This window comes from Misgurnus anguillicaudatus, chromosome 23 (genome assembly GCF_027580225.2).
Source record: "Misgurnus anguillicaudatus chromosome 23, ASM2758022v2, whole genome shotgun sequence".
NCBI classification, from domain to species: domain Eukaryota; kingdom Metazoa; phylum Chordata; class Actinopteri; order Cypriniformes; family Cobitidae; genus Misgurnus; species Misgurnus anguillicaudatus.
Genome location: NC_073359.2, coordinates 34,840,906 through 34,962,576, shown reverse-complemented (window position 1 = coordinate 34,962,576; position 121,671 = coordinate 34,840,906). Strand labels below are relative to the sequence as shown.

Here is a 121,671-nt window from a genome sequence, read left to right as displayed (position 1 = left end):
TCATCTGTATAAAAACGTTCTGATTGGCCCGATCTGTCAGCGCGGTCTGACGTCGTCCGTTCTAAATGCCGGTAATCCTATATTTTTGGTTCACACACAGCGCTTACCGGTAAATTACTGGTAATCTTACAACCTGTCTTACTGGTAAATTGGGAGCACTGATTTGTTCACACATGACATGTTAACTGCAATTTACCAGTAAATTACCAGTAAAGACTGTATGTGTGAAAGGGACTAGAGAGTGATAGATGTTTGCTTACTTGAGTGTCTGTAGTTGACATTGACGATTCTTGAGTTTATTACAGATCTGTTTGACTCCTGAATCCATCAGATGACTGTTGTTCATCTCAATCTCTTTCACACAGGAGAGAAGAGCAGCTACAGCTGAACATTGTTTCTCTGTCAGCTCACAATCATTCAGTCTAAACAGAAGAAACAACATCATCATCATCATCTACTAATACATCTGACAGTCTGTACTATACTGTACTGTATGAAGAGTCAACTCACATGATTTTCTTCACTTTACTATGAGAGTCCATCAATAGAGCTGAGAGTTTCTCTCCATCCAGATCTCCCAGTTTATTATCACTCAGATTCAGTTCTTTTACCAGTAATGGATGAACATCAAGAACTTCATTCAGATAAACACAAGCTTCTTCTGCAGCTGGACTCTTCAATAATCTACAGATACAACAACATCACTTTACATCTCAACATCATATTATTATTGTCATGTTACGTATATCACTTCACATACTCCTTATTGATCCAATGTATTATTGAGTTAAATTAAGACAAAAGGTTCCAGTATTCAGATGAATTTATACCGCAGTTTAATTGTCCAGTCTTAAAAAATGCATGTCACAGAATGAATGCCAGTGTCAATCAGATAAGTAAGTGAGATAACACTGGATTATGGCTAAAGTAGACAAAAGTAATCCAATTCATGGTCTGTAGAAAACATATGCTGTAAGTCATCCTTCACTCCAATTCAAGTTTCCAATCTATAAAATCTTATCTGTCTTCTTGACAAGTTCGAAATACAAAGACTTTACATTTGGGTGATGTTGAAATTTTTAATGTGTTCATATTTGAATCTTGTGATCACCTGACTTTCTTCAGTGCACATTTGTGATCTTGTATTAATTGATAGATGAGTTTGACTCCTGATTCTCCAGGATCATTTCCACTGAGATCCAGCTCTATCAGATGTGATGGGTTTGATCTCACAGCTGAACATAAAGCAACATAACCTTCTTCTCCAATACTACAGTCTGAGAGTCTAAAAAATAAATGAAAAATAAAAGGTATTTATTCATTCTTACATTTAATATAGTTAAATAGAAGTTAAAGGGTCATGAAACTGCTGTTTCAGCTTCAGTCTACCTCATTATCGTTTTGAAAAATGCAACTTAAATGGGCGTAGACGCTGTCAGAAGAACTGGGAGGAGTGGGCAGGACACATGATATAATAGGGAATCTATTGTAACAAATATTAAGATTTACTAAGAGTAGCTGTATTTCAGAAATAATTCAACTGAATTTAATATTTTATTACAACAAAGGTCAAGTAAAACTGTTATAGTTGAAATAATAGCATGTTTGAAGATACGGAAAGTTCTCAGGACATGCTTGCCTAGATGCAAACTGCCTATATGAGCAGGATCAAAGTCCACCTGCCTCTCAAAGCTTTCCCAAGCAAAATAGTAGTTGATGGCAAACCAGGCACAAGCAGACAAGCCGACTACCCCGCTGCCTGGCTGCACGAAGCGCATGCATGTACGCACACACAAGTGAAACGTCTTCTCATTGAATAGGAACACCCAAGCTCATAAATAATAATGAGACACGACGCATCATTGTTGTACTACAGTGCTTTGCCACGTCACACAGCATGTGACGTTGACACTATATGGAGTTTAATCCCGAAAGACAAAAATATCACAAATAAGCTCAAAATTAACTATTTTTCTCCTACTGTTAAAATGAACAGATGCTAACATTATCTTCTATGATTGATTTAAAGGGGAAAGAGAATGAAAAACCATTTTTACCTTGTCTTTGTTGAACAATGATAGTCTACCCGCATTCACAAACATACAAAAAGTGCTAAACATGCTAAACATCTCAGTCTCATAGAAATTCCTCTTTTAGAAATGTCAGCCCCAATCTGAAAAACTGATGCTTATGACATCACAGGCATCTCCCTGCCCCTCCACTTTAAAATAATTGGCAAAATTTTTGGAGTGGCAGCCAATCAGTAATGAGATTGCAAGTTTAGCCAGTAGGGGGAGCCAAATAGGTGCAAAACCACTTGTTTAAAATCCCCCACCCTAATAGAGCCATCTGAGAGAGGTTTTTAGGAAGCTTCTAAGGCATTACAGACCCAAACAAAACATTTTTGTCTACATGTCACATCACAGAACAAGGATAAATACCCAGTTCAATCATTCTATATCACCTTTAACTTAAAAAATCTCATTCGGACTTCATTTCCCATGAGCCCACATACCTAGACTGATTGCACCTGCACCTGAACCTCATACCGGGACTGATTGCTCTGCCACCTGTTGTTCATCTCAGACTGCCTATTTAAGCAACACTCATGCACTACTCCAGCGCGAAGTCTTGATTTGCCCCGGCATCATTTCTTAGCGTTTACCTTGTCTGTTTATTCCTGGTTTGTTACTTTTGATCTGTTTATCTGGACTCTACGATTGTTTGCTGCCTGCCCTGATTATTTTGCCTGTTAATTTGACCACGAGATTTGCCTATTCCACGTTGTTGTGTTTGCTGGTGTTGACCCTGTTCTGTCTGACTACGAGAGTAAATAAAAGCCTGCATATGAATCCTCAGCCTCATCGTGTTTCATTACAGAAGACTTCGCCACCGAGCGATCCAGCGGCCGTCGCCCAACTCTCCATGGAGCTTTCTGCTCAAGCTCAGCAGCTTGCTGGACACCAACAACAACTGGCTCGTCTCACTACTCTCATGGAGGAACTTGTCACCGCTCTCCAGGGTTTGAGAGGATTAGCCTCTGCAGCTAACGCTGCACCAGCCGCACCCCCACCACTGGCTACCCCCGCTGCTGTGTCGGCTGCTAACCCGCGGCTAGCTTTTCCGGACAAGTTCAACGGAGATCCTGAGAAGTGTAAGGGCTTTTTAATGCAGTCCGAATGAGACTAATAGTCAGGGGATGGCTCCCTCTGGTGGCGATCGGGAGGCAGAGTATGCGCCTCATTCACAACACATTTGTTTCTAAGATTAAAGTGAACACAGATATGATCAAAAATGTATTTAATTTAATTTATATAGCGCTTTTTTTACAATTGTTTATATTTTTCAAAGCAGCTTTACATTAATAAACACAAGAGAAAACACAACAAACAATGAAATACAGTGGGTAAATTAAGCCATACAAGTGAGGGTAGTAATAATGTAACGTAAAGAAGAGAGTTCTAAGTTAAGATAATGTCAGCTGACTCCCCAGGGGTTGAAAAAACTTCTAGGAGAAAAACCCTGTGGGGAAAAAGTCATTGGGAGAAAAAAATTCCTTGAGAGAGAGACAGACTTAGCTGATCCTATAAAAATGTACTATATATTAAATACTACATTAAAACATTTTATAGGAATTTATAGAGAAAAGTCTATGTTTTAGCAGCTCGGTTCAGGTATATTTCTGTGGAAAATAATGAAGTGCAGCATCTATGAAATCATTAATTTCAGTATTTTTCATGTTATAAATAAAAGTAAGAGTATTGTAAATTGAAGGCTTTTATACTTTCATTTAAAGCAATAATCACAAGTTTAATGTTTTTGTCATTTGTAGACTATTTTGACGATATATAGAAGGGTTCATTGAATTCTGGAACAAATACCTCCTTGAAAATAAAAAAATGTTTTGGTTTCCTAAAGACGAGGGAAGACAGCGATCATGAATCACTGCTATGTGAAGGGAGGTTTGGCAGCTGAGCTGTAGGTAAGATTGCATAGATTATATAGTAAACATTTTACACATTAAGGTTAGCTCACTGTAGTTTTTATATGCTTTAGCTATGATTTGAACTAAGGTAATCTACTATTGTTATTTATTTTGCTATAGCCCAGCTAACAGAAAAAAGTTCTAAGAACATTCCCTGAAAGTTCTTTACGTTCCCAAAAACGTTCTGCCAACGTTAAAAGTGTCCAGTTTTCTTGACGTTCTAAGAACGTTTTTGTGTTGTCTCAACGTTAGAGGAATGTTACATTTTACCATTTTTAAACGTTATGACAATGTCATGTTTTAATGTTCACACAATGTTTAAAACAACAACTGTTTATTATATTGACTTGTTTAATTGTTATGTAAATGATAGAGAAACATTGCATTTTATTATATTTATTTTTTATATTTATATTATTTTATTATATTTATTATATATTATATATTTATTATATATTATATATCTATTATATATAAGTTTAGATGTTGATGTTTTGTTTCATTTTAAGTCACCATTATTGTGATTAGTGTTCGTTTTAGTTGGGCTCTTGAGCCTTGTCTTTTGCTTGCTAGTTTTTTCCCTGGTTGTATTAACTTTTTGATTAGCCAGAACAATAATTTCCACGACTAAAGATAGATTTATTAGCACTCTTCCAGACCTGTCCCAAATTAAACATGTAGCAGATAACTCTGACGATCTAGATATTGTAATAGAAAACCTAAACAATGTCTGTTCTAACACATTGGATGCCGTTGCTCCCATTCGAAAAAAGAGAATCAAAGAAAAACCGCCAGCTCCATGGTATGATCATCACACCGCAGCACTCAAAAAGGCAACTAGGAAAATGGAAAGAAATTATAGAAGCACAAAGTTAGAGGTATGGCGTGCAGCATGGAAAGAGAGTGTTAAACAATACAGACAGGCTATTAAAACCGCCAGATCTACCTATCTTAGCAGGCTTATAAATGAGAATCATAATAACCCTCGTTTCCTCTTCAGCACGGTTGCAAAACTGACTAGAAATAAAGAACAAACAGAAACCAATAGTAAACTTCAACACAATAGTAACGACTTCATGAACTTCTTTTCTAACAAAATTACGTCTATAAGGGACAACATCGTAGCTACCCAGGCAGCCACCACTCAACCCGTTAGTTCACTTAACACTAGACTACCATACAAACATCTTGATTCATTTAAACCTACTACAATAGATGAGCTCTCTAGACTAGTTACATCATCCAAATCATCATCCTGTATATTAGACCCCGTTCCCACAAAACTGCTTAAAGAGGTATTCCCTGTAGTGTCAACCCCGGTTCTAAATATCTTTAACTCATCGCTAGAAATAGGATACGTTCCAACAGCTTTCAAACTAGCAGTTATTAAACCGCTGATTAAAAAACCGCAGCTTGATCAGGGAGAGCTTAATAACTTTAGACCAATCTCAAATCTCCCTTTTCTTTCGAAAATATTAGAAAAGGTAGTGGCAAGCCAGTTACGCACATTCTTGACAAATAATAGTACATATGAAAAGTTCCAATCAGGATTCAGGCCCCACCATAGCACAGAGACAGCGTTGCTTAGAGTTACAAATGACCTCCTATTAACATCCGATCGTGGTGAAATCTCAATCCTTATATTATTAGACCTTAGTGCAGCCTTTGACACAATAGATCATACAATCTTACTCAATAGACTAGAAAACTATGTTGGTATCAGTGGTCAGGCGCTAGCCTGGTTTAGGTCGTATCTAACCAATCGCTATCACTTTGTTTATGTAAACGAGGAAGAGTCATATCACTCCCTGGTTAAATACGGTGTACCGCAGGGATCGGTTTTAGGTCCTATCCTGTTCTCGTTATACATGTTACCTCTAGGAGACATTATCAGGAAACATAACATAAGTTTTCACTGCTATGCGGATGATACCCAGCTTTACATCTCCTCACATCCCAGCGAAACACACACGTTTTCTAAGCTAACAGACTGCCTTAGCGATGTTAGTGACTGGATGGCACATAACTTTCTTAAGCTGAACTCCAATAAGACAGAGATACTTATTATTGAACCGAATCGCTACAAACATAATATGTCAGATTACAAGTTGCACATAGATGGCTGCACTGTGGTGCCATCTTCCACGGTTAGGAACTTAGGTGTGATGTTCGACAGCAACTTATCCTTCGATAGTCATATCGCCAACGTCTGCCGCACAGCATTCTTCCATCTTAGAAATATCTCGAAAATACGCCATATACTGTCTACATCTGACGCAGAGAAGCTTATCCATGCTTTTATGACCTCTAGAATAGACTATTGTAACTCGCTACTCGGGGGATGCCATGCAAATCAAGTAAACAAGCTTCAGCTAGTTCAAAACGCTTCCGGAAGGGTACTTACTCGATCTAAAAAGTATGACCACATAAGCCCAATTCTGGCATCTTTACACTGGCTACCAGTTAAATATCGCATACAATTTAAAATATCACTAATCACCTACAAAGCTTTAAATGGCCTAGCACCCTGATATCTTAGAGAATTACTATCAGAATACAATCCATCACGCACACTACGGTCGCAAAATTCTGGTCTCTTGATTATCCCTAGACTATCAAAAGTGTCTAAAAGTGGAAGGTCATTTTCCTACTTAGCCCCTAAGCTCTGGAATGATTTACCAACCGATGTCCGAGAATCAGACACAGTCGATAATTTTAAATCTAGACTTAAAACTTTTCTCTTCAACAAAGCATTCGCATAATTTGTCTAGTAAAAGTACTTAACTCGAAATAGTTATCTGTACGGAACAAAGCACTCGCGGTCATAACACAGACCAACCAAATAAATAAATAAAAATCTTATCGTAACCTATAGTCGGATTGCGATTTTGGAACTTTCGTGTTCTTGTGAATAGTATGCCATACAAACCCGTTTGCCACTGAACCTGCATTAACGACGACAGTGGGGCCTCCAGCCTTAGTCAAATGGGTTGGCACGAATGGTTGGGTTGTGATTTTGGCGCTTTCTTTGTATTGCAAATAGTATGCCATACAGACCCGTTTGCCACTGAACCTGCATTAACGACGACAGTGGGGCTTTTGGCCTTAGTCAAACGGGTTGGCACGTATGGTTGGGTTGTGATTTTGGCGCTTTCTTTCTATTGCGAATAGTATGCCATACAGACCCGTTTGCCACTGAACCTGCATTAACGACGACAGTGGGGCCTCCAGCCTTAGTCAAACGGGTTGACACGTATGGTCAGGTTGCGATGTTGGCGTTCTTTCGTGATCTTGTAAATAGTATGCAATATAGACCCGTTTGCCACTGAACCTGCATTAACGACGACAGTGGGGTTACAGGCCTTAGTCAAACGGGTCGACAGGTTTCATTTTCTCTTAAAAATCGGAAGGTGACCCTTAGTTACCATATATACTGTCGCAGTGGGCCCCCAATTTGCAAAATCCTCAACTGTGGATAATATAATTATGCTGCAATAGTTAGTCTGTCTGAAACTAAGCTGATTCAACCACATCACTGTGTGACACTTGCATTACATGTGAACGGCCCCTACGCTAATATGATTTTGTTTTTCTCTCCCTGTCTCGTCCCTGGGTCCCATTGACCCTGAGGACAATGGGACAAACAGACCCAGTTCCTGTAGATGTGAAAGTCGGCACACCTCTGATCTACTGGTCGTCCTTCAATGTGATGCCCAGCTAATGCCTGACCAACGACCACCGGCAGGACCCGCTTAATATCCGCTTAATATCCGCTTAATATCCGCTTAATCTCTGCTTAAGCTCCTTATCCGTTAATATGTGTGTATATACATGTATATCTCCCAAGGGTTTTTCCCTCCTAGGACTTTTATTTTTATTTCCTTGGCTAAACAACCCGGGGTTTTTGTTTTTTTTCTCCTAGGGGGTTTTTTACCCCGGGGAGGTAGCCTGCTTGGGCTTAACTTAGCTTCTACTTCTAGACGTTACATTAGTAATACGCTCGCTCATAATGTCGCGTCATAGCCGCAGCAAATTTGACTGCTTATGCTATTGTGTATTATGTTGTGCTATCTGTCGTTTTTCTGTGCTTTTACTGCTTTTATTAATGTAAAGCTGCTTTGAAACAATTGAGTATTGTGAAAAGCGCTATATAAATAAAATTGAATTGAATTGAATTGAATACATTTATTTTACCCAAATAATACATATGTACCTGAGTTTCTGCAGTTTGCATTGTGAATTTTTCAACAGATGAGAGATCTTCTTCATTCCTGAGTCTTCAAGTTTATTTCCACTCAGATCCAGATGTTTCAGGTGTGAAGGATTTGAATTAAAACCTGACATCAGATCAGCACAACCTTCTGCTGTAATACAGTTTATAGTCAACCTAAAGAGAAACAAAACAAAAGAAACATTTCTCAATTTATTTAAGACAAAACAAACATCTACACCGGCAGAAGAAAAAACATCTTCAAAATATCTTCTTCATAAGAGTCTTCTTCAGAATCAGATGTCACTCAATGTCAGATGAAATCTAAAAGAGTATTATAATCCTCACATGAGTGTGTTGAGTCTACAGTGTTTATCCTTCAGTAGTTCAGAGATCTGTTTCACTCTTGTGTTGTCTAGTTTATGATCATTCAGATTCAGATCTCTCTGGAGTAAAGGATTTATACCAAGAGTTTCACTCAGATACTTGAAGCCTTCAGCTGCAGAAGAGCTTTTCAAAAACCTGAAGATAACAGAAAGTGTAATTAAATTAAAATTTAAATAAAAAAAAACATTGAAACTGCTTTTTCAGCCTTGAATTCACTTTAATTATGTTTATTATGATTATGTTAAGATTATAATAATGCCTATATATAATTATCCTGCATATGTTGTATTTGCATTACAGCTCACCTGACTTTCTTCAGTGCACAGTCTTGATCTTGTATTAAATCATAGATGAGTTTGACTCCTGATTCTCCAGGATCATTTCCACTGAGATCCAGCTCTATCAGATGTGATGGGTTTGATCTCACAGCTCTAGACAAAGCAACATAACCTTCTTCTCCAATACTGCAGTCTGATAGTCTAGAGAAGAGAAATCAAACAGGTCATTACAACATACATGTACAGTAACAGTTATGAACAGATTTTTATTGAAGAAATCTTTTAATTTAGTCAGTGGTGTCAAAAGTATTCATATTCATTACTCAGGTAGAAGTATGGAAACTAGGGTTTAAAAATACTTCTGTAGAAGTTGAAGTATCAACTCAAGCTTTTTACTCAAGAAAAAGTGTAAAAGTACTGGTTTAAAACTACTTAAAGTATAAACGTAATGTAAGGGGGGAAAGCTGTTAAGCACAAAAGCTTAGGCTGCGCCACAGGGGTCAGTTGTGCACTCTTGCTGTTTTCTAAAGGTGATAATGACTACAGGTATAGTGTTATATTAAAAAAATTGGGATGCATTAGGCTACCTGTTTCAGCCACATATATGCCCATTAAAAGTTTATTAAAATACTATTGTTATCATTAGGGCCCGAGCACACCGGGGTGTGAGGACCCTATTGTTTTTGCTCGGTTTATTATTATTTTTCTTCTTCTTCTTCTTCTCCGAAATGGATCGCAGGAAGCTGTTGTAATTCTGGCATACATTATCCGATCTGCCCCCGACTTCACAAGTTTGATAAGGGTCCCGGCCTGAACACGTCAATATAACAATAATCAGGTACACTCATAGCGCCACCTGCTGCACACAGGCAGTGTGGCACATCAATTTTCCTTTGAATATCCACCTATATTTACCCACTTTAATTCATATCCCCCTGGTTCACTGCTTTACTTATGCCATAGGGTGGCGGTGGACATGCGTCCGAGGGCCCTTCCATCGCTGCTTGCAGCTTTAATTTATAATTGTATTTTGACAACAACAGAATTACACAAATATGCAATTATATATTATAGTTTATATTTCTACAGCTCACCTCAGTATTTTCAGTCCACATTTAACATTCATCAGTCCATCAAAGATCAGCTTAACTCCTGAATCCTGTAGATTATTATTGCTCAGATCAAGCTCCTTTAGATTGATGGAGTCTGAACTGAGAACTGTAGATAGAGCTGAACAACTTTCCTCTGTTAGCTCACATTTATTCAGCCTGAAAGACAGCAACATATAAATGTAACTGTGCTATTATCTACGACAAATATACATACAGAAGGTCAGAAAATTTTCATGAATTACACACAATGTAGATGCTCTCAGTGTTTAATTAACTCTTGAGTAAATGACTTTGTCCAAGCCACACCTAATTGCCAGACAGATTTTTCATGAGCTAAACTCATCTAAGACTTTTTCTATGAACACAACGTCCTATTTCTCTCAAATATTGTTCAAAAATCCATCTAAATCTGTGTTATGCCTGGCTCACACTACAGCAGGGGTGTCTAATCCTGCTCCTGGAGGGCCGGTGTCTCTGCAGAGTTTTATTCCAACCCTAATCAAACACACCTCGTCCTGCTCGTCCGGATTTCAATAAAGCTCAGTGGGTATAGATTTGTGGTGTTAAGCCCACTAGTCGGGAGCGGGACTTCAGTCCTTAAAAGGGTGTCACTGCATCCATTTCGAAAAACATTCGCCGTCCCGTGCAATTTTTCTCGTTCTCCCTAAACCAAACTGTGCAGAGTCTGTCACTGGGATGACGTTGTATCTTCAATACGTATATGTACATGTGTGTGTATGTGTGTATATATATATATATATGTGGTTGTGTATATGTACATGTGTATACATATGAATGGCCCCTACGCTAATTGGGTTTTGTTTTTCTTTCTTCATGTCTCGTCCTTGTCTCCGAGGACAATGAGACAAACAGACCCAGTTCCGGTAAATGTGAAAGTCGACACACCTCTGACCCAACGGCTGACCTTCAACGTGATGCCCAGCTGATGCATGACCAACGACCACCGGCAGAACCCGCTTAACCTCCGCCTAATCTCCTTAATCGTTTCAATGTATATGTAAATATATCTCCCAAGGGTTTTTCCCTCCTAGGACTTTTTTTTACTTCCCCGGCTGAGCCTGGGTTTTTTTTTCTCCTAGGGGGTTTTTCAACCCGGGGAGGCAGCCTTCTTGGGCTTAACTTAGCACCCTCTACTTTACGTTACATTAGCAATACGCACGCTTATAATGTTGATTCATAGCCGCAGCAAATTTAGCTGCTTTTGCTATCGTGTATTATGTTGTGCTATCTGTCGTTTTTCTGTGCTTTCCACTGCTTCTATTAATGTAAAGCTGCTTTGAAACAATCACCAATTGTGAAAAGCGCTATATAAATAAAATTGAATTGAATTGAACCTGATCCAGCTAATCAAGGTCTTATAAACGGAAGATTTGAGATTGGTCTGTAGTTGCCGAGTATGGTTTTGTCTAGGTTACTCTTTTTTAGGAGAGGCTTACAAACTGCTGTTTTTAATGACTCTGGAAAAGTGCCTGTGATCAGGGAGGTATTTACTATTTTTAAGAGGTCAGTTTCTAAGCAGAGTACTTTTTTGAGAAAAGATGTGGGGAGCGTGTCAAGGCTGCAAGTTAATGCTTTAAGATGTTGTACTGTTTCTTCCAAGGTTTTAATATCAATTATGTCAAATTCTGAGAGAATGACTAATTTCTGAGGTTGTTGTATCTGACTGACCACAGTACAATATGAGCCCGTATTGATCACCGTTCTGATATTACTGACCTTATCAGAGAAAAAAGTTGCAAACTCATTGCATTTGTTATCAGAGAGCATTTCATTAGGAATTTGATTTGGGGGGTTTGTTAGTCTCTCTACAGTAGCAAAAAGAGTGCGAGTATTGGTTATTATATACATTTTGTAATGCACTTTGGACACATCATCAGTGATAGTACCTGGGGTCATGGGGGGTTTCAGGTCTTTCAACTTCAGACCCCCTCACCCAGGCGACCCGACCAGGAGTGATCAGTTCCCGGCCTGTGTCCCAACAGCGTTAGCCCACTGTTTGTCCCTCCTGATCCACAGCCATTGTGTGGCTTTCTCTGCAGCCTTTGAAGCTGCATTGATGGCTCTTCTCTTCTGTGCCCCTGTGATTCCCAGAAGGCTGTATGCCCTGCATAGTGATTTTCCTGCAAAGCCCCTTCCCCCAACATCAATGTGCAAGCACTGTGCACGCCACACCCGATTCCGACACTCCTCTACCAGCTCCGCATATTTCTCCCTCTTCCTTTCACTGGCTTCCTCCATCCTCTTCTCCCAGGGCACTGTTAACTCCAACAGGATGATCTGCTTAGATGTTGCTGAGAGTAGAACTATGTCAGGTCTAAGACTGGTCTCCACAATATCTCGGGGGAATTTAAGTTGCTTCCCCAGGTCCACCATTAGCTGCCAGTCATTCGCTGTCCCCATTTTTAGTCGGGAGGGCGGATGTTCTCCTGCTCTTAAGAACAAAATTTTGTGCCTTGGTGGTTGTACACCCTTGCTCTGGTTGATGGCACTATTGATAGACTCAGCAACAGCCTTCAGCACTTGGTCATGGCACCAGTGATAGCGACCATACCCGAAAGCTTTAGGACAGCTGCTGAGGATGTGCTCCAGGGTTCCTCTTCCCCGGCACAAGGTGCATGCTGGAGTCTCAACCTTTCCCCAACAAAAGAGTTTAGATGGGCTGGGCAGGGTGTCATACACCGACTGAATGAGAAATTCTCAACACCAGCCCTCACTTCTTTTTGGACTAGGTCCCGCCTTTCCTTGCCCTTCAGTTTATTGTACTGGATTGTTGGAGTACTTCCCAGTCCTGCATGGCTGAAAGCCACGGAACCCACCATTTCCTTTTGATGCAGCCATGATTCTGCCCATTCCACTGCCGCATGTGCCCTCCACATTCTGCCAGTCCTGACCTCAACACCAGCTTGAGATACTCTTGAGTCCTTGGATTCCCTGTACTGAAGCACCTCCCTTGCTCTGGTAACCTTGAACTCCTCGCTCAGGCTGTTGATCGGTAGCGTTAGCTTATTAGTGTTTCCGTAGAAAGCGATACTGCTCAGACTTCTGGGCAAGCCCAACCACCGTCGCAGGTATTTACTCACCCTCCTCTCAAATCCTTTCACGGTGGAACATGGAAATTCATACGCCAGCAGTGGCCACAAAATCCTAGGTAGGATGCCATGTTGGTATAACCAGGCTTTGAATTTCCCTGGAAGGCCTGATTTATTGACTGTGGTCAGCCAGCACTCCAGTTGATTTCTCTTCCTTCGGAACCCACACCCCTTCTGCAGATCTCCATTGTTGGGCAACTTTCCCCCTCCTCCAGATGACTCTCAGGATCTTCCACAGTCGGTGCAAGAGCTTGGGACACCTCTTGTATACCAGATATGGCACACCATTCGGTCCTGGTGCTGAGCTGGTTTTGGCAGCCTTGACAACAGTTCGGATTTCTTTCCAACTGGGTACTTTGGTATTGAAGTCAGTGGTTGGTGCGGGTGGGTTTATAAGGTGTCTGCATTCACCCAGATTCTCTTTCCGGGCTGCATCGCTATAAGTGTCATGCAGATAGGCGTCTATTTCCTCTTTTGAGCAAGTGAGGTCGCCACTGCGTTTCTGACCTAGCAGCTTTTAGGTAAACCAAAAGGGGTTTGCTAGGAAGCCTGCTCGTCTTTTAGCTCTCTCCTTACCCCGCTTCCTGTGCCAATCTGCTCAGCGGAGGGTCAGCAGCTTCTTTCTGAGGATGCCCCGTAGTTCTGCCAGTCCTGGCTTAATATCCTCGGTTGCCCCCTTGAACTGCTTCTTTAAGAGTCTGAGTTCCTGCCTCAGATGTGCAATCTTCTCTGCCCTGCGGTTCTTGGAGTACTGGTTTGTAGCACTGCACTTCTCCATTGAGCCAAACCTTTTGGTGGCAAAGCTGATGATCATGGTTGTCATTGTTTGGAGTTTCCTGTCTGCCGCTCCCTTCATCGTAGCTTCCAGGATACCATCTACATCATCATCAAATTTCTGCCACTCACTCCCTTTGCTGGCTGGAGGCCACTTAACCCGCCATTGATGTTGTGGGATATCTGGCGCTTTGGCTCCTCTGGAGTGTGGAGGTACTGGGCTCTTTGGGGTGTTTCTCGGCCTTGTTCCTCCTGCATCACAAAGAGGCAGTTCCTTGCGCGCTGCTCTGGCTGCACTTTCAGCAAACATCCCATCTTGGTCTGGTGGATCTTTAGACCCCGAGTGTGTCCCCTATTGTGTGTAGGACCTTGTACGTGATGGGTCAGATCAAAAGTGTTTAAACATTTAACAGTTCAATCCCAGTTTTGTTTTCTGCATTGGCTATATGAATATTGAAATCTCCAGCAATAACAAAATAATCAAATTCAGAGGAAATTGTTGATAAAAGTTCTGTGAATTCATCAACAAATGCTGAGGTGTATTTGGGAGGACTATAAATAATTGTAAAAAGAATGTGTAGTGTACCTTTTAGAGCAATACACAAATATTCAAAAGACCGGTAATCACCAAGTAACACTTGCTTGCATTGAAAGGCATCTTTGAATAAAGCAGCTATTCCCCCCTTTTCTAACAGCTCTACAGACACGTATAAAAGTAAAGTTTGGTGGGGCTGATTCATTGAGGACTGTAACACTGCAGCTGTCAATTAACCAGGTTTCATATAGAAACAAAGTCCAGGTTGTTAGTGGTGATGAGATCATTAACTAAAAAGGATTTGTTCTATAGTGAACGGATGTTCAGAAGTGCTAACTTAACAGTAACTGCTTTTGGCACTGTATCAATCTCAGAATGACGTATAATAGGCAGTAGATTAGATAGAATTGCCGTGCGGCTGGAGAGGGCCTTTGTCTTTCTATCATATCTCAGGAAAGAGATAGGGAAAGCTAAAGGGACATTGGGCTCCCGCTTGTAAAAACATTTATGACTGTTACTGCTGTTGTAGCAGGGAACCAACACATATCAGTTACCAGTGCTGTTTGCAGATGAGGGCTGGTGTGATCCCTGACGTTGAGGCAGACTCAGCTGATGGATGATGCATGAAGAAAAAGATATTGTCTTTAAGCAACCTAGAACCTAGTTTGTTTGGGTGGATACCATCTGTGTTAAAAAGCTGTCGTTGACTCCAGAAGATCTTGAAATTGTCAATGTAATTCAGTCCTCTCATGGTGCAGGTTTTTTGCAGCCATGAATTTAAACTTAGAAGCAGAGAAAACAAATCTGTTCCTCCTGCTGGGAGTGGTCCAATGATGAATGATTGAACTTTGAGTCTTGCAAGTGTTCCAAAAAGTTCATTGAAATCCCCCTTAAGGAGCTCAGACTGCTCTTTCCGAATATCGTTCTTTCCCACATGTATGACAATCCGACTGACAGACTTATGTTTCATCAGAATGTTGCAAAGTTCCTTGTTAACATCAGAAACCGTTGCACGAGGAAAACAGTATGTACGGGTAGCCTTGCTTTCAATGTTTCTGACAATAGAGTCACCCAATATCAGCGTGCTTGTCGGCTGCTGTCTGAGCGGAGCGCCGCTGCCTATATGATATTGAGCGTCTGTTAGCTACTGGCTGATGTGATCTGTGTCCATTAACATTTGGGGATTCTTTATGTTGAGAAGGACCACGCTGCAGCTCCGCTGTATGTTCTGGCAGGGTCGGCAGCACCACAAGTAACTTTGTTTCGAGAACTGCAATCTTTTGTAGAAGTCGGTGGCAGTTTAAGCAGCAGGTGGATTGAGATCCAAAAGAAGATTTTTTTCTGTTTGAGTGTGGGCAGCTGTGTTGTCCTGTTTTAGGAATGTCAACTGCCGGCAATAGCAAACAGGTAGAGCGCTATGACATATGTTGAATATTTCAAATATCAAGGAATTCCAGGAATTTGTAGTTTTAGTTTGAGTGCCCAATTTTTTAGTTTGAGCACTGTGCTAAAATGCTGGTAGTTGAATCAAAAGATAAAAGCGAAAAGCAAAAGGCGCAAAGCACAGGGCGCAAGTAAAAGCGTCCGAACAGTAGCAAAGCAGGAAGAATTGCAGGAAGTATTGGTATATTATTCAAATAGAGTACGAACATAAATGTATGCTATTCTACCTGGAGTATATATTTGTGTTACAACAATATCAATGCTCGATGATGCATTTGGAGCTCACCTTTCTTTAAAAAAAACTGAGTGAGCAACTGCTTGCCCTCATTTGCCTTTCTCACTTTAAACTTCTTTTGTTTATGTTTTTGAGCCCCTGATTTTCCTTTCTTAAGGAAAGACATGACTCTTCCCCTGTCTTCCTAGTTCCAACTGATTCACCACAGGTCCGCACCAAAAGGACCTGACCTGCGGGTCGTACCATTTACATAGATTTGAGAGGGGTGGTGGGGCCCTGTACAGCATGAAAATTACTTTTTTTATACCAAACCAATGTCTAACTACAAGTTTAATTTTGTTAGTGCATGTATATGTATGTATATAAAACTGACTTCTAAGGGCCCCCCCCCTGACTCGGGCCCTGGGTACTCGGTACCCTTTACACCCCAGTCCGACACCCCTGTAGCCTATTTATATATTTAAAGTTTATTGTTTCAATTGTTTGTATTGTTAAAAAGGCGTGAACATTAAAGGTTGATTTTAATTCCTGTCTGCTGTTCATGATAATATGTGGATGAGACGAATAAAAAGGTGTGGGGGCGGCAGTGTTGGGCCGCGGGTCGGTTTTGGACATATAATTCACGTTGATGTGTCGGGTTACATCAGGGCCGGGCCGGGTTGTAATTTTCGAACCCATTGAGAACACTAGTTGAGGGGTCTGAAAACCAGTCAGTATCTGGTGCCACGCAGTGCAACACATCTCCACCTCAAAGAGTTTATCAAGTTTTTGATTGTGGCTTGTGGAATGTTGGTCCACTCCTCTTCAATGACTGTGTGAGGTTGCTGGATATTGGCAAAAGCTGTTGTATATGTCGATGCAGAGCATCCCAAACATGGTTAATGGGTGACATGTCCAGTGAGTATGTGTCCGGATTTGCTGGCAAAGAACCCATGCGCAGATGGCTGTAGTGGCTGCTGCTGCGTAGACGGCTGTAGTGTCTGCTGGTGCACAGACGGCTGTAGTGACTGCAGCAGCTGCAAGAGCTGGGGTGGAGCAAACTGCCGTGGCTGAGCAAACTGCAGAGGCTGGGGCTGAAGCTGTGCAGACTGCTGTAGCTGTGCAGACTGCAGGGGCTGTGGCTGTTTCTTACTGCTGTAGATATGGTTGAACAGACGGCTGAGGCTGTGGCAGCGCAGACGGCTGCAGGAGCTGTGGAGCTCTGGCCCTCTCTAGCAGCTGGTCCATCACGATCCGACCAGAGTCCGACAAACCCTGGGTCCCTGACTGGCTGAATCGTTCTGTCATGACTCACGGAGAGGAATGGGACCCAAGTGCAGGGAAGGTGAACTCAAAAGGGTTTGTTAACAAAAAAAGCCCACTTGGGGGCAAAAGACAAAAAATTCACAAAGATTCACAAGACTATGTGATCATGACAGTATGCTGACCATGCGAGAACTGGGATGTTTTCAGCTTCCAGGAATTGTGCAGATACTTGCAACATGGGGCTGTGCATCATCATTCTGCAACCTGAGATGATGGTTGTGGATGAATGGGCCTGAGGACAACAATGGGCCTGAGGATCTTGTCACAGTATCTCTGTGCTATCAAAATGCTATCAATAAAATGCACCTGTGTTCTTTGTCCATAACATACGCCTGCCCATACTATAACCCCACCGCCACCATGGGTCACTTGATCCACAACGTTGACATCAGCATAATTGCTCACCCACAAGAAGCCATACAAAAAATTGAAAACTGGGATTCATCCGTGAAGAGAACATCTCTCCAAATTGCCAAATGCCGTAAATGTCGTTTAGGACATATGCAAAATGATTTTGCAGCAGCTTTCCAGGTGGCTGGTCTCAGACATTCTTGAAGGTGAAGAAGCTGTATGTGGAGATCCTGGGCTGGTGTGGTTAAACGTGGTGTGTGGTTGTGAGGCTGATTGGATGTACTGCCAAAATCTCTGAAACACGTTTGGAGATGACTTATGGTAGAGAAATGTACATTCAATTCACCAGCAACACTGCCTCAAAACTTGCGACATCTGTTGCATTTTGCTGTGTGATAAAACTACACATTTTAGAGTGGCCTTTAATTGTGGCCAGCCTAAGGCACACCTGTGCAATAATCATGTGGTTTAATTATCATCTTGATATGCCATCTCACTGATTATCTCGGCAAAGGGGGAAGTGCTCACTTACACAGATTTAGACAGATTTTTGAACAAAATTTGAGAGAAAAAAGTCTTAGATCTTTGAGTTCAGCTCATAAAAAATGGGGGCAAAAACAAAAGTGTTGCATTTATACACTCACTGGCCACTTTATTAGGTACACCTTACTAGTACCGGGTTGGACCCCCTTTTGCCTTTAGAACTGTCTTAATCCTTCGTGGCACAGATTCAACAAGGTACTAGAAACATTCCTCAGAGATTTTGGTCCATATTGACATGATAACATCACAGAGTTGCTGTAGATATGTTGGCTGCAGATCCAGGGCACGAAGCTTCCGTTCCACCACATCCCAAAGATGCTCCATTGGGTTGAGATCTGGTGACTGTGGAGGCCATTTGAGTACAGTGAACTCATTGTCATGTTCAAGAAACCAGTCTGAGATGATTTGCACTTTATGACATGGCACATTATCCTGCTGGAAGTAGCCATCAGAGGATGGGAACAATGTGGTCATAAAGGGATGAACATGGTCAGAAACAATACATGATGCTCAATTGGTACTAATGGGCCTAAAGTTTGCCAAGACATATCCCCCACACCATTACACCACCACCACCAGCCTGAACCGTTGATACAAGGCAGGATGGAACCCTGCTTTCATGTTGTTGATGCCAAATTCTGACTCAAAGTCACTTAAATCACCTTTCTCTCCCATTATGACGCTCAGTTTGAACTCAAGCAGATCGTCTTGACCATGTCTACATGTCTAAATTCATTGAGTTGCTGCCATGTAATTGGCTGATTAGAAATTTGCATTAACGCGCAGTTGGACAGGTGTACCTAATAAAGTGGCCGGTGAGTGTATTTTTGTTCAGTATATTCAATATTAGCATTGTTGTATTTGAGAGTGTAGATGATGATGTGATGATAGATGTTTCCTCACCCGAGTATCTGTAGTTGACATTGAGGTTTCTTGAGTTCGTCACAGATCTGTTTGACTCCTGAATCCATCAGACGACTGTTGTTCATCTCAATCTCTTTCACACAGGAGAGAACAGCAGCTATAGCTGAACATTGTTTCTCTGTCAGCATACAATTATTCAGTCTAAACAGAAGAAACAACAACATCATCATCATCTACTAATACATCTGACAGTCTGTACTATACTGTACTGTATGAAGAGTCAACTCACATGATTTTCTTCACTTTACTATGAGAATCCATCAATAGAGCTGAGAGTTTCTCTCCATCCAGATCTCCCAGTTTATTACTACTCAGATTCAGTTCTTTAACCAGCAATGGATTTTCTTTAAAGATTTTATTGAAATGAACAAAAGCTTCTTCTGCAGCTGGACTCTTCAATAATCTACAAACACAACAACATCACTTTACATCTCAACATCATATTGATATTGTCATGTTATATCACTTCACATACTGTACTTCTCATTGATCGAATGTAGTATTGAGTTAGATTATGACAAATGGTTCCAGTATTCAGGTGAATTTATACCGCAGTTAAATGGTCCGGTCTTGAAGAATGTATGTCAGTAAGAACGCCAGTTAGAAATCAGATATGTAAATTGTTTCTAAAAGAAAGTGAGATAACACTGGATTATGGCTAAAGTAGCCAAAAGTAATCAAATTTATGGTTTGTAGAAAACATATGCAGCTTGAACAAATTTCATATATCTGACATTTGTGTCTGATGTGTTCCCATTTATTTAACTATGGCTGTCTGCCCCAGTCTAATTTGTCCAGCCATAGTTTCAAAGCGAAATGAAAATATTTGTACACTTCTCATAGGGTGGGTTGCACCAAGAAATCTGGTTACTAAATCTGGTTTAAATCAAAGCTTATTTAATCATTCTGTTGCACCGAACTCTAAAACCTGCTTACAATTAATCACGGTTACATTTAAACTGTCATTTTGATCCAGGTTTAAATTTTACAGTAAAACTAGATCTTCTTTAATCCTGCTGCTCCATTACATAAAACTCTGTTTTAAATCTCAGTTAAGGATTAACTTTAAACTTGCATGAGGAGGTTTAAATATTTTTTAAATGTGTGGCTAAATCATCAGAAACAGACCCCGCGAGCGTGGTAGCACTATTCAAAGATGCGCTTATTATAATGTCTCAACAGAGTGAGTTTGGTGGCTCAAAAAGATTATTATAAAATGTCAGTTCTGGTTCTTCATTCTGATTGGTTGAAACGCGTTCTAAGCCGTGATAAAATACCCCGGTAAACCCACGCCACTGTTGCGGCGTATTGATTTATGAAACTAAACACCACAGTCTTTAATCATATTTTTTATTTGTCTACAATTGCACAATTAATGGCGATATCCAGATAAATGTCAATAAATATTGTTGAGTCATCTCCTCGATTAAGAGAAAACGTTCCCTGAGGTGTTTCTATCTCAAATTCATATTTCCGCTATCCACTGGGTGGCGATCTTACCCAACTTAAACACTGACGCATTCACTCAACACTAAAAACAACGTGTTTTGATCAGGCTCTGAATCTGATCTCTTACAAAAGTTATTCACTAAAATGGTTATCTCTGCTTTAAGCTGAAAAATTGAGAGTTGATAATAGAACAAATTAAGGTAGGATGAAACGTTTTTTTGTTGTTGTTGTTTGACAGCTGATGGTCTGTTTTTTCATTTGATATTTTATGTTTATTTAGAGAAGATAATTTTTCTGTAAGGCAATAAACTAAAACTGGGTGGCAACTTAAAAAAAAAAAGTTGACGGGGAAAGAGTTAAGCATGCTTACAAGCGTATTTGATCTTCACTTCAACAGTTGCACGTAGGGCTGCACGATTAATTGATAATTAATCAAAACTGAAATTCAGAAACTGTAACCGACCCTATTTTATCATGTTGGTTATTTTTGGTTTTTAATCCTGTTAAAACTTTCCCTTTAAAACATACTACCGCGTGTGAGGTTACGTGGCTCCGCCCCATCCAGTCAGTAGCATAGAGACACATGGAGGAGAACGCAAACACTGTGTTAACTGAGCAGATCATCTAGTGCCAAAGAAAAACTTGCGTATGTGCGGGCAACCGTGACAAAACAACGGAATGCACGATCAGGTTTTTACCGCAAATCTGCATGACGCGTAAAAGTTTTATTTCACCTTGCGCTCAGTTGAATCTACAGATGAGTCTACGCAGCCCGGGTAAAGTCATAACATACCTCAGAATCGCGAGAAGACGCGGACAAGCAGGTTTAGACATGGCAGACATGAGAGAAAGAGAGAACGGGAGACCTTCTAGTCTACATTAACAGCAGAAACATTATAGATGAGAGTAAATGTCTTATATAGCAGTGCCCAGTTAAGGAAAACTGAATAGACGACAAGAAACGTGCAAAGGATACAATTACCATGCCACTCATATCATTATCTGGATATAACTTATTGTGTATCTTATGGCTAGAATTAGTCATGTGGGTTGTAAGAATCTTTGGTTCATAAGTTCCTATTCTGAAAGTTTCATCAATTGTGCATAATAACATGTGCAGCAACTGCATATGGTCAAGTCTATTTAGTATTTTTCAGTAATGCAGTTATTTTTGGGGGAAATGTGAATAATTGCATTGCAGGCTGATTTAAGGTGTGCCCTAAATTTCTTGCTTGTGCTCCTAAAATTTTCAGTCAGGGGGTACAGTACTCCTAATAACAAAAAAGTTAGTCTGGAGCCCTTAAGTACTAGACTTAAAAATAAGTTATTTATTTTCTACTTTTCTTTAGGAAACTTGAAGTATACAGTAAACTAAAATGTGACTGTTTTTATTTCAAGCAATGTGTGCTTTGATTTCAGTTGAAGTCAAAATGTTCAGTAAATAACCTTAACAACTAATACTTTCCTCTTCACTTTATTATTTTAAAATAAAAAAAGATAACAACAAATGCCCTTTCAATAGAAAAATATACCCCACCTTTAATATCTGAGCATATTTAAAATGCAAACCTTGCCAGCGAACTATGAGGCAAAAAATTATAATAATCGCTCATTAATCGTAACCGATGTCAAATGTTAAATTAACCGAGGTTTTGATTTCAGGTCAAATCGTTCAGCCCTAGCTGCACGATATAAATGTTAATGTATAAATTAGATAAATGTTGATTTGTAAAAATAAACATCACAGTCTTAAATCATATTTTCATTGTGTATTTGCTGTGTCTGTGTTGCTTGGGAACTATGCTCTGTTTCAGCCACACTTGATTCTGAGGAACTACTTTGTTTGGCGGAAAAGTAATATTTGTAGCCTACTAATATAATTACAACTTATTTGTGTTTTATTTTATGAAATCCTGCTATGCATATGAAGTTACCGTTTTATAAAAGCAATAAGCCCCGCAAAGCAGTGGTGTTACAGTGCATTTTATAACAGCTAAGGGGGTTTTACTACGCTTCACGTCATGCCTAACAACGCCCCTTATAAAATGCACTGGTAACCCACTGCTTTGCGGGGCTTATTGCTTTATTAACAGCACAGGTGACAGCTACCAATGCTCATATACGCTTCTCTAATGTCACACGCGCTCCAGTCAGAAACTGAAGGGCAGTGAATGAACGGACACATGGCGGCACTTCATGACAAATGCATCGGCACATCTTTTAAAATTTTTTTTATATCACAATATCTGAGCTTTGCAATATATCCTGCCACATTGCTCTGTTAATCAATACAATAGATTGTTTTAATAGATCGTCAAATGTTTTTATTTGAATCAGCCTTTTAGATTAGATGTCTGTAGTGATTTATAATACAAAAATTACATTTCCTTTTCCTGCATAAACTGTTTATTTCCTTTTTTGAATGACAACATCAACGTTGTTGCTGTTTAATTACACCGGCAAATTCATCACAGGTTGTAATACAGGTTAAAGTTTTAATTTATAACTTGTTAATCTGTGTTTAAATTTAAGTGGTGCAACACAACTCAACTCAAATTCAAATTAAACTGAGATCAACAAACCCTAGATTAGCTCTAAACTCTGCTTAATTTAATACTTGTTGGTGCAACCCATCCATAATATAATGTTGTTTTACACGCCATCATTTATTTGATTTTGTTTCAGCCACAACATAAAATTGACCATCAAAGAGAGATATCTGCACACCATGTTTTTTACTAGATTCACATGACAGGATCTGTACACCATGATGCATTGCTCACGGGAACTTGCAGGTCGGATAACACAAAATAACATTTATTAATAGCAGGTGGGTCATTAAAACATTAACTTTTGTTTATGAAAGCTCTCTCTCTCCCATCCAAACATTTACTTGTCCCTGACATGCGTTAAAGTTGGGCCCTGACCAGTGTCTAATATGTAATATTTAAAAGCTCTACTCACCTGACTTTCTTCAGTGCACAGTTTTGATCTTGTATTAAATCATAGATGAGTTTGACTCCTGATTCTCCAGGATCATTTCCTCTGAGATCCAGCTCTATCAGATGTGATGGATTTGATCTCAAAGCTGAACATAAAGCTTCATAACCTTCTTCTCCAATACTACAGTCTGAGAGTCTAGAAATAAATAATTAAGCTTCTGATTAGTTATTTCATTTGTTTAGTTTTCATTTCAATACTAAGATTATAAAAACTGGAATCTCAAAAAGATAAACGATGTACTATATAGTACTAATATATAGTTGCATTGTTAATATTTCATTACAATGGAAAGACATACATCATTATAAATATGTACCTGAGTGTCTGTAGTTTGCATTGTGGATTTCTCAACAGATCAGAGATCATCTTCATTCCTGAGTCTTCAAGTTTATTTCCACTCAGATCCAGATTTCTTATATGTGAAGGATTTAACCTAAATACTGATATCAGATCAGCACAACCTTCTGCTGTAATACAGCTGTTATTCAAACTAAAGAGAAAGAAAACAAAAAATAATTTAGTTTAATTCAGACACAACAAACATCTAAAAGAGCAGAAGAACAAACAAGTTAAACTAATCTTCTTCATGACTGTCTTCATCAGAATCAGATGTCACACAAAGTTAGATGAAATCTAAAAGAGTATTTCAATCCTTACCTGAGTTTGTTGAGTCTACAGTGTTTATCCTTCAGTAGATCACAGATCTGTTTCACTCTTGTGTTGTTTAGTTTATGATCATTCAGATTCAGATCTCTCTGGAGTAAAGGATTTATACCAAGAGTTTCACTCAGATACTTGAAGCCTTCAGCTGCAGAAGAACTTTTCAATAACCTGAAGAAAACAGAAAGTGTAATTAAACTAAACTTGAGATATAGGAAAAACAGTGTTGGAGCCACATTAGTTGGTATTCAAGTAATGGTAATTTTGTTATAATTTTGCTAATTAATTTGTGTACTATTATGATTTGCTCATATTAGTAATATATATTTTGACATTATTCTTTTTGTTGTTTGTTTAGTTAATTGTCTTTTTTGTTTATGTTTTGTCTTTATTTTTGTTCAGTTTAATAATTACAATATTTGATTTATACACCTGAGGGCAGTAGTGGGCACAGCACAGGTAAAGGTGAATATAGGTAGGAAGTAGGAGGTGTCCTATAGCACCTGGGTGACAGGCATATGGGTTTTTTTTACCAGCGTGAGAGATGCTGTATTGTTTGCTCAGTGGGAACAAATAAACCAGCCACAATCCTGAATCCAGCTTGAATTTGATTTATTTCTTACCTGCGTACATCACCTGCCCAGGGTGCTAGATGGTGTCGTTTGATGGTTTGATTTAAGTTAAATTTTCTTTTGTTTATTGACAAACGGCCACTACACACAGATCACGATAAATATTGTCATTGCTTCAGTGCTGTTAAAAACCATTTTACTCCTTTTACTTTCTTAAAGGTTTGTTTATTCAAATATTTGCTTTTTTATTATTTTTTATTTATTATTTACTCACTATACGTTGCTCAAATCAACAGAAAGAGGTATTTTGTGTTTTTTGGTTTCAATGAGAGTAAATGGGAATCGCTATTATAATGCAGGAACTTTAAACTCCTCAGAATCGTGTAAAGATGCATTAGAAATACAAATTTAAGGCAAATAAAAAAAAATCTGGATTAATTTAAGTTCAAGCAGATGAGCTTCAGTTTTGCTTTGTGTTTGCATTATGAGTGTTACAGAATATTTTAATGCTAATGTGAACTTAATGGTAAGTGTCACAGTTCTATTCTGTGTATCCCTGTTTCATGCCCTGATTTTGAAGTTCTGTTTTTGTCAGCCACGTCTGTAGTTTTGAGTAGTTATTTTGTTTATTGGTCTGTGTGCTGATTGTTCCCCAGGTGTGTCTTGTTATCCCTGATTACTCTGTGTATTTAGCCCTAGGCTGCGTCTGAAACCGCATACTATTCATCAGGTACTGAATGAGATGAAGTACTTACTTACTGACTGTTAAAACAGTAGGTACTATAGTATGAATGTGATTCGGACATGCTACATCCTTGATACATCACGTGACATACGTCGTCATCATGTCATGTCATACCAGCATGAAAATGGCATCACTGCTTTCACCTCTTCTTCTTCGTTGCATAACTCCGCTCCTGTGCAAGGCCGTAGCCAGGATTTTTCAAATACCGAGGACTTTTTTATTATTTACATTTTTTCCATATTACAGAATAATAATAAACATGTCCAAAATACGACATAGCACAAAATGTAATTGTGTCTGTGAGAATTTTGTTGGTGACTAAAAGCATCCAAAATAAATCAATGGTTACATTTCATCATCTGAAGTGTAAGTCACCCTTTGCCTAGAAACTGCAAAACTATTTTTTTCAAGAAGTTTCTTAAATTTTCAATTTAGGATGAATTTTTAAGAGTATAGAAGGAGTTTATATATATAATATGGGCTCTTAGTGGCTGCTTTTTCTTCAATATTCAGTGCAAGCCATCTATTTCAAAAAATATATTTTTTGGTTTCTAATAACAAAAACGAATCTGTTTGGCACAGCTATATTTTGTCTACAAAAGTAATTTCAAGCATTTAACCATAAGCCTTCAGATTTAATGATTTTAAGACCATAGTTAATATTTTAGTTAAGTGACCTTAAACTTTTGAGCAGTAGTGTAGGTTTTAATCTCATTGGTAGCCGTATTGCATCCCATATTGTAGGCTATTTGCTGCATAACCTTTAACTTTCTCATCTTCCCTTCTTCTCTGCTCATCTTTTGCTGTCTTTCCAAATGATAGTTAAGTTTGTTGCAGCCTTTTCATTTTCATTTGCTTTATTAGATTAGAATTACAGACGTGGAGAGACTCTTTCTTACGTTGCATGTTACACAAACATTCTTGCCTCTCTTGCATACTATTCTTGTATAGAAGCAGTGCTTATTATACTTTGTGTTTGCGACCGCTACCTTTGAGCTTGTTGTACTTCCATCGCTCTGTCGTTGTGGATGTGAGGGACTCGGGCGGACTGCACGTGAGGACCGGGCTGCTTGTGATTGTCTAGCAGCACCTGCTACTCGTTGAGTGTAGAGAATGATACATGCTCTCGCGTCAGTCTCCAACCACGACAGAAAAGATCGCTAGATTTGTCCTTTTTCGCTTTTTTAAGTTGCTAAATCTAGCGACAAAGTCATCAACAAGTTGGCAACACGGCACTGCTCGGACTTTGTATGTAGTGTATGAGCTAATCCTGCTTCTGGTTGGCTAATGATGGAAATTCAGCCAATCATCATTGATTATGTGGGTGTCCCACCCCCTCTAACATACACAGGCCAATCATCATCAGTTATGTGTTTCCCACCCCTCAACACACGCAAGAGAAAAACATTGCCTGTCTAATGAGAGTTTACTCGCTTCAGTGAGATTATTTATACTAATGCGCAGCATTTTAAGTAATGCTGTAAGGAAACAACGTTTATATATAACGCCGTTATTTCCATCACTGCACGTGATGATCCGTAGATGCAAAGATTGTCTCGTCAGCTATTTTCACATCAAAATGAAACGAAAGTTCAAGAAAAAATTACAGAGGACATGACCTCGGTGTCCTCAATGGTAGCTACGGCCATGCTCCTGTGGCATCATGGGATAGTGAAGTGTCCATCGTATACATGCTTCGAAATCTAACTGGAAGCAGATGATCATCCGGGTACTTTTTGCATACTGTTTTTGGAATACTACATATTCCGACATACTACTCGCCTCGCCTACTGCTTTTCACCTACTATATAGTATGTGAATAGATTTAGCTGTGTCTTGTCTTGATGGATTACTTATCAGGATTTTGGTGGTTTGTTTATTCTGTTTTATGCTATTATAATAAGTCTGCTGCATGTGGATCCACTGCCTCTGCCTGCTTCATCTCCAACATGTTAGTATGGTACCAGTGGTGTAGAAAATTCAAATTAGATCTTTTAGGTCATTGGAAGCTCCTCCCAAAAAGAAAAACTGGAGCCTATATGAACTTAAAGAGTAACTAAACCTTAACTTTTTTGACCTTTGGGTATAAAGTGTTTCAATGTTACAATATATGGTGTAAAAACATCTGAGTGCTGCCCTCTTCAGGATGAACGTGGCTACTGCAGTTGAATTTTCCTATTGGATGTTACGGTACTAGGTGCTGTACGAGCTTACAACGCCCTTGGTAGGAGCTCACCTCGCCATTGGGCGGCAGTGGTTCATGTAGGTTGTCTACAAATCGGAAGGTAGGTGGTTTAATCTCCGGCTCCACCTGACCAAGTATCGAAGTGTCCTTGAGCAAGACACCTAACCCCAGCTGCTCCCGACAAGCTGGATGGCGCCTTAAATGGCTGACACTGCCGTTGGTGTATAAATCTGTGAGTGAGTGTGTGAATGTGAGGCAATATGTAAAGAGCTTTGGATGGCCATGGGTCTATGAAAGCACTATTTAAATGCAGTACATTTACCATTGATACCCACCATGCCCTTGGCAGTATAAAACCATCTTGTTTTGTCAATTTTTAAAAAAATATTGCCAGTGGGTGGAGTCCAGGGGTTTAGTTATGCTTTAATTAGTAGACTCTTCAATTGTGTGTTTGGTAGTGTAGCAGTTCACACTCTACTTTGTTCCTGATGCTTTCTCTGTGGTGCTTAAGCTGTGTGTAATGTAAGTTTTGTTATCTCTACCTAATTGTTTGAAATATTTTGTACGTTGTTTATTGATTTATCTAATTGTTTACTTTGCATTTAAGTTAAACAACCACAGCCGCAGCCATAACCACAGGTGTTTACACATGAAATATGTACTGGCATTGGTGAAATGAAATGTTGAAATAGATACTGTGTCAGTTTCATGGTGTTTTAACCGACACCTCATTTTGTATGCCCTATTACAAACTAGCATTTAGTCTTTTACAAGTGGTGCCTATGCTCATACAAGTAGGTGTCCTTATTAACCATTTAATGCTTTATAAACTTTTACAGGGGTAAAATAAATGAAAAAAAAAACAGAGGTTTTCTAGTTTTACACAGCAGAGGCTTTTTGATGACCTATATACAAAATGTACACTCACCTAAAGGATTATTAGGAACACCATACTAATACTGTGTTTGACCACCTTTTGCCTTCAGAACTGCCTTGATTCTACGTGGCATTGATTCAACAAGGTGCTGAAAGCATTCTTTATAAATGTTGGCCCATATTGATAGGATAGCATCTTGCAGTTGATTGAGATATGTGGGATGCACATCCAGGGCAAGAAGCTACCGTTCCACCACATCCCAAAGATGCTTTATTGGGTTGAGATTTGGTGACTGTGGGGACCATTTTAGTACAGTGAACTCATTGTCATGTTCAAGAAACCAATTTGAAATGATTCGAGCTTTGTGACATGGTGTATTATCCTGCTGGAAGTAGCCATCAGAGGATGGGTACATGGTAGTCATAAAGAGATGGACATGGTCAGAAACAATGCTCAGGTAGGCCGTGGCATTTAAACGATGCCCAATCGCCACTAAGGGGCCTAAAGTGTGCCAAGAAAACATCACCCACACCATTACACCATTGCATTAATGAGAAATTGAACAGGTGTTCCTAATAATCCTTTAGGTGAGTGTATATACAACATGTATATTAGAAAATAATGAAACTACGTCTAGCAATGTTCGTTGTTTTATCTTTAATATGCAGGTACTATAATCTATGTAGTCTTTTCTACTTGTAATAAAAGCTCAGTTTTGTTATTTATGAATGCAAATTCACCTGTTGTCAGTCATCTAATGTTGTGTATATATGCATCTATGTTCAATCAGTTGTCTTACTCAAGTTTACTATATTTCTTGTGACTGAGGATGAGGTTCATCAGCAAACACACACAGACAACAGCTGCTAAACCTCTCACCAACAAATACATTTTATACCTAATATATAAATGTAAAAAAATACAAAATGGCAATGCTTTATATTATTATTTTATATTGATATTGAACTTTATTCATTAACTAGAGAACCGTGAAGTTTAACTGGTATTCGTACAGACTACTGAATTTTTGGTACCGTGTCAACTTTATGAAAAACTATGAGAAGGATAATGGCATTGTCTCCATACTACACTTAAAATAATAGTAAAGCTTTTCTTTGTGTACATATACAGTATCCTTATAAGTACAATTTTAGTAACATTATTTGTGTCAACTTCAAAAATGATGTTTATTGTCCCCCCAACTGTTAAATTAAATGTAGGCCCATGATTGAGTCATTAGAATATTAAATTAATATCTCTATAAATAATTATCCTTATTCAACATGACTTACCTGACTTTCTTCAGTGCACATTTAGGATCTTGTATTAAATCATAGATGAGTTTAACTCCTGATTCTCCAGGATCATTTCCACTGAGATCCAGCTCTGTCAGATGTGAAGGGTTTGATCTCACAGCTGAATATAAAGCAACATAACCTTCTTCTCCAATACTGCAGTCTGAGAGTCTAGACACACAAAATAATGATTATCCATTTTTATCTTGAATGTATTTTTCTTCAAATTCTATAGCGTGAAAAATAATTCTTTATTACTGAAAACAGAATCAAATCTTCTTTTTTAGTTTACTACAGTAGTTTACAATGATTTATTTGTTACGAAAACAGAACGTTTTTATTTAATAATTTAATACTTTTTTTTAAAACTTTAATAATCCCACACAAAGACATTTGTTGATGTAATGTTGTTACCTGAGTTTGTGTAGTTGACAGTTTGTATTTTCTAATCCGTTGTGAAGTTTCTTGACTCCTGAATCCTGTAGATTATTGTTGCTCATGTCGAGCTCTTTTAGACCGGGCTTTGATCTTAAAACTGAAGCTAAAGCTGAACAACTTTCTTCTGTTAGACCACAACCACTTAATCTGAAATATTACACAACACAAACTTCATTTATACACAACACTCTTATCATGGGTGTGTATTATAAGACTCAGTTTCGAAGGAACTTCAATGCTGCTTCATGAAATGACACTATGGGAATGTGAAATCTTAGTACAACTACGAAGCCCTTATAAAGGTGTGGAGAGATGACATAAGTGACTGCAGAACCAGAAGGTATAAAAGGAAAGTGTAAACATAGCATGTTAGCTTCTGCCATTTCAGCAAACCTTATTTGTTATTTGTTTGTCCAAATATTGTTTGTCTGTCTTACAAATATGGGCAGTCAGTCATTAGAATGTGTTAGGGGGTGTGCACACCAAAGCTTTTAAACACAGCTGAAAACGCCAGGCGGACACTGTCTGTCAGCTTTCTTCAGCTGAGTGCTTTGATTGCTTGATACCTCTGCTTTGTTTATCAGCAGGGCCGGCCCTGGCCAATTTGCTGCCCTAGGCAAGACTTCACCTGGTGCCCTTTAGAATCATTTTGTTCATAAACTTACACAGAAAAAAATGCACAGCTTTGTCTAGTTTTTCTTAATTTTGAAAATATTTTGGAAACACACGCATGCACACACGCACACATACACACAATACCCTGTCACTCAGGCATTTGATCTTGACATTGTCACTGAAAAGGCAGTTTAAAATATAAACCCAGAATTCAGCGAACGTCAAGAACAAGAAAACGGAAACAACAATCAGACAGAGATGCAGGATTTAAATTACGTTACACGAACCATGTTTAAATTTCAATGTTTCTGGACGGAAATACCAACTTTGTCTGGTATTAATAAGCTGCACATTGGAGTGCTGGCTGCTCCCCGCGGTGCTGAAGACGCGTGATGGCACATACACAGATATTTACGTGCAATCTATTGGAAAGCGGAGGAGTCATTAGTTGGGTTAGTAAAATAACGAAATTATAGCTTTTAAAAAGAAGAAATTTTTTTAAGAGATATATTTTTTAAAAAAGTTTAAAAGTGCACAACTCTTCTCAAGGGGAAGAATACTTTTCCCCTTCCGTGCAACCTATCGGAAAGCGCAGGTGAGAGTTAGTTGGGTTAGTAAAATAATGAAATTATAGATTTAAATACAAAATAGTATTTATATAAAGAGAAATATTGAAATAAAAAAGTGCTGAACTCTTCTTAAGTGGAAGTAATAAAGTAAAATAACGAATAATAATTATATAATAACGAATAATAGTTTCCAATAGGTTGCACGTAAATATCTGTGCATGTGCCACCAGTACTGTGTCTGAGCGCGTCTTCAGCACCACGGCCAGCACTCCAATGCGCAGCTTATTAATACCAAACAAAGTGTACAAGTTGGTATTTCTGTGTAGAAACATTGAAATTTAAACATGGTCTTGTGTAACATTATGTAAATTCCACGTCTCTGTCTGATTGTTGTTTCCGTTTTCTTGTTCTTGACATTTGCTGAATTCTGGGTTTATATTTTAAACTGCCGCTTCAGTGCAGTATAGCCAAAGCTATTTAACAAGCACGATCTTCCGAGATTATATGCTACTAATAATTCATCAATAACTGCTGTTTTCTTGTGCAAAATTAAATATTTATAGTTAAATGTTTATATACATATATTAAAAAAAAATAATAATTTGGGCGCACGGACGCCCCAAGGGGTCGGCGGCGCCCTTAGCATTTGATTAGGCTACATTTTTGTTGAGGAAATTATTAAATCCACTGTAAATGGCTTCAGCGTGGTCCTGCGCTTACTGATAGTGCATCCAGCAGCAAAAGCGGAGCACAAGCCCGTGTAAAATGTTAGAAATGAAGCCTGAACCCGTCGGGTTCGGGCAAAGATCTTCAGCTCTAAAATAGCCGTTATTTTCTCTGGTAACTTAAATTTAAAATTAATCTCGTCTCGTCGTTTGTCCTTTACATCTGACTTTGTTGACACACACCATGTGTGCCACCAGAGCAGACCTAAAACTTTTTCTTTTTTGTTTTGTGTGCGGGTTGCAACCATAAAATCACCTAAACCTTAATCGCAAATCATTATTTATTCGTCAAATAACGTTTCCATCAGCGTTTATCGCATAAGCCATATATCGATCAAGATAAAATCCAATGAGAGCGAACTTATTTTTTTTTTTTTTGAGTCGATATTCATGAAATTCAGTCGAATTTTACTGTTTCCATAAGGCATTTTTCTTTCGATATCACTTAATTCGGATAAAAACATGTCGATGGAAACATGGCTAGAGTTTGCTTTTATTTCTAAGTAAAGACAGACCTGAGGAATATGGCAGTTTCTCAATCTGAAGGCTGCAGCCTCCGGAGGTCGCATATTCAGGCTGCATACGTCATCCAGCTTGGTCTATTTCAGAGAATTACATTCACAAGTCATAGGCATATTACAACAATTTACAATTAACTAAAAATAATAGTCAACTTTATAATTGTTAATATTCAGAATTAAGGCAGTCTTGATGACGTATGCAGCCTACAAATGCGACCTTTGGAGGCTGTAACCTTGACGCGCCGTGTCGCTTCTAGGACAACTCTGAGGTATTGATAGCGTCTATTTCAAAATGCAAAACATATGTTAGCAGCCAATGTTAATCGTTAATGATTTGGGACAAATATGATGTTATTTAATGTTAAACTATGTAAACTATGAGTGGCGCTCTGTGGCGCGACAGGGATTTGAACAACTTCCTGAGTCGTTTCTAGGTGGCGCAAACAGGCGCCACCTGTCACACCGGTGTGCGTATACTCATAGAAAGCAATGTGTTGAGTTTTTTAGAACGGCGCGGCGCTGAGCTGTGCGTCCTGTGTGCGACCCGCTTTAGAAGGGCTTTCTTTAGCTCCCTTCGAACCTTTACAGTCAGCTTCAGACAAACATGTATCCTTAAGCTGACTTTTTTGCTTGTCATTACCTCTCTGAGGAGGAGATTTAGGGCCAATCCCATTTCTCTGTCTTACCCCTTCCCCTTACCCCTACCCCTTAGTTTTGCACGTTCACGTGAGAGTAAGGGCTATCCCAATTCTCGTTTTGATCAAGGGGTAGGGCTAAGGGCAAGTGGTAGATACCCCTTGATACCAAGAATTTCCGCGAGCTTACTTGAAACCAAGGGGTACCCAGAATACCCTGCGCAACCGGCAAAAATGTAAGTATTTTCGGCTTAATAATTAATTTAAAAATTACTAACGTCTTGTTTTGTGCTCTACACAGTCCTGTTCATATATATTTGAATTATGTTCTTAATTTAAATGTTTTAAAATTTCGCTAGTTTGCTACGCTAACGTTACGTTGCTGATTTGCACAACATTCCCGTATTTGCTGATTTGCACAACATTCCTGTATTTCTCTAACTAGCCATGAATGGACTGCATGCTTGTTTACAGTTTTAACTAAATTCCATTAACGTTAGCAGCGAATTTCGTTTGATATCAGTGCATAACACTACTTGCTTTGGAGACATCGGTACGTGCTTTACGTATACCGTCCTGTATCACACAGGGACGCCAGAAGAAACTCGGCGGCTGATTCACTTTCGCTTACACTTGCACTCGGCATCTTGGAAGTTTGTGATCAACATTTGTCGCGTCTGGTGATGTTGCAGCCAGCAAACGTCGATGTATGATGACGTAACCGTAACCAAGCGGTGTCTCATTTCATAGGGGTATGTTTTCACCCCTAGCACTTAACACTTGGTTTTGAGGAACAAGGGCTAGGGGTAAGACGAAGTGGTAGGGGAAGGGGAAGGGGTAAGACAGAGAAATGGGATTGGCCCTTACAGGTGCTTTCTATATCCCCATCTTGTTTGAAGTTTGCTCCAGAGAATATTAGAATCATTCTTAACTTGATATTGTGTTTAATTCCAAAGGTTCCAACCTGAACCCTTAGTTCTACAGGCATTTCATCTTCCTCCTCACAAGTTGTCGGACCATGAAAGACTTTACCTCTTATGTCTAGTTAAGGCTTTGCAGGAATATATTAATAGTTCTTCTTTGTGGAGAAAAGGCAGATTTCTTTGACCATGGCACACATGATGTCAGCTGCTGGCTAAAATATGATTGGATAAATGCTCTATCATAAATATACACTATGAAATAAAGATAATAGACGTTATGGTATTCATTTAATACACATTCATGGAAAATATATTAAAATATAAATCAGTGATTGAGATTTAGACAGCCTGCTGGCGTATCCCCATAGTGTCATTTCATGATCTCGTTCCCTTTCTCAGGGAACCAAGGTAACATACGTAATCTAGATGTTTACTTCATTCACAAACTCATTTCAACACAAGACAAATAAACCAGCAATCACGTTACAATAACAATACACTTAAATTAATAATTTCTTCTTCATTAAAACCCATGGTATTAAAAAATGTCTTGACTTTATACTCACATGAGTGTGTTGAGTCTACAGTGTTTATCCTTCAGTAGATCACAGATCTGTAGCAGTCTTGAATCTTGTAGTTTATGTTCATTCAGATTCAGATCTCTCTGGAGTAAAATCTCTTTACCAACAACTTTATTCAGATACTGATGACCTTCTTCTGCTGAAGGACTCTGTAAAAATCTGGAGACAAAAGTTGAATTATCTGTCACAACATAATATAGTAGATTGTTTGAAAATTGTAATATCTATTTATTTATTAACACAATTCCAGGGCACCCAGGAATATTTTCATGGAGAGAACTAGTTAATCCATAAGGTGATCGATGCACAAGTTAGGAAAAGCACATCTGGCTCTCCAATTCACCGGCATGTCTTTAGACTGTGGGAGGAAACCAGAGTACCTGGAGTATGTGTTATTGTAGTTGTATATGCTCTAGTTTTTAAGCCATTACTAGCACATCCATCCATTATAAATTAAATCTTTACAATAGGTTGATAAATGTGTTCTGAAGTGAGGTCTAATATTAATATTTTTAGCTTATTTAAAAATTAATATAATGTATGTTAATGTAAACAGACAATATGAGTGATATCAGTTCTATTGGCTCTAAAAATGATGTTTGGCACATTTGTACAAAAATGAACAATGCAGGTCTATGAAGACTTGTCGTCCATTAAATATCCCCAAAATGGCAGCTGTAACGATGATCATTTGAAGCCAAAGACTGAGGTATCAAGGCCCCGCCTATTTTCCCATTTGACTTAATTACAGACACACAAATCATGTTGTCAAACTGCATCTAACTAACATAAACCAAACTTAGAAAAACAATCACTTAAAAGCACTTTTGTGTTTATCAGTGTAATAAGAAATAACTAAAATCACAGAAACCATATTTGGAAATGTTTTTTTTTTTATGTATAATTCACCTCAATTGCGTTTACAGAGGGTGAGGTTTATGACCTATACTGCAGCCAGCCACCAGGGGGAAATCAAAAAGTTTTGTCTTCACTTTGCAGGATGTGTGTAGCACACCTGGTCAGTTCTCATTGGTTCTTGTGTGCCTAGTGTGACTAGTTGTAATATTCCCGTTTCATCACATGACACTCAAGAACCAATGAGATTATACGTTTGTCTACATCTAGGGCACGGTCAAACTCACACCAGTGCGCAACGTTTTGCTACGGTTTCCGGGTTGAACGACATGTTTCCTTGAAACGGTGTGCAACGGAATGCAACAGGTTTTAGAAGCGTTTTCTTTTGTTTGGTGGGTGTGTCAGAAATGTCAGCCCAATCAGCGGCAAGATGTATAAAACCACGCGATAGTAACGAGACAGCTTGCTCAATGGGTTCAAGTTGTAATGTTGTCTTTCATTCTGGATGGCAAGGTCAGTGACTCTAACATCAACGATATTTTACAGTATTAAACACACATTTATAACGATTTCATCAGGCTTCAGAAACATTTAAAAAAGAACACAAAGAATGGCCTCTCAGCTAACGTAGTTGCAACTCTTGCGTCATCACAACAGGGTGTTCAATGCATCACCGTTTCTGTTTAATAAACGTTGTGCAACGTTTTGTCGGGGCTGAACGCAGCCCTGGAGGCTGTGCTAGGATAATATTTAATATAACTCTGATTGCGTTCAGCTGATGATTTTGATTATTAAGTGAAAATTATGAGGGAATTTTCATTTTTGTAAACAACCTTAAGTGTCTTTCCTGGGTTCTATAATAGCTGGAATTGTTTATAAATAATCTGACTGTGTATTTTTATGAGAATACTCACCTGACTTTCTTCAGTGCACATTTGTGATCTTGTATTAAATCATAGATGAGTTTGACTCCTGATTCTCCAGGATCATTTCCACTGAGATCCAGCTCTATCAGATGTGATGGGTTTGATCTCACAGCTGAATATAAAGCAACATAACCTTCTTCTCCAATACTACAGCATGAGAGTCTAGAGAAAAGAATTAACACTTTTTTTTATTTTTTTTTAAATAACACTGCTCTTATCATCCTTTCAGGGGATAATAACAATCTGTGGAATAACAATCATCTGAATATAATGTTTTCTTACTGTACCCTTTAAAATAATCTAGTTTATTGTCACTGAGAGAGCATACAGTACCTAGTTAGCATAATACATGCTCAACCACCTTCATATAAAACACAACGTCTCCTGTAGTTTCTTTAACTCTTTCGCCGCCAGCGTTTAAAAAAACAAGTTGCCAGTCAGCGCCAGCATTTTTCATGATTTTCACAAAAGTTTAATGCCTTCCAGAAATGTTCTTCTTTAAATATATAATCATACAATATATTAAATGAAAGAACAGATCCTCTGCTTTCAAACAAAAATGTTTGATCATACCTTCATTTGTTCTCTTTTATCACCTCTCAAATATGGGTAGGTTTCTTCAAAAACACCAAATTTTGAGCAAAAAGCTGAGATAAATCAATTTTTGTGAAGGACTTTTAATAGAGATCAGATTCAGAGCGATCCTCAAAACTTAAACAAACATACAGCTGCTTGCCCTAGAGTGATACTTCCGGGTTTATAAGTTGGCAGGGAAGCGTTATCCCTTGATTGACGTGATAACTCCTCAATGGCGGTGAAAGAGTTAAAGGTCACGTTGTTCCTGATCCCATTTTTAAACTCTAATTAGTGTGTAATGTTACTATAATAGCATAAATAATATCTGCAAAATGATAAAGCTCAAAGTTCACTGCCAGGCAGTGGCGGTTCTAGACAAATTTCACTAGGGGGGCCAAGGAGGGGCCAGTGTTTTACCAGAGGGGCACATAAAAAATGGCAAGAAGTTATATTTAAAGATTATAGGGGTGGTTACAGGAATTACTTTAAGATAGGACTAGGCCTTAGTTTAATTAGGAAATATAACTAGTTTTAACATACATTATACATTACTTGTGTGCATTTTGAAGCAAAACAAAGGGCACTGGTGTATTTTAAGATATGACATTGCTAGTTGTTTTCAGTTTGGACATCTCTTACATTTATTTTAGTCTAGGACTAGTCTAATCCCTTTCCGGGAAACTGGCCCGTAAACTTTATTTTACTTTACAATCATATAAATATTTATTTAATACAAAAGTGAGTGCAGGAGGGGAGCTTGGCTCTTTTCTAAAGCCCCCCAACCGAAAATCATGTGAGCCTACTCAATAAACTTTATGAAATGCAAACTTTTATAAAGACAAACGTTTGTTTTAGTTTAGATATAAACACAAATTGCTAGACAGTTAGGGACCACAATCTACTCAATATTTAAAATAATATTTATTTTACATTTTAATATGTAATATTTAATTATACTCCTCCAATTTTATGCACGTATATGTAAGAGCATAATTACAGCGCTTTTTACAATGTGTAAACTTTAAAAAGTTAGTGAGATTTTGGTTTTGCCGGTTGTTGATGAGTAACAGCTGTGAATGATCACAACGCGCAGCCAGGTCACAGGAGAATAAGTGAACAGTGTCCCAATGTCAAGTCAGCTAGAGTCCTTACCAGTGCCCAAACCTGCATACTCATTCACAACATTGGGAGATTGGGAACGAATTGAGACACTCACCGAGCAGCACCCGCAGGCGGTTACAGTGATTGGATGCGCCGCTCTAATTTGCCCGTGTAGAACGTTGCGTCGCATTAGTTCCGCTTTTGGCACTCGCATGTCAAATCAAAATAAATTTATACTTTTTTAGTTGGTCAACACGGGGTGGCCACAGGGGTGGCCAGGGACATGTCTACAGAGGCACGGGCCACCCTTGGCCTCCGTGTAGAACCGCCACTGCTGCCAGGCGATATATTTTCTGTAACAGAATACCCCTTTCAAAGCCTACAGCGAACGGCCGGTTTGGACTACAGCCCTTTACTTCCCAAATTAATGACGTCAATAAAAGAGTTTTTTTACTAAACTCCACCCACAGGAATACAGCAGTCGCCAGCTTTGGCTCAAACGGCTCTGCTAAGCTAAGCTGCTATCAAATCACAACACACTAAACAAACTACACAATCAGAACTCGATACATCTTTTTGAAGGAGGGACTTCATAGAACAAGGAAGACATCAGACCGTTTTGAGGACAGTGAAAACAGCACTCTACAGATAAGTTTACAAAATTTTACACAAACCACAAACACGTTATATTGCACACTGTAAACACAATCAAAGCTTTAAAACACAAAAAGAAAGGGAAACTTTAAAAGCAGTGTCAAATCAGTTAAGGTCCTCATTTTTGTTGTCGTTTTGGTAACAATAATAGTAATTTTTTCTTCAAAAGCAGCTTATGCTACTCTATTTCACCTTTTTATAATATATGGACAAAGCCATAATGTTTAGTATCTGAGGTAAAATCCTAGCCTGGGTGCCAGCTGAACTTAGCCCCGCCCACATAATTTCAGGTCGGGAAGTTTGGTCTGGGGTCACTTCGTTGTGGCACAACTATGCTTGACCCAAAGCTGGTCAAACCAATCAAATTGTCAGGAAGGGTTTTCACGATGATGGACAGATGATCAACAGTAACGTAATCAACCACGTCATTTAACTTACAAATGTTAGAGATAGTCTGACTGTATGACTTAGTAAATAACTCATAATGTTGTGATATGAATGAAATGTTTTAAACATAGTAGATGTCGATGTATGTTCGCTAACTCAGACTTAGTACAATCATAATGTTAGTCTCATAACTAGGTCAGGCTGCAAAAGGACAGACGCCATTTCAACATATGTCATACGTTGCTCTGATTGGTTAAAAGTCTATCCAATTGAGTGCAGAGGCATTTTTGTCCTGGTTCGGTTGAAACATGCCCCATAATCACAGCCCAATGAAGCGATATCAGACTCAAATTCCGACTACAATTTTGAGTATGACAATGTCAGGCTAATAAAGTCCTAAAATTCATTTAAGAATTGAATACAGTTAAGGTTCCTGTCTTCATTATGCCAGCTTTATTGATGCACCGTCTATAAGCTGTTTGTTTTGATCTGACGCAATAGTTTAATATTCCATATAAACATATACTGTATAACATTGATGTGTTGTGTACACAGTACATAGTGACAATAAAATTAATCTTTAACTAAATGCATAGCATAGATCAATAACATTATAATAATAATGTGATATTTATATAGCTCAATCTCCAGAGCTCAATGTCGCTTTACATTGCAATGACATAGAAAAGGAAAGCACAAACATTAAAACATTAGTAAAATTCTATAGACAAAATGACAAGGATAAGAGGTTATGTATTGCTTTAGCCTACATAATTGCTTATTGCTTATCGCAAATAAAAAATAATTGTTACAACTTTTTTGTCATCTTTAACTATATGCCACAAAGTTAACCATGGTCATCAGACTGAACAAATTCAGTCACTTTGTGCATTTAAAGGTAAATACATCAATGTGGTGCATGTTGAGGAATTTTATGTTCTTAAAAATCTTTGGTATAATAATTAGTGGTGGCATTTAATTCGGATTAATTATTGATTACTAAACACCAAGCAACCTGTGCACCCTAAATTTGAAGTGGATGCTGTAACATTAAATGTTTCTTTCATTCAAATGATGTTGTGACTTTCCAGGCACCTAGGAATTTAGTCAAGTGCATTTGTCTTTTGCATTGTTCTTTTGACAAACATAACACTCAAGAGCTCCGTGTTTCACACACACAAACCAGATTCACAAACCATCAGCAAATGCGTGTGTTTGTCAGGATGAAGTCGGAACTGGTTCGCGTGGATGCGTTAACGCATGTGATTACAGAATATTATGCAAGTGAAACGTTTTGACAAAAACAAAACATTATACTGCTACCGATTTGCTATACAACATTTGAAATTGACATTTTTGTCAAAGCAGCAAGCACCCGCTTCCCTTAATTTTCTTACACCAGCTACTGAAATACTGCCCGTCGCTGCCTTCCTTCTATCCATGCCCAGCAACATTGATTTAAGTCCTTTATCAAATTAGATAATATTTTTCCTATGGTTTATAAACTTACTTTCCATCCTGCGGACTACGTTTCACTTACTATGTGACATCTCTGGTCTCAGCGCGCTCGAAATCTGCAACTGGATCTAAACTTTTAAAAACCCGCCCCATTCCACTTCTGATTGGCTAGTTTGTTAGTGGTTGAGAATAAAAGATATGTTCCTCTCTGTTTGTAAGCGAACTCGTGAACTTGAACTGATATTAATATATTTTTTCTTTTTTGTTTAATTTGCCGGAGATCCGGCACGGTGCCGGAAAACTTTAAGCCCTGTACTGTAGGTCTAGAGTACATGTGATCGGCTGCACAGCAACAATGAGCTAAAACACAAACCAATGTCAAAGATAGACTTATTGCAGAATCATTATCTGTAAAAGAAGATAATGTGATGCTAGATGTTTCCTTACTTGAGTATCTGTAGTTGACATTGAGGATTCTTGAGTTCATCACAGATCTGTTTGACTCCTGAATCCATCAGACGACTGTTGTTCATCTCAATCTCTTTCACACAGGAGAGAAGAGCAGCTACAGCTGAACATTGTTTCTCTGTCAGCTCACAATCATTCAGTCTAAACAGAAGAAACAACATCATCATCATCATCATCATCATCATCTGACAGTCTGTACTATACTGTACTGTATGAAGAGTCAACTCACATGATTTTCTTCACTTTACTATGAGAGTCCATCAATAGAGCTGAGAGTTTCTCTCCATCCAGATCTCCCAGTTTATTATCACTCAGATTCAGTTCTTCTAGCAGTAATGGATGAACATCAAGAACTTTATTCAGATGAACACAAGCTTCTTCTGCAGCACGACTCTTCAAAAATCTACAGACACAATACAATCAGTTTACATCACATCATATTGTTATTGTGTTATACTCTATCTATTGGTCCAGTGGTGTATTAAGTTAAATGACTATGGGGTGATTTCCCATAGGGCTTATCCTACTCCCAGACTATGTATGTTTGAGCTGCCTTCATTTAAAAACATCTTGCACGGATAAATAGATGAACAACGCTATTGTTTGCTGATAAAAACAATTTAAATGTCCTAATAAAACTAAGACCTGGTCCTGGATTAATCTAAACCCTGTCTGGGAAACTGTCCCAAACAGTTCAAGTTTCCCTGCAGTAAATGTGTTAGGGTCCACATTAAGTTCACATTTGTGTCTTAATAATTTAATCGTGACCCCCCCCCCCCCTTTTTTTCTCACACTGTAAAAAATACTTAGCTGCCTTAAAATTTTTTGTTGAATCAACTCGGATTTACAAGTCATTTCAACTTACTATTATTTATCTTGACTGGAGGTGAGTTGTTATAACTACAGGTGAGTTGTTATAACTTATCAAATTAAGTTGACTTTTCTCAACTATATTTTATAAGTTGTGACAACTCTTCTCTGTTGACATGACTTGTACATCTGAGTTGATTTAACAAAAAAAATGTAAGGCAGCAAAGTATTTACAGTGCATTCCTGCATGTTTTAAAACTGAAAGCAAAACGTCAGAGGCACGCCCAATGTACTCAGATACTTTGCATTAGGTTTAGAATTCAGCCTGGTACACCTCTCAGAATAAAATGTTATAATTTTTATAATTTCCATTCATTTAGACAACATTGTTTACAATTTATTTTTGTATACAACATAACTTGTAAGTTTATTTTCTTAGTTGTCTGCTTGACCAAGTTTCATATACCTGACATCACATTTGTGTCTGTGTCAATATTTAAAAGCTGTGATCACCTGACAGTGTTGAGAGCACAGTTTTGATCTTGTATTAAATCATGGATGAGTTTGACTCCTGATTCTCCAGGATCATTTCCACTGAGATCCAGCTCTGTCAGATGTGATGGGTTTGATCTCACAGCTGAACATAAAGCAACATAACCTTCTTCTCCAATACTGCAGTCTGATAGTCTAGAAAATGAAAAGGTTCTTGATTTAAAACAATTTATTAACGTCATGAGACTTTTTAAAAAACATAGGCAAAATAAAAATGATGCTTTTTAAGGCATATCAAAACCCAACTTTTATATATACACCCCTAAACACATGTATACAGCTGCAGCAATAATTAAGAGATAATTTTAATGGTCCTTTTCAGATTTTTTTTAGATTTTGTAGATTTAGGTATGTGTTTAGGAAAAAGGTATTTTGTTTCATTCAGTCTGTCAACATTTCTGCCAAATTCCTAATAAAAACAATATTTATATTTGCATTTATTTACTGAAAATTGAAATGGTGAAAACATGGTCAAAATAACAAAAAATGCAGAGTTTTCCAATCTTGAATACTGGAGAGAAAATAATTTCAAATCCATTTCATAACAAAAAATACATCTAAAAATGTTGATTAAAGTCGAAATGAAATGGTGTCTTATTTTTTTTCCAAGGCTGTGTGTACATTAAATATTTAACGTTTGCCATAAAACAAATTATATTTGGTAAAGAATTTTATATGGTAGGTGCTGGGTTAAAAATTACAAATATTTCTAATTTAGACTGTAATAAAAATCATGGTCTAGCACATCTGCATGTTAAACCATTCAAATTGCATGCCCCCCTGTTTACTGCACGTAGGAGTTTTCCTTACTCAAACATGTTCTGAGGGCAGAAAGAAAATGATTGGTTCACAAAAACGACAAACTGCTCGTTACTGGTTTAAGCCCTCAGCGGAGCCTTCAAGGCAGCTTCTGCAGTGAAGCAGTTTGAGCTCACCGTTGGTAAGATGAGTAGCGCAGATATGGTAAGATAGGAATGAGACTGTTTTTGAATTCAGCTCGAAATGATTCGAGCGTTTAAGTGACGTGTTTCCGTGTTGTCACGTGTCCGTGGCACGACTTTCTTTTTTGTGCCAGTTTCACGTATTGGTTATTCAATTGTTTTTCCTATTTTCTTACCATTATCGCTTGGGATTGGGGTTAGGACAACTTTCTGTTACATAAAATGACATCCTCCCCCTAACCCAACTTTAACCCCAACTCCAAGCAAAAACTGTTTAAGTTAATTTCTGATAATTAAATGTATAAACCAATGCCACTCTAACCCAAACACAACTTTATCTTCACGCAAAAACAGTTTAAAAATCTGACAAAAACCACAAATCTAACCCCAATCCCAATAATGGTTTCAAAAAAGGAAAAAAATTTAATAACCCGGCCATTCCCAAACTAGTGGTCCTTGAGGGTACTGCAGGTGGTCCGTGTAAGGCAAAATAAAATATAAAATAATATATTTTTTAAGAAAAATATATATTTTTAAGAATACATTTTAAGAATCTGTTGTATTGATGTGATGACCAGTTATAGTTTTAGTGCTAGTAAGCCTATTTAGAGGTGCAGATAAATTCATGACTTTGTGTAGACATATTTTATTATGAGTATTATGAGGTGGTCTGCGAAAATTCTTGATAACAAATAGTGGTCCACACACACAAAAAGTTTGAAAACCCCTGGAATAACCAATACGTGAAACTGGCACCAAAAAGAAAGTCGTGCCACGGACACGTGAAAACGCGTAAACACGTCACTTAAACGCTCAAAACATTTCGAGCTGAATTCAAAAACAGTCTCATTCCTATCTTACCATATCTGCCCTACTCAGCTGACCAACGGTGAGCTCGAACTGCTTCACTGCAGAAGGTGGCTTGAAGGCTCAGCTGAGAGCATAAACCAGTAATGAGCATTTTGATTGGTCGTTTTTGTGAACCAATCATATTTCTTTCTGCCCTCAGAACATGTTTGAGTGTTAATAATTTTAATTAAATTAAAATGTGGGACTTGCATTTCTACAGCACTATATTGAGCATTTTAAGTCACAGGGTTGGTTTACAGAGTCCTGTTATCTAGCAACATACCAATTTTCTTTTATTTATGTTTAGATAACCATATTCAAACCTCAGTATCTGTAGTCTACACTGTAGATTTGTCAACAGATGAGAGATCGTCTTCATTCCTGAATCTTCAAGTTTATTTCCGCTCAGATCCAGATGTCTCAGGTGTGAAGGATTTAAAATAAAACCTGACATCAGATCAGCACAACCTTCTGCTGTAATACAGCTGTCTCTTAGGCTGCATAAACAAAACACAAACTTATAATTTCATCTAAATATCTTTCAAGGACATGTACAATTATCTGTTGTAAAAGTATATCTGGTGTTGACATCTGAACCAAAATCAATATATAGTCATAAAATATAAATATACTGTCACACAAGGGCATCAATTTGGGTAGGGACGCTAGGGACCAATATTCAGGTAACACTGAAATGTTTTTTGTGATGGTGTCACGGTGGATACCATGTTTTTTGCTTGTATATGTGCTGATTGTTCTCACCTGGTTAATTACCCATCATTGCTGTTACACATTTAGCCTGCCTATTTAAGCATTTTCTCTGATCTTGTTTGTTGCTGGTTCATCGTCCTTGTTTAGCTGTCTTTGTTACACGTTTGTATTCCTGTTCGTTTTGCCTTCCTGCCTGTCTTGGATTCTGTTTTGTGTTTATTAAATAAATAATCTTTATTTGGTACTTGCATTTGCATTCTTTAAAATCACAATGTAACAGAATGAACCAGCCCTGTTTGGATGCATCTAGTAGTGAGGCTATCATGCAGTGGCTCAAAAGTAACAAGGAACAACAGCAGGAGAGAGATGCCAAGAGGGAGCGCGCGGCACAAGCACTTGCCGCACAATTGAAGGAGTATATTGGCTGTGCTCACCAGTTGAGCGGCATTGTGGAGAACTGCTAAGTGGGATAACCAGCACCCATGCTGTGCCTCATTCCAGGCATTGTCGCCAGAGATGAGGCGAGTATTTGATGCCATGGGATCGGATTTCCCTCCATTGGAGACGACGATGACAAGGTCTCGCGATCCAGTCCCCGAGATGGCCGCCGCCATGCTTGATCCAGTCCTTGAGATGGCCAAATCATCCGAGTCCGTTCACAAAATGGCAGTTCCTGTCCTGGCTGAAAGGTCCAAATCTGAGTCACCTGAGCTTCATGTTCTGACCGGGTTGGCTGAACCAGAGTTCCTTGAATTCCCTGTCCTGACCATATGGCATGCATTTGTACTCCCTGAGAGTCCTATCAAAGCCTAGATGGTCACCTCTGAGTTTCTTGTGCCCTGTAAGTCAGCCAACATGGCTGTTCCCAAGCTCCATAGACTCTCTGCCTTAGCCAATAGGGCCATTCCTGAAGTGCCTATTCTCTTTGCCCTGTCCAAGATGGCCGATCTCAAGATCTTTGAACTTTCTGCCCTACCCAGGATGGCCAATCCTGAACTTTCTACCTTGCCTAAGGGAACCTATGTTGAACTCTCTAACCTGGCCATGAGGCCTTCTTTGTATCCCGTCTCTCTGTCTCTTTATCTACCCAGGTTCCTGCAGCTACAGGTACCATCCTGGTTTCCAGCTATGCCTGAGTTTCTGTTGCCTTTAGTGCCTCCTGGGATGCCGGTGCCGCTTCCTGGTCTGTCGGCTCCGCCCTGGCTTCCTGGTCTGTTGGCTCCACCTTGGTTTTCCAGGCCCTCCGTCCCTCCCCCAGATACACCTCCGTTCCTCCACCCACCTGGACTCTTGGTTATTTTGCGTGAAGTGTCTGGAAGCCACTTCTTGGAGTGGGGGGTACTGTCATGGTGGATACCTTGTTTTGTGCCTATATGTGTGCTAATTGTTCTCACCTGGACTCATCTGTTAATTACCCATCATTGCTGTTACTCATTTAGCTTGCCTATTTAAGCATTTTCTCTGGTCTTGTTTGTTGCTGGTTCTTTGTCCTTGTTTGGCTGTCTTTGTTACACGTTTGTGTTCCCGTTTTGCCTTCCTGCCTGTCTTGGTTTCCGTTTTGTGTTTATTTAATAAATCATCTTTATTTGGTACTTGCATTTGCATCCTTTAAAATCACAATGTGACAGATGGCTGTTAAATATGTGTTATATTTTTTCTGCTGGGGCAGATTAGGAGGAAATCTGATGGTTCAGTATTTTAGTTGCCAGGTCAAAATGTTCACAGGCATCACTAAAAAGTTAAAAAATACAAATAAAATAGGCCAATTCTATACTTGTTGTTTTTTACGCAAGTAACCTTAATAAATATGACACCTAAGATAATGACATTATTTACGTCCCCACCAATATCAAAATTACGCCCTTGCTGTCATAATACTTACATGAATGTGTTGAATCGACAGTGTTTATCCTTCAGTAGATCACAGAACTGTTTCACACTTGAGTCATCAATTTTTTTATCACTCAGATTCAGCTTTGTCAAGAGTAAAGGATTTACACTCAGAACACCAGACAACCACTCAAAGGATTTCCATGCATCCTCAGATTTCAAAAATCTAAAAAAAAAAAAAAAACAAGAGTTATGCAGACACTTTGCACTTATGATCCACATATCATTGTAGATCATGTGCAAAATTTTATTTAATTTAGAGATCAAAGTAAATTTTCATGGTAATTGATCTGATTTTGTAAGAAAAATAACCATATTTACAAACTTTATAAACTATAATAACTAGCTTCCGGTATCGGCCAAGGTGCATTCACAGAGCTGCTGCTTCTTCCTTTTTAATGGCGGGCAGTATCAACATTAAAGATCCAATAAAAACAAAGCTATTTATTATGGTTTCTAAAGTCTTAAATATGGATATTATTCTCACAAAATTGCATTGATTACACGCAAAAGGCTTTATTTAGGCACTGGAGCCTTTTGGATTACTTCTGGGATGGGTGCACTTTGTTCGTCTTCAAAGTCAGAAGTTGTTCCCTGTTTATTATCAAGTTTGGAAGAGCAAAGACATTTACTAATATAACTCCAAATGTGTTTGTCTGAAAAAAGATAATTATGTACATCGAGGATGGCTTGAGGGTGAGTAAATTATGGTGCAATATTGATTTGACTATCCCTTTAAGGAACTTAATTTATTTGCATATTTCACCTGACTTTCTTCAGTGCACATTTGGGATCTTGTATTAAATCATAGATGAGTTTGACTCCTGATTCTCCAGGATCATTTCCACTGAGATCCAGCTCTATCAGATGTGAAGGGTTTGATCTCACAGCTGAACATAAAGCAACATAACCTTCTTCTTCAATACTGCACTCGTGCAGTCTACAGAAGAGAAATTATTACAAATGAATTAGTTTCTCAATTGCAATTTATGTACAAATGAATTACAGAAATAAGCTGTTAAAAAATGAATAATGAACATAATGAAAACATTTAGCTTGAACGTGCCAGACCGTACACCTGAGTATCTGTAGTTTGCAGTTCTTTATCAGCCCATCAGACAGCATCTTAACTCCTGAATCCTGTAGATTGTTATTGCTCAAATCAAGCTCATTTAGACTGATGGAGTCTGAACTGAGAACTGTAGATAGAGCTGAACAACTTTCCTCTGTCAGCTCACAGCTACTGAGCCTGAAAATAAAATATATTTAAATAATTGTTAAAGCTCCCATAACACACACTGTTTATCCATATCTGATGTCAATCTGGAGTATGGATTACCCCTCCATCACCCCGTCTCCTCTCACTCACCAGGTTACTTCCTAAACCTAGTGGGGATAAAACGTCAAATACGTTTACCAATTTATCTATCCGACTTATTTGTGTGAACTCGTGAAGTGTAACACGCTGCATCATTATATTATACTTTTATAATATAGCCGTCTAATATTTTGTGATTCCCTATAGATTCCATGTGGCATTTTGCATAAAAATAAATAAAATAAAATATAGACAACATATAGCAAGAATGTAGAATTAATTGGAACATGAGCAAACATGTTCAAAAATGTAACTACATATATTAATAATCACAACATTAGAATATATAATAGAGATTTGTCAAAACATTGCCATTACTGTAAACAAGTATTTATTTAGTTAAAATTGGTTTCTTCTCTGAACTGATAAGAATACTGTTAACAGATTAATAAGCAGAATTAGAAACAGAAGTAATACAATTAAAACTTAAATATAACCAACAAAACTAGGCAAACCTACAGTACTGTGCAATACGCATATTAGAAGCTTAGATGCAAAAAGCTATATTTATACAATGTATATATGCCATTATATGGAATAGTCAAGTAAAGATTTAATATGAACAAGAACCCATACAACAAATCAAATCTGTTTATTTGCCACGGTAGGTCTTCTTTGAATCGAGTCTTAAAAAACATCAGTCAATAACATATTTTTCCAATAGAAATGAAAATAATAACCTGAGTTTCTTCAGTTTGCAGTGTGAATCATCCAGTATATCTGAGAGCAGCTTGACTTCTGAATCTCTGAATTTAATTTGGCTAAGATCCTGGAATAATGGCTCTGTGTTATCAGTTTGAGGTAATGAATAAAACTCATCTCGTGCTTCATGTGGGTTCATTAATCTGCTGACAGAAAGAACACATTAAACAGTTATGGCTTTGAGATTTAAAAACAGCTTAAACAGTCCTATTGTGCTCATAAGAAAAAGTTTTCCTTGAAGAAAATGTTTACAATTTTTATTGTAATATTTGAGAATATTTTTTCTTTTATAAAAGTGTATTTGCTGTTTATGTTAAATTATTTTGCTTTTGATGTATTATTTATCATCTTTAATGAAAAACGTATTAAACTTAAAATTATCTCTCTTTACTTTTGGTCATATTATATGGCAGGTGGGTGGGGTCACAGCAATTAGCAAATAGCAACATGATTCGAATTCAAACGATCCGAAAGTCCAGCCTTACCTTTTTTTTCATTTCAGAAGCCATTTCATTCATATTTACGTCACCACAGGGGAAAAAAGCGTGAGGTTAAATATAGCCGAAATTATGGGGACATTGTGTATTTAATCACATACTTCCTGCACCAACGTACAAGACATGGTAGCGTAAGTGACAACACGTGGAAAGCGAAGCATGTGCTAAGCGAGGCCAGTCACTATGAACAGGGCTCGTTTGTGGCCAAAACCCGTGAGAATTAGCCAAGTCTGCTTTTTTGTACAAAGTCGACACCAAGATATGATGTCTACTCAAGTAAACAGCCACGGCCACACTCGTACAGGCAAACGCCTTGTGAAGGGGTTTGCAATGTACAGGAAGGGGCCGTGCGCTGTGCTCGTCCATGCCAGTCTCCGATGAAATGGGGTCTGCCGTGTATGAGCAGTGACCGAAGCCAGTAGAGAAGCAGCTGAAGCATGCTGTGATCACACAATACCAAAAACCCATGGGGCTTAGTTTATTGTAATTGTATTGTCCACACTGCCAATTCACTTGAGGAGCGAAGCAATACAGTATATCCACGTAAATGTCAGCCATATCGGCATTGGTCATAAAAAACCCATAACGGTCGACCACTACATGATACCTTTCTTATACCTATACCTTCCCAGCTAACAGAAAAAAGTTCTAAGAACGTTCCCTGAAAGTTCTTTACGTTCCCAAAAACGTTCTGCCAACGTTAAAAGTGTCCAGCCTTCTTGACGTTCCAAGAACGTTTTTGTGTTGTCTGAACGTTAGAGGAATGCCACACTTGACCATTTCCAAACGCCATGACAATGCCATGCTTTCAATGCCCACACAATGTTCAAAACAACAACTGTTTATTATATTGACTTGTTTAATTGTTATGTAAATGACAGAGAAACATCGCATTTTACTATATCCATTCTTTACATTTATATTATTCTATTATATTTATTATATATTATATATCCATTATATACTATATATCTACTACATATAAGTCTAGATGTTGATGCTCTGCTTCATTCCAAGTCACCCTCATTGTGATTAGTGTCCGTCCCAGTTGGGCTTTTGACCCTTGACCTTCGCATGCTAGTTTTTTCCCTGGTTGTGTTAACTTTTTGTTAATACACCACATTTGTTATGAACATGTTAAGTTAGTAGTGTAATTCTGTGGTGTGGTGGTTGGTACATAATGGAAAAAAATCATCCCTAATTAATTAAAGTTTATTTTCTGTCAATTATGTAAATGAGATCCAGTGCTTTCACAGCAGTTTGTCATTAAGGAGTTTAAGAAACTTTGGACAAAAAATATCTGCTGTATAATTGGGACGCACAAACATCAAGAATCAGACTATGAATCTCAACCATGGTGACAAAGAAAATTGGAAAAAAAATCATTATTTATCCATGCTGCAGTGCATGCTGGGAGTCCTGAATGAGATTTGTAATTTGTTAATAACCAGCATGCATTGCAGCATGAAGTTTTTCATTTAATTGTCACCATGGTTGAGATTCATAGTCTGATTCTTGATGTTTGTGCATCCCAATTAAATAGCGGATATTTTTTGTCCAAAGTTTCTAAAACTCTTTAATGACAAACTGCTGTGAAAGATCTGGATCTAATTTACATTTTTGACAGAAAATAAACTTTTGATTAGTAAATTAATTAGGGATGATTTTTTACCATTATGTACCAACCACCACACCACAGAATTACACTACTAACTTAACATGTTCATAACAAATGTGGTGTATTAACAAAAAGTTAACACAACCAGGGAAAAAACTAGCAAGCAAAAGACAAGGCTCAAGAGCCCAACTAAAACAAACACTAATCACAATAATGGTGACTTAAAATGAAACAAAACATCAACATCTAAACTTATATATAATAGATATATAATATATAATAAATATATAATAAATATAATAAAATAATATAAATATAAAAAATAAATATAATAAAATGCGATGTTTCTCTATCATTTACATAATGATCATATAAGTCAATATAATAAACAGTTGTGGTTTTAAACATTGTGTGAACATTAAAACATGACATTGTCATAACGTTTAAAAATGGTAAAATGTAACATTACTCTAACGTTAAGACAACACAAAAACGTTCTTAGAACGTCAAGAAAACTGGACACTTTTAACGTTGGCAGAACGTTTTTGGGAACGTAAAGAACTTTCAGGGAACGTTCTTAGAACTTTTTTCTGTTAGCTGGGTTTATATCTGTAATGTTGGTGTTAATTTCTTAGTTCTCCCTATCTCTTCATTTCTCATCTATGCAATGTCTAATGACCCTGCACCTTATCGTGGTAAAACTGTTTTTAACTTTAAGTTCACGCAGGGCTGCGCAAACCATCCATAGATTACTGAGCGCATGGTGACAAAGAATAGACGTTTTGTGCAAATCGTTAAAACACGGTCGCACATTCCGTTTTTTGTGGGCTCAAGATCTACTCATCTTTCAAACTGAAATAACAACTAGAAAAAATTTGCAGGTCACACATGCGCAAGTACAAATGCTCACGCACGTCTCATTTGGACGAAGTCTGAAGTCCTGAGGTAAATTAACAACATATATTAGCAATGTGTGACATTTCAAGTAGATTAAACATTTTGTGGTTAAAAAGAAGCTTTTCTTTGTAAAGTGACACATTTAACAAAATAAAAATATGTTTTGTATAAACATTTCGAATTTTACCAGCTCATCAATGGTATAAAAGCATATGGACTAATCTCTTCAGACTAGTTAACGTGAGTTCTGGTTTTCCTCACTCCCATCATTAATGTGTTAATCTTGTTTCATTAATTTATTTATCAATATCTGATGCCAGCGTATTGATTCTTGTATCACCAGAGACAAACAACGATACATCGCCATATCTTTGTATTCTCCCTCCCCTAATGTCCAACTGCACTCTAAATTCTGCTGGGTTGTTTTTAACCCATGTCTGGGTAAATATTGGACAGAACACATGTTAGGTTAATGAATAAACCATGATCTGCCTAATCAGGTAGTGTCGCGGTAAAAAATGTTTAAACTTGTAAGCTTAAACTAACTGTATAGCACTTTTTAAACTGTTGTTTCATTAAGACAAATCACAATTAATTAAATAAAACATTGTCTATCCTTAATATTACTGTACAATAATTCATACCCAAGTGTCATCAGGTTACATGTGGGATCCTTTTCAAAACTAGAAAGAAGCTTCAATCCTGATTGTTGTTGATCATTCGCTATGAGATTTATCTCTGACAGGAACAATGGATTAATACCCAGAACTGAAATCAGTGATTTACAGGCTTCCACTGCACTTTCATGTTTCAACAGCCTACAGAAACAAGAAATTATTACATCACCAAATACAACATTTTTATAACAATATGAAAGAGTATGACTAGTCATCAAATTAGTTACAAATTAGTTTTAATGCACCGTGCATTATGAAATCTGAAACCTTAAATATGAAAAACCACATAAGGATCGAACATTTAAACATAGCCCAGGAGATGAATTGCATTTTTCATCCAATATAAAGTGTGGAAATCAAGACATTTTTGGCCCTTTTCCACTGCATAGTACCCACGGGTCAGGTCGGGTCAGCTTACTTCACTTTGGCTTGGTTACATTTCTATTGAGTTTAGTATTACTTAAGAGTGGGAGGGATTATAGGCGTGTCATTATATTTGCACTGCCTACTGCTGTGACATCATATAAGTGAGAGTGTTGTTGGAATGCTATACATTCCCATACATTCATTTATTTCTCAGTCCGCCACAAAATCATAATTTACCACTACAAATAAATGTTTGCACATTGCGTTTATCACTACGTCTATCTGTCTCACATGACAGTTTCTGTACAAACACCAGTGGCGTCAGTTGATGCGCTCTGCTGAGCCTCATTTCAGTTGCAAAATATGGAATACATGCAGACATTTGCATCGCGAAAGTGCCAGTGTTCCTGAATCTCAACCAGTGAATGTTTTTTCACCGCTAAAAGGGAGTTTGGGAACTTACAACAAAGCACAGATGACAACAGGTTTGCTCGAGACAGCGCACTCATCGCATGAAGGTAAAGCTAATCTTGTGTTTAGCAATTAGCTTAAAGCTTATCATGATTCTCTTAGACCAATCAGTGATCTACCGTGTTTTCATGTCACGTTTTAGTATCAGCTCAGCTCGCTTGGAAACCCAACCAAGGTTGTACTAAAAAAAGTATCAGGTACTATATACTGCACCCAGTGAAAAAGCACCCCAAAGTAAGCCGACCCGACCCAAACTGTGGGGTTTCATGCAATGAAAAAGCGCCATTATGGCCAGATTTACTAACTGATACCACCAGCGCAAACCATCATTTTGGCATTATAAAAAAATTCCAGGATTAATTTAGTGAATCCTGACATTCATTATTTAACCCCAAAATGGCTTTCATAATCTTCATAATTAGCATTGAAAGGTTTGGTTCAGTGTAGGGTCAAGCCCAGAATGGGTGAAGACCACTATTGAAATTGTTAGCTGTCTTCTTCTTTTACTCTTTTATTGCATCTATAGACAAGTTTCCTGGGCACTTCTGGTTTACTTCCTGTTTCTGCCAAGAACTTCCTGCGCAGGCTGAGTAGTGGTGTAAAAATGGCTTTGGAATGGCAACATTCGAACAAAAATCTTGTTAAAAATTGTGTTTTGTCCATTCCGCATCCAAGTAAGGTAACTAAAAATAAAAATAAAATAAAAATAAAAAGTAATCCCCTCTAGCCTTCCTGCCTAGCATTTTAAATGCTTGTTGATCGACGCTGATAGGAAGAGAGACACTTTGCATACATTGCGAGTTACTTTTACTTTTAGAGTTACTTTTAAGACAACAGCAAGGTGTTTACAGTGAGCACAGAATGCGGGGCTGTTTGACAGTCAGAGGTGGGTAATTCCATGTGCCAGGAGTAAAAGTCCTCTCCAGTATTTTGTTCCAATCACCTGGATTTGCTAATTAGCACAATTTTTCAGCAGGAGGTGACCTCCTGACTCGTTGGTGTTTTAAGCCCTCAACGAAGCCTTCAAGGAAGCGCTGCCTGGAAGGCACTCCCCGTGCACCGAGCGTTTCAGCCAATCACAGCACTGGTGCATATCGAGCCTTCCGCCATCTTCTGCCAGTTTGAGCTCACCGTTGGTCAGGTGAGTAGCGCAGATGTGGTAATATAGGAATGTGACTGTATTTGAATTTAGCTCGAAACTTTTTGAGCGTTTAAGTGATGTCTTTCAGCGTTTTCACATGTCCACAATTTTCACAATTTTTTTCTTTTTTCAAACCCTTGTTGCTTGGGGTTGGCATTAGATTTGTGGTTTTTGTCTGATTTTTAAACTATTTTCACGTGAGGATAACGTTGGGTTTGGCATAAATGCAGATGTCATGTTTAGCATTGGTTCATATTTTTATTTGTCAGAATTTTAAACTGTTTTCGCTAGGGGTTAGAGTTGGGTTAGGATGTCATTTTATGTAACAAAGTTCTTTTAACCCCAATCCCAAGTGACAATGGTAAGAAAATAGGAAAAACTGTTGAGTAACCAATACGTGAAACTGGCACGAGCTCGTGCCACAGACACGTGGAAACATGTCACTTAAATGCTCGAAACATTTCGAGCTAAATTCTAATTCAGTCACATTCCTATCTTACCATATCTGCACTACTCACCTGACCAACGGCGAGCCCAAACCGCCAGAAGCCGGTGGAAGGCTCGATATCTAGCACCAGTGCTGTGATTGGCTGAAACGCTCCGGGCACGGGGACTGCCTTCCAGGCAGTGCTGCCCCGCAGGCCTCGCCGAGGCCTCCAAACACCAACGAGTCAGGAGGTCACGTCCCGCTGAAAAACTGCGCCAATTAGCAAATCCAGGCGATTGGAACAAAATACTGGAGAGGACTTTTACTCATGGCACACGGAACTACCCACCTCCGACTCTCATTCACTTGATATGCTGTTTGGCATGAGGCTGTGGTTTGTTGTTGCTCCTTTCAACCAAACATTCAGCAATCGCCACGAGTTGTTGCAACCGCGAACAGCACAATATGTCCTGGAGCCGTGTCGGCATGTAACACCATCCATAGTTTACTTTTTCTGCACGCTAACCAAAGACAGTAAAAGATGCTAACTCGCTAACCGGAAGTGCTTGGCAGACACAACAGGAAGTTGTTGGCAGAGTGAAAGGCTAATGGCGGCCCGCCTATTTCACCCAGGAAACTTGTCTATAGCAGCTTGTAGAAGCGTAAGAAAGTTATTAAATTTGGCACAGAGACAGAGGACAGTCTGTATTGTTACCACACCAAATTCTCTATTTTTCTGAAGTCTCCATGTCAAACCCTCTAGTGCCACCAACAGTCCAATGTTTCACGTATGTTTTTTGCTTATAACTTCTGATGTGTATATTGTAGAAACTAAATGTTTTCCTCTGTTAATTCTTGGCTCAAGATGATTCAATTAAACCCTATGTTGTCATTTTCCATAATGAAAAATTTTCTGCCATTTTGAATTATAAAAAACCTTACTTTTTTTAAACTCCTCCTAGAGCTTTTGTTAATTTGTTTGAAAATCGGAATGTAGCATCAACACTCAGGGGAAAAAAGTTATGGAATTTGTGTTCGTTGACCAATCCGTTGTCGTATTCCGCGTCAAAGAATTTGAAATAGACGGTGCAAAAACGATATAAGGCTGTATCTTCACCAACTTATGTATATTGACACAAAACGTGGTACGTGTAATTACAGTCATTAATTAATATCTTTATTTAACCAGGAGAGGACCTCACTGAGATTAAAATCTCTTTTGCAGGAGTGTCCTGGCCAAGATAGGCAGCCCAATATGTCAAACACACATATAACAATAAAAGGTAACGCTTTAGATTACAGCCCGGAAAGTACTGTGTAAGTACAGCGAATTTACAGCGTATGTTTCTGTAATTATTCTGTAATTAAGTTTACTTATGAAGTACGTACGTGTAATTATAAGGGAACAATGTATAATATTTGGGGAATAAAGGGGTAACAACCAGGAAAAATACAAATAATATATGCAGTAAAGTATTGCGTAAGTACAGCGAATTTACAGCATACATTTCTGTAATTATAGTGTACTTATAAAGTACATACGTGTCATTTTAAAGGTGCAGTGTGTAATTTTAGAAGGATCTCTTGAAAGAAATGCAAAATAATATATAAAACTATATGATCAGGGGTGTATAAAGACCTTTTAAAATGAACCGTTATGTTTTTATAACCTTAGAGTGAGACGTTTTTATCTACATTTTGTCCTATTTTCTTACCATTGTCGCTTTGGTTTAGGGTTAGATTTTCATAAAATTACATCCCTACCCAAACCCAACTCTAACCCCAATGCCAGGTGACAATTGATTAAAGTTTAGAAAATATAAAAGAATACATCAGAAAAAATTGTATAAACCAATACTTTCAGTGACAAAGTAACGCAAGCACCAAATCTAACCCTAAACCGAAGAGACAATGGTTTGAAAATAGGAAAAAGCAGTTGAGTAACCAATCCGTGAGAATGCCACGGAAAAGAAAGTCCGTGGCAGGGCCACGGAAATATGCGGAGATCCGTGAGAATGTCACGGAAAAATTAGCAAAAAATTCCGTGACTATCCCACGGAACTTTGTGAGATCATGTTGGACTATGATTGAATGAAGACCCACAGTTTGCAGAATCAATGTATGACACCAGTGCAATCACCACACACCAGCTATATGTGGAGAGGAGTGTGATCGAGCCAATTCAGTGAATGTGTGTGGGTAACACTTTATTTTACGACCCGCAAAGTACTGCGTAATTACACCGAATTTACAGCGTACCTATTTGTAACAACAGGGTACCTCTACAGTACGTACTTGTAGGTATAAGGGAATAATATTTTAAGTTTGGGGTAATAAGAGGGTAAGAATATGAAGAATTATAAATTATTTATACTCTAAGTATTTTATAACTACAGGGTACCTATTGTAATATTACGTGGTATGTATGACTTAGTCAAGTCTATGGGGAAATTATGTTTTACTTTTTTATGATTTTATTGTGAATTTTTCATATTGACTACTGAATGTTGTAATACAGTCAATGTCTAGGAGCCACATCGGCAAATAAATATAACAGCACATCACTTTCATTTTAGTAGCCTATATTACTTGCTTTTACAAAAGTCCAGCTGATTTAATGTGGTTATATTTTTTTAAGGTAAGTACAATAAAAATAGCAACTTATTCCCTATTTACCAGGAAACTCTTACATTTGCGGACATATTTGAAGTGGTGCTTTGCAATTTTGACTCTGAAACTCTTTTATTTCAAATGACACAATAACACAATAATGACCACAAAGCAGCACGCTATTTGTTTATTTTTAATAGGTGTTATCATTGGTGGAATAAAACTTTGTAACATGTGTAAACACAAGTATTTTAGCCAAATATAATGTATGCAATGGCAAACCAGAATGAAACAACAGAAGATATCAGCACCCGCTAAAGCAAACGACGACTACATGCGTAGGCTACTGCGCAGGTGTAGCGCGCGGCCGTCTGCAGGAGGTTTGCTGGAACGCAATCCTGAGGTGAAATTTCTTTAAGAGGTTTTAAAAAACTTTCTACACCGTGGAGTACGGCTGCAAGTGATGTGAGCAGGATCCGCATGCTGAATAAGGTAACTGGTTTTGTTAATACATGACTCACGCATTTCAAACAATGTTTTTTCAAGACAGTTGCCAGCTAACTGTAGCAGCAGGTTAGCTAGCACATAAATTAGCCTAAAGTTAATAACTAGCTCAGAAAACTCAGTTTTTTGTCAAGGCACAGCGAAGAAACATTTACTGAAGGCTTTCATTTATGTTTTTATACTGTATGTAATGCAGAACAGCATTTGTGAGACGACATCAACTCAACATCCGAGTGGACAAGAACACCAACAGAGGAAGCCAGCCGCAAAAACAACGAAATATTGTCATGACTTTTTATTTGAAATAAAAGTTTTGTGTCAATAAAAATTAAGTGTTGGCTTAATTATAGTGTTTTAAAGCTGTTTTGAAAGAAGTTGCTTTAAAATAAAAATAACAATATTCTGTATGTTTATGGTATTTACCCTATAACATTTATAACAAGAGGTGAACAAAGCACCACTTTAGTTTACAGCCCGCAAATATGAAAGTTACCTGGTACATACAGAGAACAAGCGGGGAATAAGCCCCACTTTAATTTACAGCCCCCAAATATAAGAGTTACCTGGTACATACAGAGAACAAGCGGGGAATAAGCCCCACTTTAATTTACAGCCCGCAGACGTGGCTTGTAGACATCAACTGTAGGCTATACAATACACTTCATCAGATAAGTAGCAAATATGAACATAACATATTACACATAGACGTCATACATACCACGTAATATTACAATAGGTACCCTGTAATTATGAAATACTTAGAGAATAATTTTCCATATATTCTTACCCCCTTATTACCCCAAACTTAAAATATTGTTCCCTTATAACTACAAGTACGTACTGTAGAGGTACTCTGTTGTTACAAATAGGTACGCTGTAAATTCGGTTTAATTACGCGGTACTTTGCGGGTCGTAAAATAAAGTGTTACCTGTGTGTGTTCTCGCTAAATTACTCTCAAACATAAGATTGTTTTGCATGTTTAGGCTATGCCATATCACGTAGGCCTAACTGAATAGTTAATCCGAAGTTATGAATTCCTTACTGTATAATAATTTGTAATTTCGCACGTTTTTAGCATATAAGTCATACATACCATGTAATATTGAAATAGTTAGCCCTTAGTTATAAAATACTTTAATGCATATATTATTTGTATTTTTCCTGGTTGTTACCCCTTTCTTCCCCAAATATTATAAATTGTTCCCTTATAATTACATGTACGTACTTCATAAGTATACTATAATTACAGAAACATACGCTGTAAATTTGCTGTACTTACACAGTACTTTACTGCATATATTTTTTTTATTTTTCCTGGTTGTTACCCCTTTATTCCCCAAATATTATAAAATGTTCCCTTATAATTACACGTACATACTTCATAATTATACTATAATTACAGAAACATACGCTGTAAATTCGCTGTACTTATGCAGTACTTCCGGGCTGTAATCTAAAGCGTTACCCAATAAAACAGTACAACACACAACTAACATTAAAATACAATCTCAAAAACATGACCTGAGGGTGCATGTAAAGTTTTGTCATAGCGCCACCTAGTGGTCTCGATATGTAATAGATATAAAAATGGCTATTTTTGCTTATATCTGCTGCAAATATAACTGTAAAATCATGAGTCTTTGATGCATACAGTCAAAACGTACTAACTGTTTTTCTGTCAGCCATTGTGAAATAAATATATAAATAAATAATAAATAAAACTACTTTTTCAAACTCTTCTTACAGTTTTTGCCAGATTTGGCATCTAGAGACACTGTCAACGAATTTGACGTTGAGTGTGCAAAAAGCAGTATCTTCAGCTATTTTTGCTTATATCTACTGCAAATATAAGTCTAAAATCATGAGAGTGATCTTGTTAAATTCCTTGATGCATACAGAGTCAAACAATACCAAATGGTTTTCTGTCTGCCATTTTGCGTGTTGGCCATTTTTAAAACCTACTTCCTGTCCGCCATTTTGAATTATATTATATTTATTATACTACTTTTTAAAATCCTATAGAGTTTTTTTCTCTGATTTTCATGAATTTTGATATGCATCATCTAGAGCCACTATACAGACAAAAAGTTTTGAAAAGCTTTTTGGTAGACTAATTGTTCTTGAATAACAAATCTATGAATTAGATGGTGAGCACGCCTAAATGGATTTAAGGCTGTATCTTTGCAAAATCTTTGTGTATTGACATGAAACTTGGTATTGTCATTATAGTCATTACTTGAGTGTGCTTAAAACTACTGCAAACTTCTGCAAAGATCTATAATCATCCCAGTCATCATGGATGTTTCCTTGATGCATGCCAAGTCAAACAATACCCAATGTTGGTTATTTCGGCGACCCACAAAAATGGATGTGAGGCTGTATCTTTGCCAAATATTTGTGCATTGACATGAAAATTGTGACATGTCATTACAGTGATGCTTTCCCAAAGTCATTTTTTGTCCACTTGTTGGGGTTGACCCCCATAATTGCTGTGCTTGCAGCTTTATTTCTTCAATAATCCAGTGAGTTTTTTCTCAAAATGCAGATGCCTTAACTTAAAAATTCACAAACCCAGCTAGAAATAAAAAGTTCTAAGAACGTTCCCTGAAAGTTCCCGAATGTTCCCAAAAACATTCTGCCAACGTTAAAAGCGGCTAGTTTTTTTAAAGTTCTAGGAACGTTTCTGTTGTCTGAACGTTAGAGTAATGTTACATTTTACCATTTTAAACGTTATGACAATGTCATGTTTTAATGTTCAAACAATGTTTAAAACAACAACTGTTTATTATATTGACTTGTTTAATTGTTATGTAAATGATAGAGAAACATTGCATTTTATTATTTTATAAAATATTATTTCTGTATGCAGTAAATATATTGCTGTAGAAAACACAATTCACTTACTAGGTTTAGATGTTGATGTTTTGTTTCATTTTAAGTCACCCTTATTGTGATTCGTGTTTGTTTTAGTTGGTCTCTTGACACTTGACTTTTTGCTTTCTATTTTTTTCCTGGTTGTGTTAACGCACCACATTTGTTATGAACATGCCAAGTTAATAGTGTTATTCTGTGGTTGTTGGTACATAATGGTAAAGATCATCACCTAATTCATTTACTAATCAAAACTTTATTTTCTGTCAAAAATGTAAATGAGATCCAGCACTTTCACAGCATTTTGTCATTAAGGAGTTTTAGAAACTTTGGACAAAAAATATCTGCTGTATAACTGGGATGCACAAACATCAAGAATCAGACTATGAATCTCAATCATGGTGACAATTAAATAAAAAACTTCATGCTGCAATGCATGCTGGGTATTAACAAATTACAAACCTCATTCAGGACTCCCAGCATGCACTGCGGCATGGATAAATAAGGATTTTTTTAACAATTTTAATTGTCACCATGGTTGAGATTCATAGTCTGATTCTTGATGTTTGGGCATCCCAACTATACAGCGGATATTTTTTGTCCAAAGTTTCTAAAACTCCTTAATGACAAACTGCTGTGAAAGAGTTGGATCTAATATACATTATTGGCAGAAAATAAACTTTTGATTAGTAAATGAACTAGGTGATGATCTTTACCATTATGTACCAACAACCACAGAAATACACTAATAACTTTTTATAACAAATGTGGTGCATTACCACAAAGTTAACACAACCAGGAAAAAACTAGTAGGCAAAAAGTCAAGTGTCAAGAGACCAACTAAAACAAACACGAATCACAATAAGGGTGACTTAAAATGAAACATCAACATCTAAACCTAAGTGAATTGAGTTTTCTACAGCAATATATTTACTGAACATTCAGAAATAATGTTTTATAAAATAATAAAATGCAATCATTCTCTATCATTTACATAACAATTAAACAAGTCAATATAATAAACAGTTGTTGTTTTAAACATTGTGTGAACATTAAAACATGACATTGTCATAACGTTTAAAAATGGTAAAATGTAACATTACTCTAACGTTCAGACAACAGAAACGTTCCTAGAACTTAAAAAAAACTAGCCGCTTTTAACGTTGGCAGAATGTTTTTGGGAACATTCGGGAACTTTCAGGGAACGTTCTTAGAACTTTTTATTTCTAGCTGGGAAGGTTCCTTATGGGGAGGTTCCCCCAATACTTCACAAAATCCTATGGCAAACACTGAATAAGCAAATGCTACTAATTTTAACTTTTCAATAACCTGACAGTGTTGAGTGCACAGTTTTGATCTTGTATTAAATCATAGATGAGTTTAACTCCTGATTCTCCAGGATCATTTCCACTGAGATCCAGCTCTATCAGATGTGATGGGTTTGATCTCACAGCTGAACATAAAGCAACATAACCTTCTTCTCCAATACTGCAGCATGACAATCTAGAGAAGATACAGTTAGTCGCAGTGTACAATAACACATTTTTGAACAGAAGTTCACATTTTTATTTAAGAATTCTTTTGATTTAGGATTTTTTTAATAGTCTTGTCTTAAATTGTTTCATTTTCTTGGTGTTCATACATTAGCAAAGTGGTAGAAGATGTGAAACACTAGTGCTAGTTTAGTTCAGTCAGAAAGCAAACTACAGAAGAGTTAAGAGCTGGATTGGTGTAAAGTTAACGCTACAGCTCACCTCAGTATTTCAAGTCCACATTTAACATTCATCAGTCCATCAGAGAGCAGCTTAACTCCTGAATCCTGTAGATTATTATTGCTCAGATCAAGCTCCTTTAAACTGATGGAGTCTGAACTGAGAACTGTAGATAGAGCTGAACAACTTTCCTCTGTTAGCTCACAGCTACTGAGCCTGAAAATAAAATAAGAGCACATCTTGAATTCATTACATTTCACACTTTCCTAAAACAAAATGTACCCCAAACAACTTCAAAAGAAGCAGCTTGACGGGTCATCCTTAAGCACAAAAGAGCATATTAAACATCTCTCCATCTCTATTCATTTGCTACCAATCACTGCATCAACATCAACTCTGCATGACAAACTCTACAATCCCTTTTACAATCTATAACCCAAACATTCACCTTCACTGTTCCTTACTGGTTTAATGATCTTCCATCTGATCAGCTGCATCCCTCACAACAGTCACTAAAACAAATCTTTTCCACAACTACTTCACAGAAACATTCTGAATGATGTATCTACATAAAACTAATCTCTTCTCTCTTTCTGCTAAAAGCACTATTTATGAATAATTTTACTGTGTATGAATGATTTTTGTTTGGTTTCACACCTACCCCAGGATCTCTAATTCACAGTTTGTGTTCATGAGTCCATCACAGAGCAGCTTGACTCCTTCATCCTTCAGTTTATTATTGCTCATGTTGAGCTCTTTCAGACGGCTTTCTGACCCCAGAACATTAGCCAGAGCTGAACAACCTTTATCTGTTAGATTACAATCATTTAGCCTACAGAGAAAGAATTTGATTAAATAAATACAGAACCATGTATTTTTTTTAATGTTTTACCAAGAGCTTAGATGCAAAAAAAGGACAAGATGTTGTGTCTTTGCTGAAGAAGTATTTTCAAATAACTTTTCAATATATTTCATTATAAGCAATACATGCATATAACTCTATGAAAATACTTTTACATTTTAATTGCTCTTTATTGAGCCCTACATTGTAACTGAACCAATTAAAGTTGTAATAACCTGTAAGACACTTTTTAATTTAGCGTGTGCTTTAAAAATGACATTTTAACATTATAATTTACTAACTCTCATGTCATTTAATATCCATATAAATTACTTTTTCAAACAGGAAAATTAATGAATATATTCATCAGGGTGAATTTAATACAGTGCACATTATAACAAAAGAAGACTAACTTTAACATTTAAATTTTGGCGCTTTCATGTGTCTTGTGAATAGTATGACATACAGACCCGTTTGCCACTGAACCTGCATTAACGACGACAGTGGGGCCTCCAGCCTTAGTCAAACGGGTTGACACGTATGGTCAGGTTGCGATGTTGGCGTTTTCTCGTGATCTTGTAAATAGTATGCAATATAGACCCGTTTGCCACTGAACCTGCATTAACGACGACAGTGGGGTTACAGGCCTTAGTCAAACGGGTCGACAGGTTTCATTTTCTCTCAAAGATCGGAAGGTGACCCTTAGTTACCATATATACCGTTGCAGTGGGCCCCCAATTTGCAATCCTCAACTGTGGATAAAATAATTATGCCGCAATAGTTAGTCTGTCTGGAACTAAGCTGATTTAAACCATCACTGTGTGACACTTGCATTACATGTGAACGTCCCCTACGCTAATATGATTTTGTTTTTCTCTCCCTGTCTCGTCCTCGACGACAATGAGACAAACAGACCCAGTTCCGGTAGTTGTGAAAGTCGGCACACCTCTGATCTACTGGCCGTCCTTCAATGTGATGCCCAGCTGATGCCTGACCAACGATCACCGGCAGAACCTGCTTAATCTCTGCTTAATCTCCTTATCCGTTTATATATGTGTACAGTATATACATGTATATCTCCCAAGGGTTTTTCCCTCCTAGGACTTTTTTATTTTTTATTTCCTGTTTTTTTCTCCTAGGGGGTTTTTTCCCCCGGGGAGGTAGCCTGCTTGGGCTTAACTTAGCTTCTTCTTCTAGACGTTACATTAGTAATACGCTTGCTCATAATGTCGAGTCATAGCCGCAGCAAATTTGACTGCTTATGCTATTGTGTATTATGTTGTGCTATCTGTTGTTTTTCTGTGCTTTTACTGCTTCTATTAATGTAAAGCTTCTTTGAAACAATTAAGTATTGTGAAAAGCGCTATATAAATAAAATTGAATTGAAAAAAATTGAATTGAACTTAATGGGCCAGATTTATTAAAGACGGTAAATTAGCCTCAAAGTGCTATTTTAAAAACGCACAGATGAGGGTGGACATATTTGCTGGTGATTTACTGAGGAGGCTCAAGTTAAAGAACAGACCCAACATCTCATTTTCATAATAAAAAAGGACAATCTAAAAAGAGCAGTACAAATTATTGGGTTTAAGACATTAGGGGCCCTACTTTAACGATCTGAAACGCAAGTGCGAAGCGCAAAGCGCAAGTGACTTTGTGGGCGGATCTTGGGCGCTGTTGCTATTTTCCCGGCGGGAGAAATAAGTCTTGCGCCAGGCGCAAATCAATAAAGGGTTGGTCTGAAGTAGGTTCATTATTCATAGGTGTAGTTTGGGCGTAACGTCAAATAAACCAATCAGAACGCTATCCAACATTCCCTTTAAACGCAAGGGCGCAAGTTCCATGGCGGGTTGCTATTATTATGACGGATTTACCAGGCACACGCCAGGAGCGGTTCACAGCCGAGGAGGCCCACGCTCTTGTAAGAGCAGTCAAAGACAGAGAAGTTGTTTTGTATGGGGATAGGAGAAACCCGCCCAAATCAGCGTCGGTTAAACAGGCATGAAAGGAAATAGCCACAATTGTCTCATCAGCTGGTATCCCCATCATTGCGCCAAGCGCTACAATGATGTCAGGAGACGGGGGAATCCCTTGCCAGCATAAATCGGACACGCCGTGTAATGGGAGGTTGATCTGCCTCTACACATGACCTGCCGCCGGCAAAGGACATCGCTGCGTCCACCCTCACCGCTGAAAGGGTTTGGGGGCTTTAAAATCGGAAACGCAAGCAAGGTCCAACCCCAAAGTACACTTACAAATCAAGTTCATATACATTAAGGTTTCTTATGAAAACATTTTAATTATTATTTACATAAAATAAACGTTATACAGCCACACAACAAACTTATGAAAATATTTTAATCGTTATTTGCATGATAATTTTTTAACGCAGACACACAATACATAAAACCTATACCCACAATGCTCACCACAATGATTTCCCTTATCTCATGTGTTAATATTTTTTATTGTAACAATTTATGATTTGCAAAAATAACTGTTGCATCTGTGTAGATTATATAAGCAATGCGCGTTGTGCACGCTATACATTATGGTCAAGCATGCGCCCTTAAAATAGCATAATGAACCACGCGCACCGCGTCACTGACTTTGGACTAGTTTTTTTTTGGTCAGTGATGCAATTGTTTTTTGAAACTGCAAAATAGCATAAGAGATGGTTTGCGCCGAAACACGCCTCCTTTTTTGCACTGAACCGCCCAGGGAGCGCAAGTTCATTCTCTAGTTTGCCGACGTGCGTCTGTCCCAGCTAACAGAAAAAAGTTCTAAGAACGTTCCCTGAAAGTTTTTACGTTCCCAAAAACGTTCTGCCAACGTTAAAAGTGTCCAGTTTTCTTGACGTTCTAAGAACGTTTTTGTGTTGTCTCAACGTTAGAGGAATGTTACATTTTACCATTTTTAAACGTTATGACAATGTCATGTTTTAATGTTCACACAATGTTTACAACAACAACTGTTTATTATATTGACTTATATGATCGTTATGTAAATGATAGAGAAACATTGCATTTTATTATATTTTTTTTTTATATTTATATTATTTTATTATATTTATTATATATTATATATTTATTATATATTATATATCTATTATATATAAGTTTAGATGTTGATGTTTTGTTTCATTTTAAGTCACCATTATTGTGATTAATGTGCGTTTTAGTTGGGCTCTTGAGCCTTGTCTTTTGCTTGCTAGTTTTTTCCTGGTTGTGTTAACTTCTTGTTAATACACCACATTTGTTATGAACATGTTAAGTTAGTAGTGTAATTCTGTGGTGTGGTGGTTGGTACATAATGGAAAATAATCATTCCTAATTAATTTACTAATCAAAAGTTTATTTTCTGTCAATAATGTAAATGAGATCCAGCACTTTCACAGCAGTTTGTCATTAAGGAGTTTAAGAAACTTTTGTCAAAAAATATCTGCTACATAATTGGGATGCACAAACATCAAGAATCAGACTATGAATCTCAACCATGGTGACAAAGAAAATTGGAAAAAAAAATCTTTATTTATCCATGCTGCAGTGCATGCTGGGAGTCCTGAATGAGATTTGTAATTTGTTAATACCCAGCATGCATTGCAGCATGAAGTTTTTCATTTAATTGTCACCATGGTTGAGATTCATAGTCTGATTCTTGATGTTTGTGCATCCCAATTAAATAGCGGATATTTTTGTCCAAAGTTTCTAAAACTCCTTAATGACAAACTGCTGTGAAAGAGCTGGATCTCATTTACATTATTGACAGAAAATAAACTTTTGATTAGTAAATTAATTAGGAATGATTTTTTACCATTATGTACCAACCACCACACCACAGAATTACACTACTAACTTAACATGTGCATAACAAATGTGGTGCACCAACAACAAGTCAACACAACCAGGGAAACAACCAGCAAGCAAAAGACAAGGCTCAAGAGCCCAACCAAAACGAACACTAATCACAATAATGGTGACTTAAAATGAAACAAAACATCAACATCTAAACTTATATATAATAGATATATAATATATAATAAATATATAATATATAATAAATATAATAAAATAATATAAATATAAAAAATAAATATAATAAAATGCAATGTTTCTCTATCATTTACATAACAATTAAACAAGTCAATATAATAAACAGTTGTTGTTTTAAACATTGCGTGAACATCAAAACATGACACCGTCACAACGTTCAAAAATGGCAAAATGCAACACTCCTCCAACGCCGAGACAACACAAAAACGTTCCCAGAACGTCAAGAAAACTGGACACTTTTAACGTTGGCAGAACATTTTTGGGAACGTAAAGAACTTTCAGGGAACGTTCTTAGAACTTTTTTCTGTTAGCTGGGGTGGAGGGAAAAACCCGCTGTGCACCGGTGCAAAATACGAAATGATACATGCGACACTGCCAAAGTCAATTAATTTTACATGTATTAATTTAGCAGATGCTTTTATCCAAAGTGATTTACAAGTGAGTAATACAAGCAGCGAGTCATCGGGAAGAGGCTAACAGACAAAAGAAGTGCTCACAATACGAGTTTCAGACCAAAGTAAAGTAGCATGTGCTAGAATAAGAATGATTAAAGTAAGAGAAGTTTTTTTTTAAGATGAGATTAAGTGCTCTTGAAAGAGATGCGTTTTCAGCTGTGTTCGGGTACCACAAGCCTTCGTCCCTATTTAGTGATCATAGACTTCTGGTAGAGATGTAGACTAAATAATCTCATCCCATAAATTTGCCATCTGAAAAAAAAAACTTATACAAATGCAGTAAAGTAAAATAAGTATAACTATGGTCATGCCATGCCTAGGCAACGACTCATTTGCATTCACATTTTAAAGAACGCTATTAACCGACCCACGAAAATGAAACCAATGGAATGAGAACGGTTTGGCACGGACATAATGTGGTGCTAAAACAACACCCCTTGATGCATATTATGGTCATGATGATTTGAGTTCATGTCATGAATATTGTGGCAATTTTACAGTCAGATTTGAGTAAAAACAATCTAAATATAATCAATTGACTAAACACACATTTAACTTTTTACAGGCTTGGAGGAAAATCAGCATGTATTGGCACTGTATTGAATTCACCCCACCAGATATTGATGAAATTATCTCCTTTTGTGCTCTGCAGGTCATAGATGTCAGTTATGAAACTTACAAGTTTAAAAAAAGTATAAACAAATGATAAAAATTAATTGAAGAAAATAGAAGACTATCAATAAATGTATTTTAAACGGGACATTCCATGAAAATCAAACTTTGTCCATGTTTAAGTGCTATTATCGGGTCCCCAGTGCTTCCATCAACCCAGAAAACATGAAAAATAGCAACTCTGTAACTTTGTTTTGGTAAGGCTCTCTCTGCAAGCACGTGAATATATAGGTAATTCGGATTTTGCTTCCCCATGACGTATTAAGGGGCTCTTATTATAATGATACCGCCACTTCTTCTGCGCTATCCAACCATGAAGCGGCCTCACGAGTGCGAGAGAGAAAGTATGACTGACAGCACGACGCGTTTGTATTCCCTCAAACACAAACAGTAGCCTACAGTCTTTTAACTTGTAGTTTTAAAGGTATTTCTAAATGTTGAAGATGATGATTAATTACCTTAGTGCAAGAGAGAGAGAGAGAGAGAGAGAGAGAGAGAGAGAGAGAGAGAGAGAGAGAGAGAGAGAGAGAGAGAAACGCGACGGTTGACTTCCATCAATACAAGTTGTTTAATATGTTTCTCTGAAGTTTATATAAATGAACATGAGGATTAATGCACTGCACGAGACAGAGTGAGAGAACAACATGTATTCACTATCATACACAATAAGCATAAATATGTTGAATACGAGGAGTCACAAGATAGAGAGTGAGAGACTGACAGAAACGCAAATGTGTTCAATCATACGCAATAAACTTAAACATTTTATTTGATCTGTTTCTCTAAAGTTTAAGCATTAAACGTGTTGTTTTATTTCAGATCATTTAAATGTGCTTGTGTGGTTTGGTCAAAAAGTAAACTTCTGAGTGTTTGTGGAAGTGTATTTTATTGTAACATGCTGAAAATCATTGTGCATGTTTAAAACACTGGCAGCATGACACCTAAAAGTCTTTATTTTTATTCCACAATGTTCCCCATCTGCATATTTATTTAATATCTTAAAAACGCCTCGTGGAATGTCCCATTTAAACAATGTAAAATCAATACTTTACACCATGGGCATCGGAAGCAAAAAAAGATGCTATTTTCTTATATTTTGGTGCATTTTAATTAAACTATTGGTTTCATAGCCTAAAAGCTTTGTAACCTTGCTGTGTTACAGGCGTGCAGCAGACAAAAGTACTAAAAACATAGGTTTAATTTATACTGACTCTAAATGAGGACACAGCAGCATGAAAGTCAGGGCTTTAGCTTAAACGTGGAATGGACTTTAATTCATTAGTGCATTCCTCTAATGGAATGGATTTGACTGATGGCACTCTGACAAGTGAGTGGGTTAAATATTATTGGTCTTAAAAGGGGGTGGGTCATGTTACACCCACATATGATGGTTCCGACACCCATGCTTTAAATTATATTACTTACATTGCCTTTTTGGCCGTTTTGACAACTGGTGATAATCTAATGAGACATTCATCTGATTTCTTGAATTTCTGAAGCTCAAAGACCTCCAGTTCCTCTTCTGATGTCAGCAACACAAAGACCAGAGCAGACCACTGAGCAGGTGAAAGGTCAGCAGATGAGAGACTTCCTTCTCTAAGATGCTTTTGAATCTCCTTCACCAGAGATTGATCATTCAGTTCATTCAGACAGTAAAACAGATTGATGGATCTCTCTGCTGATGAATTATCTTTAAATTTCTGCTTGATATACTCAACTATCTTCTTGTTGCTCTGTTCATTGCTCTCTTCTTGTGTTAAGAGACCTCGTAAGAGCGGACGATTGGACTCAAGTGACAGACCGAGGAGGAAGCGAAGGAAAAGATCCAGATGTCCATTTTCACTCTCAAGTGCTTTATCCACTGCAGTCTTCAGTAAACCAATCATTGTATCATTGCTGTTTTCTTTGTGCTCTTGAACAAAAGCATTTTTCTTGTTGATGTCCAGAAACAGATGTGCATACAGAGCTGCAGTAAACTCCTGAATGCTCAAGTGAACAAAACAGTACATGGTACCAGTAATGATCCCTGTTTCCTGTTTAAAGATCTGTGTGCACATCCCTGAGTAAACTGATGCCTTAGTTATATCAATGCCACAGGCCTCCAAGTCTGAGTCATAGAAGATCAAATTGCTTCCTTCCAGCTGTTGAAATGCCAGTTTTCCCAGTGAAAGGATAACATCTTTATCCCAGCAAATATCAGGTGAATATTCTCCTTCATACTTTCTTCTGCTCTGCTGAATCTGAAAGCGAAAGAAATGTGTGTACATTTGTGTCAGAGTTTTAGGAGTATCTTCAGATGTTGTGTCATCAGACTGATCGTCTTTCTTCTTCTCCAGAATGTTCTGAAGGACAGTGGCTGAAATCCAGCAGAAGACTGGGATGTGACACATGATGAAGAGACTCTTTGATTTTTTAACATGATCAATGATTGTGTTGGCCATATTCTCATCAGTGAATCTTTTTCTGAAGTACTCCACCTTCTGTGCATCATTGAATCCTCGTACCTCTGTCACCCGGTCAATACATTCAGGTGGTATCTTACCGGCTGCTGCTGGTCTGGTGGTTATCCAGATGAGAGCAGAAGGAAACAGATTTCCTTTGATGAGGTTTGTTAGGAGAACATCCAGAGAAGCAGGAGATGTGACATCACACAACATCTCATTACTGTCAAACTTCAGAGGAAGACGACATTCATCCAATCCATCAAAGATGAACAGCACTTTAAATTTCTCATTTCTTGTAAGGTTCAGTCCTTTAATCTCTGGAAAAAACTGACTTATAAGGTCCATCAGACTTACTCTTTCTTTATCCTTTAAGTTCATCTCTCGAAAAGGAAGAGGAAATATGAAGCTGATATCCTGATTTTCCTTTCCTTCAGTCCAGTCCAGAACAAACTTTTGCACTGAGACAGATTTTCCAATGCCAGCAACTCCTTTTGTTAACACAGTTCTGATGTACTGGTCTTGTCCAGGTGTCTTGAATAAATGTGTACATTCAATCTGAATCTCTGGTGTTTCTAGACGCCTGGAAGCGGCCTCAATCTGTCTTACTTCATGTTCAGTATTGATTTGTTCACATACACCCTGAGTGATGTAGAGATCTGTGTAGATCTTATTTAGAAGTGTGGAGTCACCGTGCTTTGCAATTCCTTCAAATACACATTCATATTTTTTCTTCAGGTTTGATTTTAGTTGTCGTTGGTGAATGAAGACCAGCTCATCTAAACAAACACAGGAACAAATATACAGATATAAATCCTACTTTGTAAATGACTTAGACCTTGTTCACACTGTCAGTCCAAATCTGATTTTGGTGCAAATCCGATTAGAATCCAAATCACATTTAGAACGTGTGAACGGCCAAAAACTGCATGAAATACGTTTTTTCAAATCAGTTTCAGGCTATATCCAGAGGTGGTTTGAAATCAGTTTCAAATCACATTTCTGGAAATCCATTTCAGCCTGAACACTCTGACCGCATTTGTGTAGCTTTTTGTCTTGCTGTCCTCTCATGAAACGCAACCCCTGCACAACCTTTGGAACAGTCAATTTCTCACAAAATAATAGGGGTGTTTGGGAAAGTCCATGTATTGGGGAATATAGTTTCTACAAAGTCAGACGTCAAGGCAGATTGTCGTGCCGGCGCCACCCCAGTGCCATAGAAACAGTGCAGATAATCCGGAACACAGCATAACGCTACAGGACACACAGATCGGATCTGAACAGTTGTGATACACAATAAGGACAGTGAGTCTGTCAAATCAGATATGGACTGACAATGTGAACAAGGTAATAATGTCAAATGATGTTGTCATGAGGTTTTTACCTCCCAGCATATCAGCAAGTTCATCATGCTTCATACTTCTGAGAAAGTAGAGCGTGATATCAAGAACTGCTTCTCTGATGTTGTTTCTGTCCTCTTGAAAGTCCTTCACATAGTATTGTGTGTTTTCTTTTTTCAATATCTTCTTAAACCTTTCCAACTCATTCTTCAGAAATATGATTACTTTATTCTCAAGATCCTACAAGTAAAAAAGTTTTGTTCTCAAATCGGGTTCCCACTGTTTTTAGATATAATTTTTCAGGACAATAAGTAATGTATTAATCTCTTTAGAAGTTTATAAAAGGTCTATGAAGTCAGAAGAACGTCTTGGTTACGTATGTAACCCTCGTTCCCTGAAGAAAGGGAATGGAGACGTCACGTTGTGACCAACGAATTGGGATCCGCTTCGCGGGGACCTATTTGCTTCGAGAAACTATTAAAACGCCAATGAACTTGGCATGCAGGTATTAGCATCTGCCGGCGCGCCCCGCCCCCAGAGTATTTAACGGTAGGCAGGTGCGGATACCAAATTACTCTTTTCGCTGAGAAAGCCGAGGAACTAGTGCCCAGCCGTACTCAGCAATGGAACAGCAACCTGTGGCGACAGGATGTGAAGTCTCTGTTCCCTTCCTTCAGGAAACGAGGGTTATATTCGTAACAGAGACGTTCCCTTTTAAATTGGGAATCCCTACCAAAGCGCCACTGAAGCTGACCCTTCCAGTGCCTGCGTGAAACCTTCCATCTTTTATCTATGAGAGGCGGAACCTGGGTTACAGCAGAAGGCCGGTCACTACTTGTTCCTAAACCCACGGTAGTGAACTAGGCAAACTGGGAAGCGAATCCTGCCTGGGCGGAACTAGGAAACGCTGCAGAGCCAACCCTGAGAAGTTTGTACGAATGGGTGGCGAAAAAATAGCCTGTAGGTCTATAACGTGACTCTCAGAACTGTATGAATACTAGAAAGAGATGCAGAGCAAGCTCTGCAAGGGAATCGTGGTAGATTAGCTCCACGAAATACACGCATAGGACACCTCAAGGGGGCGCTATGCGGGTGCCTAGCCAAACACAGGTTTCCAAGACTACAGTTAGTGAGAGGCTGACAGCCAATGCTCCGCAACATAGATCGCCAAGGCAATGGAGGAAAGTAAAAAACCTTATTTTGTGACTTTTGACACTATGGCCTTCCATAGTGGTGCAGTCGTGACACAGGAGCCGACTCTGAGTGTCTCTACCGGTTTGAGGAGAGAACACGAGAGGATACCGGCTCAATACGAACACTGTAAAATCTGGTGAACGTGTTAGGTGTCGCCCAGCCAGCAGCTCTAAAAATGCCTGTTAGAGAGGAACCACGAGCCAATGCCCAAGATGATGCTACACTTCTTGTAGAGTGAGCTCTCAAATTAAAGGGGCATGGAGTGCCCTGCTTTTCGTAAGCAAGGGCAATTGTGTCTACAATCCAATGAGACATCCTCTGCTTGGTGACAGCTTTCCCTTTCTGCTGACCACCGTAACAGACAAAAAGCTGCTCCGAGGTCCTAAAACTTTGAGTGGTCCACATATCTACGCAATGAGCGCACAGGACATAACAAAGCCATGGCCAGATCCGCCTCATCCAAGGGCAACGCTTGCAAGTTCACCACCTGATCTCTAAAAGAGGTGGTGGGAACTTTGGGCACGTAGCCGGGCCTGAGTCTCAGTGTTACACTGGAATCGGGGGGCCAAACTGAAGACACAAATCGTTGACCAAAAATGCATGAAGGTCCCCTATCCTTTTAACCGAAGCCAATGCGAGTAATGTTTAAAGTTTTCATTGTGAGAAATTTGACTCTCACAGAATGCAGAGGCTCGAAGGGTGTGTCCTGAAGGGCTTTCAGCACCATGGTCAGGTCCCAAGGAGGAATAGATGGAGGGGCGAAGGAGTCAACCTTTGTGCACCTCTTAAAAATTTTATGACCAGGTCTTGCTGACCCACTGATCTACCATTTATAGGCGTGTTTTGCACAGATATCGCTGCAATATCTACTTTAATCACGACTCTGATCATTGAGAAGCACACCAGTCACCAAACAGGTTCCATTTAAACATATAAGCCTGTGTAGTACACTGCCCTCATGCTGCAGAGAAAGTGTAAGATACCGCTTGAGGTAAATCACTTAGAACCTCCGCGTCCCATCCAGTTACCACAAAAGAATGCACTCCTCATCCTCCCTGACTTTGCACAATGTCTGCGCAATGAGGCTCACTGGGGGGGAAACGTGTATTTTGCGTAGACCCCACGGCCAGCTGTGCACCAATTCATCCACACCGAGAGTTCCCTCATTCAGTGAATAAAACACGTGACAATAGGTTGTTTCAGGGGAGGCAAACAGGTTTCAAAATCAGCTGAACCGTCTGGGGGTGGAGTCGCCATTATCCGGGGCACTCTGCTCATGAAAGTGCATCTGCTGCTGTGTTGAGCAACCCCGGGATGTGAATGGAACAAAGAGACCTCAGATTCTTCTGACTCCAAAGGAGCAGATGACGGGCAAGATGCGACAGGTGACGAGAGCGCAAACTGCCTTGGCGATTGATATATGCAACAGTCGCAATATTGTTGGTGCAAACGAATACATCCTTGTCTCGAAGCTCATTGCTGAAACGAATGAGAGCGAGATGCACAGCCAACAACTCGAGGCAATTTATCTGCTCTGGTGTTTGAGCACACAGTCTGTGCGATTACAAAGCATCTGACGCGACTGGGCTATTATTAACCAATCATCGAGATACGCTAGAATGGGCACACCGCTCTCTCTCTCTCTCAGGGGTTTTAATGCCCCCTCGACAACTTTTGTGAAGACACTGGGAGAGAGAGAAAGCCAGAATGGTAAGACTTTGTACTGATATGCCCTCCCCTCGAACGCAAAGCTGAGAAATGGCCTGTGTCGGGGGAGACATGAAAGTATGTGTCCTTCAGGTCAATGGCTGCGAACCAATCGTTTGGACGAATGCAATGAAATATGCTTTTGTGCGGCAGCATTTTAAATGGCAACCTGTGAAGTGCTCGATTCAGAGAACGCAGGTAAAGGATCGGTCGCAACTCGCCACTTTTCTTGGGTACAATGAAGTAAGGGATGTAAAGCGGAGCGGAGATGGTTGCCGCATTATAACACTCTCACCTGTCTCCGCTGAAGGGTGGTTGAGCTGGGGAGATCTCCAGTATAAGACCCGGCTGCTTTGACACACCAGCTGGCGAAAAGGGAAAGGGAGGAGGTAAGGTTTTGTGCCCGTCCGTGGCTCCCGAATTCCTCTGAAGACCTGGAGAAAGTAGTGAAGTTTGCTCTTTGTGTGGTTTTTGTGGGTACTGAACAGAAAAATAAGGAAAACCAAGGATACCCCACACGGCCCTCCACCGGGGGGGAGGGGTGTCTTTACCCTCTCCGAGAGTGATCCCCTCCATCTTGAGGTCACCCGACCCAGGGCCACTAAGATTTCACCTCACATTGCGGGCTGAGTGGCGGGGCAACCTGCTTAAGGCGGGTTCCCGGAGCTGCCGATTGTGCGGTTGGAGGAACAAGAAGTGCCATAGCAGGACGCCCTCGGCGAGGAGCAGACAGAGGTGCCGGGGTAGCAGAGGGCTGCTAAGCTACGACGTAGCATGATAGCCCCAGGCCCCAGGTGGCCAAGAGCTGTTGCATGATGCTCTCAGCCACATTGCCGAAGGCTGGTCAAGGTAACCTGAGCATTTCAGGGAATGTTTCTTGAAACAACCAAAAATACCATTCCTGGACCACCAGAGTGGACATCGCACGTCCGGCAGCTTGTGCGGCGACCATGGATGCTCTCAACGCCAGGTCAGTGTACGCACCGTGTTCTTGAAGAACGCCAGATCATGACCTCCCCCGTGCAGATTCTTCAAAGCCTTAGCCTGGTGGACCTGCAGCAACGCATGCACGTCAGAGAGACATGGGGGAAGGGTGGCTGGTTGTTTAGGAGCAGCAAACCCTTTAGCAGCCTCACTGTAAAAAAGGTAAGAGGTGATGGCTAAACGGTCGGTTCCGGGAGGAAAACAGGTTTTCCACAATCGCGACAGACATAGAATCCTGGTGATGCCCAACAAGATCTGAGGGCAATGTAGAACATCCGCCACCAGACCTATCGGTACCCCAGCTGACTGGATCAGGGTGCTGAAAGCTACCGATCAGCAGACCAGTTCAGCACTGTTATACAGAGATATCTTTCGGAGCTTTGCCGCCGCACCTTTTACAGGGCTCAGCAACAGAAGAGGGGGGTAACATTCCCGGGGGTACGAAACCATCTCTGCAAATCCAAGAGGGTCATGCACTTATTAGGAGTATACACCTTCCACGAACGCAGCCTTAAAGGCAGGGTAGGCAGGAATTGTCTAGAAAACTTTTTTGCAAGTTTGTCTAAACTGTCTTTGTATACAAATGCATGATTGAAGTGTGGGTACTCTGAGGGGGAGAGTGTAGAACTCGAGTGTCTGTGGACCTCTCACGACTGTGTTAAACACAGTTAATTATTTCCATCCGGGACGAAACATATGATTAGCTTGCTCAAATATCACTCTCTCTCGCGACCATGGCTCCACCCGTTGCTATGGGATCTGCCCAGACATGCGCACACCCGATTGATTTGAACGTTCACAAGGCAATAGGAAGAGCAAAATTACAGCAGAGAAATAGCATTCACAACTCACAGAAACTGCATTCACATCTTACAGTACCTGTATATCCAGTCAGCGAAGGCAAAAAAGGAATAAACGAAGCAATCAAACGAGAGTAAATATCGCATGGCTTTTCCTCGAGTCGATGATGCGGTAGCGGTATTGTCTGCGGAGTGTAGTCCTCGTCAGAGTCAACAATGCTTTCCTCACAGAAACTCTTCCATGCAAAACACTGGCTTAATAGTGAGTACTAAAAGCCATCCGTTTATAAAAGCCATCTCTTTATATTCCTAGTGATAAAGTTAGGTGACTTATTACATGTGATTGTGACTTGATGTTATTACATGCACCGCGCTCCTTCCTCTCCGCTTGTCTGAGGTAATTCGCGCGTTCATGTGTTTTGGGGGCGTGGCTTAAGAAGAAACCCAGAAGGGAGGGGGTGGAGTGAATGGAAAAATTAGCTGTGTTTAAAACAGTGCTGAGAGGTCTACAGACACTCGATTTTTATACTCTCTTTTTCAGAATACTTACATTTTACTTATGTATTGATATATAAAGACAGTTTAAACAAATTTGTAAAAAAGTTTTTTTAGATAATTCCTGCCTATCCTGCCTTTAATGTGCACACTCAGGCACGAGAGACCGAGATCATGCCAGGACCCATATACAGTATCTGCCACTTCCGGAAATGCGCGGCGAAATGACATCTTTAAAAAGACACATTTGCCGTGACACGAGAGAATGGCTGTCTTTAAAAAGACACAATATCAACTCGTGCTGCTCTCTTAGGGAAATCACTCTTTAATGCTGTGATGAGTTGCAACGCACACACTCAAACTCAAGTTCAAAGTGAAAGCAAAGAGGTGGAATTTTGCGAGCCTCCGCTGAAAGCCATCTCTCCAACAACGTCAACACGCAGCGTATCCCACAAGCAGAGAGAGCTTCTCAATAGCAATTGGTCTGCCAGCTTTCGAAGCGATAAAGAGTAATTTGGTATCCGCACGTCCCTCTTGTTAAATACTCACACGGCGGGGCGGCGCCGGCAGATACAAACACCTGCATGCCAAGTTTATTGGCGTTTTAGTAGTTTCTCAAAGCAGATAGGTCTCCGCGAAGCGGTTCCCAATTCGTCGGTCACAATGTGACGGTGTAGTGACCGACTGAAAGGGAACTATAAAGTCACAAATACACCAAATACACAGACCCTAAGCTTTCAGAACTGGTTCAAACAACTGCATGTAAGACTAGAGAAGTGTAATATATATTTGTAGTTTATTTCAAAACTATGGTGGGACAAATTAGGCTCTGGCAGCCATCAATGTCTAAAGGGGTGTGTGTACACATCTTACCTGGAAGATCCATAAAAGATTGTCTCTGAAAGGTTTGCGAAACCTGTTACTCCGGATGCCTGCATCTGATGTCCTAAACTGAACCCTGTTGGCAAAAATAAAATAAAAACTTGTCACTAAGACAAAACATAAAAATATTGAGATTTCACTTTTAAAAACTGGTCATTTAAGAGATCAGAATAATCCTGTTTAGATTGGGTTCTGTAGTCCTACAAAGTTTGCTATAAACTCCTTCCCACCAATCTGAAATATACTTATGGTGGTAGCCAATGAAAAAAAAATAGGCATTACCCACCGACAAAAAAAAGATCTACTAATTGTAACAAATAACCAGTAATGTGTGACCTAACACAATATTTAGATTTATTGAACATTTACAATAATTTCACATATTTCACAAATCCAACCTCCCCAAAACCTCGTTGCCTTTCTTAACTGTACAAAGCTAGCACTGTTTGTCAAAGCACCTCAAAGAGTAAAATCTTGTCTTCCAAATAACTCTTTGGGTTAGTTTCCAGGACAGGGTTTAGATTAATCCAGGAGTAGGCCTTGGTTATATTGGGACATTTAAGTAGTTTTTCCAAACATACCTTACAAAAAACAACACTGATGTGCACCTGAGACAAAACAATGGGACTGATACAGTATATGTTAAAGGTCAGGTAAAAAGGGAGTTTTCTAAGGTTTGATTGTGCTTATGAGGTACACTGTAACAAGTTCTTGCTTCGTTATGGTAAAACGCATTATTTTTCATATATTTTACCTTAATTCTAGACCGCTATTTCCCACCTCTTTAAAACAGGTTGTTGAATTTCCCGGTTGTATGAAGCCCCTGTGCAATATGCTCAAGTTGGTTAGCTGGCCCAGTGTGTTGATTTACTGACCACTTATCGCACATTGGTTCTCATTCACTAATACTGGTGTACGGTTTTCGCATTTATACGCACACTTGAACTTCTCACGAAAACTTTCCACCTAATTCGTTCTTACGTTAGTGAATTTGGAGTGTTCTACATGAGTGGCCGCATGCATGAGGTTGGTAATTTGCATAAAACACGCCCAAATCAGCTCAATATAAGGGCTTTCCCCAGCGCAGGTCCACAGAAAATTTTAGCGCAGTTTGTCATTGAAGCAAAAGAGCTCAAACAGAAATCCATGATCATATTTATTATCTGTAAAGTTCTGTCTTGCTTTGCATTTTTTATTTGGGAGGTTTTGCTGTCGCTGGAAGAAGCCAGTGCTGTCCACTGACCGGAGTAACATTTAAAGAAGTATTGGATGCGTTAAACAACATTATTAAACATTATAATTACAGCCTACTATTTGATGATAGCGTACATCAGTGTTCTTCACTCCCAACCCTGGAGAGCCGATGTCCTGCAGACTTTAGCTCCAACCTTAATCAAACACACCTGAAAGCTAATCAATGTCTTCATGATCTCTAGAAAATCACAGGTACGTGTGTTTGATTAAGGTTGGAGCTAAGCTCTGCAGGACACCGGCTCTCCAGGGTTGGGAGTGAAGAACACTGGCGTACATGATTATTGCGTATGAGTGGTTTTATGTTTTCGTAAATTTTTGCGTACATTTAGAAAAAAATGTATACAAAAGTTTTTGTTGAATCATGATTTGTTCGTAAAAACATCCGTACGCACATCTCACGCATAAATTTGTGCGTATGCATGCTTAATGAATGAGACTGAATATCTAGACACCCTTTACCTTGACGGCTAGTTGCTGCTTGTTTATTGTGAACAGTGGCATCTTTATCATCCTCATCATTTTTGAGCTCCAGGGAATAACAGTGAAGAGGATCGAGCAAAGCCTGTGCAAGCATGGATTTTACAGGACGTTTCAGAAAGCTATATTTATTTTTTAGTCGTCTTATAATTTTTAGATACGCTGTTATTTGTAGGTATTATTTGTTTACAGACTGCGATGTGCAGTGATCGCTACTGACTGTAAAGCACCATTAGTATTGTCTTTATAGATGAGTGTAGCTAGGCAATCAAAATAGCTACTTTTCATAAGTCGGTTTATTCCCCCCAAAATAAAGGCAGTAATCTATATTATTGTTATTTTAAGACAATTTTATGTTGCTGATTATATAATGACAAAAATAGCATAATAATGCAAGTAGAGCCTTTTTAACAACACAACTTTTAATTTTTAAGAATATTAAGAAATTAAAATTGTAATGTTAGTAAAAAAGAGCTTCAATTGAATAGCTAATAGTCATTGTTCAGTATAAATCTCGTTTTCACATAATTTATTGCTTTAGATGAGTGTTATTCTAATCGGATCTGTGAGTATGTGCCATTACTCGCAAACACGTTTATAATAGCTAGTGTAAAACACCTCAGATCTAAACACTGGGGTTATAGTTATGTTTCAGATGACTTTTAATGTGGGTTGCTCTTTTCATTGCCTGTGTTTTTTGAAGTTGACATGCTGGCTCGTTTACGTTATTTTCATCTCCTCACATCTCATTCACACCAGAGTTGCGGGTTTTACTTCGCCTGTCACTGTTCAGTCTGTGTGAGCACATTCGCACGCAGATGTGTGGACCCAGAGCTTGCATGTGCAACTCTTCTGGGATAAACTGCATACAGAAATGACAGAGGTAGCATTATCAGCTAAAATGTTTATGGCATTATTTTATGCAAACAAACACGCATGTAAACACTATGGCAATATGTCTCCTATCTCTCTAAAAAAAAAAAACCATCAAGGTCATATTCATTTATCGTGCAATAAGTTGATACAGTAATTATCACAACAGGACTAAGTGTAGCCAAATATCTGTCGCCAGAACAGCCCATTACGAAAACAAACCATGGCTTTACTATAGTGGCTTTATTACAGCATGTATAGTAGCATGTGAGTAAATACTGCATTAAAACTCCAATCGAAGAATAATTTACACAGATCACACAAACGCCAACATCCGAAGTTCGCTGGTGGGATTTAAAAGTCTGCATGTGTTTGTAGACATTTGTCAGATAAGTATGAATTAGCATGTAGCTAACTGGCTAGTGGAGCCAAACATTCGCTGCGTCCGAAAACTCAAGGCAGTGACTCGTTGCCTTGCTTCCTCATAAGGAAATGACTTCGGAGGCATGAAGGCAGCTCAGAGCAAGACTTTCGGACACACTTCTAAGGCAGCGTGTTTAAAATATAAACAGAGAGCGCCTTTCTGATAACTAATCACATATTTGAAAACTACAATACTAATTTCTCGCTAGAAATGCAATTAAAAGGTGTAAAAAGTGAAAATATACCTTTATTTACACTAAATTGGTGGTCCAGTCGCGTCCTTGGCCCCATTTTATTTTTTCGAACTCGACCGGGCTCGACCAATCACATTCTTATTGTACGCCCACGCATAGGTATCTCAGGAGTCAGGAAGTAAAGCAAACATTGAATTCGGACATGCCTTGATGCCTTCCTGCCTTGGAAAGCTGCCTCAGAAGGCAGCAATTTAGAGTTTTCGGACGCAGCCATTGCTGTTCATTGTTTACTTGCCACAACATTAAAATGCAGCCCAAGGCAACGCCCTCTTTGTTACTCGGGGCAGGGATGTTTTGGAGTTTGTGATGTCACTAACCCAGGAAGAGGCTATGTTGTAGGCAATCCAGCCATTCACTGTAGTTTTTTTTAAAGCTATTTCTGTTGAAGCAAATATCTCCTGTTGCATTGAACATTTGCATTTTTTGCAACCTTTTAAACATGGACACTTTCATAACTGATATAATATTTTCTTATCTTTCTTCTCAAATGTTTTGTTGTACTATAAGCATAGGCCCCCGGCAAAGCAACAGCAAACAACAGCGTGCAAAGCCGAGTTGTGTGCACTAATACTATATAAGGTCTATGATAAAAGTGTCAGAAATATGGAATAATACAATGTGATAATGAAGCTCGCAGCTATATTCATAGAGAAATAGGGAGAATGTGATCTATTGAGAGAGAAACAACACACTCACACGCCAAACTTAATGAAATGTCATAATAAACCACAGTAATCACTAATTTACCATTGTCTCATTACAGACCATTTTGCAAGATGTAAACACTGATCCAGAAGAACTTCCCATTTAGTTTTTATTTTAATACTACCAACAGAACATAGAATTGAATTAAAAAGTTAAAAAAAATCTTTAAGATATGTGAAATAAAGAAAAAAGTTACAAGCTGAAACAGGAAATGTTTCTGGACCAGTGTTGTTTACATCTTGCAAATGTTCTATAATTATGATATCTGTAATAAAACTATGGAAATAGAAAGTCAAACAGTATGCAACCCTATTTATAATCTGATCTTTAAAAATCCATTTCTGGTTCTCAAGTGTTTCTTCATGACGCACAAGATTTGTAAATGTTTAATGCGGCCTGTACATCAAAACGGAGCATTTCCCAAGCCAGCCTCAAAACCAGGGTATAAAAATAGTTTATTACCTATTGCTTTTGATGTTTTTGAATGTAATCATAAGTAGACCTCAGTATAAAACAATAAAAACTGCAAATTTACAGCATCTTTAATAATTGTTAGTGCTTTTTATTTAAAATTATTATTTTTTTTTTTGTTAAAATTTATGCATTTATTATTTTCAGCATATCAGCAATGTAAATTTGTGCACAAAAAATTTGAAGAACAAATTCTTCTTCTAGGATGGTAGATTCTTTATGACCATAAAAGCTGTAAATCGTACTCACCTGTTCAGAAGAAAAGATGCCAGTTCTTCATCACTCTTTATTTTCTTTTGTTGTTTTAGAGCTTTCCACCGAGTAATCTCTGCACCAATATTTATTAAGATCTCCTGCCCCTGGTTACTGATAAACACAAATCAAGAAATCATATGAAAACTAATCCAGTAAAAGCATGTTTATAATTAGCAGACAGAAGGTGGACAGTACAGCCAGCTGCATCGTCAGTGGGGGTTTAAGGATGACTGAGTACATAGAGGCCTGGTATGTGAGGGGACCTCGATAACCATTTTATAATTATTACGTTTTATAGTGTAATAATGGTATTATTTTATATCTGTGTGATCTGTGCGCTACTTTTAGTTATCTGCTCATTTGACACGCATTTATTCTTCCCACCATGAGTGCAGCATGCACCGATGCCCACACACATGATTTTATTGGTTTTATAGAAATGGTGCAAAGTGCGTATTGGCTGTAAGGGCGAGAGCGCATGGACTCTGGATGGGACAGGGGAGTTTGTGAGTGTTCTGCTGTAGAGAGACACAATACTTGTGCCGCCACTCGTAATTCGATTCCCAACCATAGTGACCAGTAATAAGAAACACATGAAATACCTTTTGGTAGCTGTTGGTGTTTTCTCATTGACGTTTGCTCCTTTACCTCTGGAGTTGTCACTCTTCACAGACACAGAGCTGGATACAGATCCTGATCTGTTTCTAATGACACAATAATTGGTATATATAAAGTATAAATAAAAAAATAAAAATAAATATAAACTATAATATATAATTGCATATTTGTATGATTGTAGTTTGTGCTGCTGTCAAAATACAATTATAAATAATAACAATAGCATTTTAAATAAGTTTTATTCTCACACATACTATAGTTGTGTGTGATTTTGTTGTTGTTATTTTAACTAAAAGTCCACTTTGGGCGCACATTGGGCCAGCAGGGGCCCCGTGTGTGTGTTTCTGCTTAGACTACTTCTGTTTTGATTATATAGACTTTTATTTAGACTCTTTTACCAACAGTCAAGTAACTCACTCAGAGGTTAGTAAAATAAATATCTTGTAAATTCAAATCAGAGCATTAATAACAATAATATAACAAGATAACTTTTGTTTGAAAATGGGTTTTGCTTATATAGTGTTTTGTCTAAACCACTACTAGGTTATTATACTATATGGGTTAAATAGAATTGCATTACTAAAAAGAGACTAAAATACAATTTTCATTGACTAAAACTAGACTAAAATGTCATCAATTTCCATCGACTAAAACTAGACAAAAATAGTCATGGATAATTCTGACTAAAATAAGACTAAAACAACCAGGGCTGCGTTCCCCGAAACCTTCTTAGCTCTACGTCGTTCTTAAGTTGTACCTTAAGCTGTACCTTATCGTTAATACGTGTTTCCCGAAACGTTCTTAGTTACGTATCCCTTCTGTAAGTCATTCGTTCGGAAGGTTGGTCTGGAGCACTCTTAGCTATACCTTATCCCACTTGACTCCGCTAGGGGCCATCACTGTGATAAAAGCTTGTGTAGATTGCAGTCTATATAATTAAATATCTGTAAAAAAATAGTTTAAGTACACTCCGTGTTAAATTAGGAATTTTTTTATTTAAAGAATGAAACATAATTAGACATTATTACACTGATGGTTGTTAGATTAATATTTTTTTCCAAAGGAACATCAGCTTCGAACTATTATTACAGGCTTAAGAAACTATAAAAAAAAGAGTTTGGTTGGAGGAGTTATAGGTGGCAGCTAGATATACAGCGAATCTTACTATTTCTTTTGTGCATTTCAAATCCGTTAAATCTTTATTTTACCGGCTATTTTAGCTGCAAAAAAAAAAACAAATCAAGTAAAATCGCATGCCACATTCATCACAAAATCATAATTGTTGATTTTCCTAAATATTATTATTGATGTTAAGTCGACTTTGCACAGAAGTTTTTTAATGTTTTCTAACTTTGAGGCAGCTGCATGCCATATTCTTTATAAACACTCAAAGAAACTGCCCCACTTGATTATTGCTTGTATAAGGTCAACAAATTTTCCACATTAAAACTAATCAAAGCTAAAATCTAAAACAATCATAATATATATTTATATATCATATATTTTAATGTTATATTAAGGTAAACAGACAGGCGCGGCTCCAGAAATGCGTCCATTAAGCTTTATCTGCATTGTAAACATCCAGTGTCCAAGCACAATAAACGCGTGAACTAATGAATAACAATTTGTTTTTATATATTTTAAGTGTAATGCACAGCCAAGCCAGGTGACTTGCACGACCCACCTTATTCCCCTGTGCAACGATTATGTTGGCAACGCATTTATTGGGAACCCCTAATACAAATTATCCGTTAAAGTTAATGAATAATGGATGAATTGGAGCAGTTTATGCATTATAGTTTTGGACATGAAGTTGCGAGTTTTGCATGGGTTTGATATAAAATAAAATATACAAGGTTTATATTTAGTTGTATTTCTAAAATGTTTCTTTAATAAATAACACCGCTCTCGCAGCGAAGTACCTATTACATAAAGTGAACAATTAATTGTCGAGCAATCGATATCAACCTATTCAGCACCGTCGCCATGGACAGCACCTGGTAACGTCGTACGTAAGAAAGTATACCTTAAGAAACCCGCTAAGGTACTGTTCGGGAAACACGCCTAGAAAAGGTAAACCTGTAGTTAAGGTTTAACTTAAGAGTCTTCGTAGCGCGCTAAGAGAGAACGTTATCGGGAAACGCAGCCCAGAACTTTAGTCGACTAAGGGCTCTATCATACACCAGGCGCAATGCAGCGCAATGCGCAAGGCAAGTGTATTTTTTCTAGTTACAACCCGGCACAATTATCATTTTCACATTTATCGCCACGTTGTTTAAATAGCAAATGCATTTGCGCCCAATTTTGCACACATGGGCATTCTGGACTGAAAACGATGTGTGTTCAGGCGCCTTGTTGGCACGTTGCTATTTTGAGGCAACTAAAAACTTGTGCGTCCAAAGTGGATTTTTACGGTGGTGCCCCCTTTAGTTAAAAAACAACAACAAAATCACACACAACTATAGTATGTGTGAGAATAAAACTTTATTAAAATACTATTGTTATCATTTATAATTGTATTTTGACAGCAGCACAAACTACAATCATACAAATATGCAATTATATATTAAAGTTTATATTTCAGCATCTGTACCTGTGTAGCTACAGTAATTGACTTAATCTAATGTGACAAAGCTGATCTTATATGTCAGAATAAATCCAAGCAAATTTGGAGAATTACTAAATGTTTTTCTTGTAAATAAATTAAAAGTCAGTTTTAAGAAAACAGCAGATGTCTATTAATAAAAGCAAAAGTTTGTACTTATGGTTATGCTGTCAATAATACAGGTGTTTGATTGATTTAAAACTCAAGTATTCAGCTAAGTAGGTTTTGTTAATTTAAATAATAAATAAGTGTAGTTATTAGCATATAAAACAAATGTCTTTAGCATAGATATCTTTTCCATGCTTCAAAACACAACACAGCACAATGTCGTTTAAACATTTGAATTTACATGATATAAATTGGTACCTTGTTATACTGTTTGAATCAGGCAGATGAGTTGGTTATATCAGCAGTCAAAGTTATACATTTCCACAGGCTTGTGAATGTGAACTGACCTGAAAGTGATGCACAGGTTTTATTTTGGACTTTTCTATTTAAAGACAGAATGCGGTGTCTTCCCGGGGATACAGTTGCTGTTCATCCAGTAATTGACTGGCATGTTACTGTGCAAACGGATGGCATATGATATCAAAGTATCGTGAGAGGAGACTGCTCCGCATGTTTCCTAATCACTCTTGCTGTACTTTTAAGTTTTCCTTAGGTCAATCTGCGCAGTGCCATCGAACAAAAAATACATTTTTTAAAACGTTGCCCAACACTGGTTATATCCTCCTTGCTGGAGTGTGATTATGGTCATGTGTGATGGATTGCGTACAAACCAATAGGATGTCAGAATGGTATGTTTATACTTCTCATCCAAGTACATTCACATTCATCCGGATGGCGCAATTTATCTGGATAGTTTTTTTAATGATGACAAACCAGAATGAAAAAAGCCTAAATGAAATAGGAGTAATGAGTCTATTTTTAAAATGTAAGGAGTAGAAGTAAAAAGTCGGCTGAAAAATAATGACTCCAGTAAAGTATAGATACTCAAAATTCTACTTAAGTAAGATAACAAAGTATTTGTACTTCGTTACTTGACACTTCTGCTTTCTAATCGCTCTCACGGTACTTCTCACGGTACTTTTATGTTTTGATTGATCTGCGCAGCGCCAACACGTGATCATCTGCAGTCAGGTGGGGGGGCGCATAGATGCTGGGATGGCTAAAAAGACAAAATAACGTTAAAACATTTTGTCTTGTCTCGTTTTGGTTAACGAAAATGAAGAGACATTTTAGAGAAATTTGAATAGAATAGCCTAGTACTTTTATATTTCAAACAATTTACGGAAAACACACTCATGACCATTTCATTTGGGCTTTATTATAGAAATGTATATGACGTGTAAAACAAAAAGGGCACAGCTTCATGAATAAAACGTGAACTGTGCGGTTTTGGGGTTGCTTGTTATCTGTGGTTGGTTTGTCAGTATCACAGTAATCAGAGCCAATCCGAGATCTGAGGGCCCTAAGCACTTATTTTTCTGTCACGTGGCTGCTTAAGCCCGTTGTGATCACTCACAGCTGTTAGTCTTCAACAACTGGCAAGACCCACATCTCTGACTTTATTTTAAAGTACATTGTGAAAAATGGTTCATTATTCTCTTACATATCCGAGCATAAAATTGGAGGAATAACATTTTAAATATAATTTTTGTTACAATTTTAAATAAATATCATTTTGAATATTGAGTAGATTGTGGTCCCTTACGGTCTAGTGATGTGTGTTTATATTTAAAACTAAATAAAACGTTTGTCTTTATAAAAGTACTGTTGCATTTCATGAAGTTTAGAGAGTTGGCTCACGTAATTTTCGGTTTGAGAGCTTTAGGAGAGGTCACATGATTTCCGGTAAGGGAGCAAAGTGTGCATCGATGCTCACTGGGTTTTGCGTTGCATCGTGTGATTTTTTTTTTTAGGGAATGAACATTCCAGTCCACAGCCCTTAAAATGGTAGACTCCCTGATCAGTGCCCTAACTACTAAGCAAGGAAGCTGATTGAGACACATTGTTGATTCACAACTCTGCTTTAAGTAAGATGTACACAGTCTAAGTGTGACCAGCAATAAGAAACACATGAAATACCTTTTAGTGAATGTTGGTGTTTTCTCACTGAAGCTTGGTCTAACACCAGTCCCAGGACTGGATAAAGATGGTCGTAATCTGTTTCTAATAACACAAACAAGAAACAGAAATAAAAATATTTTCCTACATAATCTGTGGGAAGAGATCAGGCATTATAAGCAGACTACAGTGCATATGTAAGGGATTGAATGCAGACAGACAGTGGACACTACAGCAACACTTTCTCATATCAATCTACACACAACTGATACACAACTCTACTGTAAGTGTAAGGGAAAAATATTATATATATCCATCCGTTTGGCCCAATGGCGGAAACCAAACATCATGGCAGAAGGATCGTGGCGCGTTCTGTCTTTTCCGGCGCTTACAGATGACGATTTAACGTAACATAATTTAGGTAGCTTTATCTGACTCCAGAAGATAAAGAACACATAGATATAGTTGTATACATTTAGATAAACGTTTGATCATTTTGTTTGACTCATGTTTATATTGAACTCATTTATTCGATTACCAATGTAGTATCGGCCCACACCGGCCGTTGTGTGGATTCTGAACACAAACTCGACCATACTAGAGGTTGTGGCTAAAGCAATTTAACAATGCCGCTCCTGCGATCTTTTGCTAAAAATTTACATGTAGCCCCATGCAATCATTTGTATACAAAATGTTGTGGTATAACCCAATAAGAGATAGTAAATGGCTGACCCCTCCCTTTGATTGGCGGTTGTCCAGATATTCCTGTATGTGTGTGTGCGTTTAAAAATACGTATGGTGTGTTGCAGTCAAAAGCACCAAGAGAGGCGAGTGGCCTGTCCGATAAACAGAGTGGATGTGGTGCACCTAAGAAAAAAAGTTAGGCGCATAAATGCACCCAGTGAAAAAAGTTAGTCTCGAGCCCTGGGTTATGACTTATCACTCCGATAGCCCACATACAGTACAATTGCATAACAACTTAGTAAAGGTATATATTTAAATCATATTACTATATACAAATTAATCAAAGTAAAGGCAATGATAAGAGGTTATGACTCATCACCCTGATGGCCCACATATAAACATAACTGCGTAACAAATTAGTTAGTGGTAGAACTTAATTAACATGAATTAAGATATGTGGTAACAAAAGATATCGTAATACTTTATAGTAACTTAGAAGAGTCAGTAATACAGAGCAAATTAGAATGAATTAAAACTTAACAACTTATTAACCAGGTAGAAAAAAAAGCAGAATTCATACAAAACAATCAAATGAAAAACCATTGCAAACCTGGTAAGGATGAAGATCTGGTTACAGATTCCTCAAAAAGAAATAAAAATACATGATGTTGTATCAAAGATACAGCATCATGGGGGTTCCTTTCTGTTTATAGAAAATCCCCCTGAACCAATTTTTCAGGAAATTGGCCTTACATACAGTGCACAGCATAAATGAGTACAGCCTCTTTGAAAAACATTTTTCTCCAGTAAATATGAGATCAATTTCCTTTCTTTTTTACAAAATAGTTTTATTAAACATTTATTTTTATTTACAAAACAGTGAAAGTCACCATCTTTAGGATTCAAAAAATAACTCATTTAAATCAAATGAGGTGTTTCAAAAATGATTACACCCTGATGAATTTGTTAGCAAAAAAATTAAATAACATGTAATTAACAGGAATTTATTGGAAATGATGAAAATAATTAATCACACAGGTGGCCACAGGATAACTGACAATTGAGAATGTTATTTAAAAGAGAAAATCCACTCTCATGCAATGGTGACAGAATAGCACCACATGGTTAAGAAATGCCTCAAGACATGAGAAATAGAATAATTTCTTTGCACAAAATGGTCAAGGTTTCAAGATAATTAGTTAAGCATTGCTAATAATTTTGAGTACTGTCACGAAAGGGATCCAAAAACTAAAAAAAGATGGACTTGTGAGAAGCTCTCTGTGATCTCCAGGACATTTACTGAAGTTAACACCTCATCAAGAGCATTTTAATGTTGAAAAAATCATCATGCAAGTTCAGCACAGTTGGCTAAATCATTAGAAAGTCAATCTGGTGTGTTTCCTGTGACACCACACAACAGACGTACAGTGCAAAGGAGAGACATGCATGGCTGTCATTCATAGAGAAAGCCACTGGCAAAGCCAATGCACATAAAGCCTTTTACTAGAGCTCATATTGAGAAAGGTAAAGACTATTGGGTCTCTAGCTCTCTATACTTTGGAGTAATGAGAAAAAAAGATTAATCTTTGTGGCTCTGGGGTATTTCAAACTGTATGGTGTGGCAAAGGTAAGGAGTACAATGAAAAATGCATGGTACCAAAAGTAAAGCAGGATGGTGGCAGTGCTCTGTGGACTTGCATGAGTGCTGCAGGTGTCAAAGAGTTAAATTTTATAGATAGCATCATGAATACACAGATGTACTGTAAAATACTTAAAGGTGCAGTGTGTAATTTTTAGAAGGATCTCTTGACAGAAATGCAAAATAATATTCAAAACTATATGATCAGGGGCGTACAAAGACCTTTCATAATGAACCGTTATGTTTTTATTACCTTAGAATGAGACCTTTTTATCTAGTGATGAGCGAGTAACCCCAAACTCGGATCATTTAACCTGATCCCTAAAATGACTTGAGAACCATGAGTCCTTAGTGACCCGAGTCAGTTGAGTCCTCTCAGATTTTGCATTAAAAATGAGAAATTGTATCAAACACAAAGCTCTTCAAATGTTTACAACAGAATTACAACAAATAACTCTACATAAGCTGCCAAAGGTTCTATAACTTGCAACAACGAGTTAATTTACATCACCAAATGTCGACTGGGGGTACCGAGTGAACCAAAAGCTGCTATTGCGGATCATTATTTCCTGCAGCTCCGAGTCCGAGTACAAAGGGATGCGTGCGCGCGACAATGAGTTGGTCGGTGGCTCTGGGATTCACACAGAGAGTGACTCAACTCATAGAGCTTGAATCCTGGACTAGGAGAAACAAGCCTTGCTTGTGTTATTTACCCATTGACTCATGTAGGCTAATCTGTTGCAATATTTGACTGGCACAATGTTTTGGGTAGAAGCGGCAAATGTTTAAAATTTTTAAATACGAGGACTGCTGCAGCAGTGCTGCTGGAAAGATCCGCCCCCGACGGACGTACACGGCTCTTCTTGTTGACTGAGTCACTCAGAGTGACGTGAGTGGTTCACTCACAGGACCCGTGCAGGAGCGGGCGGCTCTGTCTGGGACTCACTCACAAGATTAACCGAAGCCTATCGTGGATCTTTTATCAATCTGACACAGGACACGTTCTTCTCACGTCCAAGTCAACCAACCCTGACATCTTCTAAACGTGGTGTTGATATATTTGTCATTATGAAATGAAACTAAACACACCAAACTTTTACAATTATTGATAATGTTACCACGGACATGCATGTTTTTTACGAGTTCCTTGGGTCACATGAGCCCTTTTTTGGGAGCAGAGGAGTCGTAAACTCGTAGCTGCACACGTGATCCGAGTTGCTTGGTTGACATTAGTATGACTTAGCGATTGGAATTGGGAGATTTTGACCAAGTGACTCAAGTGACTCGCACAACCCGGATCATATTAGTGAGTGACTCAGAATAACCCGAATCCTTAAAAAGATCCGGGTTGACCATCACTACTACATACACTGAGGGTCCCCTTACATGGAAGTTGCAATTTTGTGCCGCCATTTTTCTACAGAAGCCCTTAACGGACAATTTTTTTACTAAGTTGTCTCCGACGATGACATGTTTGTCCGGTGGTGGCTACAGTAGCTTCTCTATGTGTTTCAAAAGCAAGAGGTGAGCAGTGGACTACTCCGTTGGTTGCAATTCGCAACCTCACCACTAGATGCCGCTAAAACTTACACACTGCACCTATAAAGAGAAGTTGCTACCATCAGGAGTATAAGTTGCGTCAATCAAAAATGTGTCACTGTCATGAAGACGAAAAATATAAATAAGTCACAGTGGACTACATGTCAAATTTACTTAGAAATTGATTTCACAAAATCCAAGCTGAAGAACAGATATTTTATCTGGATAGGCAAGTTATTCAATTGAACAATCACACACAGAACAGCAGGCATAATAGGTGTCCGTAAGTTAACCTAAAAAAAGTTGTTAACACAATATAGGCTAAATTAACTGAACAAGCCAACGAGCATCAAGTTTGCAGGCTCATCATTCCACATTACAGAATCCAGTGAATTACATAAATACAGGAGCAGCATACAGTGGACTCTTGCGGCTGTAGACGGTAATGTTGTCTCTTGGTTCATATATGTCAAAATTAATTCATACTGACTTACAAGTCGCACCTGACTACAAGTCGCAAGGACCAGCTAAACTATGAAAAAAGTGTGACTTTTAGTCCGGAAAATACGGTAATTTATCATCCTCACCTGTTTCTAGTTTAGTTGTCATTAGTACATGTGCATATATATTCCCCTGACTTTGTTCCAGTTTTTGTCTGTTATTGTCTAATGTTGCTTTTTATGTGTATATATCAATCATTTGTATTATTAAAAGTTATTGTTTAATGTTATCTGTCATCCTCTCCTGTGTCCTCCACCACGTACCGTAACAAAAACTCACCAAACAGTTTAGTGTTTTGAAAGGTCCTATGTAAGTGTTTTTTTGTTGTTGTTTTTCATTTACAGCCATCATGTTTAGTTTTCCCCATCATACTGTCATGGACCTCACTGCAGTACAGCTATCGTTCCTGGAGCAGAGAGATCGCTTCCTTTGGGGAACATTTAAGTGACTTTTTAGTCTTAGCACCACCTCCCCAGACAGCTGCCTCTGTACTTTCCTGCTTGTTGGTCTCCACCAACCGGGGAGGGTCCTCAAGGTAGCTTCACCGCATTCGTGGAGTGGGCACTGGTATCTTGGGGATCTTTGAGGGGATGGTCTGTGGAGACTGTGGGCGAGTCTCTCTGTTGTCATTAAAATGCAAGCCGGAGAAATTACGGGTTTAGGGCGTTTTCACATTAGCACTTTTGGTGCGGACCCGGGTTCGATTGACATCAGAGTTTGGTACATTTGGATGATGTGAACGCTGTCTTCCGAACTTGGGTGCGCACCCGCGAAACGTACTCGAGTCTGCTTAAAAAGGTGGTCTGGGGTTCGTTTCATGTGAACTCCAGATCGGTTCGCTGCTAATGTGAGCGCAATCGTACCAAATCGCGGAAGTGAACCGCTGTTAATTACGTATTATATGGAATGTCCCACCAAAACAGACGTGTGTGTTTGTGTGCGTGCACTTACCTTGACAACAAAATGCATAGAATGCTTGCTTGAGTTTTGTTCTTATTTTTTTAAACCTTTGGTTTTGTTTTCAAAGAAATAATACAGAAACGCACTTTCGTCTGTCTGCCGCAAACATACTAAAGTCATTTCGATGACAACGGTCTGTCCGCCGACGTCAATTTTTGCGGAGGCATTCAGAAATCATCTCTCTGCTTGCAGTTAGTCAATCACGCTTGTCGTCTTCTCGTTTACAGCGGTTGCCAAGCAACATGAGAACGCGCCGGCTGCAGCTTGATGATGCAAGTGTACCGCGGTTCGGATGCAAAAATAATATTGCTGAGTCCCAATTCGCCTACTTATACTACGACCTAAAAGTATGTACTGTTTTTGTGAGGAAAATGTACGTACTTTTGAGTGTGTAGCAAAAGAGTATGCACGTTCTGGGACGTACTTCGATGACGTCATGCAACGTGAACGACAACGTGGTTGCCTAGTTACGCACACCAAACGCAGGTCGTTTGTGAGGCGGCTGGTTATGATGTTTATGTGCAACAATGTGTGTAACGAAAGCTACTTATTTTAAAGTCAAAATAGTTAAAGTTTATAGTATAACTATTGTTTAACGTATTTTATGCTTATTTTATACTTATGTATGCAAAGCAAAATGACCGCGATGAAAATGAACCATGCTTTTACTATAGTAAAAGTTTAGTAACCATATTTCTTATTAAACTTAAAATTTGTACAGCCATAGTTTTAATACAACTAAGTCAGTTTGGTTAAACTATGATTATTGTAGTAAAAGGTGTTTATTTTCATAAGGGTTTAAGGTATAAATCTAAGACAGAAACATAAAAAGAAATACATAAAAAGACACATGCATGACACAGTACTACAGCCATGGTACTTTATTTTCACAACATCAACCGAATATTACGACACAATGAAAGATAACTTTAATTAGGGTTATTTGAATTCTTACACTTAAAAGCTGAGGGCGCATCTCGGCTGCTGCGTCTGGCTGCCATATTTACATCACCACAAAGCTCCTCCCTCCCGCACGCAATGGGTTGTGGGCAATATTAGCCGTTAGAGTGTGGATCGATCTGCACTTCGAAATCTAACCGGAAATAGTAGACCATCCGGGTATCTTTGGGATACTCATTTCAACATACTACGTTTTGGGACGTACTAATTCTAGTTTCGAATACTATTTAGGACGGATAGTATGCGAAGTGGGACTCAGCATATGTGAACACAGTCCATGGGGGGCATGGGGGAGGGGGAGCAATCGAACTCGGGTTCGGACCAGGCAATCGCACCAAATGTGAAATCGTCCTTAATTTGCCACAAACTAATATTATGTCAGAGTCCGCTGCTTGTTTTGTAAGTAAACATGTTGCACAGTTTTTTGTACATGAATATGTAAGAGCTTTCTATGATATTTCAGTGCAATTGATTAAATAAGATCGAGCAACTTCCACACAGGTGCAAAATAAAAACTAATAAAATCCGCGGAAATAAGCTGTTTTAGTTTTATTAACAAAAGCCTACAGATATGGCTGTAGACTGTGTGTTCACGCTAAAAGTCAGAAAAGATGTAAAACATTGTGCTCAGTACCTCAGATTAGATAAATAGGCAGAGAGAATGTGTAGCAGTTAACAAAGGCCAAATTACAAGTCCTGGCCAAATGAAGAATTTTCGTTGTGTTTTGCTGTACTTTTATCTACCCTAATTTTATGTGAGCAAAGGGCAGACAGTATAATCAGACAACAGTGCATGTGTACACCTGACAAAGTCTAAATGCAACCATCAATTAGAAACACATGAAATACCTTTTAGTAGCTGCTGGTGTTTTCTCACTGAAGTTTGGTCCTTTCCCTCTGGAGCAGTCACTCTTCATAGACACAGAACTGGATACAGGTGATCCTGATCTCTCACTAATGACACACAAAAAGATACTGTAATAATCTGTGATCAGTTAGTATAAGCAGACAACAGTGCATGTGTAAAGGATTGACTGGAGACAGACGGTGGACAGCGCAGCAACACTTTCCCATGTCAATCTACACACAACTGATACACAACTCTGCTGTGAGTGAGACGTCATAAAAAATTAAGCACAGCTGACCCTTAACACAATCTAAATGTGACCATCAATAAAAACCACATGAAATACCTTTTAGTAGCTGTTGGTGTTTCTTCAGTGAGGTTTGGTGGAACACCGATGGAGCGTTCACTCTTTATAGACACAGAACTAAATTCAGGTGATCCTGATCTTTCACTAATAACACACAAAAAACAAGAGAAAAATATTTTACTACATACTAATCTGTGATCAGACATTATAAGCAGACAACAGTGCTTGTGTAAGGGATTGACTACAGACAGACAGTGGACACTACAGCAACACTTTCTTTATGTGAATCCACACTCATATGGACTCACACAGACGGTAGGCAAGGCAAGTTTATTTGATTAGCACATTTCATACACAGAGGTCATTCAAAGTGCTTAACTCTTTCCCCGCCAATGACGAGTATTTCCATCTTTCCGCAATACCGCTATTATCCACCAGGTGGCTTCCGCACTTTTTAAACCCGGAAGTCTTGCCTTATGGCAAGCGGCTGCATGTCCGTGTCTGTTTTAAAGATCGCTCTGAATGGGATCTCTATGAAGAGTCTGTCACAAAAATGGAATTATCTAAGCTTTTTGCTCAAAATGTGGTGTTTTTGCAGAAACCTACCCATATTCAAAAGCTGATTATAAAAGAACTACTGAAGGTAGGATGAAACGTTTTTTTTTGTTTGAAAGCAGAGGGTCTGTTCTTTAATTTGTTATATTGTATGTTTATATATTTAAAGAACAACATTTTCTGGAAAGCATTAAACTTTTGTGAAAATCATGAAAACCGCTGGAGCTGCCTGGCAACTTTTTTAAAAACGCTGGCGGTGAAAGAGTTAACATAGAAATGAGAAACATATCAGAAAATCAATCAATGAAAATCAGTGGGAGCATATACAAATTAAACAGAAGTGGTGCAAGAATTGAGCCCTGTGCTGTGATGCTGACGAAAGCGAGATTGAAAATTGTCCAGATACCCATTTGAGTTTATAAATTTGTTCAGCTGTTTGAAAACAAACTTTTCAATAATCTTGCCTATAAATGGAAGATTTGAGATTGGTCTCTAATTGCTTTGTATGGTTTGGTCTATAGGAGAGGCTTAACAACTGCCGTTTTTAATGACTCTGGAAAAGTGCCTGTGACCAGAGAGGTATTTACTATTTTTAAGAGGTCAGTTTCTAAGCAGTTACCTTTTTAAGAAAGGCTGCAAGTTGATGTTTTAAGATGTTGTACTGTTTCTTCCAAGGTTTTTATATCAATTATGTCAAATTCTGAGAGAATGACTAATTTCTGAGGTTGTTGCAATGATATCTGACTGACCACAGTACAATATGAGGCCGTATTGATCGTCATTCTGATATTACTGATCTTCTCAGAGAAAAAGGTTGCAGACTGATTGCATTTGTTGTCAAAGAGCATTTCACCAGGAACTTGATTTGGGGGGTTTGTTAGTCTCTCTATAGTAACAAAAAGAGTGCGAGTGTTGTTTATGTTGTTGTTTATGATGTTTAAAAGAAGGTCTGTCTAACTGTGCCTAGTTCTAAATTGAAAGGACGAAGACTGTCCTTATCAGTGATGCACGGGTCAATGTATAAACAACCCGCACCCGACCGACGTTTTCAACTAACCCACTCGCAACTCGAACTGCAAAAAAATAAAAAATAAATAGTGTACCCAACCTGCTCCCTGGCCTGCTTTTTTTAAAAGTAGTAATTGTTTAAAATAGTTTACTGGCATCTTTATTTCAAACAACCCGACTGACCGCAACCCAAATATCATGAACATTTTTTTTGGATGACTCATAACAACGGGTAACCACGGATGACCGCAGGCACCCGCTTATTTTGGATCAACCCGCGCATCACTGATCCTTATAGATGCTATCATGTATAATGTACGCTGCAGCTGTCATCTAACCAGGTTTTATTTAGAAACATAAAGTCCAGGTTGTTAGTGGTGATAAGATCATTAACTAAAAATTATTTGTTCATTAGTTAACGGATGTTTAAAAGTGCTAATTTAACAGTAACTGCTTTTGGCCCTGTATCAATGTCAGGATGATGTCTAAAAGCCAGTAGATTAGATAGAATTGCCATCTATCACATATCAGGACAGAGATAGGGAAAGCTAAAAGGATATTGGTCTCCTCTCCTGCTTGTTCTTAAAATATTTATGATTGTTACTGCTGTCGTAGCGGGGACCCAACACATATCAGTTACCAGTGCTGTTTGCAGATGAGTGCTGGTATGATCCATGACGCAGAGGTCGGAGTGCTCTCTCAGATGGAGAGGGAGGGCGAGCTGGGACCAGAGGCTTTGGTGGTTGAGGAGCCCGCCGTTTCTTGGTTATTATTTGGGGACTCACAGCAAAAGAGTGGGAGAGCTTTGTTCCAGCAGATACCAGTGTCTCCATTTTCTCTGAAAAGCATAGAAATGGTGACGTTGGAGAAAGGGAGAGAGAATGTGATGACATCAGCTGTGATTCTGGTGTTCCTGGAGGCTGGGGAGTGTTATCATGCCTTTCCTGGTAGTTATCCACAGAAACGTCCTTGGGTGTTGATTCACAATCCAGCTGTAGCGAGGTCTGTGGGCAGGGCTCAGCCTGAGCTGTGTCTGTGAACAGTAATTGTTGTGACTGCAGAGTGTTATCCTTGTCATCTGAATGTCCATCCAGGTGCTGGTGTAAAATCCTGTGGTCATTTAGGCCGTTCATGAGTGGACTGGCACACTCAGCTGATGAATGAAATATACAGTTTTTAAGCAACCTAGAACCTAGTTTGTTTGGGTGGATATCATCTGTGTTAAAAAGTTGCTTTTGACTTCTGAAGATATTTAAATTGTCGATGTAATTCAGTCCTTTCATGGTGCAGCTTTTTGCAGCCATGAATTTAAACTTAGTAGCCGAGAGAACATATTTGTTCCTCGGGCTGGGAGAGGTCCATTGATGAAAGATTGAACTTTCAGTCTTGCAAGTGTTTCAAAAAGTTCATTTAAATCCCTCTTAAGGAGCTCAGACTGCTCTTTCCAAATATAATTCTTTCCTACATGTATGACAATCCGACTGACAGACTTATGTTTCATCAGAATGTTGCAAAGTTCCTTGTTAACATCAGAAACCATTGCCCAAGGAAAACAGTATGTACGGGTAGGTTTGCTTCCAAAGTTTCTGATAATAGAGTCACCCACTATTAGCGTGTTTGGCTCGGCTGCTGTCTGAGCGGAGCGCCGCTGCCTATATGATGTTGAGCGTCTTTTAGCTCTGTAAGTTACTGGCTGATGTGATCTGTGTCCATTAACATTTGGGGATTCTTCACCCAAACTCATTAGTGCTTCAAATCTGTTTTCAAGCCGTACAGGGGGTGGAAGAATATCAATATTGGCTACTCGAGATGTACCCATATCTGGGGTAGATTATGCTAATGCAGCAATTTGTGACACTCGTGACAGTCTAATGTCTTTAGCACTTTTGGGTCTCGCACCCTGTTTATGCCATCGGTTTGTGTCCTCGATTACTGTAGGTTTCTCTGAGCTCACTATGACCTGTTTAAAATCATTAGGTTCACAGGACTCACCAGCTTTATGTTGAGAAGGACCACGATGAAGCTCCGCTGTATGTTCTGGCAGGGTCGGCAGCACCACAAGTAACTTTGTTTCCAGAACTGCAATCTTTTGTAAAAGTCTGTGGCAGTTCGAGCAGCAGGTGGATCCAAAAGAAGGCATTTTATCTTCTGTTTGAGTGCGGGCAGCAGTGTTGCCTGTTTTAGGAATGTCAACTGCCAGCAATAACAGACTAGTAGACCGCAATGACAAATTCCCCAAGTTGTTGAATATTCCAAATATCAATAAAGTTCCAGGAATTTGTCGTTTTAGTTTGAGTGCTCAATTGTTTAGTTTGAGCACTGTGCTGAAATGCTGTTAGTTAAATCAAAAGATAAAAGCGAAAAAGCAAAAGCGCAAAGTAAAAGCGTCTGAACAGTAGCCAAGCAGGAAGTACAGAAATTGTTGAGTAAAGTTGTGGGGGTTTGTAAACAAAAAAATAAATTACACCTGACCCTTAACACATGGTCTAAATGTGACCATCAATAAGAAACACATGAAATACCTTTTAGTAGCTGTTGGTGTTTCTTCAGTGAGGTTTGGTGGAACACCGATGGAGCGTTCACTCTTTATAGACACAGAACTGGATACAGGTGATCCTGATCTCTCACTAATGACACACAAAAAATAAACTGTAATAATCTGTGATCAGTTAGTATAACCAGACAACAGTGCATGTGTAAGGGATTGACTGCAGACAGACGGTGGATACTACAGCAACACTTTCTCATGGCAATCTACACACAACTCATACTGTGCACAACTCTGCTGTAAGCGAGATGTCACAAACAATAAATTACACCTGACCCTTAACACAGTTAAGATGTGACCAGTAATAAGAAACACATGAAATACCTTTTAGTAGCAGTTGGTGTTTCTTCACTGAATCCTGGTGGAACACCGATGGAGCGTTCACTCTTCATAGACACAGAACTGGATACAGGTGATCCTGATCTCTCACTTATGAACCAAAAAACCGAAGAGGTATTTTAATACATACTAATCTGTGATCAGACATTATAACCAGACAACAGTGCATGTGTAAGGGATGACTTACAGACACACAGTGGACACTGCAGTAACACTGCGTGCAAAAATAAAGTACACCTGGCCCTCCAACAGGATCTAAGGCCCTGATTACATTAATGTGTTTATGTCCGAATCGCTTTCAGCTAGACCAGGGGTCTCAAACAGCCATTTCTGAGATTGACATTTCATTGGATGGCTGCAGAGCTATTTTAAGATTTAAAAAAGTAAAATATCTCTGTAAATGTACTTTTTAAATTCTAATATTTAATGTATAATAATACATGAAAATATATAAGCAGTGTTTTTTTTATCTTTTAAATATACATTATTTTATAAAAGTTCTTTAAATAAGGCCTATTAAAACCTTGCACTAAACTAACAAATTAAATTTCTGTATACATTTATAAACTATTATAAAAAAATTACCACCAGTAAGTGTTTCTGTTTTTATTTATTTATTTTGGATTGTCTTCTGTCATAATATTGACTTTATTATGTTCCATTTTTGTTGTTCCACAGTTTTAATGAATTTGCTATTATATGTGGGAAAATATGAATAAGTAAAAGTGATCCTAATACTTTTGTATTATACTTCATTATATACTTCATTATATATAGCAGTATACATACTCTGTACGTTTCTCCTTATCTTTTCTCAACCTGGGCACTTTGATGGCTCTTTTTCTTACATTTGTACATGCTACATTAAAGCAATAGAAGTTTATGTAGGCTAAATGCATCACCTCTTATGTTTGACAGAAGTTTGCATTTGCTGTCTTGTATTATAATTCTATTTTTGCTTCATGTATGCTACTGTTTAGCATGGTTTACTTGCATGCTTCCGTTTTGAATCATAAAGACTTTTCTGTTTGGTTAGTAACATTAACATTAACCCATTCATCATAATAATATGTTGTGGGAGGGAGCTGGAACAATATAAGACTTTCACAAATACATTTTGAAGGGGACGTCGGTTATCGTAATCTGCAAAATTATTCAGATATGAATTTTTTCCAATATCGCACACCCCTAGGCTGCATATATGCACTTAAGGTAAGCTGTTATTAGAGTAATAAGTTATTTTACACCTTTATGTGCATCCCAGTGTGGGTGGGTCATGTTTCATGTGTTGATGGTTGTATAATGTGGACAAAGACATTTTTTGAAATTCCAGTATAGACAAGGATTGTTTTCATTTTAAAATGCCTTTTAAGAACATTTTTTAAATACAAACGCTCTAATGTAAACACCACCTAAATGTGACCATCAATTAAAAACACATGAAATACCTTTTAACAGCTGTTGGTGTTTCTTCACTGAGATTTGGTGGAACACCAATGGAGCAGTCACTCTTTATAGACACAGAACTGGATACAGGTGATCCTGATCTATCACTAATAAAGCAAAAAACAAAGAAAAAATGTTTTACTACATACTAATCTGTGAGCAGACATTATAATCAGACAACAGTGCATGTGTACACCTAACACAGTCTAAATAGCTGCTTTATTCAAAGATGCCTTTCAATTCAAGCGTCTTTTCAATATTTGTGTATTGCTCTAGAAGGCAAGGGCATAACTTTGGATCTACCATTGGGGGGTTAAACTTGCGGCATATTTATTTGTTTATTAAATAATTTTCTTGTGTAAAAGGTAACATGGTAATTTGCTGTATTAGAAATACATTGTGATACTTTTACTGATTTAGACTACTTAAAGCAACACTAAAGACATTTTGCTCTTTGCTCCCCCTACAGGTTAGAAGCGTAATTGTCCATTACCACTGTCATAAATACTGCAGCATAGCTGGCTCTGATTGGATTGTAGGTCTGCCGTAAAGCAAGTTTTGTAATTTTCACCCGAACTACAGGGCAGCGACCCGACGGTTGGAAACTTCTTTAGTGCGGTTTTGGCTGATAGAGGGCTGCAAAGCGAATGTGAAAGTGCCATTCACCCTGTTTCGAGTGGATGAACCACTGAAACTTTTTTGGAAACGTTATTTTAAGGTAAAAAAAAACTCTTTGGTGTTGCTTTAAAGAAACAGTATGTAGGATTGTGGTCAAAACTGGTATTGCAATCACAAAACTTGTGGCTAAAACTGGTACTGCAATCACACAACTAGTGGCCAATACACAAAATGACAACATAAACATCAGTTGAGGGCTGCAACTCCAATTTTTAAGTGACAATATCCTGGCCGGACCACTGTTGTGAGTGATATATGTATTTGAAATGAAAATGAATTCTTAATGTCTAGTGACATATCAGGGCCATTTTATGATTCATTGATACAAATTTCTTACATACTGTTCCTTTAACGTAAATGCAGTTGTTCACTTTACTATTTACGCCATAATGACACAGTAGTTAAATTAAGTGTTTAAGCACTATGTTAGATTTCACATATTGATGGGCATCACCAAAACTCACCATCCACTAACATTCATTCATTCATTCATTCAGGCCCTTTGCGTCGAGAACGACGATTGGTGAGGTGCTTCAGGCTTCTACTGTTGAGGAAGTCTAAATACTGCAGGTGAGATCTTGAGGCACCAGATCTTATAGAGGAGTGCCACATTACTCGGTCAGCGGCAAGGTTTTCCAGTTATCACTTGATAGACCGAACGACCGAAGGTCATGCTTCAGGACATCCTTATAACGGAGCTTCGGCCGCCCGACTGGGCAAGGGCCATCAGCAATTTCGTCATACAGGATTGCATTTGGTAACCGGTTTTCATCCATCCGGTAGATGTGGCCAGCCCAATGTAAGCGGCGTGTGCGTAGTGTAGAGGTCTGTGCACTTGTTGTAGAAAGGATAGCCGAATTTGGAACGTGATCCTTCCAGGTTATGCTGATGACTGAGCGCAGGCAACGAAAGTGGAAGGTGTTCAGACGATGTTCGTGTCTGTGGTAGGTGGCCCAGGTTTCACTGCTGTACAGGAGAGTGCTGAGTATACAGGCCTCGTAAACTTGAATTTTTAGGCGGAGAGACAGCGAGTTGTTCTTCCATACTCTCTCGCTGAGCCTGCCGAAGGTTGTTGATGCTTTCCCAATACGGATGTCAAATTCACAGTCTAGTTTGTTGAAGGTGTCGACTGTGGAACCCAGATAGGTGAACTTTGAGACGTTTGTCAGTACACAGTTATTGATGGTGATTGTGGGTGAAAGCGTAGCAGGTTGAGCAAAGACCACTGTTTTTCCCAGACTGATCTTCAGTCCGAACTCCTCGCATGCTGCAGCAAAGGAGGAGCACAAAACCTGGAGCTCAGTCTCAGAGTTGGCAATGAAGACGGCATCGTCTGCATATAGGAGTTCCGGATATGGACTCAGTTGATCTTTGTTTTGGCACGTAGTCTTGCCAGGTTGAAGAGATTGCCAGAGCTGCGTGTGTGAAGAAGCACTCCAGATGGAACAGGGAAAGCTCGGCGCAGGACAGCAGAAAAGAATATGCCGAAAAGAGTTGGAGCTAGTACACAGCCTTGCTTTACACCACAGAGAACTGGAAATTCCTTGGAGCGAGAGCCTTCAAACTGTATTGTTGCCTTCATGCTAACATGAAATTCTTGTATGATTTGTGTGTGTGGATCCACTAACAAAATCTAAACAAAAGCATGTAAATACAAAAGAAGGCCTATCTGTATATCACAACATGTTACAACATGTTAGGCTGCAACCTAACACACATACCATTCAGATAAAAGCACCAAACAACTGTTTAAGAAATGTAAGGTGTAAGAAATGAACTGTGCACACAGTAACTTCTTAGTTAACTAGCAGCCTTGACACGCTCCCCACATCTTTCCTCAAAAAGGTAACTGCTTAGAAACTGACTAAAAATAGTAAATATCTCTCTGATCACAGGCACTTTTCCAGAGTCATTAAAAACAGCAGTTGTTAAGCCTCTCCTAAAAAAGAGTAACCTAGACAAACCATACTTAGCAACTACAGACCAATCTCAAATCTTCCGTTTACATGCAAAATCATTGAAAAGGTTGTTTTCAATTGTATTGTTCCTCTATACACTGTATTCAAGGATACAACTCACTGGATAAAATCAGACAACTCTTTATTTATTCTACTCAGTTATATCTTAACAACCTGGACCTCTAGCCCCATCAGGTGGCCACAACCTGCCACTACATCTCCTCCTTTAAGATGAAAGAATACTTGTTTTAACAGAACATGGGATACATTTAACAGTATAGCTACTCCATTGTTGCAATCACTTATTTTACAACTTTACGTATTCCTTCTTTAACTTAAACGCGTAACCAGAGAAATGAACAGAAGACCTTTTACTTCACAGTAGCCCTTTTTGTAGACTTATCTTAAAGTAACTGTAAACTTCAATAAATCAAATATATGTTTTCTAATAAACATTCAACTTTTCAAACAGAAAATTATGACTCTTTTTTTCCTTTTACTCTGTTGTGTTAATGCATGTGTTTCATGTTCAAAGGTCTAGTCTCTCAGGAGCCTTAGACAGTCTCCCTGACCTAGTCATTATCATTTCACCTGGTGCAGGAGGCACCGGAACTTTCCTGAGGTGTGAACGGTTGCGCCGCAGCCGTCTTCCATCCGGGGTCTCTACCTCATAAGAACGTGGTGTAGTTGCAGTATTAACAACTGTCCCTTTTGTGCTTGAAGGTTTGATCCATACATGCTGTCCCGGCTGGAGAGACGGTAGGGTGTGAGTACGGTGTCTCCGATTGAATGTTTGTTCCTGTTGCAGTTTCAGCGCTGTATCCTTTTCTCTGAATTTGTCGAGATCAGGCCACTGTGGTTGTAACTGTTCTGGTGACACTGGGACTGGTGTTCTGATCCTCCTCCCCATCAGCAGTTGTGCTGGGGAGCTCCCTTGCGCCAATGGAGTGGCTCTGTAAGCCAGCAGAGCTTTGTGGAAATCTCCCTCTTTAGCTAAAAGGGACTTCACAGTTCTGACGGCCCGTTCCGCCTCCCCATTGCCACGGGGGTAATAGGGACTGCTTGTCACATGGGTAAAGTCATAGTCCTGTGCAAATTGAGCGAATTCATGGCAGGAAAATTGCGGACCATTGTCCGTAACCAGCACTTCAGGACATCCGTATCTGGCAAACACGGCTTTAAATCTGGCAATTGTCTGTTTTGCTGATGTGCTGCTTTGCAGGGAGCAAACTTCAATATAGCGAGAGAAATAGTCTATCATGACTAAATAGTTACCATTCTGCCATTGGAAAAGGTCGGCCGCGACTCTCTGCCATGGTCTGTTCGGGAGTTCAGTCGTGAGTAGAGGCTCAGCTGGTATTTGAGCTTCACGTGCACAAATCTGACATCTCTCGACCATTTGCTTTACTGCAGATGTAATACCTGGCCACCAAACTGATTCTCTGGCCCTGGCTAGACATTTGTTGATACCCTGGTGACCCTGGTGAAGTCTTTGCAGGATGTCAGGTCTCATGCACTCAGGGATTATAAGTCTCTCTCCTTTCATAAGCAGTCCTCTTCCTTCATGCAAGAGTGACCGATGTGGCCAATAGGATAGCAGCTGCTCAGGGACATCTCGTCTGTGTCCTGGCCAACCATTTGCAATGTATCGGCTGAGACGTTTGCATATGTCATCTGAAGTTAGTGCACCTTTAATCTGTTCCAGCTTTGTCGGTGTGGCTGGCAAACTATCTACAACACTGTCCAGATAAGCTTTACATTCTCTTTCCAAGTCTAGCTCCGCCTCTGTAGCTGTGGCTGGGAGAGGCGCTCTGGACAGGGCATCCGCTGTAATTAGGTTTTTACCTGGGACATGGCTGATGTTAAAATTGAATCTGAGCAGCCGGAGTCTGAATCTGATAATCCTTGGCGGGAGGTCATCCAATGCTCTGGACTTCAGAAGTGTTATGAGTGGCTTGTGATCAGTTCTTATTGTAAAATCCAGTCCACTCAAATATCCTCGCAGGCGCTCACATGCCCAGGTCACAGCTAAAGCCTCCTTTTCTATCTGAGCGTATCTTGATTCGGTTTTAGTCAAACTTCTAGAAATGAAAACGACAGGTCTCCACTCACCATCTGTCTGTTTTTGTGTCAAGACACCTCCTAATCCATACGAAGAGGCATCAGCTGATACCATGGTTTCGTGATTTGGGCTGTACTGAGCTAACACCGTCTCTGACCCCAATTCTTTTTTTGTCTCCAGAAACGCTTTCTGTTGAGGTGCTCCCCATGTCCAACTGTTCTCTGTCTTTAGCAGGTCACGGATGGGCTTTGTCAGATCAGGCAGGCGTGGCAAAAATTTTCCTACAAAGTTCACCATACCCATAAAACGGTGGACATCAGCCACATCCTTTGGCTCAGGCATGTCAAGGATTGCCTTTATTTTACCCGGGTCTGCTCTGATGCCTTGATTATTTATGACATGACCCAGGAAGCAGATTTCTGTCAGGGCAAACTGGCATTTCTCATGTAGTGTGAGTCCAGCCTCTCTGAATTTTTGTAGCACGCTATGCAGCCTGTCATCTCCTGGTCTTTTCCTATAACAAGAACATCATCAGCATGACAAAGGACTCCGTCAACACCATCAATCAGCTGTGAAATCCTCTTCTGGAAATGTTCGGGCATCGAAGATATACCAAAAGGTAGCCTTTTGAAGTAATAGCGCCCCTCTGGAGTAATGAAGTGGTCAACAGCATTGAGTCTTTGTGGAGTGGCACCTGCCAGAAGCCTGATGTCGCATCCAGCTTTGTAAAGACTCTGGCTCCTTCCAGCTTGGCCAGTGTCTCATCCACTGCCGGTAGGATATGTCTCTCTCTGATGACACTCTCGTTCAGCCGGGTTAAGTCCACACAAATGCAAATTTTCCCAGATGATTTTACTATAGGGACCATGCCCGCGCACCATTCAGTCGGTTCTTCAACACGGGCTATGACTCCCATCTTCTCCATCCGGTCTAGTTCCTCTTTGACTTTGGCTCGGAGTGGTATAGCTACACGTCGCGGTGCAGAGAGGGCATAGGGTGTTGCATTGTCTCTTAGTTTGATTTTGTACTCACCCTTAAGGTTTCCCAGCCCTTTAAGTACATCTGGGTAAGTTGAGCGAAAGTGAGTTTCTGCATCATCGATACTATTGAGCTGGGGAATCATCTGTAGTCTGCGGATAGCAGGAAGACCCAATAAGGGTATGGTCAGGTCTTGCACGATGAACACCTCTTCCTCAATCTTTTTGTCCCCTCGCTGAATAACCGCATGCACCTGCCCTTTAACATTCAAAGGTTGGTCAGCGGGACCTAGTAGCGGTCTGCACTGTGGTGAGTATCTGCCATATCTATCCAGTGTGAACTCTGATTCGGGGATCGCAGTCACAGACGCACTCGTGTCCACTTTAAAACGCAATGGGTTGCCATTTATGGTAAGTATTTAGGTCCATTTGGATGACAGTGGATAGTCAACAGCCCCGAGATAAGCTGCCGCATCCTCTTCAATTGAATCCAGCGTTTGAACTGATCTGCACGCAGCCGCAAAGTGTCCCTTCTTTCGACATTTTCTACACTCGACATCTTTTGCTGGGCATTCAGTCTATGAATGTTTTGGGGTTTTGCCACACCTCCCGCAATGTTTTGACTTAGTTGATGTAAATTGAGGGTGATAATGGCTTCCGCGTTAAAAGGATTTTTTCCTTTGAGCTTGTCTTTTACTGATATGAGAGAATGCATCTATTTGTCCTGGCGAATCAGCTGACCGCAGAACAGCTTGTTGCTTTTTTACTTCTTCATGTTGCCTTACTTGAAGTATAGCTGTAGCTAAATCCAAATTTGGGTTGAGCTGCAGCTTCTCAGACAATTTAGCATCACGTATGCCAACCACAATCCTATCTCGGATCATTTCCTCACGTAAGGTGCCATATTTGCAATGTTCAGCTAGCTTATGTACTGAGGTGATAAAGTTTTCAGCAGATTCTCCGACATCTTGACATCTTTTATTAAACTTGGCTCGTTCATAAATTACATTATGCACGCCCACAAAATGTCCATCAAATGCCTTTTCTACCTCCTCAAAGTCTTTTTCTTTCTCTTCTGTCAACTGCAGTGAGCTCAGAATATCGTCAGCCTTTTCACCCATCGTATAAATGAGAGAATTCACCTGGTATGCGCCGTCTTTTTCTTTCAATCCCGACGCAATCCTGAAGCGTTCCAACCTTTTAATCCATGTCGGCCACGAGCTTGGCTCGAAATCGAATGGTCCCGGTGGCGTGATAGTAAATATGTGGTCCATACTGTGTGTTTTTAGCTTGCCGCTAGCCCGTTGTTAGCTTTCGCTGCTCGCTCTCACTTGCTCCACAGATTATCACTCTACACCCCATTAAACTGCTCCGACAATTTATCTGTGCTACTAGACTCTGTCTGTCGTGGGTTAACCGTTTCTGACACCATGTATTGTTCCTCTATACACTGTATTCAAGGATACAACTCACTGGATGAAATCAGACAACTCTTTATTTATTCTACTCAGTTATATCTTAACAACCTGGACCTCTAGCCCCATCAGGTGGCCACAACCTGCCACTACACAATCAGCTGAACAAATTCCTAAACTCAAATGGCTATCTGGACAATTTTCAATCTGGTTTCCGTCAGCATCACAGCACAGAGACAGTGCTCATAAAGATAATAAATGATATTCGCTTAAACTCTGATTCAGGTAAAATATCAGTGCTGGTGCTACTAGATCTTAGTGCTGCCTTTGACACAGTAGATCACACCATACTCTTACATAGACTGGAAAACTGGGTAGGGCTGTCTGGGATGGTCCTCAAATGGTTTAAATAATACCTACAAGGAAGAGGTTACTACGTGAACATAGGTAACCATAAATCTGAGTGGACATCCATGACATGTGGAGTCCCGCAGGGCTCTATTCTTGCACCACTTCTGTTTAATTTGTATATGCTCCCACTTGGTCAAATAATAACAAAGAACCAAATTGGCTTACCACAGCTATGCAGATGACACCCAGATATACTTAGCCCTGTCACCTAATGACTACAGCCCCATTGACTCTCTATGTAAATGCATTGATGAAATTAACTGTTGGATGCGTCAAAACTTCCTCCAGTTAAAAAAAGACAAAACTGAAGTCATTGTATTTGGAAATAAAGATGAAACTCTCAAAGTTAACACATACCTTGACTCTAGGGGTCTAAAGACACAAAATAAAGTCAGAAATCTTGGTGTAATTTTAGAGTCTGACCTTAATTTTAGTAGTCACGTGAAAGCGATAAGCAAATCAGCTTACTACCATCTAAGAAATATAGCCAGAATTAGATGTTTTGTCTCAAGACAGGATTTAGATAAACTTGTTCACGCTTTCATCACCAGCAGGGTGGATTATTGCAATGGACTCCTTACTCGGATCCCCAAAAAGACCATTAGACAGCTGCAGCGAATACAAAACGCTGCTGCCAGAATTCTGACCAGAACCAAAATATCTGATCACATTTCTCCAGTCCTCAGGTCCTTACACTGACTTCCAGTTACATTTACAATAGTTTAAAAGTATTACTACTAGTTTATAAATCACTTCATGGCTTATGACCCAAATACATGACTGATATGCTAACTGAATATAAACCTAAAAGATTACTCAGATCATTAGGGTTCACTCAAAACAAGGTGCGTCGGCATTTAGTTATTATGCCACCTCTAGCTGGAATCAGCTTCCAGAAGAGATCAGATGTGCTTCAACAGTAAACACTTTTAAATCTAGATTAAAAACACATCTGTTTAACTCTGCATTTACTGAATGAGCACTGTGCTGCTTCACACTGATTGCACTTTTAACTCAAGTCACTTTTACTTCTGTTTTATTCTTTTTAACATTTTAAACTGTTTTTATTAAAATCACATTTATTTTCTTTAATTGTTATTTTAAATTCTCATGTATATTTGTTTTTATTGTGATTTTATTGTGTATGTATTATTTTTACATTTTCTTTTTTCTCTTTTATATATTGTTTTCTCATTTCTATGTAAAGCACTCTGAATGACCTCTGTGTATGAAATGTGCTATACAAATAAACTTGCCTTGCCTAAATGTGACCATCAATTAGAAACACATGAAATACCTTTTAGTAGCTGTTGGTGTTTCTTCAGTGAGGTTTGGTGGAACACCGATGGAGCGTTCACTCTTTAAAGACACAGAACTAAACACAGGTGATCCTGATCTCTCACTAATGACACACAAAAAAAGAAACTGTAACAATCTGTGATCAGACATTATAAGCAGACAACAGTGTAAGGGATTGAATGCAGACAGATGGTGGACACTACAGCATAACTTTTTTTATGTCAATCCACACTCAACTGATGCACAACTCTACTGTAAGTGAGACGTCAAAAAAAAATGATATACACTTGACCCTTAACACTGTCTTAATGTGACCAGTAATAAAAAACACATGAAATACCTTTTAGTAGCTGTTGGTGTTTCTTCAGTGAGGTTTGGTGGAACACCGATGGAGCGTTCACTCTTTAAAGACACAGAACTAAACACAGGTGATCCTGATCTCTCACTAATGATGCAAAAAAACAGAAATAAAAACATTTTACTACATAATAATCTGACATGGTTCTTGCAGGTTTCAGTAAGTTAAATTTAAGACCTTTTTAAGACCATTATGAGTAAAATTTAAGACCAACACGACACATACTAGCAGCATTCAACTTATCTCAGAAATTCTCAAAACGTTCTATTCTTATTAATTCAGTTATAGAAAAATATCAAATAAACTCTGTATTAAAACAGATAATCAAAATACATGGAAATATATTATGCTTATATATGAGTGTTGGTGCCGACAAATTTTACCCATACATAGCCCTTTAGGAAGAGACTTTTGACCATGGAAGTCGTCACATGATTCATAGAGACTTCAGTTAATTCCAGGAAGCTCATACTGAGCCATTGAAATACATTGAGTTAGAGGCAAAGAGCTGTGATTTTTCTTAATGAATAGTCAAGAAATGCATTGATTTACAATATTTATGTATCACACCAATATGTGTAGGTGGTATTTTTATGTAATTCTATCAACAATCCTTAGAAAATTCTTAGAAATGTTGGCGTTTCACCTTCAAGTTAAAGAAAATATCCTCCTAGTAAAGAAATGAGTAATTCAGAAAACATCTCAACCCTTTTGACCCACTTGTGTGTTACACAAAAATATATTTCTGTCTAAAACATTATCTTTTAAAATTACGGTTTTCTGAAAAATTGTACTTTCACCCCTGCTCTCGCCTACGCCTATGTTCCTAAAACTTATTAGAATCCTCTCAGAGAGCTCATACTTTAGCTTAAAAACATCTATGTAGAAGTCTTAGCTTAATAGCGATTTAAGATCTGAGAGCAACTTTGAGCAAGGAAAATACAAAAACTGTTATCTTAGTGAGGAGACGGGGCTGACCCTGTTGCTATGTCTTTTGAAGACTGTTATTGGTTGGTTGTCTAGTTAACCCTCTTTCCATTTTCTGAACCCCCCCACAAAAACTGTCATAGCCAAACTAAAATAGATACAGTTTATGAAGTATTTGCACTAAAAGCATAAGTTTGGTCTCATTTGAAAGCAGACACTTGGAAGTTTATTAAGAGGTGAACATTAGTTACTGTCATAATGAAAAAAGTTGTTATAGAGAGCTTAAATTATACTTTTTTATAAACTCCACCAAACATGTATGAAATATTGTTATGAACATCTAAATGAAATTGGCCTTGTAGCAATCTAGAAATGCTCTGCAGTTAAAGCCACAGGTCTGACCATGTTCTGTTTTAAATCTGAAGATGATACCTCTAAAACTCTGTATTTTATGAAATGTTTTTTAGACCCATGTCATGTAAATTTATTTAGAGAAAACAGCAAAAATGCTAAGCTAATGTTTGTTTATTTATATCTCACAACATCCTTTAAGTTTATTGTCCTATTGCTCCGTGAGTCATTAACAACTTTTAATCCTGGATATGGCTGTCTAAATGTTTATTTTATTATTATTATTAATAATTACTCATACATTTTATTTAGTGTTTTATTTCCTCCTTTTGTCTCAATTCACCTTCTTTTTATTAAATTCCTTTCTTACAAAAAAAAACTTACCTTAAAGAAGCTTTACAAGTCGAAATTATTCCTAGAAACATATATCTCATATCTCCAGACAGCAGATGTTTACAGAACAGCTAGTACGTTAGCTTAGCATACCATCAAAACACGACGAATAAAAGCATTTATAATAAAACTCACTTTATAACATCAAAAGTCGAGTGCTTAAACAATCATGCGTGATCTGATGTGGCTTTGGATCATAAAATAAGACCGAAAATAAACAATTTTATGTTATTTATACTGTTAGCTTAGCATAGCATTATAATATACAGTACTGTTATGAAAATAACAGACATAGCGTTAAAAATACAGAACAACCATATATAATCTTAATCGTGTTTATTGTCTCCATGTTTTAAAACATCTTTATTTGCATGTTATTATAAAAACAGCGATCGCTCGTTGCAGGTCACTGTTCAAGTTCACGTCTGACTGACAGCTGCTGCTGAGCTGAGCTATGACGTCTTATTCTTTCTATGAAAGTTTATGAAAGACTTTCAGACTTTAGCGCCCTCCGGCTTCACGTATGAATGAAACAAACTGAGTGTGAATGACTGCAGACTCAAACTTCCTCATATCGCCGTGTTGGGAATAAAAATGGATGAAATATTACCCCCCCCCTGCAGAAATGTGAAGTAAACACATAAAATTGAATCAATATTTCTCCAAATATGCATACTTTGAATTAAAAGCCCAGATGGATGTTGTTTTATCGAGTGCTTTTATGACGATCACGGAGGAGTGTTTTTATCAATGAGTGCGGCTGAGGGTTATATTTCAAATTAAAGGTATGTACCATTTTTCATTTTCATAACTCCTGACAAAAATTAAGAAATTACTGTCACTAGGATTTTCAGATTAAAATAAAGGTCAAAAACTAAATCTTAAGTCAAAACACTTTTTAATTATCAGTGTTGGGGGTAACGAGTTACAAAGTAACGGATTACAGTAACTACATTACTTTTTTGGGTAACGAAGTAAAGTAACGCATTACACTAATAATATTGGTAACTACACTACTTTACTAGACTATAGGAACGCGCTTTCCTGCGTTACCCAAGCAGTGTTTGCCTGGGTGTAAAGTTCTGTCTATTTAAGTGGTGCGTGCATGCGTGTCCCTGTACGTGTGCCGTTGCCATAGAGATTGATTTGACGGAGCTGCTGGTGCAAAGGGGAGCGGGAAATGAAGACGGAGGGTTTCAGCCACTGGGGCGATATTCACATAACTTTCAGCGTATTGCTCGAAAGGACAAAAATATTCGTGTGAAATGCACACTATGCCCACACGACAAGTGTCTTTCAACTGCTGACAACGCGATGAGCAACCTGTCTGAGCATTTGTAAGCCCAGCATGGCAATACAACACTTGTGGCGAAAGATCCTGCTTAACTTACCGGTCAGGGATCGAGAGGTCCGAACCCGAAGACGGAATTAGGTAATGAACCTCAATCGAGTCAGAGCCAGAGCATAATTCTTTTAAAGAAAATTATTTGAACGTAACCCGAACAGCAATCCCAGCTAACAGAAAAAAGTTCTAAGAACGTTCCCTGAAAGTTCTTTACGTTCCCAAAAACGTTCTGCCAACGTTAAAAGTGTCCAGTTTTCTTGACGTTCTGGGAACGTTTTTGTGTTGTCTCAACGTTGGAGGAATGTTGCATTTTGCCATTTTTAAATGTTATGACAATGTCATGTTTTAATGTTCACACAATGTTTAAAACAACAACTGTTTATTATATTGACTTGTTTAATTGTTATGTAAATGATAGAGAAACATTGCATTTTATTATATTTATTTTTTATATTTATATTATTTTATTATATTTATTACACACTACATATTTATTATATACTATATATCTATTATATATATAAGTTTAGATGTTGATGTTTTGTTTCATTTTAAGTCACCATTATTGTGATTAGTGTTCGTTTTAGTTGGGCTCTTGAGCCTTGTCTTTTGTTTGCTAGTTTTTTCCCTGGTTGTGTTAACTTTTTGTTAATACACCACATTTGTTATGAACATGTTAAGTTAGTAGTGTAATTGTGTGGTGTGGTGGTTGGTACATAATGGAAAAAAATCATCCCTAATTAATTTACTAATCAAAAGTTTATTTTCTTTCAATAATGTAAATAAGATCCAGCACTTTCACAGTAGTTTGTCATTAAGGAGTTTAAGAAACTTTGGACAAAAAATATCTGCTGTATAATTGGGACGCACAAACATCAAGAATCAGACTATGAATCTCAACCATGGTGACAAAGAAAATTGAAAAAAATCATTATTTATCCATGCTGCAGTGCATGCTGGGAGTCCTGAATGAGATATGAAATTTGTTAATACCCAGCATGCATTGCAGCATGAGGTTTTTCATTTAATTGTCACCATGATTGAGATTCATAGTCTGATTCTTGATGTTTGTGCATCCCAATTAAATAGCGGATATTTTTTGTTCAAAGTTTCTTAAACTCCTTCCTGACAAACTGCTGTGAAAGAGCTGGATCTCATTTACATTTTTGACAGAAAATAAACTTTTGATTAGTAAATTAATTAGGAAATTATTTTTTACCATTATGTACCAACCACCACACCACAGAATTACACTACTAACTTAACATGTTCATAACAAATGTGGTGTACTAACAAAAAGTTAACACAACCAGAGAAAAAACTAGCAAGCAAAAGACAAGGCTCAAGAGCCCAACTAAAACAAACACTAATCACAATAATGGTGACTTAAAATGAAACAAAACATCAACATCTAAACTTATATATAATAGATATATAATATATAATAAATATATAATATATAATAAATATAATAAAATAATATAAATATAAAAAATAAATATAATAAAATGCAATGTTTCTCTATCATTTACATAACAATTAAACAAGTCAATATAATAAACAGTTGTTGTTTTAAACATTGTGTGAACATTAAAACATGACATTGTCATAACGTTTAAAAATGGTAAAATGTAACATTCCTCTAACGTTGAGACAACACAAAAACGTTCTTAGAACGTCAAGAAAACTGGACACTTTTAACGTTGGCAGAACGTTTTTGGGAACGTAAAGAACTTTCAGGGAACGTTCTTATAACTTTTTTCTGTTAGCTGGGATGTCGCGTGCGCCCAATTTATAGAAAAAAGCCAGGAGTCAGGACCGCTGTTTTCTTCATAATCTTACTTCCAAATCTAATCCTATAAACTTTTCGGTGTTTGATGTATCACTGTTACCGCCCTGCCAGACTGTCTTAAATAGAGAAATAAGTTAATTCCTTGATTTGCGTTGTTGATTCATTTATAAATAATTCCCCCAAGCGTTTAGTTTATGCGCAAAAAGCATTAAAATGAATAGAACGTGATGATTACGTCTTTCTTTGGTGAAAAAATAATAAAATAAATAAGCCTATATGAAATGTGTTTCCCTTAAATAATTAGCAAATTAACAAAACGAATTCAAAAGTAGCCTATATGAGTTTATTTATTGTGACGCGCTCCCAAACCGATGCAGCACAAAACACTTTTTACCTATTTAAAAAAGCACAATGTTTTGTTATTATTGCGAGTGTAACTTTACATAAATACATTTACACATTACAGTTTTGAATGTTGTTTTACTTTTATTTGTATCACCATAATTTAAGGTAATTTAAGGTAATGCAAAATGCGCGTGGGTTTACACAGGGCAGCGAGAAAGAGACATTAAACTTTAAACATTTAACATTCTACTTGAGTTTTTTTGGACATCCCTTTGGAATCACTGCAATCATATCATCTATTTATAAGGTAATAATAAATATAAGCGCAGCGCTTATGAGTGTTCAAACACTGCTGTCCGCTCAGCTGTCAATCTGCCGACCATCACAAAGTTTTAACATTAAATGATAATATATTTGAACAAGCATGGTCCTGTGCTTATTTCTGTCAATGTTCTGCATGAAGATCTTTAAAGGTTTCTACTTACATCACGATTTGCGGTGCGGCCGGTCGCAGTCTTTATGTAAAACGGTTATGAAATAAATTGATGCTGATGTCGGATAACGGGTCAACTGTTATTTTAATCGCGCGGATGCGGGTTATCAAACAGGACTGTGCATGACTCGTATAAGGAAAATGGAATGACAACATGAAAATTATAAAATAGCCTACATGTTTATATTCTGTATGAAACCACCATGGGCGCTAAACTTGCGGTGTTAAAGGGACAGTTCACCCAAAAATAAATTATACATTTTGTTACAAACCTGTATAAATATCTTTGTTCTGATAAACACGAAGCAACATATTTTGAGAAATGTTAATAACCAAACCAAGCATGAGCCCCATTCACTTCTATAGTAGGAAAAAATAATACTATGGAAGTGATGGGGCTCATGAATGGTTTGGTTACAAACATTCCTCAAAATATTTTCATTCATGTTCACCAGAACAAAGACATTTATACAGGTTTGTAACAACATGAGAGTTACTAACCTGATTTACAAATAAATTATACAGAATTTTAATTTTTGGGCGAACTATAAATCCGATGGGGTCAAAAATTAGGGTGCACCTAACTTTTGTGCTGGTGCACCTAAGAAAAAATGTTAGGCGCACCAGTGCAACCAGTGCAAAAAGTTAGTCTAGAGCCCTGGCCGGTCATTTAAAGTAGTCACTCATCATCAGCCGACCCCGCCTAAACCATGTCCATGTATCTATGTGGTAAATTAAGAAAAAGGAAAGTAAAGTAATAAGTAGTGAAGTTACTTTTCAAATGCAGTAACTAGTAATGTAATCTCATTACAATTTTAAGAAGTAAATAGTAACTAGTAACTAATTACATTTTTTGAGTAACTACCCCAACACTGTTAATTATGTATAGTTGTTTAATGTAAGTACATTTAAACTAACAGTAATTTAAATTATGTAAATAAATAGCTCTTCAGTACATCCACGCCCTCGCGCAGGTTATCAAGCTAGGGGCCAGTCACACCAAAGCAACTGTAAACTTCCCTCACCACAACGCAAGGCCCGCCTCTCCCCTGATTCGATTGGACAATGGAAGACGCAAATGACGTCAGAGAGGGGCTGGACACACCAAAACTTAAACGCTGCTGAAAACGCCTTGAGGATGCCGAATGCCAGCTGTTTTTAGGCTGAGTTAATTATTATTTTATATTTTCTAAACTTTAACCAATTGTCCCCGACGTTGGGGTTAGAGTTTGTTTAGATAAGGATGTCATTTTACGTAAATCTAACCCTAAACCGAAGCGACAATGGTAAGAAATTAGGACAACAAAGTTAAGTAACCAAAACGTGAAAGTGACACAAAAAGGAAATGGTCTCGCTCTGTTATGTAATAGCTGATTGACAGGTGCGCAACTCCGTCTTTCAAACAGGTATAATTTTGTATAGTTACTCATTTAGGAAAATTTGCCATGATTTAATGATTTTATTAATATTATGAAAATGTTCACGCTTCAATATTTGATTGACAAGACAGCTGGTGGTTGCTTAGCAATATGAAAAGCCGCGTCGCACTGCTCTTTTTTAAAAAAAGGCAGTGCGTCGCGCCTTGCGTTTGCAAGCGTTTAAAGCGCTTTTGGTGTGACTGGCCCCTAAGAAGGAAGAAAAAGTGTGCTTTTAAGTATTGGATCTATTATAAGCCATCAGTTTCAAATTACAGGTATACTTTATGCTGTTTTACCATACTCCCACACACACGCAGCTATCCACCTGTCAACTAGCTTGATAGTTTTGTTTATACATTTTTTTTAAATACCTTAAGTTTGCTATTTTTGAACAGTGTTGGGCAAATTACTCCCAAAGTGTAATACATTATATATAACAAATTACTGTCATTTGAAAGTAATTAGTTACATTACAATATTACTGTCTCTGAACTGTAATGAGTTACACTACTTTTGCATTACTTTTGAGTTACTTTCATCAAAAGAACAGAAGTATGACCAGGCATTATAAAATTTTAAAATGTAGTTTGTTGCTGCTTATAAATCTAGAAGTTATGTGTTGGCCCTCGAGCTTTGAATAGGCAAAGTGAAGACTTATGGCAAAATACAGTAACAATCACTGTCAGAATCATAAACATAGACAAATGATCTGGTAAAAGTCTGGTAAATTATGGTACACATATCAAACACAATATAGCCCACTATAATGCAACCTATAGCCTAATAACATGGCAAGACATGCAACCTCTTTTCATTTCTATTCTTAAGTGATCACTTTTCATTCAGATTCACAGCACAAACCTGGCATGCACTGGATTGACACAACTTATCAAAAAGTGCTATTGGAGGATCAGGCCTCAAGGAATACAGCTCATTTCAGTACAATATAAGGATTACATCTAGACTAACATATAAAACACAGACAAACAGAGAAACACTGCTTTTTGCCAAACAAAGAATATAGGTTCCCATACAAAGGCTGGTAAAAACTTTAAACAGTGATGTTTAAATGTACTAAACTACATTTAGATAACCATGTTTAAGTCTACATTAATGTTACATTGTAGTTCAGGTTGCTGTTTGTAATTCAACTGTAGATAGCATAGCAATAGCCTAGCAATCTATTATGCTCTCATTCACAGAATTATGTGTGTGCGGCACTACTGGACCTGACAGGGGCCACTTATTAAGTCAATGCTTATACAGGACTTCCCAGAAGCGGTTCTTTAAGATACGCGTCTATATTTGACGCGCACCACGTCCAAATCGCAGTTCAAATACAAAATAAAAGTAAATGAACATGTTGCATACCGCACCTGGAAACAGACATACTATTTTACCCGCAACTTTATCCTGTGTGGATGTGCTGGTCGCGCGACATTGGTCTAAAATAACACAGTCTAATTTTGAAATGCATTGTTGTAACATGCGTTACTAAGACTGTAACAAGTACAATATTACCAAAATTGTATTAGTAACGCGTTATATTACTGTGTTACAGCAAAAACTAATATATTACTGTAATATATTATATTTTGTAATGCGTTACTCCCAACACTGTTCTTGAATTAGATATTATTAATATATGAAAAACTGTCTGCCATGATGGCAAACAGGTAGCCTGATGTTTTTACCTCGCATAAACTTTTATTGTGTCGAGCTTGGAGGGCACAATGGTAAACATTTAACGTTACAGAATACCTATATTGAGAATATTAAACACAGTCTAGATGTTTGTCAAGACGTTAATGCCCCCTAATGTTTTTTTTCTGCCACTAAACAAATCGTCATTTAAGTAGTAAACACAGAAACCACGGACCACCACTGCTAAATTTGTACCTTAATGTATTGATGTATTAACGAGGATCACACCTACTCCAAAGGACCTACCATCACAAGTGGTATGACAACTGCCCCATCCTCTGAAAGGTCGCTGCCTGTTGCAGATGTTTTTTTGAAAGACGATAGAGATACAGTCTGCTGTACACAAGGAATCCACTACATGAATTCAAAACCCTTGTGTCTTCTTTGCAATGTTTTGCCCCCACAACATCAGCATTGTCAGCAGAGGACCAAATCCTATTCACATTGTTGAAGCTTAGACAGAACTTTGTTTTAGCTGATAGTATAGTCAACTGGTCAGGTCAATAAAACACTGAAATTCTGGATAGATGTTATTGCTAAGCACATCCAGGATCTCATACCATGGCTGCCCCACAAAACAATAAAGACCACTTTGCCAGGGATTTTTATAGACAATTTTCCCAAAACAACTTGTGTTATTTACTGTACAGAAAGTGTCTTGCAGAAGGCTAAAAATCTGGACTCAAGAACTGAATCTTATAGTCACTACTATGCAAAAAATACTATCAAGTATCTAGTAGCAACTGCTCCATCTGGAATAGTTACGTACATTTCAGAGGCTTATGGTGGCAAATGTAGTGAAAGATTAATCACACAGAACTCTGGGTTTCTCAAACATTTGCGTGCTGGAGATGAAGTGATGAGATTTATTGAGAACATTGTAAACCTTCCCTTAACTACGCATTAAAGATCTGCAGGTATGTAGACAGAGATTTATCTTCTTGTCAGCAAAATCATTAGCCAACCTAGGTAGCATATGTTAAAAGTAGAAATTCTGCAGATGTTGCACAAGTGCATCTGTGTAGATTTTGTAAAATGGAATGTCCAATTTGTGTCATGACACGGGTGGAGTGACAGGACGCAAACGCAGAGTTCAAAATATAAATAACATTTAATAATAAAACGGGAACAAAACACGAGGAGTACAGGTAATCAAAACACAGGAACATCAAAATGTGACACGGGGAACAGACAGGGTAGTAATGACAATAATCCGGCACAGGCTGACAGAACAAAGGCATATAAATACAAAGACAATTAAACATATGACAGGTGTGGTGTTTTGGCGTAATGAGTCAATGAGAGTCCAGGTGAAACGGATAAGTGCAACACACAAAACATGTCACGGACTAGCCGTGACATAACCCCTCCCTCTACGAGTGGCTACCAGACACTCACATAAAAACAAAACAAAAACAAAGTCTGGTAGCGAGAGTTAAGGGAGTGGTGGAGGGCTTGGGGACCCTGGGGAAGCCGGCAGCCGCCGGGACGAAACCAACAGGATGGTGGGCC

At 38.3% G+C, this 121,671-nt stretch overlaps 1 protein-coding gene across 1 annotated transcript; it reads right to left on the bottom strand.

Moving 5' to 3' along the window:
* Window positions 1-241: 241 nt before the first annotated feature.
* LOC141359408 (uncharacterized) lies at window positions 242-109,029 on the bottom strand. The gene is made up of 37 exons (XM_073861810.1): window positions 108,606-109,029; window positions 107,630-108,290; window positions 105,461-107,445; window positions 103,527-104,244; window positions 102,236-102,340; window positions 100,773-100,877; window positions 100,423-100,527; window positions 99,893-100,110; window positions 98,840-99,053; window positions 96,377-96,481; window positions 96,033-96,137; window positions 78,890-78,974; window positions 72,881-73,076; window positions 70,481-72,275; window positions 63,697-63,867; window positions 63,078-63,251; window positions 62,653-62,826; window positions 49,222-49,386; window positions 48,242-48,412; window positions 47,930-48,103; window positions 47,156-47,329; window positions 42,734-42,907; window positions 41,640-41,813; window positions 41,390-41,551; window positions 36,755-36,928; window positions 34,971-35,144; window positions 30,393-30,563; window positions 29,976-30,149; window positions 24,302-24,475; window positions 23,961-24,134; window positions 23,606-23,779; window positions 8,888-9,061; window positions 8,544-8,717; window positions 8,199-8,372; window positions 1,112-1,285; window positions 511-684; window positions 242-422 (listed from the first exon to the last, which is right to left on the bottom strand). The coding sequence occupies exons 1-37, from the start codon at window positions 109,027-109,029 to the stop codon at window positions 257-259; spliced, it is 10,785 nt and encodes a 3,594-aa protein (XP_073717911.1). The 3' UTR covers window positions 242-256.
* Between the last annotated feature and the right edge of the window lie 12,642 nt (window positions 109,030-121,671).

Bases quoted from the DNA above. Each gene is read 5' to 3' on its own strand.
- LOC141359408 (XM_073861810.1), bottom strand. From the start codon at position 109,029: ATGGGTGAAAAGGCTGACGATATTCTGAGCTCACTGCAGTTGACAGAA. The intron at 63,252-63,696 runs GTAGGTGTGAAA...TTTTATTTTCAG, and splicing joins TGTGAATTAGAGATCCTGGG to GCTCAGTAGCTGTGAGCTAA. The intron at 8,373-8,543 runs GTGAGGATTATA...GTTTCTCTTTAG, and splicing joins TGTAGACTCAACACACTCAT to GTTGACTATAAACTGTATTA.